Below are 144,179 nucleotides of genomic sequence, written 5' to 3'. Positions count from 1 at the left end.
GATGGACAGGGGAGATAGCTCAGTGGGTAAGAACAGTTTCTATACAGGCATAAGAGTTTGAGTTTAAATCCCAACACCCATACATCAGAAAGACTTGACTGCAACACCAGTCATAGTTAGGGCAGAGACAGGAAGATGGCTGGAATTTTCTGACCAGCAAATATACCTGAAAAAAATAAAATGACAAACCTCAGGCTCAGTGAGAGAGATTGTCTAAGAGGACAAAGCAAAGAATGATAGAGCCAGACTCCCGAATGTACATGGGAGGGTACACACTGGCATCATATGAATATTCCACAAGAAAGCACACACAAAAAAGTAATAAGAAATCATTTTTAAATTGAAAATTAACTAAAAAATATAGTCTTTTCTGGGCCCTTTATCCCCCAATTAATACAATTATTTTAATCAGAACGTATAAGATGAATGCTGAATTCATTGCCCTGTGTTCTGAAAAGAGTTGTTTTGATGCTAAAGCTGAATTAAAGCACCCAGAGAATACTGGGTGCAGGTGTTATATTTCTGTGCAGAACATTTACCTCATGAAACTTCCGAGCAAACCTCAATATGAGAATGATTAAGATTGCTATTGAACTGCACTTATTGGTGTCAACCTGAAGTTCTTAAAATGTGGCTGATTCGGCTCCTTCTTCTTCCATTTGCTGGGTAAAAAAAATGTATTCCCAGGCAAACAACAAGCTTATAAGAAATTATCTGAATCGACAAATACCTTTGCTACAAACTGCTCACAGCAAGCGGTAGAGTGAACTTAGAATCAATTTCTCTGTCCTCAAGCCATAATAGAAGCAGATAACACATGGAAGCGCTGAGTTCCCTGAAGTTAATCTGGAAAAAAATGTCTTACCTGGAGAAAGCTTAATAGTGCTTAATGTGTAGAAACAAACTTCCTGTGGGGTGTTTCAAAGGACACCGTTCTGAATCTCTAAACATCTTTTACTGTGCAAAAGAAAAGCCAGAGCCTTGCTCCAGGTTTGGAGAGAGCCAAGTTTCTCGGCATCTTCCCTGTTTCCTATTTTACACTATTCACCACAAGCTGTTAAAAAATGAAATTAGCTCACCCAGGGCTCAATTATTTTCTCTTCAATGGGCATCAATACTATTGGCAGCCTTACAGAGATGGTCTCTTGACAAATCAAATTGTTGTCTGAGGCATGATGCGTTAGATTATGGGGAAGCCAGGAGACGCTGTGATTCATGGCTGCTCTATTACTGAGGGGAAGGGAGATTTCAGTTCTTAACAAGAATGAATTTCTCATGAGACAATGAATCCTTTTGTTCAACCTCAGGAATTCGTCTTTGGTATCTTAGCACAAAATTATTTCACAGATTTGAACATGAGCGGGCACAGAGGGATATTAAATAATGATGCAGGAATACTGAGGAAAAAAATCCTTTGGATTTTTCAGGTCCCAAGATGGACTAAGCCATTCAAATAAGTGATGTACCTATCTCTTTCCACTCTCATTTTTTTTTTGTAACATTTTACTGGGCTAGTGTGTGTGTTTGTATTCTATGTCTTAGGCTGCAGTCATTAGCCCATAGTAGCAATAATATTTTGTTAACAGGGATATCACAAATAGCATTAAGGAAAAAATATTTGATTAGTATGTATTCACAAATCATAAGTATTCAATTTTTAATATTTCCCCAATATATATATATATATTTACAAAATAAAATATCCATGATTAAAAAATATCCATGATTAAAATATTTTAAGTACCAGGAAAGCATAGTGATTGGGTTTCAAAGATCATTCACATTCTTGACATATTGATACACAAAGCAATTGGATGAATCACTAGGGAATTATACTGAGAGGAAAAAGTCAATCCCAACATACTCTACTGTACGAATTTATCTACATACCATGCTTGATGTGATGAAATGACAGAATTACTGGTGGCCAAGACTCAAGAATACAGAGTGATGAGGAGGAGCTATAACAAGAAAGGTGAATCTGGCCTAGTGAACACACTCCATCATCTCAACTTTCTAAGCATCAATGACCTATTGGGATCAGGTACCGCAGATGGTCTCCAACCTTATGGTAGTTCAAGACAGTGACTTTTCAACCTCACAAGGATAGAAAAGCAAAGTGCATTTCGGTGGGAGTCTTGCCCCATATTTTGGATTTCCTCTTTATCTCTCACTAGATATGAAGTACAATGTTCTGAATATGCTGTGGAGCAGTACTGAACCCAGACTGTCAATCAGCAACACGATCACTGGAGTAACAGTCAATTCTCATCAGAGCAAACACTTTGGTCTTGACGTTTCCTAAGTAAGGCATATTTAATGCTTTTTCTGTTTACAGTATTTCCAACTCATGATAGATTGATCTTAACATGACCCCGTCATAAACTGAGGAGCACCTCTCACCCCAGAATATCGTATCATTGTGCAAACTGGGTGTAAGATATGATTTCTTAGTATATTTCTCATAATCACTTTGAATATAATCATCTCAAGTTGAATTAATTTTTTTTTAAAATTACCGTATGATGTGCTAAAAATTTTAGAAGTATTTTAGTTCATTTATTCCTAGAGCTGCAAGATGCATAGCTTTGTGATTTTTATTTTATACAGCCTTATAACTCTAGATATTGTTTTACAAACTAAATTTTTCATATATAAATTCATTTGAATGGAAAATATAAGAACATTTCCCATTTGCCGTCAATCTTAACGAAATGCTATTTGGCTGCAAATTTATGTGTAGAAACTAAAGCTGAATATGTATATAAAGTTAAATATTTAAAAAACATTCGAATGTAATTTATGCTGCTAAATTATGTTTTCATAACAGTGGTAGGAGGCATTCCACCCCCTCCATTTGTTCCCATCTCAGGGATGCAGTCTCTGACATTACTTCCCTATCTGCAATCTCCCCACATCTTGCCAGTGATTTTGTTATTTGTAGGCTAGTGGCCTGGGGCTATGAGGAACTGGGGATGACAACAAGAAGAGCTTCCTTAAGAAGGTGTAAATGAGGAACACAAGTTGCTGGACCCACACTTAAGCTGTAGCACTCCCCCATTCTCCAAACACTTCATCAAGGCTGGGGAAATTCCTCAGGGCAACCTCTCTCTCTTGCAATAAAAAGATAAGGAAACAAAAAAGGTGTATACAGAAAGTCTTTGCACTCATCACCCTATTCTTCTGCCTTGAGAAACCCATATTGCAGTTTTGGATTCCACCTAAGTCACTACAAGAATTTGTCTTTATGTCTTTGGCATTGGACAACCAATTTGTGTTCTCTTCCCTCGAAAAGACAACTTCTTCCACACGCAGCATTCTTTCGCTGCCTATAGCTTTGTGTGTAGGGTTGAAGCCCTGTGAGCTTTCATTACACACTTGGGCATGTCTAACTTTGTTGTCCTTCTTCAACTCATGCTTAAGCAATCCCGTTTTTAAAATTTTCATGTGTGTGGTTTTTGACATTTCTGGGAGCCACACTTTTACAACTAAGTACTTGTACCTCTTGACTTTAACCATCTTCCACCCAGTACTTTCTTAGAGTCCCTGTTTCTTAGATGCCTTAGGTGATGGAGATGTGTTGTAGGTATAGATGTTGGGACGGAGTTCTGTAACTCTGCATTTTGATTGGCTGTGGTTTTCTATAAAGGTCTCCATCTGTTGCTAAGAGAAATTTCTTAATGTGGCGTGAGGACTACACTTATCTCTGGACGTAAGGGCAAATATTCAGAATGTAGAATTTAGAGTATGGCAATAGATTTTCCTTCAACATATATGACTTTGATAGTCCTAAGTAGTTGGCTGGGTTTCCAGAACCAGATATGATTTATGTCAGTTGAGCAGGTCTTAAGTCCCACTAAAGAGGTTTTGTTACCACCAAGATGTGTGTGCCACTATTGCAACCATAGGCATTTTATGTCAAGCTAGCCCTTTTGCTTCATAGGCATCTTAGATTTAAGCTTTCCTACTTTGGAAGCTCTCATAGAACTTTCTGGTACCATGAAAGCTAGTCCTCAGGGCAGATGTTTTCAAGTTAGTTCCATCTCAGGAGTCTGTGGGCTCTGAAGGCAATTTTTTTTTAAATTGATTTTTATGAGTTCTACATTTTTCTCTGCTTCCCTTCCTGCCTCTCCCCTCCCTTCAACCCTCTCCCAAGGTCCCCTTGCTCCCAATTTACTCAGGAGATTTTGTCTTTTTCTACTTCCCATGTAGATTAGATCCATTTATATCTCTCTTAGAGTCCTCATTATTGTCTAGGTTCTCTGGGATGGCGATTTGTAGGCTAGTTTTCTTTGTTTTATGTGTAAAAACCAATTATGAGTGAGTACACATGATAATTATCTTTCTGGGTCTGGATTGCCTCATTCAAAATAATGTTTTCTAGCTTCATCCATTTGCCTACAAATACCAAGATGTCATTTTTTTCTGCTGTGTAGTATTCCATTGTATAAGTGTATCACATTTTTTTCATCCATTCTTCAGTAGAAGGGCATGTAGGTTGTTTCCAGGTTCTGGCTATGACAAACAATGCTGCTGTGAACATAGTTGACCACATGTCCTTGTGGCACGGTTGAGAATGCTTTGGATATATACCCCAAAGTGATACTGCTCAGTCTTGAGAAAGATTGTTTCCCAATTTTCTGAGGAATTGCTATCCAAAGGGGCTGTACCAGCTTGCATTCCCACCAGCAATGCAGGAGTATTCCCTTTACCCCACATCCTCTCCAGCATAAGTTGTCATCATTGTTTTGATCTTGGCCATTCTTACAGGTGTATAGATAATGTCAGATGAACAACTTGAGTGATGGAAACAAGTCTTTTTTTTCGGTTATAAATGCTCAGCCTTAGCTTAGGCTTGTCCAACTAGATCTTTTAACTTAATTTAACCTGTATCTATCTATTCATCCACATTTTCTTCAGGACTTTTTACCATTCTTTCATTCTGAATGTCCTACTTCCCTGCTTCCTCTGTTACTGGCTTGCACCTGCCGTCTCCCTGGTGTCTCTCTTTCTTTCTCCCTCCAGCCTAAATTCCTCCTCCTTCTTACTCTCACTGCCTAAAAGTTCTGCCTATAGCTCCTCCCTCACTACTGACCATTCAGCTTTTTGTTAGACCAGTCAGGTGCCTTAGGCCAGCAAGGCAAAATAGCAACACATCTTTACATAATTAAATAAATGAAGCACATCTTTACACAGTTAAGCAAATATTCTGCAACATAAACAAAGGCAACCCATCTTTACATAGTTAGACAAATGCAACACATCTTTGTGTAGTTAAACAAATTGGATACAATCTTCTGAGTCCATTTTTGTTGCTTATGTGTGTATTGTTTCAGGGATGACAATTTTATGTTGGATAACAAATTAGGGTGCTCATGCCTCAGAGCAGCTCATTCTTCCTCTCTCAGAAGGTGTGAATTGCCTGTAGTTGTTAGTCTATGGGTGTGAAGATGTGGGATTTTTCTCCCCTTTGGAGTAGCATGTCTACTGATGTTGACTCTGCCTCAACAAAGTGAACAAGATCCAGGCAGTGGTGGCTCAGGCCTTTAAACCCAGTACTTGAGAGGCAGAGGCAGGAAGATCTCTGTGAGTCTGAGGGCAGCCTAACTACAAAGTGAGTTCCAGTACAGCCAAGGTGGCATTAACACCTAAAAGTACACTAAGTTAGAAATGTGCACAGGATAAATAAATGCACTATATAACTTTTAACATACAATATATATTGGTAGAATTTACATAGGATGATTTTGTTGAAGACTTATGTTTTAACTTTAAATTTTCTATTTAACATAGATAAAGATTCCAAGATAGTTTCAATTTGCAATGTTTTGCTACCACAAATATCTGAGTTGAATTTTGATAGAAAACCTACAAAAGAGAGAGGGATCCCTCTGGGGTTCCTAACCTATCACAATAGGAAAATATTTTAAGTTTTCATCCTTTAAAAATATTTTTTGGACTGGAGAGGTGGCTAATAAGTTGGGAATGCTTCCCATAATTCCTGAAGACCTGTTTCCATCACTCAAGTTGTTTATCTAACATTATCTATAACTCCAGATTCAGGGGATATGACTGCCCTCTATTGGCCTCCACAATCATAGGCATACATGTAACATACACATATATACACAGGAACAACAAGTAAGATATATCTTTAAATATTAGTTTGATAGCCATTACATAAATTAGTTTTAATATGGCATTTGCACCTTCTGTGTGAAATACAGGTGACGCTTAGGACTGAACTTTGCTCAGCTCCCTAAGTCTCACACCCAAGTAGGGAGACCACCTTGGAGTAAGAAAGCATGACCACGATTTCTCTGATTCTGCCCCATGGGGATGCTGGTGTGAAATATCTCCATCTACAAAGGCAGTCAGTGTTCTTATACCCTAGCCCCATATCTAATTATTTAGAAAAGATCAGACAAGTTTCTTGCTGAAAACCACTGAATGTCCTTCACTGGTGTCCTAACAACTAAGAAGAGTGGTTTGAAAAATTCGCTGGGAATGTGAAACTCTGATGATGATTTATTAAATATGTAAATTTCTGAGTTTTCACCCTAAATGTTTAGCATCAACAAATCTGGAATGCAAGTATGAGACATAAGAGATGATGGCAATTTTGAAATTACATTGAGGTATACATTTAATGTTCATTTCTTAAAAGAAACACATGTCTAGGTCAAATAATATACTTAAACAACAATTAGTTTTCAGAGTATAACCCCTCAATCCTTATATGGTTATAATTTACAGCTTCCCACTCTGTTTCTATTTAGCTTGTGATCCAGTTAGATTCATCTCATGACATTTCATTTTAAAAGGTCTATTGATGCTATCTTCCAGCAAACAAAGTGACAAAGGACCCAGTGGAGCAAATGACCAAACAGTACATCCAAATCTGAAATCAGCTAGTTGTCCCCACTGTTACAACATCCACATGTTTCATTTATATTTTATATAATCCATGAGTTAATGTGGTACACATATCTCTTCTAAAATTCCTTTGAAAATTACATTCCCAGTGTAGATTGAAAATACATCAGTTGAAGATGAATTGTTGAAAAGAAAATCACAATCTGTGTGTTATCTAAATATAGAAAAGCAGAGTTAGGTTTTTTCAATTGATTTTTTTTCCAGAGCTGTTTACAATGAATAGATTGCAAAAATCTCTGGCTTTATTTTAATTAAAAATAACTTCCATCTGACTCAAACTTTATATATCCAGAAAGGATGCCAGTGAAAAGCACACTCAAGAAATCAAACTCTGAAACAGTGGGGAGACAGAGCTCTTCACATTGTTTTCCTTTGGCCAGGACATGAAGATAGCTGTGGTATAAGAACATGAAGTAACTTCCAGTGACAGGTTAATTTCAGAGAGCACCATGAATCATAGTGCTTCCTACTCCTTTACCCAAGGTCACAAGGTTCAAAGACATCATGTAGCCTCTTTGAGCTGTCAGATCAGACAGCCCATACATCTCTAACAGACTTCTCTAGGCTTAGAACTGCAGTTACCAATAGTCTTTTCTCTCTTTCCTCGACACTCTAAGACAGGTACACTCAAAGCTCTAGTTCATGATTAGACTCAGGACCAAGAGGGGTGCACCCACACACTAAGACAATGGGGATGTTCTATTGGGATCTCACCAAGGCCAGCTGGCCTAGGTCTGAAAAAGCATGGGATAAATCCAGACTAGCTGAACATAGCGGACAATGAGGAATACTGAGAATTCAAGAACAATTGCAGTGGGTTTTTGATCCTACTGCATGTACTGGCTTTGTGGGAGCCTAGGCAGTTTGAATGCTCACCTTACGAGACCTGGATAGAGGTGGGCAGTCCTTGGGCTTCCCACAGGTCAGGGAACCCTGATTGCTCTTCGAGCAGATGAGGGAGGGGGACTTGATCGGGGGAGGGGGAGGGAAATGGGAAGCGGTTGTGGGGACGAGGCAGAAATCCTTAATAAATAAATAAATTTAAAAAATAAATAAATTAAAAAAAGAAATGGCATTGTCTGTTGTAACCAGGAATTGATGGATTTACTCCAGGTTCATCAGTGATTTTCCTGAGGATATGCACATTGGTTTTTTCTAGATTACAAGGGGCCAGTAGCAGCCGTCAGTCAATGCCATCAAAGAGGTGCAGATTGTTCACTTGGCACATAAACCTGAAGCACACATTTCATCCAGCTGCTTAAAGGTGGATTGTGAATAAAGTATTACATACATCCAACTGTTGGGGGAAGCCGTTAGTTGGTTCCTGGCCACTTAGACCCAAAAATAATCACATAGAAACTGTATTAATTAAAACACTGTTTGGGCCATTAGCTCTAGTTTCTTACTGGCTAACTCTTACATATTAATTTAACCAATTTCTGTTAATCTGTGTATCACCACATGGCTGTGGCTTACTGGCTAAAGTTCCTGCATCTGTCTCCAGCAGGGCTACATAGTGTCTCTCTAACTCTGCCCTTCTTTCTCCCAGCATTCACTTTAGTTTTTCCTGACTAGCTCTTTCTGCCTTGCTCTGCTATGGGCTCAAAGCAGTCTTTTATTAACCAATGGTATTCAGAGTATACAGAGCAGAATCCCACATCATCCAACCATCTGGAATTTGGAGGGTGAGACTCAGACACCTATGGACTATGTTATTTCCTAGATCAGCCTAAACCATTGAAACAGCTGATTGAAGCAGCGTCCCACACCTAACAAATTAGCTCCATTAACTATGTCAGTTCAATTGAGTTGACTAAATTTTGATATCAAAATTTATTCTCATTTTTACTTTTAGATGACAGCCTTCATTTGAAGACTCTTAGAGATCTGTTTGGGGATGGCAATGAGAGAGGGTTAGGGCAAAGCAGATTACCATAACCTTCCTTGCTGCAGATTCTAGTCAGCATGTCATAACTGATACCCAATTTTGCACACTCAGAAAGCCTAATCTAAACCCATTGATACCAAGAACCAAAGAACCAGACGATCAACTATGCTGTTAAGTCAGGACTCAATATGGAAAGTTTTAGCTGACTGCATCAGTGTGTTGAGGAAGCTGGCCAGTGTTCCCCACAGACACTTCATCTCTTCAATCTACTGTAAATGATGACGACTGGGAAAAGACAGGCACGTTCAGACGCTTCTAGGCACATTTCAACAATAGCATACAACCCAAAATTTATTAGAATAAAGCATTTATGATTTTGAAAGTGTAAGAATGTCCTCTGTAACCAAAAAACTTTTCCTAAGTATTGTCATAGATTTTTATTCCCTCATTTGGTTTTGCATTGCTCTCATTGGCAAATGATATGCCATACCACCAAAGAACCTTGCAAACTTAAACATTCTGTGTGGTTGGTATTGGGGCTTTGTCTACTTTTGGAGGTGATGGATATTTGGTGTTAAACAGCTTCATGGTCACTAGACAATTCTAGGTGTTTTTCTGGTCTGGGTTTTTTCTTTTTAAATTAACAAATATCTTAAAATATCATGAAATCTTTCATTTTGGTTCCTGCTGGGTTTTGAAAAACAAAGTAAAATTAGAGGAAAAAATCACAGCTATAATAAAACTACGGTAAAATAATGATATCAGAAAATATCAAAGTTAGAAGGGAGGGGCATCATGCTATTTTTGGTAATAATCTTTCTTTTGTGGAGCAGGAAACAGTGCGATTAAAGGCAGGACTGCATAAATGGTAGACAAGTGTTTTGTGATTCATTCCAGCCTTGTCTCTACTTTCAACAGCAATTTCTTTGCTCTTGTTACATTTGTCTTCTATACTCTAAATTCTTAGAAAATTAACCAGAAAAATGTATGTTTATTCAAATGTGAGTTACTGAAATTTAGAAGTTTAGTTATAAAATTTTAAAAATTGCAGCAGAAAAGTAGGAAGATATCAGAGATGCTTTAAAAAAAATACCACACTTAACCATGAATAGCTAAGAGAAGGAGAAAAAAGATTAAGCTATCTAAGACCTAAGTGATTTCAAGTCTAAGGACAGAAAATATTAATGTATGAATGGGGCACTGGAATGTAGTACCTATTTCATGACAGGCTGTAAACTAGGATTCAATCCATATCAAATTATTAATCAATATGGAAACAGATTCAGTGAATGGATAAGCTGAGGATAATAAGCTTAGAAACACTGTGCAGTGGTGAGGTAAGAAATGTGTATTTGGGAGTCTTGTGGATAAACTGAACCGCTCACGGGTATACAGAGGGATGAATGGAGATCCTCTAAGCTTTAAGGAGGAACATCAGAGCTGCAGGCATAGCCCAGTGGGAGAGGGCTCGTCTGGCATGCACAACATTCTGGGTTGCATCCCCAGCACCTCAGGAGGAGCAAAAGGAGGAAGAGCAAAAAGAATAAGTCAAGTAAAGTAACTGGCAGGGAGAAAATGACCTTCAAGATAAGGATGAAAATACATTAATAGGAACCCCGCACAGAGACATGCGTGCACACATGCACAAATTTAACATGTCTTCAAAACATCAGCCTCATTCAGAAAAAAACAGCATTAGGCTGTTAAAAGTAAAAGTCAGGTTGTAAAACCTTAAGGATATTTGGGATATAAATGGAAATCAGGAAAGGTGCTTGGACTTTCAACTATCCATCATTTCTATTTCACATTAATGCAAAGGAAAATGTATGAAAGTAAAACAACTAATTAGACTGGGATATTTCTTAGAGAAAATTCTGCATATTGGATTACTTGAATAAAAATATAAATGCAAATCTATCTTGGTGTGCATAGATAGACAAAGAATAATGTAAAGTCACGCATGTGCTTTGTACTCTTTTCCTCGCTCTCATGCGTGTCAAATTCTCCTAACATCAGAAAGTGTTTTTGGATGATGAGGTGCCCTAGAGTTTGGCTTTCATCATCTGCCCTGGGTAGCATGGCTTTTCCTCTTCTCCTGCTTCTAGCACTTCCATAGGTCATGCACTCCATCTCATTACAGGTAGAATCCCATTTGAAATGTACTTCCATAATACCAAGACCGTTTTTGCTACATAGCGACTTTTCCTTGAAGCGTCTACACTAAAAAAAAAAAAAAAAAAAAAAAACCTATAATGAGGTTCTTTCCAGGGAAAACTTTTCCCATTTAGTGGATTTTGCCTAGCGTCTGAAGTTTCTCAGGGTTTAATGACATTTTCTTCTGAAGCCTTGAAAATTGATCTCCTCGAGTTCTCTTTTAAAATCTTGGCAAAAGTGAGCCATTTCCCAAGGATAAGAAGAGCAAATCCATCTGTGCTATGCAATTCATAAGGAGGGAATGCAATCTCCAAGTTATGAGAGTTACTTCTTTTGAGTGGTTTTTGCTCCTTAACTAAAGGAAAACTTTGCTCTATTTTACCTTCTTTAAATTAAAATTTAAGGTTCAAAATACAGCGTGAAATTCTGATTAAGGGTCAAGAAAAGAGTGCCTTATTTTTATAAACCACAACAATAATTTAGATTGTTGTATCTCCTTGCATCTTTGGGGATTTTTGCTTTCATTCCCTTCAAGGTGGTACACTCACATTTCCTTAGCACTCTGCAAGTTTCTCAAGGTCGGGGGCAAGAACTACTCAAACTAAAATCGTCTGGCATTCTTCGTGAGCAAATTAATGAAGCTTCTGTGTCTGTAATAGGAAACTGTAAGAGATGAGTGTGAACTGACATTTGAGAAGTTTCCTAGGAATGAAAGTAAATTAAAAAGCCCTGTTGTTGTTGTTGTTGTTGTTGTTGTTGTTGTTGTTGTTGGGAGGCTGCCTGTTGGTTCCCAGTTGCCCGGCAGCTCAGACCCGAAATATTCACACAGAAAATGTATTAATTAAATCACTGCTTGGCTTATTAGCTCTAACTTCTTATTGACTAACTCTTACATCTTAATTGAACCCATCTCTATTATCTGTGCACAAGGTCATGGCTTACCAGCAGTTTCAGATTGTCTGTCTCTGGTTGCTCCATGGCTTCTCTCTAATCCCTACTTCTTTCTCTCAGCATTCAGTTTAGTTTTCCCCACCTACCTCTATTCCCCACACAGATCCAAGACAGTTTCTTTATTAACCAATAATATTCACAGTATACAGAGGAGAATCCCACAAAGCCCTCTTCTTCATACGTGACACAACATACATTTTCTAGTACATGATAAGATACCTACTAGAGACTGGCAAACATGGGACTCTGAAAGCAATTAATTGGTCATTGACAGGGGAATGTGCAGCAGTGACAAGCCAGGCCCCACAGTTTCAGGGCAGACAAACCCTTCTTGGGACTTCCCTGAGGCACCATACTTGGCATTCTGTTTCTTCTACTTCCACAATGAAGCTTTAGGGTTACATTTAGGAACTTTTGGGTCCATGTTCAATTTCCTAATACTTTGGAAAATCATTTTCACCAATATTTGTATTTTTCTAACATAGAAAATCTAAACCGTAATGGATTAGACTTTAGGATGTGGAAGCAGAGCTAAACTCTGACACTTTAAATCACTCTACCGTCTTCACATCCAGGACTCAAATATTGAGAGTTAGGATGGGAACTGAGATACCCAGTGACAGTTTGAAGACAGAATTACAAAATACAGAAGCAGACTGGGTAGAGCTCAAGAGATCAGCACTGTTACTACAGAGAAAATCAGCTTTTGAGACTTCATTGCTGCTTTTCAGTGTTCCTAGGGTTGGATATTTGTCATTTCACTGTGAAGCACTTTATCATCTAATTTAATCACTACAATTTTTTTCTTCTAATATGAGTGTAATAATTTATATGTTACACTCCAACAAATACAGCTTAGGAAAAGAAGGCACTTGTCCTTGGTGCCAAGTATGTAAGACATATTCAGGAAAGAACTCCCAGCTGGAACTTCAGAAGATAACTTTGAACTGAAAAGGAGAAGACCAGAAAAATGTCAAAATAGAACATATTTGAGGAAGAAAACAGTTTCATACGAGCCCAAGCCCATTGTCAATTTGGAACTTGTTGATTTCCCACAAAAGCTCAGTGACTTATTTGCTCTAATTTTTTATTGAACCTTCTGTTTGCTGCTGCCTTTGATAGCCTGCATTATTATACATACCTAAAGAAGCCCAGTGTCTAGAAGCATCTGAGAAATAGCTTGGAGGGCTCATTGTGGGAAAGAAGTTTAATTAGCATAACTGCAGAGAGACTTCTCCATTTTACCACACATGGTTGTGTGATGATGTGTCCTTCACCATTGGTCAGCATCTTGGGCGTCATGTTTTTGTTTTTGTTTTTTTTTCATTTTCTGCCATGTTAACCACCAAATCTCTTACTCACTCTCAGCCTTCGTTTTCAAGGATCAGTTTATCACAAATAAATCTAAAATAAACATTTCAAATGAGAACACAGCCGATCTCCTTCACCTGCGCTGTGTTTCATGAGTATATTATAGATCATATATACAGCCGCATCGCAGCATACATAGTGAAAACATAACTCACTCCATGACTTATGTGTGATTAAAATCTAATAAGCATATTTACAGTGGATTCATTTTTTTAAAAGAAGAATTGCATCCCAAAACCTAACTTCATCAACAAAGCAAAATTACTCCAGTCCATCCACAATTTAGTTGTAGTTTCAAAGTATTGCCAATTAAAAAATAAAGAACAACCAAAATGTTATTATGATAATCTCCACTTAAGAATCTCTCTGATCTAGATTTTTAATTACACAAGTGTATTTTTTCTTTCTCATTTCTCTCCCTTATTATTATAAATTGATTAGTTAAATCAGACTATAATTAAAAAAATCATAGACTGAATGGCTCTTTTCAGCAGATTTTTATTTTACTCTGTGAGCCTAGTAAGTCCAAGACCAAGTGTCTACATAATGGATGTCTATGAAAACTCTGTGTGGTTCGGAGACACCAGACACAAGGATGGGAGAAAGGGACAAAATGAAAGAATGGAGGAGGGGAAGATGAGTAAAGAGAGGAGAGGGAGAGGGGGAGGCAAAAAGGGGGAGAGAAAGTGGATGAGAGATTATTATATTTTAGTTCTAATAGCTTCTCCTGTTTTTATGTAGTACTAACCACATCATAGGCACATCCCATACCATTTCATCCAAACTAAATAACCTCGTAAATCCCTGTCTTCAAACGTCATCACACTAGGGTTTCAGGCTTGAATATTTGTGTTTGGTGGAGATACCTATTCAGTCTTTGATCTGTAATTACCTTCTCTTTGTACAACTCTGTCTAAATATCTTCTTTTATTCTTACTAAATTATTGCTAGCTCTGGGTGAATATAGAAGCTTTATTTGCTACCTTAATTTCAATCTTATTAAGGAGAATGAGAAAACAGATAGTCATTTACTCTCCTCTAGAAGACCTAACAGAACATTTTTCACCTGTGACATTTGGTAGTAGTTTCTTCTTGGAATGTTATTCAAAGTATAAGTAAGTCCTGTCAGCATTGTTCAAAGAAAGAGAAAGAAGGACTATTTCCTTGGAGAACTTAGGATAACCCAAATTTTCTATCTGGTATCTAAAATCTATAATTTGATGGATTTTAGTGCTTTTACAATATGATGGATCATCACCATCCACAGGCACATTGAGTGGTTTTATGACATGAAAGTTAGAGTCCAAACTACTATATACTACTACATGTGGATATCCAGTTCTACTACTCATTTGTTTAAAAGTTTCCTTTTTTCTCTTTAAAATTCTTGGTGCTTTCATTAAAATTCATCTGGTCAAATATATATTATCTTATAAATAGAGTTTTCATTCTAATCTAGAGATATATAATAATAGGATACAAATAAAGTGATGAACAATGTAACTAATTGTTATAGCAGCACAAGAGAACGAAGAGAGTGAAACTATATCAGCAGTATTAACTTCTATCCAGAAACAATGGAAGCTTCCTTAGTTACGTAGATTCTTAATCTCTCTCAGTGTTGTTGGGGGATTTTCAATGTGCAAGTCAGATACTGTTTTTATTAACTTTGATACAATTTTAAATAGATATATTCATTAATTCAGTGTCCATGTTGCCCATGTTGGTGTGAAGGAACACACCAATTTTACACACTGATTTTATCTTATACAATAGAAAATTGATTTATCCTCCTGACATTTTTACAAATTAAAAAAGATGATGTGTATGTGTGAGTGTTTGCTAGTATATAAGTGCATTATGTGTGTATCTGATGCCCATAGAGTCCAGAAGAGAACATTGGATACCCTGGAACTGGGGTTACAGAAGATTGTGAGCTGCCATGTGGGTGGTATGAACCAAAGTGGGCCCTCTGCAAGATTGACGAAAAGCAGTCCCTCCCCAGTTTTAACATAGATATTAAGCCAGGACCTGGATTCAAGTAAGCAGACCTGTATCCACAGCTTCACTTCTTCCATGTGGACTGAGGCTGTATTGATCAACCTGCCCAAAGTCAGCACCGCCTTGATATTTGTGCCTGGCAGGATTTGTTCTTCTGTATATTATTCATGTATGTGTGTTTTAAGCATTGCACTTCCTTATACTCTGAAGTGTTATGCGATCAATTTTAACTGCTCCATGCTTTACTTCCATGACTTAGCATCTTTCCCACATGCACAGAACTAAAATCCTATGTTTTCTTTGTGACAGTCAAAGATCAACAAGACATCTAACATAGATTTTTATTTTGCTGATAATCTACCCAGGACCCTCTTCAAAATAATAAAGCAGAAAAGCTTGGATCCAAGCGAGTATCAGCTGGAGTTCTACCCATTTCCATGCACCTTTCCATGCCCCTGGATGTGTACCACAGTCATTATATGAATTCTCACTGTTGAATTGTTTCAACGTATTGTATATTTAATTTTTCACACAAAAATAGTTTTAAAAGTAAATGCCTCCCATAAGTCTAATTTAGGTTGTTCAACTTCTTCTCTGACCATACATAGATTTCTTAGGATTTACATGCTCTGTCAAACAAGACTGTAACACAAGAAAATTGGAAAATTAACCAGGAAGGCTGTAAACATTAATAGTCCTAGGAAATCAGGTGCTCAAGTGGTCAGCAAACACCCAGAAGCTGGTCTTCTCTCTCTGTTTTTTTGGAGGACATGAGCATTAGGGGCAGTTGAGCTAAGAGCACAGGAATAGGGTCTCCTTATATTTCAAGACAGGCTGGCTGAAAAGACTTTGCATATGTTCATGATGGTCACAGAAACCTGAGCAATTCACACCTTGGCGGAGTTATCGGGTGCAGCGCTGTCTTTGAATCTAATTTTCATGCTGACAGAAACATGAGAAGTGAAATCACTGCACAGCAGCAGAGAGAAAAGCCTTTGCACTGGGTTGTTTTCTGCAATCACATCTGAGGGAATTCAGGAAAAAGCATACATGGACGAGCATTAGGTTGTATTAGGTTTAATGCAAACTGTTTCACCAGATAATGGCAGATGTAAGCCCCAAATCGCCCACATTCTGAACCCTTCCATTAGCAAACGTCCCCCGAGACTTGGATCTAACTTGTTTACTGACAGCCTCCTGTATTTTTGATTATAAAAATAGTCAATCTTCTAGGATTTCAGTGTTCAGGATTTCAACATATGTTAGAGAATGTGCTAGAAAACATATGGAGAAGTTTACTTAAACTCACTGTGAAAATTTATCGACAAATTAATAAAAGGAGCTGAGGAGAGGCAGACTCTCAGAGAGTTTCCTTAAAAGACCACATTTAAGGGGAAAACGCCCCTTTGCCGGTCTTTTATTCAGGAGCTAAATATGAGGGTATGATTTTGGCAAAGTAATTTCTCAGATGCATGTCACATTGAAATTTTACCATGTTATCAAATTTGGCTGTTAAAAACAGTTATCATGTGATTCAATTGATTGATGATTGATAAACATCCACGTGTTTAAAGAAAGTCAAATAAAATGTTCACAGCAGTGTACAGTGTAGATGAATGTTCAACAGAAAATACTTCCACCTCACTTGCACATTGGAAGTTTTCCTAACAAAATGCTTTAAAAGTGATTGCATAGCACAGCCAGTTTTGACTGGTCTAGAGGAACCATCAGAACCTTGCCACAGTGATGCAGAGTTAGCCACACAGACAGTGATGTTTTTCTGTTTGTGAACTTACACATTCAAAATGGTTTCAGCCATGGCAGAAAACAAATACAAATTATGAATTTCAGCCCTTTAAAGGAACTAGTTTTCAGGCAAACTCAGCCCCTGACTTTATTGATGATATGCCAGCGATGTGATAATAGATGATTCTCAGATTAAAATGACCATCAGGGAGAAAGCCCTCTGTAATCCTCATGGGCTTTCCAGAAGCCACTGAAGTTGCATAGGGTAGGCAGGACTTTGTATTGAAGACGACAGGGAAAGGCATCTTCAGTGTGGGTGAGGAAGGTACAGCATGGTGCAGCTGTGATTTCTGCTGCACCTGAAAGTGGGATTTTCTAGCTGATGAGACGTAATTTAGTAACTAGACAAAATATCCCATCTCTCACCGCCACTCAGTCACTGTTTTCTCTCTTTGCCTCGGGTCATCTTCCTGTTGATATTGTGATCTGCATGGTTCACATTCCTTTTTGTCGGTGCGGTGTATGTATTTCAAGAACTATATTCTTTTTGTTGTTGTTGTTGTTTTTTTTTTTTTTCCGAGACAGGGTTTCCCTGTGGCTTTGGAGCCTGCTTTAAAGATATCTTTTATAGCTTAATTGTGTGTGTGAATGTGCACACACATGTTAGGGGGTTGTGGGTGTATGGGGGAGTGTACACATGGGTGCAGATACCCAAGGAGGCCTGAAGAGGGCACTGTAGGGACCCACCTAACTTGGGTCCTAGCTAAGAAGGTAACTTTAGCTCCCTACAAGGGTAATAAGCGCTCTTACCTGATGAGTCATCTCCACTCAACTCCCCTGGTATTCCATTTTCTCACAAGAATGATGATTCTCATACTATATAGTCTTTGTGGTGAAACACTTTGTCACACATTGTTTGTGAGATTCATTCGTTTTGTTTCTATAGCCGTTTTCTCTTATTTTAGTTGATGCATCCTATTTCATTATTTAAATTAATCTCTTTATTTATCTAAATGTGAACTGAAATTAGATTATATTCATTCATTTGGGAGTTAGCAAGAAATTTTTTGTAGTGCTCAATCTTTTTTTGTTGGGGTATATGTCAAGGGATAACCCAGGGCACATTCTTTTCGATACCTTTTAGTACACATATAAATAGGTTGTGTTTACATATATTCTTAAAGTTTTTGGGTGGGGTCTTTTTCACCTACATTAAACATTCTACAGAGCTGATGGATTGATTAGAATTTTAATTGTAGTGCAGAATTGGAATATTCCAGTCTCCTGCCTAGTTACCTTGGGCTATCTTAGTTCTCCAATAGCTGTTTACTGCCTAATTCTATGTATAACTTAACATCCTTAGAACTATTGAGGAAATCCTTTTAGAATATACAGACTAGCATCCACCAAACCAAAGATAAGAATGACATCAGATAATGGCTGAGCTTATATCTGACTTCACTGTTTGCCATTTCCTGTCCAAAAGATTTTTCCACCAATACATTTGAAAGGCATCTTGTTTTATGTTATTTTTGTTCAGTTATTATTTTTCAACAGAATGGACCATAACAGGAGAAATGACTGGCTATTTTTGTTTGCCTTTCTTTCTAAATCTATTGCTTCACATTGTTTCAGAGGAACAGCTTAATATGTGATGCCTTTAAAACCTAAATTTTTCAGTGTTCTTTGCTTTTCCTCTTCTGTCTCCCATTTTTCCAGTGGATTTTAAAGTAAATGAATATGTAATGTTATTGCATCTGCTGAAATATGCAATATGATGGTTATTTGTTATATTTTCCTATTTTTATTTCTTCTGTGCATGTCAACTTTATTTAAATGATATTTAGATGGCAACTTTGCATTTGTTTCTATTTTACTTGTTTATTTTGTTTTGTTTTGTAATTGCTTGAGTTTGTTTGTGACTTTGAAATTGAAATTGAGTAGTTAATTGTGTCACAGGGTAAGTCCAGTCTGTAGGTGAATTTACTTTTTCTTTTCTATCTCTGTTTTTTGTTCATTCTGTTATCCATATTTTATGCACTCTGATATTCATATCCATCTAATATAAATGTTATTCTTGGTGTGTAATATAGTTATGTGTGTTGACTTTCTCTTTATCATAATTTCAGAACTATGTCCTCATTAGAGCTAACCAGTGAGAAGTTTCTTCCTTAAGATTTTTAATGGTAAGCTCAATCTCTTTAACACTTATGAGATACTTATTTTGTTTCATATTATCAACTGCTGTGGGATAATGCTCTTGTACTCAGTAAAGATTTGTCACTTGCATTGGCTTAATGAAATACTGATTGGTCAGTAGCCAGGCAGGAAGTGTAGGCAGGTTGAGCAGATTAGCAGAATTTTTGGAAGAGGAAAGGTTCAATCTGTAATAGCCACCCAGATACAGAGGAAGCAAGATGAAAATGCTGCACTGAGAAAAGGTACCAATTCACATGGCTAAACATAGATAAGAATTATGGGTTAATTTAAGTTGTAAGAGTTCATTAGTAATAAGCCTGAGCTAATAGGTCAAACAGTTTATAATTAATCTAAGCCTCTGTATGCTTCTTTGGGATTAAATGGCTGGCAAGATGACGCTGACAGAAACTTCAGCCTACAACCAACTGTTTGTATGTGTTGAGACTTTTGTTTACAACCATTTAAAACATGTGTGCCTAAAGCATTTTCCCCTCCTTTCTGCTATTGACAATATCTCTTATGATATATCTTTAAAAAAATTTTTTGTATTATGCTTCTTTTAAAAAAACAGTTTTTTCTCTCTTCTATTTTCTAAAAATTTTTTCTCCAAATTTTCTTGCTTCATTCACTCAAGAAAGTCTTCAAGGTTCAGTGGAGCTCGTGGGGAAGGCAGAAGGTTTAATGGGAATACAGGGCAGGAAGTTTTCTCATCTAATGGTTTCCATTACATCTCAGCAGCCTACTGATGATGTAAGTTCATATTTTCTTAGATAGGATAGAGGTATTCATGGTGTTTCAAATTCATCCATAAACATAGCACAATAGTAAGGAGCATGATCTGTAATTGTCATAATGGAAAGGATAGGTGGGAAACTCATTTCATAAAGATCATTTACTTTTAACTAAGTTACCAAATGTCTTTCAGTATGTGAGAATCTCAGTGGATAAAAGTTCATCATATGTTTATAACTCCTAATGCAAATAAATACTCTCATCTGAAACATGAGGAAAGTGAACAAAGTTAGTTTTATATGGAGCTATGTTTGACAGGATTTAATGAGGTCACGGGTTAGCTGTCTAAGGAATTACACTAGAAAGGTTCTTGAGAAAATAAATGTTAGAGTGGTCAACACCTAAAGAGAATGGGTAAGAGAACAGGCTGGGCTCTGTAGAATCGAGTTGTTATGGAATTTGCAGTAGATGCTTGAGCTGTTTACAGACAGTTCTTGAGTGGGAATAGCTTTCACAGGTACCCTGTGATAGTTAGGAAGGCTAGATCTCCTTAGCCCTTGAAGAGTTGGGGACACTTCTAAAATTTTACTATAATATCTGGCGCTATATAAGTGATTTTTAATTGATGGCAAAATTAGCAAGTATATGTGACTCATAGTTGCATTCAGTGAAAATTTAGCATAGCCTTTTCATCATCTAATAAGATGATCATGTGGGTTTTTTCTTTCAGTTTGTTTATATGGTAGATGACTTTGATGTATGTTGAACCAACCCTGCATCTCTAGGATGAAGCCTGCTTGATCATGGTAGATGATTTTTTTGATGTGTTCTTGGATTTGATTTGCCAGTATTTTATTGAGTATTTTTGCATCAAGGCTCATGAGGGAGATTGGTCTGTAATTCTTTTTTTTTTTTGCTTCATCTTTGTGTGGATTGAGTATAAAATAATTTCAGCATTATAAGAAGAATTTGTGAATGTGTTTCCATGTCTATTGTGTAACAATTTGAGGAGTATTGGAATTAGCTCTTCTTTGAAATTCTGGTAGAATTCTATGCTGAAACCATCCAACCCTGGGCTTTCATGATTGGGAGGTTTTAATGACTGTTTCTATTTGCTTGGTGGTTATAGTCTATTTAAATTGTTTTTTCTAGTCTTGATTTAATTTTGGTATGTGGTACCTAACAAGAAAGCAAAATACCAAATAATACAATTAGTAATGGGGTTCAAACAGAGAATTCTCAACAGAAAAATCTCAAAAGACAAAAGATCCACTTAAAGAATTGTTAAACATCCTTAGTCATCAGGGAAATGCAAATCAAAATGACTCTGAGATACCACTTTGCACCTGTCAGAATGGCAAAGATCAAAAACATTAATTACAGCCTTTATTGGAGAGGATGTGGAGCAGGGGAACACTCTTCCACTGTGGGTGGGAGTGCAGACTTGTACAGCCACTTTTGAAATCAATAGGGCAGATTCTCAGAAAAATTAGAATCAATCTACTTCAAGACCCAGCTATATCAATCTTAGATATATATTCAAAAGATACTCAGTCACAACACAAGGACACTTACTCAACTTTGTTCAAAACAGTGTTATTCATAATACCTAGAACCTGGAAAAAACCTAGATGCTCCTCAACTGAAAAATGGATTTTTTTAAAAAATAGTATATTTACACAATGTATTATTACTCAGCAGTAAGAACAAAAACAACAACCAATAACTTCAGGTGCAACTAGAAAAAAAAATCATTTTGAAGTAGGTATCTCAGACTCAGAAAGACAAGGAATGTACTCATTCATACACTAAAGGATAACCAGGCTACAATTTACAGCCCCAAAGAAGATTGGTAACAAGGAGGGCCCACAAAGGGACACAAAGATTTCCCTGGGAAACAGAAATGGAAGAGATCTTCTGGGTAAACTGGAGGCATTGGGCATGGGTGGAATGATGGATTGGAATATAAAGGATTGGGTTGGGAAAGTTGAGGACAGCATGGAGGGGTAGAGCAATGAAAGAGATGTCTTGATGAGGGGTGGCATTTCAGGTTATGGAGAAACCTTTTGCCAAAAAAGAAAATCTCTGAAGAATCCACAAGGATGATCTCAGCTAAGACTCCTACTAATAGGGGAGAGGGTGCCTGGATTGGCCTGTCTCCCTGTAATTAAATTGGTGACTACCTTTATTATCATCAAGGAACCTTCATCTAGTAACTGATGGAAGCAGATGCAGAGATCCATAGCCAAACACTGGACCCAGCTCAGGGAATTATATTACAGAAAATGAGGAGTGATTGAATGAGCCAGGGGGCAATGGTCTTAACAGAGACAGTTGACCTGAGCTCATGGGAGCTCATGGGAGCTTATGGGAGCTACAGCTATGTAACCTGCATGGGACCAACCTAGACCCTGTGCTTGTGTGTGACAGTTATGTAGCTTGGCCTGTTTGTGGTCCTCCTGGCGGTGGGATCAGAAACTGTCCCTGACATTTGAGCTTGCTATTGGGAACCTATGCTGGCTAGAGATTCCCAGCCTTGATGGAGGAGGAGAGAAGGGGAGTTTAGTTCTGCCTCAACTTGATGTATCATGCTTTGTTGACTTCCATGGGAGGCCTACTTCTTTCTTAAAGGAGAAGGAGGATGAGTAGATGGAAAGAAGGGTAGACAGAAGTGGGGGTATGGAATGGAAGAAAAGGAGGGAGGAGAAACTATGTGGTTAGTATGCAAAATAAATTTAAAACTTAATAAAAGAAATGGAATACTTTAATAATAAAAAAAGATTTAGAATAGTAGAAGGTGTGTAGATACACTTGGTCATTGTCCAGGTGGTAAAATATCCTCATTGTTTCCATATTCCAAATATTTCTCTTTAAATGCTGTATTTGTTTTATTGCTAAATTTGCTATTTTCCATTATTTTTAAATCATCCATCCCCATCCTTCCTGGTAGAAGGCAGCAGCACTGTTGTTACTTTACAAAATTATGAGATGACGTTTTTGTTTCTGTGGTTCCCTAATATTATTTATTTGGTATTGATTGCATTGTTACTAAGATGCTGCAGCATTCACCAGACTAAAGATGGAAAGTTTTTAGTGATTCCTTCCAGGGCTGTTACTTTACTGCACTGGAATGAATGGTGATGATAAGGGCAAATCTTACCTGAGCTGCACAGGAAAATCTGAAAGGCAATTCAGCTTTTTCTCGAGGGGTGGTTGTCTTCAGCCATAGCAGAAACCAGAATACAGAGGAGCCAGTGTGTGTGGGGGTGGTGGTGGTGGTAGTGGTGGTGGTGGTGGTGGTGGTGGTGGTGGTAGGGGTCCTTTGACTGCATTCCCAGTAGCACAAAGAGAAATACTTCTTTATTCCAGAAGTGTGATCTAGACTATCCAGAGAGACAACTACTTCAAAACCAAAGTAATGTAACAGAGATGTCTCATGTATTCTGTGTCATGGGAAATTATTCAGCCAATTAGCTTTTGGGCACGGTTTGAGGGGCGACATAAGTACTATAAGCTGCAAGAAGAAGCATGCTCACTCTCTTGCTCTGGTTCTTGTTTATTGTGAGAGGAGACACAGGACAGTGGAAAAACAATGCAGGATCAGCAGTAGCTTCAGCTTTTTCTCTGTATTTGTGAGTTCGTCCCTCTGCATTGCATCCCCTCAATAAGTAGGTTTTATTTACTTCTATGTGATTACACAATATTCTTGAACTTAAAACTATTCATAAGAATGATTTAGCTAGCATGAATTTGGCGTAAACAATTGCTATTCCTAAAGCTATTTTTACTGATACAATTCAATCTTCTCGGGCTCAATAATGCTATAGGAAATTTAATTTAAAACAATTTATCCTATATTTTAAAGAACCTTTTTTGGTTAATTTAATAAATTGTTGGTCCGATAAAACAAAAATATTTTTTTCACATATGTAAATCCAACGGAATCCTGTAAAAGAAACAAACTTTACTGCAGAATAACAGACTTAAAAGTTAGAGTAGGTCTGCTTTCTTGTGTGGTCCTGACTCCACTGGCAGCGGTGACTGCAGGGTGCCTTACTCACCTTTCTTTTTAAGACAAGGGTGCCAGAGAGCAGACAAGAATATGGACTGTTGGTTCTAACCTTTCTGTCTTCTATGTATACCATAATACTGAAGTCCACATGCCCTAAAATATTCTCTTTTATTCTTCATTACCTCCCTCTTTTCCCCACTTAATACTCATCAAATATAACTAAAACAGGATTTGATTTCTTCATATACAATAGGTATTAAATTTTTATATAATTTACCATTTGAGAGAAAACATACTTCATTTGTCCTTTGGACTCTGGTTTACCCACTTAGAATAATTTTTTTCAATTCCATACATTTTCCTGAAAACTGAGTAAATTCATTTTTGCTATAGTTGATAATATTCCACTGTTTATGCATCACATCTTTATTATTCATTCATCAGTTGATGAACATCTAAGATTTCTTCATCTCCTAGTTATTGTGAATAGTCTAGTAATGAAGATGGATCTACACAGGACATGGAGGATAAAATCTTTGGGTATGTATCAAGAAAGGCATAGCTGAGTCAAATGCACTTTTATTTTTCAGTAATTGGGAAACCTTCAGAGTGATATCTCACGTCTCACTTGAATATTGCAAGTATTTTATCAGGACACATAATGGTAATTAAAAACACAATCCAACCAATGGCATAATCCCAGAGGTGCAAGCAGCAGTGCAAAAACAGAAAAACAAGGTACTATGCCTCATGGAAAACTGATAATCAGATAAAAATTATGTCTGTTGAATGTTAATTAGATTTTATTTTAAAGAATTCCAAGAAAACCATAAAGTGCTCAGAGGACTAAAACAGGGCCCACACTAGACTGACTGCACTCTGAGGGAAAAGAAATAATAAGCTGAACCAAATGAGGGAGACAAAGCAATGTCTGAGAGTTGAATTCAGTAAAGAGAAAGAAACAACGAAAAAAATCCTGAAATGGCCGGGCGATGGTGGCGCACACCTTTAATCCCAGCACTCGGGAGGCAGAGGCAGGCGGATCTCTGTGAGTTCGAGGCCAGCCTGGTCTAGAAGAGCTAGTTCCAGGACAGGAACCAAAAGCTACGGAGAAACCCTGTCTCGAAAATTAAAAAAAAAATCCTGAAATGTCAAAAATGAAAAAGTAACAATTCAATTGAATGGCTCCATGGATATTCCCACTAATAGGATGGATAAAGTGAAAGACAGACTACAAGATCTGATGGCAGACAGGATTCGGAGTGTACAAAAGGGGACAAAGGAAACTAATTACAGGTACAAATAGAAATTTGTGCTATCAGGGACATAAGAAAACCCTAAATGTGTGAATCATGGATAAAGATGGAGAGCTGCATACCACAATCACAGAAAAAATTTTCAATAACATAGAAACAGAAAATTTCTCAAACCTGGAAAAAGATGTTCCAGGCCAAGCTGAGGAGGCATTTAGAACATTGAAATGATCAGGCCAGGAGATGATCTTACCATATCATTTTGTAGCTAAAACAATAAATAGACATAGCAAAGAAAACATATTGAGAGCTTTAAGGGGGAAAACAAAGCACAAATAAATACAAGATTTTTGGAAAAACGTATTTCTCAAAAGAAAAAAATAAATAAAAGGATTTGGAATAGTGAAATTCAAATTTTGACAACTAACTAACAACTGACAACTAAACTAACTTTTCTTTGAGTTCCTCTGATTCAAATTGTATTCATTCCAGGGATTCAGAGATTAATGAGTGCAATAAAGATAGTAGAAGTAAAAAAAAAAAGGTATAGATGGGAAATGAATGAAAAGCCAAATATCCTTATCTGCTGAAGATCTGTTTATGCATTAAGAAAAAATGAAGACTCTATCAAAAAACTCTTACATCTGATATGCAGTTTCAGTAAAGTGGCAGGATACAAACTTAACACACACAAAAAAATCTGCAGTATTCACTACATACTAATAATAACTGTGTTGAGAAAAACATTGTGGAATTAATTACATTCACAATTGCCTCAGGAATATAAAATATCTTGGAATAGACCTAACCAAAAAATGGGAGATCTTTAGAAACAATAGCTTTAAATCAAAGAAGAAAATGTATAGATCATGGAAACACTTCCTAAGCTTGTGGATTGCAAGAATGTGCAGACAAATAGATGGAACTAGTAAAAAATCATTCTGAGTGAGGTAGCCCAGAACCAGACAAACATGATATATACTCACTCATAAGTGAATATTATGTTTAAGTAAATGATAACTAGGCTACAATCCACAACCCCAGAGAGGCTAGGTAACAAGAAGGGCCCAAAGAGGGAGGCATGGTTTTTCCTGGGAAGGGGAAATATAAGAGATCTCCTGGATAAAATTGGGACAGGAGCTGGGTCACTTGGGGAATGAAAACATAAAACATAGGAATAGGCTGGGCAGACTGGGTGTTGGGGGGATAATAAAAGATGGCTATGGGGGATCCATTTTGGGATTGGGAGAAACCTGGTGCCAGGAAAACTCCCAGGAATCCACAGGATGACCCCAGCTAAGGCTCCTAGCAATAGTGGAGAGGGTGCCAAAACTGCCTTATCCTACAATCAAACTGGTGACTAGTCTAGATATTCTTAATCCCTATTAGATGTATAGCTAACAAAGATTTCTAGAAGAGGGAGAGTTTGTTTTCCTTAAGAGTCCCTAGTAGAAGGACCAAGCTCCAGTGGATTGTCACATGTCCAGGGAGGCACAAATTGGACCAGATGGGGGCAAACACCAGTTGGTGGTTCTTAGTATTTTTAATCAGATATGTTTTTCTTAGACAGCATAAAGGATCATTCTTAGATGGTGAGTAGCTTATATTTGTGGATCTAAGATATAGTTGCTTACAGTGAATCCATGATGGGGGTGTATAATACACTGACAATGAAACTTCTAATTTAGCCTGTGACTTAATTTAGTCAAATGATTTTTCAGTTTCTTAGATTATTGAAATCAGTGTAATCCAAGTACTTCACCATATGTTAGAGCCATAAATGGGGAGACAGAGCAGATGTCTGGGCACACACAGAGTATTTTCTGGAAGAACTCAGACAACAGTTCCTCTCGGTAGCTTTAGAAAGATCTCTTTGCAAACAATTAGGAAGATCTTGCTCAGGGGACAATATTTTCTTATTCATTAAACCTAAATTATCATGTTTCCTTGATCTCCAATTTTTCTGTTTCAAACCAAGCTCATTCTAAACAACCAAATCATTTACAAATCAGTATTCTCACTCTCAACGAAGATTACAAAAGACGTGAGGAATTAGTTCTCTTTGGTATCATGACAAACCACACCATTCACCCTTGGAAAGGCCATCAGTCATTCTTTTCTAATATTTAGTTGGTTCTGTACCCCAATTCCTGGAGCATGTGGGGTCCACCATTTTTATGCTTCTCAAGCTCATTAATCTCACCAGCAGTCAACGTCCTTCTGCTCCTCGGAGACCCTACAGCTTTTGTGCTGTCCAACTGCATTTAGACACCCAATCCCTCTGCATTGTTCCAGCCATTGTACATCTGAAAAATAAATGGATAGTAAAATGATAAGCAATTTGTTCCAGGTGATAACACTCAGCAGGTAAGAGTTATAGCCAGATCCAGAAATACAGTTACCAGAATGCAAACATACGCTTTACACTCATCACACAGCTCTTTCATAGAGATGAGTAATTTTCTATAATAAAATAAATAACTTCAGGATGGGAGGAAAATCTTCCAATGAATTGTTAAAGCTAGACAGCAGAGTATAGTTTATAGCCTTGCATTTCCTTTTTCTTTTCAGCTTAAAGATTTAAAAAATATCATCGCTTTTCTTGAGTATTGTTTTAGTTATTTCCTTTTCAAGATTAAATTTAATTATATAATGTTTCCCTTTAAAAACTCCCTTATGCCCCTACTTTCTTTTTTCCAATTCATAGTTGTTTTTCTCATTAAATGCTGTTATATACAAACACATATAATACAAATATGTTATATATATATATGTATATGTATCTCAATACATAAATACAACCAGCTCAGTCTATATAATGTTATTTTGTCTATATTTTAGGAATAAACATGCATTATTAGATAATCAGTTAATATGCTCTTCCCTGGTTGATGGCTATTTCTTATACTTTGGGCATTTCTTAGGTGTCTGGAGTTCTTGGTTTAGAACTGTGGCCTCATAGTCTTTCTGCTGTCCACTTTGGCATGTCTAATGGTACTATTCTTGTTCAGTTCCTATTTAGACAGTGATATTGGTGAGACTTCATAAGCATAGTTACTGATTTACTAGAAGACACAAGCTCACAGTGAACTCACTGATTCTATGACCCATATTCTTCTGCCCACTCTTCTGCAATGTTTCCTGAGATTTAGGTGCAGGAGTTGTTTTGTAAATGTATCCACTGGGACTGGACTACACACCTGTGTATTTTGATTTGTTGTAGTGTGCTGTAAGGGTCTCCATCGGTTGCTAAGAGAAGTTTCCGTGACAAAGGGTAATAATACACTTATCTATGGATATAAGCACAAATATTTAGAATGTAAATATTTTGCTACTTTGGTTAAGTGACAGATGTAGACTCTCCTCAAAGATCCACGACTTTAGTAGCCTTGCACAGTTGGGTATATTTCCAGTACCAGGTATGGTTTCCTTCTTGTTGAGCCGATCTTAAGTTCAATTAGAAAGCTGTAGTGCAAATTCTAATTGGTTTTAATGATAAAAACCCTGAGTCAGAATTAGGGGCAAATGCTGAAAGATCAGAGAAGCAGAGCAGTCAGCCACTAATTCTTACCTCTACTCTCCTACGGCCAAATACATGATCCTGTGTCTAGGAATCCTTAGACTGAATGCAATGAGCTCCTGTCTCTTCCCACCTTACATTCCTCTCTCCATACAGCCATATCCCTTACTGTCTGTACCTCCCTAGTACTGTAATTAAAGGGATGTGACTCCGGATTAAAGGCGTGAGCGACCACGGCTTGGACCTATTTCTCTTTTAGACTGGATGAATTTTGTGTATCCCAGAATAGCCTTCAACTGGCAGAAGTTTGTCTTCCCGTCTCCCGAGTGCTGGGATTAAAGGTGTGTGCCACCACTGCCCTGACTTCTGTGGCTAACTAGTGTGGCTAGCTCTGCACTTCGAATTTAGGCAAGCTTTATTAGTCACAGCACAAACGAAATATCCATAGAAAGCTGTTGGTTACCACCACCAAGATACGTGGGTCACTATTCTACCCTTAGGGCTATCATGACTTGTTAGTTGTTGATGTCGTTCATAGACATCATAGCTAGGTAGCACTTTTGGTAGTTTCCTTCTTTGATAGCTTGCATGGGGCCTTCTGGTATCATGAAAGATTTTCCTCAGAGAAGAAGCACTGAGTTCAGTTCCAACCCATAGGCTTATACATATTGTGCTTATTTGCACAGTGCCTTCAAACTATAGGGTCTTAACCTCCTGCCAATGGAGGGCAACTAAAAGCAATAGCAGGAAGCTGTAATACTTTGGGAGTCTCCTGTACACCTTGACCAAAACCCAAAAGATGGTTCCTTATGCCTTGTACTGGAGTTGTGTTAGATGGTGTCTGGCTCTTAGAGAAAATATTGTGAGCCACAATGAGAACTTTTTATTTTACGTATGTGTGCATAATTATACACAGGCTTATATGGGTTATCAGCATCTTCAGGTAGATAATTAGTAGTATTATTCATTGCAGTCTTTTTAGATATCTTTTCTGTTAATTTACCCTTGTCCCTTTTTCCATCTGAATTTAAATCCCCTTCCATCCCTAATTAGAAGCATCACTCTTTTTTTCTCATTTCCATTCCTCAAATCACTTGTGCCCCACTATTTCCTTTATTTTTAAACCACTTTTGGGGTTACAGTGAAGCATCTAGTAAGAATAGGATTTTCCAAAACACTTCACAAGAGCCAAGTTTTTCTTTTTGACTGATTATTTGGGATTTTTAGAAGCAACCAAATTATTTACATTACCTCCTCTTTTATCTTACCCTGGTAAATGAGGAGATCTGACATAGCAAAGTGCTAACTCATAAAATGAATGTGTGATGCACTGGTGTGGGAAGTCCTTCAGTATATGTGTTGGTTTTATTTGTTAATGAAAAAAACTGCATCTGGCCAATGGTTTAACAGAGAAAAGCCAGGAGGGAAATCTGAACAGTGATATAGAGAGTAGGTGATGTCAGGAAGAAGCCATGTAGCCTCCACTGGAGACAGAGACTTCTGCCCACTAAAACTTTGCCAGTAGGCCAAAACCTCATGGTGATGGACAAATTAATGGAGATGGGTTAGTTTAGGGTGTAAGAGCTATCAAAAAAGGAAAGAAAACAAAACAAAACCTCTTAAGCTATAGGGCAAATAGTATTGCAAATAATATGGTTTCTGTGTGATTATTTCACATCTGAGAGGCTGGGATCGAAGGAACAAACTCCGACTTCAAATCACCCCTATCTAAGTATTGCAAATAATATGGTTTCTGTGTGATTATTTCATATCTGAGAGGCTGGGATCGAAGGAACAACCTCCGACTTCACATCACCCCTATCTAGGACCCTGATGGTTCCCATCTCCCCACATTTGCAGCTCAGTGAAGCTGCTGCCCCAGAGTGTAGACTTTGTAAGCACAATTCTCAAAAATAAAGCAGTGTGTAGAATATGATGCTGCTACCAAAATTCAGTAGTAAGAAGTGAACCTTGCTCTTCCAAGCCTTTTTGGCTCTGGCATGTTCTCTTTGTCTCTTAGCCATTCTCCTGTGTCTTCCCTTATCCATTGTTCTGGCATCCAAGTGCTACATGTCTAAGCCACGATGTTCTCCTCCAGGAATAATTTTCTTTTTATTGTTCTTCCTACCAAATCAATTGTGATTTCTTTAGACAATATTTATCTAACACTGTCTAGTTAGTTTTACTTGACACTGATTAAGTATTAAATCATGATCTTAGAATCGGTGATGCATTTTGTATTCTTTGGTCAGAACATATTTATTGAGCAAATCACTATTTGATATAATTTCCTCTATTCCTCTATAAACTTCAATCAATGTGTATATAAGACACCACTTACAAATCAGCAACTTTCAAGGATAATGTTTTAGTAACGTTCCAGAAAGTACTGAGAATAGGAACATCTATTCCCATGACGACACAATTTTCTTGTATTAAATGATCTATAAATACACAAATATTCCATTGGAACAACTTTCACAATACCATTAAAAAACCTCAATCCAGGCCGGGCGGTGGTGGCGCACACCTTTAATCCTAGCACTCGGGAGGCAGAGGCAGGCGGATCTCTGGGAGTTCGAGGCCAGCCTGGTCTATAAGAGCTAGTTCCGGGACAGGCACCAAAGCTACAGAAAAACCCTGTCTCAAAAAAAAAAAAAAAAAAAAAAACCTCAATCCCCAAGGAATTGCTATGGTTATAGAAAACCTTATTTCTTGCAGTATCATTAATAGCTAGGAACAAGAAGTTTATAATCCCCGGGTGACTTGACTAAAAGTCTCATATAAAGGTTGCCATAAAAGATTTCAGTTTATTTAACAGAAAATATCTCTGACTCCATCTCTTTTCTGTTTGTTTTCAATTTTTAACAATTAATGTGACACAAGGAAATCTTTATGCTAATATTATAGCTTCTTGGTTGAGCTCTAATGCCATTATCTGAATTAATGAATAATTCATTCCTTGTTGAAAATTTAGCTGTATCATTTTTACTGGATATGAGTGAAACTTTGAAGTGCAATTTAAGTTAAAAGAATTTCAGATTGTGAAGCATTCCCATAACCATCAAAAAAAGTGCTGTGCTAGCAAAATTACCTAGCTCTCAAGGCTTTCCAGAAGGCTCATGTGAGAATCTAAATTCAGTGGTATTCACTGTGTGCTGAATTGTCACACTGTGCTGTATGTTCTTTGGCCTTTAAATATCTAGAATGACATGCTCTTTGCTTCTGTTTGAAGATTGGGAACCAAAGGGTCACCACTGTGACAGCTGATGGCTAGCTGTTCTTCCAGACTTATGTCTGTTACTATGGTAAACGTCAGCTTGGAAAATTTAACATACAGTTCCATTGCATCCTAAAATCTCAGTTGGATAAATGGTTGTGACAAAACACCAACTCAGAACTTGCTTCAGAGTCTTAGGATTTCCAAGAAGGAGGTTAACTGCCCCTTCTCCAGGGATGGTCTAAGTCACGGTGTGGAACCACAGCATGTGGACTGCATGGCCTTGAGAGTAACTACAAATGAACCCAACAAAATTTCTCAGCATACTTAAAACATTAAGAGATTGTTTTGTGATTTGCTCTTTTATAACTCAGTTGTGGTTCTCAATCATGAATTTTGTAGATAGTATCTATTATAATTGATACTAAAGTTCAAAGTGCCATACATTAGAATCACCTGAGCAGAGACCTTCAAATAGAGAATTGTTTCAATGTTTTTTTTATCATTTTTTAAAATTTTTATTGAGCGCTACATTATTCTCTGCTCCCCTCTCTGCCTCTCCCCTTCCCTTAGGCATGGCAGAAGCTGACCAGAGAGCTCCATAAGCACATAAAACTTTCTCATTTTTAAAAAGGGGAATCCTTTGCCAGTTATTATATATTAACATACATATACATATGTAATATTATATATTAACATACACAAACATATATACATTAATAAAAATATGTGTGTTTATGAATAGTGGTGAAGGAAGAAGGAAAGAACAAAGGGAAAGAAATATGAAATAAAGGAAAAAGGGAGAGGAGAGATAAAAGGATGGAAGGCAGGAAAGAAGTAGGGATGTGGGAGGGAGGGAAGAGATGCCAGGCAAAGAACCACACTGAAAATCTAGATACTGAAGCATTGAAGGATTAGAGAGACAGAATGTTAGAGTGGTAACAATCATGGCTGAATTCAAATTTTAATTTACCTACACACTAGCTTTGGGACTTAGAGTATATCATTGAAGTTTGCTATGCTTCCATTTCTCGTCTGTGAAATTGGATTGCTAAGAATAGCATCCCATTCATGGAGCGTTTCAGATCTTAAGGAAGATGGTGTGCAAATGCTTTGAAAGATTCCTAAGTCATGGGAAAGTGTTAGAACTTATTAAGTGTGATCATTTTTCAAGTCACACTAGGGTGGCCAGAAATGTTTTTGCTGAGATAGGGTACAAATGATTCAACGAAATAAAATTCTTATAAGCAGTCCATGTTTTTAGTCATGTTTATTAGATAATTAGGCATGCATGTGCACACACATGCACATATGTGAACACACAAACTTGAAGGCTCTTTACTAAACCATAATCTAACTAGATGCTTTGACATCTGTGTTTCTGCAAAGTCTCAACCCCATAGGAGTTGGAGAGAGTATCTTCACGGTAAAATTCCAACCATAATTAAAGGAAAATAAAATACTAAGACAGTATTATCTTTAAATGCCCCAGTTTCCAAACGTTTAGGTGTAGAGAAAAACAGTCCTGATAGCAACTGCCTCACTTACGACCTTGCATGTTCAGAAACCTGAGATCTGGAAAATGACTGGGACTCTGCCCAGTACCAGTTGACCTTTCTATGTCCTTGGGGGCCAGGTGTGAGAGATTTATATTCCATCCAAGTGCAGTTTGAATTCAAAATATCGTCATAGGCCCTACATACACTGTCTAGGCTATAGCAAGAAGACATCAATATGATATTATGCCCCATGAATACTATGGATTTATTTTATCTTCCTTACGATGATCACAATTGCTTTTATTTACAGTCAAGCCCCATTAAAATTTTGCTATTGATACCTTATAATTGTCGTCAGGAGCTCTGAAGTTATTACCAATTCAGTATTCTTAGTCATAAAGGAAAATGGTAGATAAGGCAGTAGAAGTATTTAAAACCAACAGAGGGGTCAGCCGAGGAATAGCAAGCAATGATCTTTTGAATTTAGCTTTGGGCAATGGCTTTTATCAAACTGGGATTTCCATTTATCTGAAGTGTTAGCTTCAAGACAAAAGTGCAGAATCGTGCAGCACATCTATTGTCAGGTTTCTGGCATGCCAGTCTTTCTCTTAGGAAACAGGAGGGGCAGCCATGCATAGAAGGTCCTTAGCCTCTATGTTTGGACATAACACTGCATTTTCCCAAATAGAGAGATTTTATAATAGCAGGTGTTGCCTTGTTTATATTCCCTCCACATCTCTCTCTCTTTTTTGTTTATCTCAGGACTTTTAAATTCTGCTTCAAGAAAAGTGCTGTCTATGGAATTGAGTCCCCTTATCACTTCCCAGGAAGAATTGTTCACAGTGTTTATTTCCCTTATATGGCAGTTTTAAACACATGGGAAACTGATGAATACTATCACCCTAACTTCAATCTTTCTGCCCAGGTATACAGCCCCACATTCTCAGAATGATGTGAATTTGTACAATAAATCATTTTTTTCACAGATCATCAGAGTTCAGACTTCTAAATCCAAAGAAGTATTGGCCTACATACTTCCTGCTCCTAGGGATGAATGAAAAATGGAATTTCATGTTTGAATGATGTGCTGATCTTGTCTAATCCACTATTATGTTAAGTTTTAGAAGAGAAAATTACATAGGCAGCAAGAATTGATAGGCATGTGTTTACCATGTTTTGTTTGTAGGATTCCATCCATAATCATTTATTACATGATGGCTCAGCAAATACTGGTAACCCCAAAGGATTTCCTTGCTCAAAGGAGCAAGCCAATTAAAATTCTTAATATAAAGTCGTCATTGAATTTTATAAAATTTTGAATTTTATATCTCTAAAAGTGAATATTTCTTTGATTTTCAAAGCTCCCCCATTAAAAAACCTTCAGTGTATTTTAATACACTTACAATATGTCACCATTAAGTTTATTATGAGGAAGAAGTTGGGGGAGGTTAAATTGTGATCAGAATATATTTTATGAAAATTTATTTTCAACAATATAATATACATATTTAAAAAGCAAGCAAAGAGATTATCACCCTCAGCAATAAAGTACTTCTTTTATAAAGTGAGAAAAAGTTCAAGTTATTATAATCTATTATTTTTCATGATTTTAAACCTATGTAGCTGGGCCTGTGTTATCGGCCTGTGATCTCACTATGGTAGGACTAGGAGAATGTAAGTTCAAGGCTCAAGTAGGTAACTTATCAAGCTTTGTGTCATATTAAAAAGGGAAAAGAAGTCTGGGGATATACCATCACAAGGGAGTGCTTACTTACCATGTACAAATCCCTAGGTTCAATTCCACACAAAACGCTAACATTTAATACTTATTCATGTATGTATACAGTTAAAAATATGTTACACACAAACATATATATATATATATTTGATTTTAGCTGTGAGTACTTTCCATTGCAATAAACTATTCTAATGTAAAAAGTGGATATAAGATATACATATTTTCTATAATGTATATGTATGTGTATAATGTATATACATGTATATAATGTATATACATACATATATATACGTATATATATATCGTGCACACACACAAAAACATACACACATAACAATAATACACACACACACACATATATATATGTATATATATATCCTTGTTAAATGTGTGTGTGTGTGTGTGTGCACACATGCACTTAACACAAGTGCACGCAAACACCCACACATGTGCTACTTGAGAGCAAGTGTTCAATGAGGCCAGAAGAAGGCACTAGATCTCCTGGAGCTGGAGTTACAGGAGATTGTGTGCTGCCTAACACAGACGATGAGGACTGAACTTGGGTTTCCTGGAAGAGCAGCAAACATATAACTTCTCTGCCATGTCTCCAGCCCTTTGCCATATTTTAAATTTTTGGCAAAGAGTTTTTCAAGTTAACTAATAAAGCTATATTGGTCTAGACTAGTTATCAACTTATATAATAAATGGAATTAGGTAGTTATTACAAGTCCTACACACACACATATTTATCATGGGATTTGAAAAAAATGAGAAAAATTACTCATAGTTCCTCTTAGGTTCTTTGAAATTACCTTTGGTGATAGAGAATAGAGAAATACATGGAACAAGAGAATCATTGACGAAGAGATTTGAATACAAGTGGAATTGGAAGGCACAGACAGACTTGTTTTCAAGGCCAGTCACCTTGATCTTGTACTGAGACTCAAACTATCAATGGTTATATGTGGTGTAGAAGGTCCTTCTGTTTATGTGTTGCTTTAATTGGTTTGATAGGGCAGAACTTAGGTGCCGCGCACCACGCCCCTGTGTTTGCACTCTGTGCCCTGGCACCCAGTTACTGAGCTTCAGGCAAGGGGGCTAGAGGTTAAAATACATAGACATACACTGACAGAGAGATAGCGACACGGGTCATCCTTGAATTCCCCAAAAATGCCCTCTTTATTGTGTTCAGGGGCAGATTATATAGAGATAGCCACGCCCCAGCCAAACCCACCAGAAACTACTCTCCTGCCATCAGGAACTCCTGAAGGCCCCGTGCTCAAAGCAGTTGTAGGCACTCAGATTAGGGGATCACAAGAAATTCAGGATCTGGGGTCTCACTGCTCCCAACACTTAGGTAGGTGGGGAAAACAGAACTGAATGATGGGAGGAAGTAGGGCAGAGTCAGAGAACCCATGGATCCTCCGCTGGAGATGGATGCCAGTTAGAATCTCCGGTAAGCCACTGCCACGTGGTGATACACAGATTAATGAAATAGGTTTAACTAATATGTAAGAGTTAGCCAATAAGCAGTTAGAGCTAATGTTCAAGCAGTGTTTTAATTAATAAAATTTTTATGTGATTATTTCGGGGCTTAATTAGCTTTGTGGCTGGGACAAATAAGCAGCCCCCTCCTTGCAACATATATGAAAAGCATGAATCCTCTAGGGATTGTTAGAAGAAACATGTCAAAGAAAAGGCTCTATTGAACTGTCTATGGCTTTTGATAATCAGCGGGAATAGTGTAGGGTAGGAATTTCCAGATGCTAGTTGATCCAAGGTTCAGATGGTTGCTCCTCATGGTGCAGTCAGGACCACAGATCTGGTCATCCTGTTGGTCACTTTGTGTTCCTTGAGATTGCTTGGAGCTCACAAGATTAATGCTGCAATACCAGGAGTCTTTTGGGCCTGCTCTCACAGAGACTGCTTGCTTTGGGATCTTTCTGTTGAGGTTGCTGCCTTGGGCCTGCTTTGGTAGAGGTCCTGGTTCAGTCCTACTTTCTCAGAGGTCCTGGACTCATGTGCGGACCACAGAGGACTCTGAATCCAGTCTACTCCCTGAGAGGTTGCTTCCTGTACCTGCTTCTGTGCAGTTTGCTGTCTCAGGCTTGCTCCAGCCTTGGTTGCTAGCTCAGACCTGTTTCTATAAATCGACCAGATATGTTTTTAAAGGATATGCCTACTTCCTACAACCAGATCACTCATTTGCATCAGTGAATAATAATGTCATCAAATTATAACACCTTAAATGGATTCATCCACTGATCTGACCATAACCTTCCAGAGCCACTCACTTCCCACAGCAACACTGAGGATTGTGCTGGAGAATAAGCTTTCAACACCAGAGGCAGAGCAGTGGGCACTGCATATCTGAATCGCAACACATGCACATCCAAGCAATGAAGTAAAATTATTTCTTTTCACAACCCTCAGCTGCCTCTGAGCAATCCAGAGACTTCCTGTTAAGGCATTGTGAGACAGTGAAAAGGAGGTACAGGAATTTAATAAACTAATCTGACCCTTTCAGATTCCTGCTTCGGGGTCATGATCTGTTTCTGTGTTGTAGGTCTCTTTATTCGTGGAGTTCTTCAGTTATAAAGAGCAAGGCTTTGGGAAAAGAATATGATACCAACAAACATCTCATTTATTCTCAGAGGACAGGAGATCATTACTATTTTCTGAGCATTTTTAGGACTTCTTTGAAATAATTCAAGTTAGCAGATATAAACTAGATTGCTGTGCCAAAAGTTTTGGTGAGGCAGTGCCTCTAGAATGCTGATGCCTGGGCTCACAACATGTCCTTCAAGGTCTGTCATGTTACATGCCTTGAGTTCTGTCAACTTCATTTCCTTTCTCCTAAAGCATGTACACTTGTTTATAACACTCAGTCTTGTTTGTGCTTATACAATCCACTGTTTTTTTCTCTGATTTGTTTTTACAACATGCTTATAAATTCCTGGCAGAAGAGAATCATATGCATTTCAATTACATATCATGACTATGACAGGCAAGCAGCAGCGCTCATGAAACACATTTTGAAATTTAACTACTCAGTGTGAAAACAAAACCCAGCCTTTAGTTTATGGGATTCCAAAATAGAAAAAGAGATATAATTTCCTAGATCACATGTTTTTAACTATAGAAGTATATCCAGAATGGTCACTGGTGGGATGATATGTCTTTATCTTCTAAAATAATAAAACATATTGTTTTTAATTTATAATGATCATGTTGCCTATTTAAAGAGTAACTGAATAATCTCCAAGCAGAATTCAAAAATATATCCCATGTGAGGAGTCAGTACTGAATAAGAACTTGTGTTCCTGAGTAAGTTGTTAAAAGAATTGTGCTTAAGAGAAGGACTGCATGAATGTTTAAAAAAAATGATCCTTGGACTAATTCAATGTGGTAAAAACTTGCTTATATAAGCAGGTCAACAATCTCTTTCTCCAAACTATAGTGAACCAAGAGGCAAATATACCACTTTCTTGCAGAATAGGTTGTGTGTGTGTATGTGTGTTTGTGTGTATGTATGTAATATAGTCTCTGTATTGTATTTTAGACAGAGTTTCTCCAACTTAGATTCCTCATTTATGAGCCTTCTATATGCTATTCAACTATTATTACAGGCATGAGTCATGATGTCTGATATGGGTGTGCATATGGTATATATGTATCACTATATGTATATGATATAGTCTGACAATATCTCTGTGCTTGTGGTGCCTGGCATAGAGTAAGCGCTCATTTAGTTATTGATAAACCACAAGCACACTTTCTGAACATAAGAGTATTCCATGTTTTAAAGTATCACAGAATTATCTTTTATAATTTTTTTTACTGACCTGCTTGAACAAGCACAAAACACACACACACACACACACACACACACACACTCAAACACACATGCGCACCATTTATTGGACTAAAGTAATTTTTCTGTTTATACCTTCCGTGTTTTTTCCTTCAGTCAGCACCTGACAGGGTATAAATGCTTGTTTATGGGCTCAGCATGGGTAGAGTAAAGTGCAGTATCCTGTGTACCTGTGCAACTGTATAGATTGTTATTGTTGAGGTTTCTTTATTCTTTGGGGGACCTACCACCAAGCTCCCAAATAAATAAGAGACTTATTCTTACTTATGAATGCCTGACCTTAGCTCGGCTTGTTGCTAGTCAGCTTTTCTAATTTAATTTATCCTGTTTCTCTTTATATTTTTGCCTTTGGGCTCTTTAACTTTCTTTATTATTTACATCTTCCTTTACTTCATACTCTGTGGCCAGCTGTGCGGCTGAATGGTTGGCCCCTGGCATCCTCTTCTTCTTCTCCTTTTCTTGCTCCTAGTGCCTGTCTCTGGGTTTCTCCTCCTATTCATTTTCTCTACATACCTGTCCCACCTATCCTTTCTCTTGCCTAGCTATTGGCTGCTCACCTCTATTAGGCCAATCACATGTTTTAAAGAGGCAAAGTAGCACAACTTTACAGAGTTAAGTGAATACAACACATCATTGCATCAGCAAACAAATATTCCACAGCATAAACAAATATACCACACCATGTACTAATATTCCACCACAGACTGTAGTACACATAGGCTGAGAATAACAGAGGCTGGATCTCAGGGACTTTTCAAGTAAACCTTGTGCTGTCCTGTCATCAAGTCAGGACTGCATTCAGACAGAGACAATGTTTGATTCCCATGCTCATAGAGTCATGCAGTGATATCTGAGAACATTAGACACAACGGTGAGTACAGTAATCCCGGGTTGCCAAGGAACTAAGGGAATTCTAGAAAGGACAGATAAGAATGGATTCAGATTGGGTTCACTTAGGAATTTAGAAAAAACATAACCTTCTCTGATAAAACTTAGTAAATGTCATTCAAAATGGTAAAAAAAAAAGTGAGGGGGGTTATGAGGTAGAACAAATTTAATTAACCAAGTTGAATATATAATGTCCATGAGTTTATATTTTGAAAGTGTTTTAAATCCTGAGGAAGACTGTGTTAACACTGGAATCAAACAGATAAGATTTTCCAATACAGACAAATTTAAAAGGATGTTCTCCTGAGAGAAAACCAATCCTCTCCAATAGGATTTGAGTCAGTTTACCAACCTTGATGCATACAGATGCAGATAGAACTGCAAAGGGCATTCATATGTCAGGAAACAGCAGAAACAGACTTCCCCAGCTAATGCTCCCCTGAGACCCAGCATCACAACCCTGGCAAAACAAAGAGTAATCCCTCAGTCTAAAGACGACTAATGATTTAAAGTTAGTGTTATCTAATCTATATCCTATAGTAGCAATGGGAACCCAGCCCACTGCACAGAACACCGCCAAAAAATAGCACAAGCAAGTATAATGATACCTCATTTAAGACCTTTATTTTGCTAATTTTGTCCCCTACTGACGTAAGAAAAGTCATACTCATCGGTCAGTGTTCCTGCATGTTGCTTACTTGGTTTATGTTCTAACACGTGCAGAGGAATGTGACACCCCAAGATGACTGTTGTTATTTTAATAATTCATTGGTAAATTAATAACTATATTTTAATGTTATTCTAAATTTCAAAACTAAATCTACGACTCCAAATGTTATTAAGTATTTTTTTAAAGGAAGCAAATACAAAAACAAAATTCAAAAAATTTAGGAATATTTGGAAATTTTCTGTTTGGAAAATACTACTTTGGAATTAGTGGGGCAATCTTCAAGCTCGGCACATACCCTTCACTTTGATCAAAACAAGCAAGATTGTGCTGCAATTGTAGTTTAGGATAACGTTACCTATCAATTGTTCAGCTTATTAGGATCCCTTTTGTAAAGGATTCCAGTGCAGAAAATGCATGCATGTTATAATACAGCAGCAGTGTAGCTTGTAATTGAAGTTCGGCTAGTTTTGCTGAGTTTAAGATGGCCTACCTTATAGGCATTTGTATTTCATATCTCATTAGTGTGAGCTTTACACAAATGTATTTGGAGTAAATAAAGTTGATTTAATTTAAATTTTTATGACGGAGAATTGAATGTAGAAAAGTTTGAAAAAATTATAATTGGCCATTTCCCACTGTTGTAGCATTCATTTGTTTGATGATGTCAGTTACAAGGACAGACATTATCGTGAGATGGGTTATTATTGTTTGATCTTATTTCATTCTAATGAATAGGAAATAGCTACGTGTCCTCTTAAAGAAAATAGGACTGTAAAAATTTCCTCTCTCCTGTGAGGAAAGTTGTCACTGGGTTTTAACTTGGTGAAGACATATTAAAAACATTAGCCATGGGGAAAGTCAGAGGCATTTGTTCTCTGAACGTATTCATGTTTTGGAGGAAAGTGCTTATTTTTGGTAAATATATAGGCACCGGTAATTTATTTTCCCATCTAAAATTAAATGGATATTTGTTGGCATCCTAAAAGTAAGTTCACCAGGAGTCAGAATACCTGGAAATAAACTCACAAGGCATGGAACTTGACCAATGAGCTCAGAAGAATTGAATGGACTTGAAAAACGAGTGCAGGAAAATGAACTTTCAGGTCACTCAGATGTGCCTACAACAGAGAGCTTTGGTAGATCATTTACATTGCAATATTCCTGATTTCAGTATGTTCTGTCAGTTGTGTGGGTCTGTGTAATCAACAACTAAACATCTCAGAAGTTTCTGAATGTTCATTTCCAGAAAATGTCATACTTTACTATACTCAAGGCATTCCGTTTTCTGTTCTTCATTATCTTCCCTCTTGCCCTCTTCCTCATCATCATCTGGGAGCTGGGGACCAAACTGAAGTCCTATACCTGCTAGAAAAGCACTTTAACACTGAAGTGTTCTTTTCTTTCATGGACTGTGGCATCTGTCATACGATGCTATGAAAAGGAGCCATATTATAATACATGGTTTTTCTTGTGTCTATTTATGTGATGTCTTGGATTCAACATAATGACTTGTGATTCATCCAAGCTGCTGAGAACATGGCCAGTCTTTTCTGATTACATTGTAATTTGTGTACATTTTTATTTATGAGCATTTGGGTTGCTCCTAGCTTTTGGCTGCCGTACATAAAGCTATTGCAAACATATCTTTCATTTCTCTTGGATAAAATACCTAAGAGAGGAATTTCTAGACCATAGTATAAATCATGTCTTACTTTAAGAACAAAAGCAGCACGTACATTTTTGGCTGCTTTCCTATTTTGTGGTTACTTTATTCACTGTTGTTTTTATGGCTTAAAAATTAATGTGCTAGCAAGATTTATTTTAATACTAAATTCCACATGATTATACATTACTTAGTATGTAATAAGTTTAAAATAGTTTGGTGAATAAAAAGCAGCAGAGTAATTAACTGACCTTGTGACAGAGATTGTTTTAGACTGTACAGAGTCAGTGTGTTCATTCACAAGTTCATAAAAGAACAGGGGGAAGGACCAGAGACACAGCAGGAGAGAAACTGCTTCCAATTATGCAGTTTTTAGGGACTGAGGAACAGTTACCAAAAGGTAGGTGTCTCTAGAACTGAAAGCTATGAAAATCAAGGAAAAGCATGTTCCCCCACACTTCCCTAGAGCATCAAGGGATACATCCCTCACTTCCTTCCTGCTCTGACATCTTCTTAAGATCAACAGAATTTCACTGTGACACATTGTTTCACAATCCACTACAAATGGGATTGGTAACACATCACAAGGAGATGCAGATGATGATGATGGGACCAAATGTGTCCATGTGACATTGCAACTTCAAATTAAGCACTGAAGACTCTATTGCATTATAAGTTCATACAGTCCCAGTGTGTGGAGATGGGTCCACATACTTCTCGTGTGTTTGACAGGTAGCTTCTCGCTCCTTGTTCTCAGTGTACCTTTTACTTCACTTGAAGATATTCTATAGATCTGTTGGTAAGAATGATGCCATTTGGACTTTTTGTAATCCCTTGCTGAATCTTGAATTCTAACTTGACAGATTTTTTTTCTGAACACATTGAAGTCATCATTTCACCCGTTTTCTCCGGTTTTCAATGTTGCCGTGGAGATCTCAACTGTCAATGTAATAGTATTCCTTTTGACTGTTTTTAGGGCTTTCTCGTCTGTTTGATGGTCTTCAGTTTCTCTACCGTGTATATATGGGAGGATTTTTAAAACTGCCACACAGGACTCTGAGGGATTATGTAATCTTCACACAGTATTGGTGATTTTGGCCAATGAAAGAAATACCTCCATCAATTTCTTTGAACATCATCTCTCTCTCTCCTCTTCTCCCTTCCTCCCTGCTTTCACCCATGAGCAACTCCCTAAAACTCAGTTGTGAAAGGGCTTTTTGAGACTCCGGTATTATAGAAAAATCACTTATACTAGGGCTTCATTTCTTGAATATCAAAAATGTTTTTCTCTCAAGCTTTTGCTTCAGTGTCAAAGACCTCATTTGGAAATCATTCAGTGAACATTGACTTCTGCTATGCTGTTTTCACCTTACAATAAGAATTCTTCTTGAGACAAAACATAATTCTGCCAGAGTAGTGTGAATGCCACACATGAAAAAAAGCTCAAGAACGGGAATTATGTGATAGGGTTTACCGATCTCATACTGAATTATTTTATTAACTTACAGTTTTCATTATGCATATGAGAAATAAGTATTCGTTCTACCCCTAGCACTGTTCAGGTGCTAAAGTCAACACTCAACTAGAGATACTGTGGTGTTCGAGGAACGATCAACATGTGGGAAGTTATCAGGCCTGTTAATAAAGCAGTACCCATTGACTTTCCTCTGTTAGAAATGAGGTCTCAGATCATGGATGCACTGGCTCTTCCCTGGCCTTTGTTCAATGGGAAAACTTCATTTACAGTCTTATCTATGCTTTTGCAGTGCAGTGGTGTTTTATCCATTTGTTTTAAATTAGTATGCTGTGGAATTAGTGGCTGTGAGTGCAGGTGTTAACTCTGACCTTTAACATGGGTGTGACTTAACCCTAGTAACAACACAGAGCTTCTCAGCCCCGGATCCCTCATCGCTATGAAACAGAAATGATGGCGTGTTTCCAAGGATGATGGAACTTAAAACATTTGAAGGGTCTGACATGAGGTAAGAGTTCAATTAATGTAACATTGTGGTAATGAGCCCAGTAAATAAGACTAACCCCATAGGCTAAGGTCACTTTCAGTGGCTGGTCCTCACTGTTTCAGAAGTCCCCTGATTCAGAAGAATGCTTAAGCAGCTGGACTAGTTATAGGTGATGGACATGGGCATTTGATCTGAGAGCTGTTTCACAGATTGAGTCTGTCAACCTCTAACAGCTCTTTAGTATTCAGAAGAAAAATGATATATTAATTATGTACATTTCTGTACCCGAGCATAAAGCAAACCGTGTTATGTGCACATGCAATATGAGTATGATTGCCTTTTAATATATTTAGCACTGGTGACACTCAATCCTTCACCTCTTTTTCTTTTAATTAGAACGTTATTTTTGCTTTCTTGTATGCTTTCCACAACTTTGAACTTTGAAGGGATGGACTTACTCTAGAGGTGAATATTTGTTTCAGAATATCATGAATTGATATTGGCCAAAGAAACATTCTGAATGTAGGAGTTGCATTATCCAAATATGAAAAAAATGGAGATCATTGTTATCTGAATTCATGACAAAATCAAGATCTATGCTGTGTGATTGAGGATGAAACTAAAGAACAGATAAGTGACATAAGGACTCAGGCCTGATGCTGCTGTACAATTCTTAATTCATTATTTAGTTATTATTATGCTTTACTTTGGCAGAGAGTCAGTCTTTAACACACCATACTGTCATTGCTTTAAGACTCTGATAACACAACAAATATGACCATTTCATTAGAATTAGAATATTGTCAAATACCAACTAAGAATACCGACTTAGACAAAGGATAAAGTTCAAAAGAGAATTCCACATTCTTTCTTAAACTTGGTATTTATAAGTATTGATCAGCATAATTTAGTTAATCACAATTACAGTTAAGCATTGTCATAATTGTTCACAATAAAGGACAAAGAGAATAACTTGGAGGGAATTAAACAGAGATTGAAGATAAGTATCACTGGGGAAGTCCATAGATGTTGCCTCCAAAGCTCAGAAGGCTTAGTCATTGCTAAATAATTAAAGGTGGATGTTGAAAAAATTGTTCTGGGCAATCAGAAACCACTGAAGGAAATGCTTTTATCTTCAACTCTGATCAGTAAACATTAAGTCTAGTTTTTATTGTAGGGTTTCAATCTATGGTGCTTTTTTCTTGTTTTCCACTTACTGAGTTTTATATATGTTCACATCTACTATTAGAGAGAGTACTCCTTCAGCTTTATTGATCTTAAAACATATTTAAAATGTCCTGGATTTATTTATTTATGTATATGAGTGTTTTGCCTGCATGTATATAAGTGTACCTCTTGAATAGCTGGTGCCCTCAATAAGCACAGTTGTAAGCTGCCGTGTGTGTGCTTGGGACTGAATTCACATCCTTGACAAGAATAAGTGCTCTTTACTGCTGAGCCATCTATCCATCCTTACGGATTTCTAAATTTGGGTCCCATCACCTATACTCTGAGACTCAGAGCAATAACTTGTTTGCATATTGATGTTTCAGTGGTTGTTAATATCTGCCCCAGTAAATTGTTAATATTTAAATAATAGTTAAATAAATGGTTAATATTAATAAATAAATAATTAAATAGTTAAATTAACAGTTAATTTTTAAAATTGTTGTCTCTTACACATACACTATGAACTTTCGTATCTACCAAGATGATATCACTCAACTGAATTCTTGCTGTTTTGTGTGGTTTTCACACCTTGTGTCCCAGGTTAAGCTTCCTGGAAGTTGCTACTGAGATTTGAACAGTGAGGTTTTGGGAGGATGATCTCAGCACCAAATCCATTGATGAAGTAATGGAAATAGTAGTGTCAGAAGGAGAAGGTGGAATACAGATCAGGAATGGGCCAAGGTGTCAGGTATTCCTACAGTCTATAGATGGAGAAGACCTTCACCTTTGCCTCACCTTACATCAGGACAGTCAGGCATTTATTTGGTCTTCCACGTTGTCCTTTAAAGAGGTGGCATGACCTTGGATGACTTGGTTCTTTTACAGAAAGAACAATAACATGAGTTCTGCCATTGAGAGTTATAGCTTGTCAGCTTTTCCAGAACTTGGGTCATAAGAATTGAAGCTGGAGGAAGAGCAGGAGTGATGCAGACATAGCTGGTATGTGGTCCCTGGGGCTCGTTGCCATTGCTCCTTAGTGTCTTCTGTTTTGAAGGCGCCACTTCTTTCATCATTTCCTTCTTTTGCCTCTCTCTAGATATCCTTTACTATCCTATGTCAGATACTTGGATGATGTAATCCATGAACAATTTGCCTTCTAAAATATTTGTGGCCGGAGTCAGAATGTGGTGGAACACATTTAATCCTAGCACTTGGGAAGCTGAAGCAGGAAGATCATGACTTTGAGGCCTTCCTGGGCTGCATTATAAGAACTCTATTTCAAAAAACACACAATAAATTATGTGCAGAATGTTACTGTGTGTCGCTGAAAAATTATCTTCTGCCAAATCGAAGAGTTTCAGTGGCTTATTGAAATGTAGAAGGATTACTAGTAGAACATATAGTTTCTGCTTTCATTTCAGGTTCAACATAAGGAAGAATCTTTTCTTAACAGCCTTATCCCTTTCCCAGTCTGAAATATTGGAAAGAAAATGCACCATGCAGATTCCCATTTGCAGTCCAATCCTCAAGAATTCAAACAAAGGTGGAAAGCATTGGTTGTATAACAGAGAAAGTTTCTTTCCTTGTACAGTCAAATGTTATTTGCTTGCTTTTTAGTCCATTGCAGTTGTTATGGACAAGGGTTCTGTGGTTAATGTCAGAGAGCCATTGCCAGCTGAGAGGAACTGGTATCAATATGTTTAAGAGGTGCTGTTGCGTATGAAATTACTTGTTTTTTTTTTCATACCAACTTTACAATGTAAAGGCTATCATATCTGAACTTTTAGGTAAGGAAACTACACTCTGGTGAGGTAAGGTGGATTTCACAAAGCACACAGAATTCAATTATCAATTCTTACCATTTGAGGGTCTTTTCAAGGTATGAAGTCTGAATTTAGACCCTGACTCTGAATACTCCTGATTGTCTAACTCATTAGCCCTTTGGGTGGAGGCAGGAAAATGGTCTTAACTGCTATCCATGCAATATAACACTTGAGTGGAGGGCAGATTTCAACTTCTGGTGTCATTCCTCAGGAGCTGTCCTCCTTGTTGGTTGACAAAGGGTGTCTCATGGTTATAGAGCTTACATAATTAATTAGATGGCTGGCCAGGGGGCCCCAGACAACCATCTGTGTTTACCTCCTAGCTCTGAGGAAAGCAAGCATGCTGCACTGTGTCTAACTGTTTTCAAATGGGTTAGGGTGAACTCAGGCCAGCATTGTGAGGCATTCAACACTTCATTGTTTGAGAACTCTTTTTAGCCCTCCAACATAAAATTTTTGTTATTTTAAAGATTCTACACAAAACATTGTATTCTTAAGTGATTTAAGATTGCATGATTTCATGAAATTTTTAGTTTTATTCTTCTTTGGGACAGAATGCCCAACACTGTTTCTGCCTTCTTTATAGATGATCACATGCTGCTCATATACACTCACCATCTAGTACAACTCTAAGGACTTCATCTTTACCTCCATTTTAGGTTACTATTAAGATTCTTTTGATTTATGATAGTCACTTCAATTTTTCCATTTTATGTAATAAAATGTAATATTATGTATAAAATTTATGTAATATTTTATGCCTGGGGAATGATAAATATTCAAATACTTTCAAAAAGCCTGACCTAAGACAGGTGGTATCATAATGGAGTGCGGCTGTTGACTGGCAGTTATTAATGTGAAATTCTTCAGGTTTGTGCTCGATGGTTATTGAGCAAAAAGAACAGACCGATATGTAAAATGTCACTTAAGAGCATGTGCATTGCTTATAACTAGTTATTTGAAGTTTGTCTCCCTCAGAAGCATAATTCATGGCTTGATTCCTATTTTAAAAAATTATTTAGAAGATGCTTATGGAAGAAACCTTAAGAGAAATGGAGAAATTATTTTAGGAGACCAGAAACTGATAAAAATTCAATTTCAAGTTCCAGCTCACTTTTGCACAGTCTTCGAATTGTGCATTCTACCCACAAACACACACGAGGAACACGCCAAGTCTAGAGAAGTTACAGAGCAGGTAACTACAGGTGATGATGCGCTGCTCTTGGCGTCACTATTGTGTTTCCTTGGAAGACCCGTGTAAGTCCAGCACAAGACTAGATAGCCCAGTCACCACTACCTCCTACCTACCACACAACCACACTGGCCACTACGTTCTGACAATTTCAGGTCTCACAGCCAATGAAATCTTCTAGATAAGGCTGTATGAACAGTTAACAGAAAAATGACAAGCATTTAGTGGTGGCTGAGGGGTCCTGCTCAATATTCTTGGTTCTTAGAGGGATCTTCTGAGAAAGCTTTCCTTTACTGAGGCTGCCAGCTGTTTAATTGTAGACACAGGAACTAAGAACAGTGACAGACATAGCATCTCCTTCCTTGCTGTATATGCTTCTTCATGAGTTCCCAGACACTGGGGTTCTTACACCTCTAATCTGAAAGACTTTACCGCGTTTCATCAGTTGCTCAGTTACAAAGTAGCTTAGTCTTTTACTTAACATTGTAACCACATGTGTGTACAAACACATGATAGCACATGCGCATCTGCATTCACAAGTCTAGGAGTTGAAGATCATTACATGGTCTTTTGTTTCTTTATGCAATTGATTTCCAAGTTGTCACAGTAGGTTTTTCTAAGTAAGTTACAAAGCAAGTAAGAGGCTCAAGTAATTAAGTTAGTTGAGGTGTTAATTTTTTAGAATCATGGTGTTTACTTAAAGTCATGTAAATCAATAAGATGTATTTATTTTCTTTTCATTGTCACCAAAAGATACCACAGAAGAATGATGCACTCTGACATAATTTCCATTATACATGGGGAAAGAAAACTATGGAAGAAACAATAGCTTTGGTCTAAGTTGAAAGTGAGGGCCTAAGATAAGAAGATGTCCTACATCGCAGTTCTATCTTTCTGCTTCCATCATTGTAAATGTGAAATGTAAGAGGTTATGAAGAAACATGATTCGATGACTTTAGCCAGAAACCCCTCAATTGCAGTTTTTCCAGAGAGCACGATCAGGCTCTTCTATCTCCCAGAACTTCTCATGAATCAAAAGAAGACTTACTCTAGGACCTAGTCAGGAGGAAATCCCTGCAGGGCTGTCTGCCCTGTGCTGCCTAAGTGTCTCATTTGTACCTGAAAACAAGAGGCGTCATTTTTCCCTGTTCAGGATGTCACAAGCCCAATTTTCTTTTGCTAAGGATCACAGCTATTAGTCTCTGAAGGTGCTGGCACGTCAGGCCCCGGTTGCGGTGATTAAAATACCTTCGCACTTTGAGGACTGGTGCCCCTCCATCACATCTCATCTCCAGCTGCTCCCCTGTCTGACTTTCCTTCTGTTGCTCATTATGATTCATCATTACCCATTGTGGGGTCTGCATAAGTCATGTGAATAGGGAAAATTGAGAACCTTAGGGAAGTATATTTCTACAGACATGCACCACTAGTAAAGCCATAGCAACAGAAACCCATGCCCATTTGTGTATCCAAAACAATGACAGGTTAATTTACTCAGTTCTCATTCAAAGCACCCCAAGCCTCTCTCCCTTATACACACACACACACACACACACACACACACACACACACACACAAACACAACACAGACGTGTAAACACATAATATAAAATCTCTTACATATGATTCATTTTCTAATAAATTAAAAGATAATATTTGTAATATAAAACCAATAGTCACAGGAACTGAAAATAAAAGTAGCTGACCAAGACAAATGTTAAACAAAAGAGTCAATAATTAAGGTTTATAAAAGCAGATTAACCCAGATTTCAGATGAGTCCAAATGACTGAGACAATAAATTGCTGAATTCACAAAAGTGAAGAAAATACTTTCCCTTCATTGCTAAAAAAGCAGACAGTGGTTTTAATGGCTGCTGCCCAAGCCCTTTGCAGCCCTGACAGAGAACAGTATTTAGCATGCATGGAAGCCAAAATGGAATTTCTGAGATGCAATCCTTCCTGCTCCTGCTTCCCATGTGGCGTTGAAATGTCAACAGAAAAAGCAGCAACAGCCCTTGGTCTACAAGCCGTTAATCTATTGTTTATATGCACAGCTTCCTAATTAGCAGCCCAGTTAATAGAAACAGAAAGGGCTGGAACAAGGTGGGTACAGTGAAGGTGTGGAAACTGGAAATGATGGACGCACGGGTCTGCAGAAGGTGCTTCCATTCCTGCTGCCTGCGAGGTAGCAACCTGGGGAGCAATTGAAGCTAAACATAAGGCTTTTGTGCCAATAATCCCCACACTTTTGGAATTGTTTCTGCTTCCTAAACAGGGTGCAGCATAACATGGGCACATTTTTTCATTTACTCATCATTGTAGCAACTCAGAAATCAAATATTAAAATATGAAAGTCACATGGTTTCCTAATGCATTTACCTCATGTGGCGGATAGAAATAATCAGGAATAATCAGTGCCGATCTGGTTCTCATTCTGACTCAGCTGTCCCATTCTTCCCCAGCTCTACATCACACACACACACACACACACACACACACACACACACACACACATCGCATGCACGCACGCACACTTTTACCTTGGATAAAGTAATCAACAAACATCACTATTATCATCACAGAAGATTAGTGGTATTATTAAGGGACATAGTCTGCTCTGCACTTTTTCTCATCAAGCAGTGTTTATGTGAGGAAAATTTAGAAGGATAATTCTACAGCCCAGGAATTATAAAGAATGAGATTACTAAAACAGAGCCAGACAGGGAGAAATGACTTATGTGGTTACTATTGAGTACAGCTTCGTGAAGGAACTGTCCTCAAGAAACTTATGCCAATAGTTCTGAGCAACGTCTAATGGTCACCCATCTCTTATTCCAAACCCACAACACACATGAAGAATAGTATCTACCTAACCTAGAAGAACATAAAATCTCTTATTTGAGGTAAAACACTACAAAGTTACACAGTCCTCCTGGTTGTAGTTGAGATCCTTGATTGATTTTGCTTAATTCGTTAATTTATATATTACTAAAGCTAAAAGTTTTTGCTTTGAAGCACTGCATTTTGCTCAGTTCCCACATATAACACAGGTAAACATAATAGAGGAAAACAAAACAATCAAAGAAACATCAGGGACATTGTAGAAATACTGACAGGAATTATCCACTGGGTTTGGGAGGTTAAAGAGGACCATCATGCATATATATATATATATATATATATATATATATATATATATATATACAGGATAACAAGTGATTTGGTAAAGAGTCTTGAAAAAGATCTTTACAGTGACAAATGATTGAAGCCATTAAAATTACAGCAAAGAAATATAGGTGTGTAGAAACAATCTTTATGCCCATAGGCCCATAGATTGATTCCTTCAGTTATACAAATTCCTTTGGAGAATTATCTTGAATTCATCGAAAATGTGTTAGATATATTTGTGGTGCACTCTGCAGGAGTGAGACGAGTCAAAACCACTGTTACCTTCAGGGAACTTGTAGTTTAATGGGGTAGACATAATTTAAAAATACAACAAATGTACATTAAATTGGGGTTATAATAAATGCTATAAGATGGGGAACTTCTGAAAGAGAGGGATTCACACACACACATACACCACACACACACACACACACACACACACACACCGGAGGAATTGTGTAATCTAGTATAAAAATAATTTAGCCCTTGGCAAGGAAGACAGGCTTTCCCTACCACTCTTTCTTCCTTCACTTGTGAGGGTCGAATGGTTGTGATTCAAAAAAGAATGACAAACATTCAGAGAGCTTCCATGTACTGTAGAGCAAATGGGAAAAAAGAATTGTAAATGAACCTAGGGAAAATTGGTGTAACCAGATGTCCAAAAGCAGACAAAACTGAAAGGATATGAAACTTGACCTATATTGGGTAAATAGTTCTGCCAGACCAGACACAGACTTTGCTTAAGACTAAAGGAGATGGGTTTCCAAATTGTTTGTAACCTCAGTATCATAACGTGATTTGCATTGTAAAAGATGGCTCAAGCCAAAGTGTTCAAAGAGACATGGAATTAAAATAAGAAAGATAAAAGGGGTAAGCTGAGTGAACAAGACCCTGTCTAGAGCACCACATGAAGTAGGGAAGGTAGGAGGAACTGGCTGGCAGAGCTTGTGAGGGGATGTGATGGTCTAGCTGAGATGTTTCTGCAGTAAAGATCAACAGACATGTGGTGAAGGATATAAGTAGGCCCTCCATCACTTCACCAGGTTCTCGTGCCATTGGCAGGGCAGAACAAGTCTTAGGTGCTCTGGGACAATGGTCTGTTATTCTGTCACTTGTATTATTTTTAATTTTATTAAAATATTAAATTTTAATAAAATGCTGTTGGCCAGTAGCCAGGCAAGAAGTATAGGTGGGGCAACCAGGCAGGAAGTAGAGGCCAGGCAATGAGAACACTGGGAAGAGGAAAAAGCAGTCTTCAGTCATGACCCTGTCACAGAAGAATCAAGATGTGACTGCCTTGCTGAATAAGGTACCAAGCCACATGGCTAACATAGATAAGAAACATGGGATAATATAAGTTATAAGAATTAGTTAAGAAGAAGAGCCTGAGATACTGGGCCAATCAGTTTATAATTAATGTAGACCTCTGTGTGATTTCTTTGGGACTTAACCACTGCAAGAACCATGCAGGACAGAAACTCAGACAGCACTCAGGAAATGGGGAAGTGGAACATACGTTAAGGAAGAGAATGGCTAGATATAGTGATTAACTGTCACAAATGATTTTCATAATAAAAATTTCAGTGGATTGGTAGTGATGAAATCCAGATGAGAGTTCAAAGGAAAAAAATGAAGAAGGGTTCTGAGTATAGTGTCATCCTAACTATAACCATTTTATTGAGAAAAAATACTAAATTTTGCCTCATATTCATAAGAATTCTACAATACTACCTTAAGTACAAGGAAGGAAAAAGTGACATATAACTGATGTCCTGAAGTTTATTAGCTAGAACACCATTAAAGAACTCTTACTGTATGATGGTCATACAATTAGGGTATTTATATTTAATTTTTAATGTAATTAATTTGCCTAAGTTCATTCAGTTAAACAGTCTAAAACTGAAATAGCAACTTAACCCACCTGGTGTCAGAACCATAGTCTACATGCTTTGCTGGGCAGAAGGTGCTAAGGCAATGATTCTCAGCCTTCCTACAATAAAAAAATGGGGTGCAAAGTAAACAGAGAACTCTCAACAGACAGTTCTTAAATGGCCGAAAGACTTTTAAGGAAATGCTCAACATCCTTAGCCATCAGAGAAATGTAAATTAAAACAACTCTGAGATTCCATCTTACACCTGTAAGAATGGCCAAGATCAAAATCACTGATGACAGCTTATGCTGAGGACTCTTGATCTGTCCCTTGTTCACAACAGCATGTTTGTTGGCATCAACTTTGTTCAGGTCCTTTCTAAGCACACGTGCTGGTGAGAGATCAAGAATATCATTTCTCACATTCCTGGTAGACGCAGTCTCTGAGAACCCCATGTCCTCAGGCTATTACAATCCCTCTTCTTCTACCATAATGATCCCTGAGCTTTAGGTATAAGAATTATGTTGTAGCTGGGAACGGTCCCTACGACTCTGAATTTTTTTTGGTTGTGTATTTTTACTCTGAATTTTGTTTTTTGTAGTGATGTCTATCAATGGCAAAGAGAAATTTCCTTGACAAAGGTGAACTCCACTTGGCTATAATGTAGTAAGGGGTTCATGCTGATTTAGTAAGTAGCAGTTGTGGATCCGTCCCCCAGATACATGTTTTCTCTCTTTTTAAGCAGTCCTTACATCCAATTAGAAACCTGTTGGTTACCTCCAACATATGTGTGCCACTTCTACCCCTTTAGAATTATTGTTATTTGCTTTTGTGGTGGTGGCTTATAGGAGACATAACTGTGTAGAACTACTGTTTGTTTCTGTCCTTCGAAAAGTTGAATGGAGCCTTCTAGTTTGATGAACACTAGTCTTCAGGGAAAAGGCACTCACATCAATTTCAGCACAGGGGCATCTAGGCCCTGAAACTTAATTCCAGCACATCTTCATCAATAGGAACTTACATTCCCCTTTGGGGACAACAAAGGGCAATAGTAACAGCCTATAACGTTTTGGGAGTCTTTTGAACAACCTGACAAATAATTCAAAAGTTGGTCAATGCTTTTTGGGGTGTGCACTCTCAGCCCAATAAGAAATACACACACACACACACACACACACACACACACACACACACATATCTGACTTATATGCATTATAGATATTTTGGCAGTTAGTTAATACTATGATTTCTTATGACTTTTTCAGATACCTTGCTATTTTTCCCTCCTCCCTCCTTTCCATAACAGCTGTGGTGAGTGTAAAGTTGTTATTAGTTCAACCAATTTGTCTTTTGACTAATGTTTATGTTCTGTGAATTTGTGGCTATAACTCAAGTTAAATATGTAAATATATGTATATATAAAAATACACACACATATACATATGCATATATATATATATATATATATATATATATATACATTTTAACCATGGTTTTACTTTAAAGAGAAAGAAGAGAATTCTGTCTCTCACTAATAGCCAGCCAAAAATGCTTACATAGTTAGCAATATAATATGAAATTTAAAAAATTAAATTAACAAATTACCATTAGAAACAAGAAGGTGAGGAATGGAGGACCCTGCAAGTCTCATGGCCCATGATGACCACCGTCTCTGGCTAATGCATCCTCTATGCTCCAGGTACTGGCCAGGATTGGTGGTTATTTATCGGTATTGGTCACAGGAGAGAACCAGATCTCTCAAACTCTCAGACCCAAACTCTAAATTCTTTCTAAGCTTCCAGATGTTGGGGAAAAAAAGACTTGGCTCCTCACATTTTCAGTGTCAGTAAGAAAATTCACCATCGTGCTCTTTTATGTTAATTAAAAATAGGCTATTTTAATGTAGTTATTTTTGGCTTGGTTTATTTTAAAAACCAGTAGGAAAAGAAAAAAATTAAAGATTCAAATTTTCTTTTTCTTTAAGTCTATAATTATGCTTAATTTGTTGGTTTGAATAGCATTTCCTTCCTTTACACATTTTAGATGAACATGTTCGTACTACAGGGAAATATAGATCCTCGGTTCTCTATTTAAAATTCTCCTGAAGCAGTTCAATGCACCAGTCCAGTTCCTATAGCACAGAGAGGAACTCAAGATTCATGACTGGCGATTTTAGCAGAAGGATTTGAAAGAAAAGCCAGGCAGTGGGGTTGGTGCACTGCCCTCCCTCCCCCACAGCCCTATATGAATGCTCTTCATGCTGCTTTGCCCAGAAACTAAAGTGTTTATGTCTCCTTTCTTCCCAACACTGCCCTTTACAAAATAGTGTTGTGAAGAATTTGGAACACTGAAACTTGCCTTAGTATCAAATACCAGCTTCAGACTCCAAGGTATGTGTATGGAAGAGGCAAATATTCAAATTTTCAAAGAGGACTATAAACTTCTTTATTCTTGAAATAGGTGGATCTTTCAAGCTTTCAATCAAAGAGAATAATTATATAAAAATTTTCATCTTTTTATATAATGAACAATAGAAATCATGTTGACAAAACTTTGGTATGGCTGTTAACTTATGCACAGCAGAGAGGAACTCTGTTAATGAATACAAGCCATTAGCAAACAGTGCACCATAAAGATATTCATACACTTTGACCCTGTAATATAACTTCGGGATTTTATTTTGAAGAAATAATTCAACAGAAATAAGTCTAAAATCAACAAAAGTGTTTGTCTTATTACTATATAAACACATGAAATAATGAAAACTTACAAAATATTCAGAAATAAAAGGAGAGCTTATTAATTATGTAACAGTGGCAAGAGGTAATTTAATGAGCCATTAAAATTATACTACAATGGCTTCAGAGCCACATGGAAATGTAATGCATAGTCATTCCATGGCGGTATTTCTCTGGTTATATTATGGCTATGTTGCATAAGTTGGGATGTGACTACATACCTGGATGGCTATGAAAGTTGAAAAAAAAAATAATAGAGGAAACATCAAGATAGTCTCTATAGTTTAGGAAACTGAACCAAATGCTCCCAAAAGGATTCAGATGCTGCAGACCACTTACAAAGGTAAGTGGTACATGCGAGTAAGAGCAGAAGAAGGAAACGGACTGGAAGTGATGAGAATGCCCTGAGAAGAGATAACAGCTGTCACTTGTGCTTAGATGATTTACTACTGGTTAACAGTGTGGCCTCCTCTGCCTTGCTGTTAAGAAAGGTACTGTTCCTCAATGACTTGTGTGAACAGATTCTTCAGGAGAACTCCCAGTAATGTCAGTCTGGCTTACTGAGAAGTGGCTGGTTCAAGGCTGTATACTTCATACATACTACTGTATACTTCATATCCATGTGGCCCTTTGCAGCTTCCTTTGGGATTCAGGCACTTCATTTGTCAGTAGTAGTGTTTATGTTTTCATGGCGTAGTTGCGGGCATTCCATGAGTGCCACTAAGAGCCCTGTCATATAGCAAGTCCTATGAACTTATGTTATTACCAATGGTCTTTCTCTTCCTCCTCCTCCTCTTGCCCCTCCTCCTTCTTACCCCCTCCTCCTCCTCATCACATCACTACTGTTCAGGAAGATGGCTCATGAGGATGTTTAGGTCCAAGTATTACAAGTTGTAGTTAGGGTTGTGGACTAATTTTATCATATATTTTTTTTTCAAAATTTGGGTCATTGTATCTGGTTACATCAATTTAACTTTCTTAACATAAAGAAAATATAAATTAGTAGTTATATGAATATTTAGACATTATTTACAGATGCTTAGTTGGTTCAAAATTAAGGACAAAAAAAACTGTCACATTTGAGCTGCAAAGAAAAAGATACATTGAATACAATGCTAAAAAGAATTACAAACAGTAAAGTAGACTAAATATTCTTTGAACAGAAAAATATAGTCAGAACTAGAGCAGAACAGGAGTAATACAACTGGGATTCATTAAAATTTATTTCAATTCAAATGCTTCTTATTATGGAAAAGTAATTCAGCATTGATTTGATAATTCAGAATATCGGCAAGAAAGTTTCCCTGAAATTTTGAGAGGAAAACCAGGAATATAAAGATAAAATATATAGATAAAATACAAAGATAAAGCAAGAGTTTCTACCTGGAATTTGATATCTTTCAAGCTGAAAACACTAAAAAGGAAGGTTTTAACTTTAACATATTAAGATTATATACAGCAAAAACAGTTATCAAGCAAGAATTATAGGTAGTATATCTAGTCTATTTGTATTTGGTAAAATTAGTGAAAATACTCTATTATCTATCTTGTCTTTGTCAGGCCAAAGTCTTGTACCTAATTTATGTTTTATCATAACTGAAGAAAACTATAACTATTTAGTCTTCAACTTCAGCAAAGTCCCCAGGAGGGTGAAATGTTACCTAATGACAGGGACCTTAAGCTGCCTAGACAGTTACCCAAAGTTCTTCTGCAATGTTGGGGCATGTTTCTTTGGGCTAGTATGTCTGAAAAACTTTCCTGTGAAGCAGAGAATTTTGAAGGACTACCCTCCATTACCTTAACAAAATCTGACAGTCCCCTTCTTTTGCATCCTGCTGGTCCAGTTTTAACAGTCTCTGCCATCAATTGAGGCAAGGGTAGTTTATTGCCCTAATGACTAGGTTATGCCACAAAGATAGCACACTCCATATGGGGCTTCTTTGATGCTCATCATCATCTCTGAAATAAATTGGTGCTGCCAGGAGTAGACCTGTCTTATTCTCATAAAAAATCTTCAGTTATAAAACATATTAAATGCCATATTTGGTAGGTCTTTGAAGTGGTTGAAGACCATCTATCTAACTATATCTGTTTATGACCTCAAAAACATGCCTAACATGCCTATAAGTTTGAGTATTATAGATGACTATTAATCTGTATTTTTAAATGAGCTATATATGCAGAGTTCCCTAAACATACATATAGCATATGTATGAGTAGAGTAGAAACATACATACAGCATAACAGAAATAACTTTAAATTTGTATTAATAAACTAAAATCAATACCAATGTAAAATATGTAAGATTAATAGTTGTTTTTCAGATTAAAATAAATTTAATAATCTATCATTTTATCCTGTCATTCCTATAATCCTCCTTTTTCTTTTTAGATTCCTGAATCTAATCTCCTTTATTTAGCTTTTTCCTGGCCATTATCCATAACAACTTAAAACCAACCCCCATAAACAACGACAAATCTTCCCAATTTATTTTTGTGTACACAGGTAGTTCTTTAGACTACTTCCTGTTGATTAGTGGTGCTAGGAGACCCTGAAAAATTTTGGGTTATGATCAAGTTCTGATTGGAGTATTCTGTGGGCTAGATCATCACAGTCAGCAGTCTTGGAACTGTTTTTATTATTGGATCATCTGGGCCATTTTTATTTGTGTCTCACTCCCTTGTTCTGAAAATAACAAACTTTTTCAGGTAACATACATATCTGCACTAATACAAATATAAACTGTGCATTGTACACAAGTCAGTCAAATATAATTTTTTGTTTTCTGTTTGAGCAGGTAAAATATATGTTACATGACTTGTAGTTATTTTAGATTCATTTTTCATGTCTATAGTCAGGACTTCAGGGGGTCCTCCTCAATCAAACTTGATCAACTTTAACATATACTTTTACTTCCATTTTGAAGTCAAGATATTTTTATAATATATAGGTTGGATTAAGACAGCAACATTTATAATCATATACCTCTTTGCAGCTGTTGCTCCTTCCTCAGCAGTCAGACAATTCAAAGACAACACAATAGCATACAATTTCCGGACTCTCTGTGTATTTTCCATCTTTGTGTGACTTATTATATTTTTATTACTCTTTTTCTTTTTAAGGACTTTTATTACCTTTATTATTTGCTCTCCCAAGCCTATATATATTTTCAAACACATTATAACTTTTTTAGAAGCTCTTTGTTTGAGTCCTTACTGCACATCTGTAACCTGTTTAGTATACATGAGCAAAAATAAACCAAAAAACAAACAAACAAACAAAAAAACCCTGAAGTGTGATTTAAATCATGGTGTGGGCTGGTGCCTGGCTCTACCCCCTTGGTTCCCTGAAGGTCTAGTCTTATGGAGGAGGTATGTTTACTACCAACTTGAAAGCCGTATTTACAGCCCCAACTTTGAGAAGTTTCTAAGTCTACCACCAAGTAGCATGCCACTCACTGCTCATAAATACCATAAAAGCATTTGTCAGTAGGACCTCTTAAAATACCCACCCACCCACTTCTGCTGCTAGCACTGAGCCAGGAAGCCAACTCTTAAAAAACGCCAAGCCTATGCTTACCACTAACCAACAGAGCCTACCCAGGAAAAAGTGGATACCAAGAAGCCATTTGACTCTGTTTTGCTGCATTTAGAATTTTTTCTTAAGTTTTGTCAGTTTTTACATGAAAAATTCTATCACACACTGTAATGCCATATATTAATGGAGTTTCCTATCCCAACCGCCTGTTCCTAAATATTCACTCAAAGTATAGTATTACTTATAAATGCTTAGCCAATCACTCAGGCTTATTACTGGTTAACTCTTACACCTAAATCCACCTATATTTCTATTTACTCTCTGCCATGTGGCGCCACCTTTCTTAGCATGGTACATTCATCTCCTATTCTCTCTGTGTCTGACTGGTGACTCTTGACTCTGCTATTTTCCTTCCCATCATCCTTAGTTTGGTCATCCTGCCTATACTTCCTGCCTGGCTACCAGCCAAACAGCATTTTATTAAAACAATTGGAATGAAAAATCTTTCAGTGTACAAGAGCAGAGGGGTAACTTTAAACAGTTGTCCTTTGACTTCCAAAATAGTACAGTGGCATCTGTACCTACATTCACAGACATGCACACGTGCACACACACACACACACACACACACACATGTATCTTTAGAAACGAAAACGAAGCCTATAGGATTAAAGATGACTTAATTTTGAAACGCTCAGAAGCTGACACAGGTCTTCTGGATTGGAATCAGGACTGAGGAGGCAAGACACAGACATCCACTATTATTCTAATTGTCATGGAGCACATTGATCAGTCTCAACAGCTGAGTGGTCATCTGTGCCCTTGGCGATCATTGTCATTGGCTAAAGAACTGTATCCACGAAGCTTCCAATCACTGGCCACTGCTAAATAAAGATTAAGTCTACCCATTGGTTTTGAAATTGGAATTGAAATTTGAAATTGGAATTGAAATTTGCAAGTATCCTTCAATATCATCTAAAACCTCCCTTCCTTAAATGAATTTTGAGAACAACTAGCTAACCAAACACCTCTAGGGAGAAAAAGGAATGTGCTGGATAACATGTCAGTTATGTTTGGTGATCTCTACAAATTAGGATCACTTGTTTTCCTCCTGCAGCCTCCAGACAGTAACAAGTAAAACCAAAACCTTTAACACTATACTTAGACAATACGATGTTAAGCATCTTCCTATGGACAAAAAAAAAAAAAAATGAAACCCAGACAGATGTGTAAGTATTTCCAAGTTAAAATGGTACCTCTCATCATTTGCACAAATATTGTTAATTTCTATTTATGTATTCTTAGAGAAGTCTGTCTTCTAGATATGTCTGTTCTGATACCTTTCTCTGTGTTTGATATCAATTTTGACCCTTTCCCCTCTGTCTTGAAAAACTGTCATGAGGAACAGACCACTGATGAAGGTATGAGCACCTTCTCCCTGTCCAGAAAAAAATAAATAAATAAAAAAAAACCCAACAACAGTGTAACCCAGCATGAGATCGGCACAGTGACTTGAGGCAGATGCATGTTCTTTCTACTCAAGGGCATGCACACACATGTGCCCTTGCCCAATCCCCAGTGAGTGGATTTTCCTTCTTAATCTGGATCAAGAGACCAAAGGAGCTTCAGCAGCAGCCTCCACTTACAGTTTTAACCCTCATCCAAGCACATTGTATAGAGGAAGTAGTAGGGGTGTGGAACGAACTGCTCAAATGTGTATGTGTGGTGGACTATTAGCTTAACATGTATTACATTCCTTAATTCTGTGCATTATTTAATGATGCAAAGATGTATTGCATTTCTTTATGTTTTATTTGTTTAACTCTGTAAAGCTGTGTTGCTTTGCCTGTCTAATTGATCTAATAAAGAGTTGAACATCCAATAGCTAAGCAAAAAACAAGAGAAATAGGTGGGGCTGGCAGGCAAACAGAATAAATAAGAGGAGAAATCTAGAAAAATGGTGAGGAATGAGAAAAGGAGGAGAGGAGGACTCCAAAGGACAGCCACCCAGACACACAGTCAGCCACAGAGTAAGAAGAAAAGAAAGATATATAGAATAAAGGAAGGAAAGTGCCCATAGGCAAAATGTAGTTAAAGAGAAATGAGATAATTTAAGTTATAAACGCTGGCTAGAAACAAGTCAAGCTAAGGCCCAGCATTCATAAACAAGAATTAAGTCTCTGTGTATTTATTTGAGAGCTGGTGGCGGGTCCCCAGAGGGTAAAAAAATAAATAGACCAGTATAAACTAAATACTAAATGCTCAGCACTGCACTGGGAAAGTGTGAGGGAAGCTTATCACTCCCAGCATCCCTCTCAGGTTGTAGCTTAGTTCTCTGAATTAGACAATCCTCAGCAAACACATGAGGAAGAAAGAAAGCACCACGCTGCAGGTTTGGTAAGAAAGGATGGCTCCACACTGCAGGCCTTCCAGAGCAAAACATCTCAAGGAAAAATGCCTCTGACTGCAGGAACTGGGACCAGTGTTGAAATAAAGAACTATCAAGGAACTCCTAACTACAGAAAACATGTTTTAAAGCATACACTTATGTACTGAATTTTCATGTTATATTTGAGGTGCTACAAAATGATATAGAAAAGGACAACTTCCCACTTCAGACATCAAAACTTGACCTCATAATTGGAAATCAAGGTTCAGGTGTCCTTAGCCCTGCCGCCAACACAGCTGAGGAAAACAAAGGGGAAGGGCAGAGCATGTCAGGAGACAGCTGGCACAGAGCTAGGTTTTCATACCTGCTGTTTCACTTCAGGGAAAATACAACAGCCCCCACTTAGAAACTGATGTAGTCTTAGATCGTACTTGTATAAATACCTGCCTCTTACAAAACAAAACAAAACAAACAAACAAACAAAAAAGACACTAATTTAAAGGACATGATTGTGGAATGAGGGCTGGCAGTGGGACCAGGACTTATCCCAGGTGCATGTACTGGCTTTTTGGAGCCCATTCCCTATAATTGGATACCTTGCTCAGCCTTAATATAGGGGTGGCGTGCTTGGTTCTGTCTCCCCTTGGTATGCCAGACTTTGCTGACTCCCCAAGGGAGACTTTACCCCTGAGAGGAGTGGATTGGGGTTGGATGTGGGGAGCGGAGTGAGCAAAGGAGAAGGAGGAGGAAATGGAGTTGCCATGTTAAATGAAAAATAATTAAATAAAAGAAAAGCAGTCTGGGCATGCAGTAGTTGAAGCAGGCTTTGTGGTAACGCAAGTGAAGACAACCTGTCCACAAGGGAGGAGTCTGGGAAACTAGAAAGCAGCCACAGAAGAGCTGGGAGCCATTTAGTATGAGGAAAGGAGTCTCACAAACCCGACCGTCTCCACAGCCTCAGTTTACACAGTGTGGCAAGGCCACTGATGTCCCTGTGTAGAAGCATTAGGGGATTAAAAATCAACTCTGCTTTAAGGGCTTAGGGACTAAGGAAGACATTTTGGAGAGATTTTTAAAATGACATTTAGATTCTTAAAAAGATGTTATGCCTGAGACAGTTACATGTAAGTCCCCTCTGTATAGGACAGTGCATTTTAAGACAATGCAAAGAAAACATTGCAGCTTATATAGGCCCTATGAACATATGCTGACTATATGATTTCCCAATAATTTTCCCAATGTATATTTTCTAAAACTCTTTTAAGAATCATATATTATTAATAAGTGTCATAGTTGCAAAGCACCATGACAAAGATAACTTATGAAAGAAAGAATTTGATTTGATGGCTGATGTTTTTAGAGGATTAGAGCATGGCACCAGGCAGGCAGATAGTCAGTCATGGTGCTGGAGAAGTAGCTGAGAGCTTACATCCTGATCTGCAAGTAGACGGGAAAGAGGGAAGGAGAGACAGGAAGAGAAAGAGAGACAGACAGAGACAAACAGACAGAGAGGGAGAAATGGTATGGGCTTTGAGAGCTTAAAGTTCACTCCCAGTGACACCCCTCCTACAATGAGAACACAACCCTTAATCCTTCTCAAACGATTTTGGCAACAGTGGACTAAGGATTAGAATATATGAGCCTATAGGGACAATTCCCATTCAAAGCACCACACAAGTTTTTTTTTTAAGTCATTAAAGAAAGATCAGAAAACAAACTAAAGAAATGATATTCAAAATTAAATAAGTAGCAACTAAAATACTACTATTGAAAAAAATGTAAAGACAATATTAATGAAAATAGTATGTCTTAAATAAAACTTCTTGCTGGTTATATGTTTTCTTTAAATGGTACTGTTGGAAGAAAATATCCTACAAAATTAAGAACACAGAGCTTCAACCCTGTGAGTACAGTATAAGCAGAGTTTGGATGGTGTTTGCACACATCCTTGTGTCTTTGTCTGTATGAGCAAAGACAGAATTTCCTTGTAACTGAAGAGAATTGCTAATGTTTGGGATGTCAGCTTTCATCATATATGCAGAGCAAGTACGCAGAATAATTCCGAATAACTCCACTGAATTCCCACCAAATGCACTGGAATGCAGAAGAGAAATTTTTATTCATATTGGAGGAAGGGTTATCTTCTGGGGTGCAATATGGAGAGTAGAATGTAGCATAAGATCATTAGCTATGTATAAAACAACAACAACAATACAAGACACACACACACACTAAAAAGGCATATATAAAAAGGCTCTCTGTGAAAGTTAATCTAAACATTACTGATTGAAAAGGGACTAGGTGGTGATCAATAATATTCATTGACTTATCACCCTGAAAGAGAAGAGAAATAAAGAACTCCAGGATAATAGAAGGAGGTCATGTTCATCCTGTGGTGAGGGCAACTGCTGCAGGAGTTTCTTTGTCCAACTGAGCCTGCATCCAGCAAGCACACCCTTTTGTCTGCAAGGTCCCTGGCCAGCAAGTGTCCTGGATCCTGTACCAGAAGATCCGTCCTTCTGGAGGGGTGAGTGTATGCTCAACCGGCGGCCGACCAGACGCCCTGGAAAGGGAGCTCAGGCACACTTCATTGATTTTATTGAGATATATATTTTTTCTGCTCCCCTCCTTGCCTCTTCCCTCCCCTTCAACTCTCTCCCATGGTCCCCATGCTCCCAATTTACTCAGGAGATCTTGTCTTTGAGATGAGAAAAAGTTTGAGAATGTCTATGAAAGGTCAAGTTTCGGTATTAATGGCTACTTCATAAAAGGTTCAATTTCTTTCTTAGTCTTCATTTCCATCCACTGGGTATAGATAAGACAACAGATTCTTGAGTAGTTTATTTTTCATATGGAAGAATAAAGTCCACCCCTACCTAAAGATCATACATGAAGGTGGAACGAACTCCAATACAAACTTTCATCCTTTCAGGAAAAGAGCTTTGGAACTAGAACTATTTCTTTTCATTCTGAAAATGGTTTGTATCTATTCCCCAATTTCAGCTCAACTCCTCTCTAGATTGGGATCTACCTCTCAGTGTGAACATACCACTGTCTATTAAGACTTAATATAGGGTCTGGGGGGTTGGCTAAGCATTTAATAGCAACTGTTTCGTATTCAATTTCCAGAAACCACATAACTGTTCACTGATGTGGGATTTCTCTCTATATGCCTGAATATATTTTATTCTCATTGGTTAATATAGAAGCTGTTTTGGCCAATGGCTTAGCATTAAATCCAGGTGGGATATCTGATCAGAGATATAGAGAGACTAGGCAGAGTCAGATAGTCAAGAAGACAGATGTCGGAACCTTACCAGTAGGCCACAGCCTCATGGTGATACATTGATTAATATAAATAAGTTAATTTAAGATATAAGAGTTAGTTAATAAGAAGCCTGAGCTAATAGGCCAAGCAGCGTTTTAATGAATATAGTTTCTGTGTGATTATTTGGGTCTGAGCAGCCGGAAACACAAGCACAGTTTCCACTTACAGTTCACAAGCATCTAGTATACTGGTTCCAGGAAAAACAATTGATTTTTGCCATCCGCTATGGGCACCAGGCACATATATGGTACACAGGCATACATGCAGGCAAAACACCTGTACCCGTAAAGTAAAATAATGAATCCTTCTTGAGAATAATTTTTAACTTAATCTAGATTCAGTTATGCAGTTCCATGACCTGACCAAGGGACCACCACCCAGGAAGGCAGGGATATCCCTGGGAAGATTGGCTCACCTTGAGACATGCTGAAGAGGCAGGTGGAATAATACTCCTTCCATGAGATAATGGATTTCCTCCCCAGAATTCTGGCCCGCAATGTAATTTCTTATAGAGCACAACCATACTGCGTCAGACATCTGCCTACTTATCAGAATTGCTCAGAAAGGTACTCCTTCCCATTTACTTTCTCTTTCTCTGTTCTAGGATGTTTTCCCTAACACTCTGTTCCTTACTTTCCCAGAAGCCTTCCTTCCAGCCATCTGACTGACTTCCACTGCAGTTCTGACCTCCATGCCAGCACCCCTCAAACAACATCTGGTTTTCCTTCTCTTGACTCTCCTGCTCTGAGCTAATACTGAGACTTGCAGCTTGCCTGACCTGGGGGGTTTTTCTTTTTTATTTAAAAGGTAATAAAAATTGTCCTTGAGCTAAAAAATAAAAGTAGATAGATAAATAGATAGACAGATAAGGGTTGGTTCTACTACCCTGTTAAGAGAAGGTTAGGTAACCTATTACTTCCTTCAAGTTACAACATTTGAATCCAAACTACGTAGTGTAATATACTACTTACTTTATACTTGATGTACCCCCAAAATAGCCTTCCATGAGCTACACAAATTATTGCCTAAAATTCTAAGGGTATAAACTGAGCTGGATCTCAGTAGAATAGGAAGCTGAAAATAGTTATTCATTCTTCCCTCAAAATTATTCTTGGAAATCAATGATTTTACTTAACAGAAATCAACTTTGTACTCATCCTTGATCATATTATCTACCCCTCACTCAAACATTTATTATAATACGTATGAAATTTTTTTACTAGTTTCTTTTAAATAGTTTTTAACTATAATTACTTCAAAACTTTTTAAAAAAATTTCTGTAGAAATAGTGGTAACTAGTCACCCAGTAGGATTATCAGACTATGAGAAACACCAACTTAAGCAAGCAACAATATTTAATTTTAACCCACTAATCTCTTATAACTGTAAGATGCTCACAATTCCTTTCCCAAGTATCTCTGTAAATCACAATTCTGATAATAATCTTTCCAACTCTTATCTGTACTCTGTCTTCCCTAGCAAGACAATCAGTGTTTTCCTCCACTTTTCAGTGGTGATCTGAAAAAATAAACAAAGGAATTCTGTGATGAGTGTTCTCCCCTATTCCTTCCCTTAAAGGTTAAAAAGCAAGATTGGTGGCGATTGTGGCAGATGGCGGGTGAGGAACCACTGTTTGCCCTTATAGACAATGTGCAGATATTTAACTGTTTGAATGTTCTTTTGTGTATGTATTAATGTCAGCAAATTAAGAAGTATAAAATTTATCTAAAATGCTACTGTGTCTAATGGACATAACAACTAAGAAAATTGGCCATCGTTATTGCTATTCTGAGGTACTTATTAATTTGATGTCTTCAAATCATTTTTGAGTTGAGATTTCCATTTTCACATGAATTCTTTCCTTCTAAGCCCTGTGCTCTAAGGAACCTTGCTTTCCCCAAGTCTCTACCAATTCCAGTAAGAGTAAATGAGTTGCCCAAATATTGAATGTGAGTCCACATGAAATGATCTGATGAAATTTTAGACTAATGTTTATGTCTGCACAGAAGGTCTAATCTGGTTAGGGGTAAAAAGATGCAAAAGACAAGAGTGCCAAAATAGCACAGGAAAATGAACCCACTCTTGCCAAGCTGTCAGTTTGGAGCAGAACTGACAAGCATATTCACTCTACACTGCTTTGATGGATTATGGTTTCACAGATTATTCTCCCCGGGAACATGTGCATTTTAATAAGCAACAAAGCCCAAATCAGAGGGAAAGTAATAAAGTCAGGATTTCAGGCACCTAGACAGGCTTATGACAGTGACTATTGGAATCTGGGGCTTGCTGGAATCCATCAGACTAGAAAAGCACGCCTCCTTGGCACACTCAGCTGCATCCTGAACAAGTAGGTGAAAAAGAAGAGGCTCAAATAAAGATACCCATTTACTTTATAGTGACCCAGCTTCTAGGACTTCCCTCCACAGTGAAATCCAGAATAACCAACATCTCGTTTGCAACTGCAGCTTGCAAATGACTTCCACTACAAGAATGGTGTGAGACGTGAGTTATATATTTAGAGATCAACGGAAAAATTTCAAAACCTAGGATTTCCAGCATCTGCAATCAAGTTTTACTTTCTTTAATCCATGCAGAGCAAGGTATTTGTAGAGTAAAACAGGTGATTTTATTCATAATCATGAGCTGGGTATTTAAGCAATCAGTCTTATGCATAATTATTCACCCTGGATGAAAAGCTGTGCAATAGCTCTCCTGAGGATATATGTACATTTTGTCCAAGTTTAAAACCAATCACAAATTCTTTAAAATTCAATTCTGAACTTAATTTTGCCCATCAATGAGGTATGAAGCATGCTGAGCTTATGAAATCAGTTCTTGGGGGAGGGGTGCTGGAGAGATGGCTCCAAAGTTAAGAGCACCGACTGTTCTTTCAGAAGTCTTGAGTTCAAATCCCAGCAACCTCATTGTGGCCCACAGTCATCTATAATGAGATCTAGTGCCCTCTTCCGGCCTGCAGGCAGGCAGAACAATGCATACATAATAAGTAAATAAATAAATAATAATAAAAGAAATCAGCTCTTGGGCTCTGATAGGAGTAAAAGGGCAGCTCCACAAAAAAGGAGAATGGCTGTACTCTTCACTAATCAAAGTATCCACAAATATATTGTTAGCACAGCCATTTTAATGATGGCACTCCCTTATTCTCAATCCTGATGACATAAAATGTATTCCCATCTACCCTAAGAACTTCTGGTACTCCTCTGAACCTTTCCAAAATGTGACCAAAGCTCTAGAGGCTATCAGTTAACACTATACTGCTATTGAAAGTCCTCTGAGGTAAAACGGAATAATTACACCTTTGTCCAAACTCTGAAATGCCCTCTAGAACTGGTTGACACATGACATTGACATTCTGAAAATCACTGGATATAAAGGAATACTACTCCCCAGAGCATTTCAAACCACACATGTCTAAAGAGACTTTCCCTTCAGTATTTCTTGTGCTCTGTGATTAAGAACAAAGTCTTATCTTGCTCTAAACACTATAAAACTGAGCTTAAATACACTAAACCTCTTTCCTGCCGTATTCCACGGCTATTCTTCTGCATGTACCACCTCCCTAGTGAGACTATCCTCTTCTGCAGTGCACACCATCTCCCCAATAAGGCTTTGCTCTCCCTTGGTGTGTACCCCCTTCGAAGTGAGGGTATCCTCTCCCACAGTGTGCACTACTTCCCTCATGAGGCTATCCTACCCCTCCTTGTGTACTACCTCCCCAATGTGTTAAAATTGCTCCACCTTCAGCTTTCCTGGATATACTTTTCTTTTTTCATCTTCTTCCTAAACAATGAGATTCAAATTCTTTGAAATCATTGTCTCGTTCCCACATCAAATGACCTTACATTGATTCTAAGATACATACCTTTCTTACTAACTGAAGACACATTTGTTCACTTATTATAAAGGTATTTCTTGAAGATAACAAAACAAAAATGGTGGAATAGGCACTGTATCTGAAATTTAGTATGATAGAACAGTAGCTAAATAATTGTAATATTATATATAAAAATATAGGCCATTTTTTCCTTATTGAACTATTAAATACTCTTGCAATCATAGAACTTCTATGTTCTCCAATTCCATGAAATCAAAATAATCTTCATACAGTTGGGTACTTATATCCTTTCATAAAATGCAAAGTATATTTATTCTTTGAATAATGAAGTTCTAAGTCCTTTGGTTAGATATAGAGCTTTTGTGGGCTCAAACCATAGCCAACAATTTAGGTTTTCCTGTTACCTCTGATACAGGCCATCTAACAAGCCATGAGCCTAATGATTTTTTGCCTTTTCTTTCTTTTGATTTTTACTTCTATGTAGACTGCACTGATTTTCATGTTTACAATGTTGGGTTTTCTGCCTTATCAGGTATTTCATATATATTGCAGGTGAACCTTCCTTTGTTTGAACTCTGAGATCATTCTGTCATTTCAGAATTCATGCATATAGTTCCATGTTTTATTTATTTATATACATCTCCCAACTCTGCTAATACAGTGAAGATTCTATTAACAAAATGGTCTCACACTTGATCATCCTTGGTTTTCGATGTCACATTGTATGCAAACCAAACCACGTACTCAATTTGTTGATTGCATGAAAAAATATTTTATTAGCAATAAATCCCTTGATTGATAGGAAGGGTGATGGAGAAGAAACATTTGTTTTCTCCTGATTTCCATTACATAATTAAACATATGCTCCCATGGGACAATAAATGTATTGCAATGTTGCTTCTCCTAGCCTGGCTTGGTCCTGGAAATCTGACGGACAAAACATAGACATGAGATGAGATACTGAAGAAAGGACAGACATCACGAAAAGCTGTGAGTGAGTGGATAAACTGCATTCCCTTGGATGGAAGGCACCTGCTACCACAACCCCAAACTCAGCAACTTCATTATATACAGCAGGAGGGAGAGGAAGCCTTTGTAGGTGCAGAAGTCTCAGTCTATAAACATGAGGGAGGAGGAAGCTAAGGTGAATGTTTTCTGCATATGTATGTCAACATTCCTATTTAAACCAGGGGAAGGCTTTGTCATTTCCCTAAACCTCACCCAGAGAAGGCATTGCCATTTCCATGGGTCTGGGATATTAGCATCCTTGACGTGGCCATCCTCATGTCAACAACACACATTTACCTCCTCCCTACATAAAATATTCAAGAAAAGACTTGGGCAAACATACTGCTCATTGAAACCCAAGCATCATATGCCAAACACAGAAAAGTCAAGGGACTGCCAGCTGTCCCTAGTTACCTTCCTGTCCCAGCAGTTTTAAAAGCATTTGAGGAATGAGAAAACAGTTCATGAAACAGAACTTCCACTCAAGTCTTGAATCTATCTCATGTATAAACTATTACTTCAAGCCTTATCTGACCTGTGGACCAGGCTTACTCAAGGACACCCTGTGCCTTCTCATCCTATTTCTCATAGTCAATGCTGATCCATTCAGAAATGAAGTGCAAATAGATGATAGTTTGAACAAATTAGATGAGGTTTGTAGAATAAACTCATTTTCTATATGATTACCAGTAGCTCGATTTTGCATCTGTGCTTCCCACTCTGGGTTTCCACCTTGCTCATTTAGTTATGTGTTTTGCTCAAAATGAAAATGTGACCTCTAGGTTCCATCTTTAGAACAAACATGTTGTAAACCAGATAAATTGAATATACTCAGAAAATAAAAGGTCAGTTTGTGGTGGCACACGACAGTAGGATATGCTGAAGAGACAGAGACCAAATAATCATGAGTTTAGATCAACCTGAGCTACACCTTTGGTACTGGAGCTAAGTCAGTGGCTAAACATGCATAGTGATACTCTTGCAGACAACATGAGTTTGCATCCAAGGACTCACAACCACCTGCAATTCCAACTCCAGGAAACTCTAGCCTACATGAGTACTGACACACAGGGAATAATCTTACATATACCCACACACATAATTAAAAATAAAATACATTTTTAAATGAGATAAAATAGAAAGACAAGAGGTCTAAGGTATGGCTCACTGGTTGGGATGTTTGTCTAACATCTGTGGTCCCATGACAAGAATACATTCCTAACTGTTGAGGAAGAGCCTCAACTTCAGAGGGTTGCATCAGACAGATGCATCCTTTTCCATACTAACTGCTTCAATAATGTAGTAGAATGGGAGAGTGAGGATCTGGACACTGGGGTCCAATCTGGGGACACTTTGACAAGTCACCGAAGAACTGTAGCTACCTTCAGGCTGGCAGAATTTATCAACCCTGTTTCTTCATCTACTTCCACAGCTGTTAGTGCCTCCTAAATTCGTAATGCTTTATTGACCTGTCAAATGCACAAATAAATCTCAGCCCCTTATTGTAGTGCAGTCAGACTGAAACCAATATATGTAATGACAAAGAAACCCAACTATAAAACTGAATTTTGAAGCTGAGTCATTCTTACCACTGTTATAGAAGAGTTGTACATAGACATTGGTGCTAAGTACATACCCAGTTTGGAAAATAAAAATAGTCACGTTAGAAGCAACTACATCCCCATATGCTACACATACAATGTACAAGTGGCATTGGCAAAAGCTTGCTTATCATAGCTACTTGCTTATACTGCTCCATCAAATCCTTATGCTCTCATGTGCTCATACTCAAATTCTGCTACTCAATTTCCATCTAACAACATATTGACAGAAACATCATTATGTCTACTGGGTGAATGGAACTCTGAGGGACAGACTGATAACTCCCCAGACTGGTCCTGTTACCAAGTTCTTAACTTCCCAGAATCCCACTCAAAACTAGAAGTCTCTATGTTAAAATGGTGTGTTTTATAATAATAATCTCAAAGACTCATAAATTTGAGTTCCTGGTCCCCAATTGGTGGAACTGTGTAGGAATGGTTTGAAGGTATAGCCTTGTTGGAGGAGGTTGTGACTGAAGGGTGCAAGTCAAGGTTTCAAAAGTCCACACCATTCCCAGTCTCTCTTTGTCTCCAGTTCTCAGGAAAGGTGTGAGCTCTTAGCTATTGATCCAAATCCATGTCAGCTTGCCTGCTGTCTTGCTACCTGACATAATGGTCATGAACTCATCTCTGAAATTATAAATTAAGCCTACAATTAAATTCTTTCTTTTATAATTTGCCTTGGTCACTGTTTCTCATCACAGCAGTGGAAAAGTAACTAAGGTACTATTTATAAATCCAGTAGAGTTTTAGTGCAAATGAATTAAAGGAACAAACAAACAAAAAAATCAAGAAGACAAGTGACATTTTTTTAAAAAAAGGAAGGACCTTTGGATCTGAACAGAGTTCTTAAAATCTCTAACTGTACAGAAATTCATTGAGATGTATAGATTTAGGATCTGGTTAATTAAGATTTTTTTTAATGTGCAAGTTCTTTATAACAAAGGTTTAATAGGAAATAACTACTAAATATGGTTTTTAAAATGTCCAACTGTCTTAACAGTCAGAGAAGTATAAATAAGTCTGTGCTGAGATACCATGGTGCCCCAGTCTGAATGGCTAAGTTAAGGAAACAAATAATGAAAGGTGCTGGCAATGATGGGGAAAAAGGAAGTCCAGTTCACTGTTGGTCAGATGGCAAAGGGGTGCTGTCACTCTGGGATCCATGTGTAAAACACTCAGAAGTATAGAACCAGAGAGAGCTACTGTGTTACTGAGCCATACCTTTCCCTGACAGTTTCTCCAGCTTCTGTCTGATTTTCCTTGTTATAAAAGCTCCTTGGGAGTCCAGTACTCATGTATACCACCACCCACTTACACACTTGGTAGGTCAGGCAATAACCAGTAAATCAGTCTAGAAACATAGAGAACTCATATATCTTAGATAGAGGCAACATTAAATTTGTTTCTGGACCCCTGAATGAAAATTCACTGCTGTTCTGGAACAAGATAGGCATGGGGCCCTATATCCAAAGGTTATTTAAACATTTGGATGATCAATGAGTTTAGGTTTCCTTGAGTTCAGTTATCTCTGGATGAAAAATAGTCTCTGATTTTTTTAATTATTGTCTTTAAATGTCATTGTATTGCTCTCAAAATTTAGGAATATTTTTCATAGAATTTATTACTATTATTATATTTTTATCTATTATTATTATCTATTCCTTCTGTTTTAAAGCTAATAATATAAATTAGCTTTGATGTATGTCACCAAAAGCTGTAAACAAAGCTTATTGTTGCTCATTTGTTGTCTTTTCTCCCCTGCCTTTTAGGCCACTCTCATTCTCTTTCCATCTTATCAGTATAGCTGTAATTGCCTAAAGGTGGTTCCTTTGAATTCCTTAGGCTTTAATAGTCTTCTAAGACCTCTGTCAGGAATTCAGGACAGCTGTACTCCACCTCCTGTGATTGTTGTAAGCTGATTCTCCTTCAGTGACATCTCCTTACCCAAAGGGAATCGCCATGGCTAAAGTTGTGTCTCTTTCCCATGGATATTCACTTCCAATGATCTTCACTAGTGTGAGTGAGAAATGGAAATGGTCTGGAAATTCCTGCTGTCTCTAACATCCACATTCATTCATGCATACAGAATCCTCTGAGTCTTTTGATGTAGTCTACACTGCAACTCAATTCCTTCCTATACTTCTTCTTTCTTTACTTTTGCTCTCCTGGGTATGTATCCCCCAAATATTCCCCAATAAACTAAGTGATGCTTATCAAGAAACCACCTGAAATAGTTGGTACTAAGAAAATTCTGTAGAACTGGAGATAGTTGAGACTGTGCATGTGGATCACACACTCCCTGACTCGCCCAGCAGCGTATCAGATGCTTTAGGTAAAGATAATATGCCCGCTGGCATAAGGTGTTTCCCATTGTATTAATGGCTCTATCGGTTATCCAACAGAATGTTGTATCTTTGAAACAAAGGGGCGGGGGGAGGATTCGTTACCATTATAAACCCAGGAACTAAATAATATTGGGACAACATCGGACATTAGAAGAATGACAGTCTTTGAAAAAACTAATAAAAGTCTGAATATAATTAATTTGTAGTAAAAATTATTATACAAAGCAGGGGTAGAACAGAGGAAAATGATGCCTGGTCCCAAACTCAATCAGAAGAGATGATCTACAAGGTAAATTGAGGTTTCAGTCAAGATAGGGGTCTTTTATCTGCAGTATTATCCAAGGTAAAACTTGACACATAATATAAGGACAACTTATTTAAAATGGCTGATAATCTTAAATGCCCACATTCTCCCTAAAGTAGGTTAGACTAAATAAATAGGCCAAAACTGCATACTAGTGAACTGAAATTTCCTGACAGACACTATGTGTCCTTTACCTCAGAAGAGACCCAAGACAAACTCACAATTCTGCCTCTATATCTAGTCAACAATTACAACTAGTGCTAAAGTTACAGCATACCCAGCTGGAGAGATGCTTATGCTGTTCTTAATATAGAAAGAATGAGAATATATCCCAAATAACCATGGATTTAGGGCACCTGCAAAGCCAGTGAACATGGGGAGCTAAGTGCTTCATTACAGGGCAGTTAAACATAAAATAAGAGAAGGGAGAGCTTATAATTCTTCCAGCACTTTCCTTGGATGGAAATTGATGTTCCACTCAAATCGATCTGGAAATGGTAATAATAATAATAATAACAGAATATAGTAAACAAAAGAATTTCAAGAACAGACCAAATGACAAGTTCTGGGAAATACACTATATGACATCAGAAAAGCCATCTAAAAACTATATTTCAGAGGAACTAGTAATGATACATCATCTACCATAGCAATATGAAGCACATCCATGAGTTCCTCTTTTATTTAGATTATGGAAAACTGACCTTCTTCCTAACAATCAGGAAAAGTTGAATAATTCACAAAATCATAATATTTTCTGAACCCATTATAAGATAGACTAGAAGTGAATTGAATTTGAATTTCAAAGGTTGGCAATTCCCCCAAAGAAGACATGGTGCATGTATATTCATTTATCTTCAGCAAAGAATAAAAAGAGAAAGTTAGAGTCATAATAACAAGAAGACAGAAACACAATAGATGATAGATAGATAGATAGATAGATAGATAGATAGATAGATAGGAATAAACCTTCTAAGCCGAGTTTGACCTAGAATGATGGTCTGGTAGTTCTGACGGACACTTATAAAAGACTTGTTCCTCACAAAGTCTTTTCCGTGTATTTTTCAAGATGCTCAAAAAAATTTGGAAATGTGGTCCAAAGACAACATCCCACTATGTAGAAGTGTGCTGGAGGTAAATGAGTGCTGCCCCTGGAACACAGACAGGAAGATATTTTGATCCTGAAATAAAAAAAGCACTGATTTTCTTCATCCAGTCATTGACAAAGAAAAAATGCTTAGTTGTGAGAAGAACAAAGAATATTATTATTAGTAGTAGTAGTATTAGCCTGTCGTTATTTTACTCTGACTGACATTCAGCAAAGTCAGCTGAGCTGAGAATAAAGCTGCTGGAAAACTGAGGTCTGTCTGTTGTAATGGTCAGGAGATGCTCTCAAGATCAAGATGAACACAAATATAAGACACAAGAGAGTTAGAAAGACATTAGAAGGAGGACCCCATCCAGAAGCCACAGGGGCACTGGACTGGCCGAAGACTGAGACTGAAATGGGAAAACAGAGAATATTGCCAATGGAAGCAGGGCACGAGCTGGGCAATTGTGCAGGACCAGTGTGGAAGAGAGAAGGTGTTCAGTGCTGCACATATAGAAACAGAGCTGATAGATGAAACGGAAACAATTTGGTTTCATGGGATTCACTGCCAGAACAAAGGAAATAGTCTTTTACCACTGTCATGCACGAATGGTTATGATGGTTATAAAATTATAACTGCCTGTTTTGTTAACTCAACTCCACCTACAACATAAAACTGTAAATGGACCATTTCCATGCATAAATATATTTTACCTCAGACACTAGTATTCTTTTACATACCATGCAAATCATTTCATATTAATAACTATAGATAGATAGATAGATAGATAGATAGATAGATAGATAGATAGATATTACAAAAGGAAAAGGAATAAAACTAGAAAATAGACTGTCAAAAGAGAAAGGAGGTCTGTGGTTTTACCTTAGTTGGAACAGTACCTGCCTAGAGTGATTGAAGGCTAAGATTTGATGCTTCAGTGCATCATACGCAGGATGTATGGCATAAGATTATAATCCCAGCATGCCAGAACTGGAGGACAGAAGATCAGAAATTGATGGTCATCATTGACCTAGGAAACTCTAGACAAGTTCATAGCAAGTTCTTGGCAGTCTAGAGACCTGCCATAAAAATAAAAAAAGAACAAATGAGAAAGTGGGAAAAATAATGCACATGTGCGCACAAACACACACGCGCGCACACACACACACACACACACACACACACATGGGAGTATGGGAATGGCACCTACGCACAGAAATGTAAATATCACACACACACACACACACACACACAAGCAAAATGAGTTATGCATTCCCCTCCTTGAAGAGGTATCAACATGTATTAATGGTACAATATCTCAGGAGTCAGAAATTATAAAAATGAAAATCCAAAGATTCTTTCTTTATTGAGAAGACCGGATGTGTTTGGTGAAAGGATCCATTGGATTTGAAAATATATCAGTAAAAGTTCCCCAAACTAAAGCACAAATGAATATAAATGAAAAGACTACTCAAAGCAGTGACATGGTATCAAATAGGCTAAGATATGTATGAATAAAGTTACAAAAATACTTATACAAAAGATATTTTAAGAAAAAATGACCAGGACTGGAGAGATGGCTCAGTGGTCAAGAGCACTTGTTCCTCTTCCAGAGGACCTGAGTTTAATTTCCAGAACCATGTGGTGACTCACACCCTCTGTAACTCAGGAGATTTGATGCCTCTTCTGGTTTCTACAGGTGGCACACACATGTGACATGCAGACAAAGTACTCCTGACACTTACAAACATAAATAGATTTCAAAAAGACCAACATATTTTTTCAAAATTTAATAAAGAAGAAGATTCTATGAAACCAATAATTTCAAAAATTCACAAGAAAAAAACACACACCTATATGCATGCACAGGCACACACAAACACACACACACACACACACACACACACCAATACTCTAATAAATGAAGACAAGAAATAGAAAAACAAATCATTAAATCAGTCCAAGAAACATACATAGAGATAGCAAAAGGTGTCGAGTTTTTACAATACATAGGCTCATGTCTTAAAAGTGGTATTCTTGTCAAACAAACAAGCAAACACTATGAACCCAGAATTTCTATGTGTGTATACATTTAATGACAAATAGAGCCCCAACACGCACAAAAGTAAACCCAACATAATAGTTCAAGGGAGTTGAAATTCACAATTATGCCTGGAGGTTTGAATACCCTTTTCAGTAATTAGAGGATAATTAACAGAAAATCAAGAGAAATGTTGAAAACTCAAGTAACACTTTCAACTAGACAATGTTCAAAATATAAACAAACCGCACAAAAATTATAGAATTTGTATTTTATGACTACATAAGTAATTGTCAACAATAATAAACATATTCTGAATCAACTGACAAGTCCTGGTCGTTAAAAAATAAAAACATATTTGCAATATATAATATACATAATTATAACAATTATACTAGAAATTGATTAAAAGAAAGATGTGGGAAATCTCTAAATAGTGGGAAAATAAGATAGAACAAAAAAATACAATTTTAAATAAAGTATGTGTTGAATGTCTTTAGGTGCTGTTAGAAAACTTCTGAAATGCAATGAAAATAAATCCATAACATAAGTTCCAGAAGATTCACCTCCGAAAGCAATTTCAGAAAATGTTAATGCTTAAATTACTATGTAAGAATATTTCACAACAGTAATATACATCTCTATAAGAACCTAGAATATAAGAGAAAATGTGTATAAAAATGAGAAGAAAACATAGCCAGAACAGAAAGTAATGAAATAAGAAAAAGACAGAGATGCAGAAAGGCAAAGACAAGAAAGAGACTCAAATTAACCCAAAGCCCATTCAACCTGATTAGGAAAGAAGAAAGAAGACATGAATTATTAATATCAAGAATGATAGTAAGACATCATTGAAAACTCTGCAAATCAAAAGATAATAATGGAATATAATTGAAAGTTTTATGCTCATAAATTTAACAATTTAGATGAAATGAAAAGAGTTCTCAAAAGACACAGATAACTTCAATTTATTCAAGAAAGTGACATATCCTAAATCACCTTATACCTATTAAGGAAAATTAATGTATGCTATAAAGTTGTTTGCCTGGAACATTTCACTAGTGAATTCTCTAAACATTTAAATAATAAATAATATCAACACTGTACAAGCTCTAGAATGCAGCAGAGAAGCCCTCTGACACTACGTAAAATCAGCATTCTACATTCCTGGAATCAGAAAAACCCGTCAGAAGCAGTAACAGTCCACATTTCTGTAACAAGAGTAACCCCACATAATGAAAGTGAAGAAAATTTTATAATAGAAAAACCATAACCCAAGCATGGTATCATCCGAGTATTGAAAATGTTTTCACATTTGAAAACTCAAAACATGGGACTGAAAGTTCAAAAAGAAGAATAACAGACTATGTAGAAACATGTAGGGGAGTCTGATAAGCATGTACACACATCATAAGGAAAGGTTTTTCTCTGCCTCCTACTTCCTCATTATATTATATGTACATGTCCTGCATAGAGTAAAATGCTTCTAGGAGAGGGCCATGGCTAAATGTGGGTTTCTCCCTCTGAACTTCTATTTATTCTGTGAAGTTGGTCTTCATGATCTAGCATAACACTCAAGTTTTAAATTCTCAGTCCAGTGGCACTGTTCCAAGGTTCTACATTCTGCTGTAGGTGGTGTGCTCCTTTGTATAGTTGCATTAGTTGAAGTTCTCAAGAGAGAAACGGAACTGGTAGAATGAATCTCTCTCTCTTTCTCTCTCTCTCTCTCTCTCTCTCTCTCTATATATATATATATATATATGTATATGTATATGTATATACACATATACATGCATACATACATGTGTATATACATGTATATACGTGTATAATGGGATTTACTAGGATATATATAAATATATATATATATATATACATACATGTATATGTATAATGGTATTCACTAGAATGCCTAACAGGTTATAGCCCAAGAATCTAGTAGTTATCCAGTTCACAAAACTGGATAGTTCTCTTTGGTGTAGATCCCAAATATGTAGGGTCTAATATCACTGAAATCAACTTGCAGTGAGAGTGAACGCAAGCAGGCAAAGAGCAAACACTTTCTTTTTCGATATCTCTCATATAAGCTTCCACCATAAGGTAAGGCCCAGAATTAAAGTGGATATTCACTCCTCAAAAGATCTGGATTTGGGGTGGGTCTTCCTGCTTCAAATAATTCAATCAATAAAAATCTTTCACAGGTGTACCCAGCCCCTCATGTTTTAGTAAATCCCAGATATAGGCAAGTTGACAATCAGAATCTCCATAACAATAATTGAATTATATATATATATATATATATATATATATATATATATATATCTGTATTTCTATTTACTTTTATAGATGAGAAGTAATGCAAGTTAATCCACAACAGGCAAAAACAGAAAACCCTTATTTTCATTGTGTACTCTTAAGTATATTCCATATATATATTTGTTTATTTTTTTAAGTTATCATAAAAACAATGGGTTTCCTGCCAGGTTTATCATAATTACTTGTTTTGAATTAAAGTATTATGAAATACTTCAAAATATTTGACATCATGTAAACTAATCTCCATCGTCGACCAGCGGTGAGTTCTCATGACTTTGGTGTCTCCTGGCTTTTAGCCATGTCAATCATATCTCGCATCATCACTACTAGCTCCCTTATGACAATATTTGCTGAGCATCTTAAGTTTCTTTGAGGTAAAAACTAAAGATTGGTTCCTCCTGAAACAGCTGCCATGTGTCTATTCCACACAACTAGACCACTGTTGCTATAAAAAGTTAAGATTTAAATTTTCATGTTTTAATCCAGAAAATTAGCATAAGCTGTTTTTACCAACCTATTTGAGAGTTAGTTACAATTATACGTTCCCAGAAAAAAATATTTTTTCTACTACAAAAATAATTTTTGAACAAGGAGACTTCCTAGCTTTCTAGGCTCAGAGGCACTGAGCTTTGTTTCTAGATTGGCTCTGGCGGGGCTCTTGGAGAATTTAGCCCAATACGATGGTCAGGCAACCTATTCGATGTCCTGAATCTGGTCCTGGGCCTTCTGTGAAGTGGTGAAAACCTGATATCAAATTCACTCATATTGGGCATTGCTAGGATTTGCATCTGAATCATCCCACAACAGGTTCATATTATGAACACATGTTCTAAAATCGGTGGTGTAATTTATAATGCTTTGGAATCCTTAGCATATTGGACAGAGCTGACAGAAATAGGTAATGGACTGTGAGCCTGTGAAGTTCGTCTAGGCATTTGGCTCACATCCCACTCTCTGAGTTCTGGTCCACCATGCGGCCCCATCATACTCTTTCTGCCATGAACTGAATTCTAGCATGTTGTCCTTCTTACCATGATGGACTAGAACCCTCTGGAACTCTGAATCAGAATTCTTTTATGATTGTTTCTGATACACTTTCATAAAAAAATTAAAAATAACATGGATATAATATGAATTTTTATTTTTTGCTTTACCTGCTAGTTTCATATTTTGTATTTTCTGTATTTCTATAATTGCCATATATTTTTAAAAATAGTTCAAAGTAATTTATATTCTGTTGAGTTGTTTAAAGGGGAAATATGATAAGAATCTATATTTCTTGACTCTAAGAACAAATGCAATGATCACTAAGCATGTTCCCTTCTGTTACTTCTCTGATTATTATGACTACCAGAGAGATAGATTGTATTACCACAATATCACATATATAAGGATATGTCATCTTTGCCTCAGGTCGCCTCAAGTTGAATTATCTGACTTTACCTCCATTATTCAATTTCTCACACCTCACTGTTTATTCATGCGTCTGGAATAAAAACTTTGGTCTCCAAATATTACAACACTTGGTAAAGTAACAACAAAATCTACTCTGGGTTCCCCATAGCTGTCACATTGTTCTTGAATAATCAGAGAAAGCCAGTTTTAGGACAAGGCAGTGCTTGTGTGTGCTCAAACCTTGGTACCAGAAGATATGCTCATAAAAGAAGAGCCGAAAGGCAGTGCCCAGCAACACAGCATCAGGCATGGCAGCCTCACAGAGAAAATTTGTATCAGGACTGAAGGTACACAGATCATCTGCAGACCCTAGAAATACTGGTTTTACTACAAAATGCAGATATCACAGCTACACTGTTTATATAGTTTAATTAACAAATTTTAATCTGTGTAATACCAGGCCACAAGCAATCTCTACTGTTAAAGTCATCCCTGTTAGCAATAATAATAATAGTAAATAATATTAAGCTTCGCACTAAAACCCAAGGGAAAATATTATACTTTAAATGAAAAAAAAAATCTGGTGATAATTAGTAAAATATTCTGTTTATACTGAAGAAACTTTTCTATGTGTTTCTTTCTCCTTGGTACTGGAGATTGAACCCAGGGTCTCCCACACTCAGCATACAGTCCATCTGCAAGTTTTCTGCCCATCCTTCTTGAGATGTTAGAGAGTGCAGTTCCTAGGTAAATTATGTAAAATTTGAGCTAACTATTTTTCCTTTGCTCATTGGGATTTATCTCTGAAAATAGGGTCATCCCTTTGAGAAAACTCACATCCACATTTGCCTACACAGAAACATACTGCTAGCCTAGACATTCTTTTAGCTTAGAAGTTCTTCAAATTACTTGTTGAGCTGTTTTTCTGGATTCTATTGCTAAATTTCACTTGCTAAATAAGCGCGCGCGCGCGCGCGCGCACACACACACACACACACACACACACAATGTCAGCATGTAAACCTACCTTATTTGTGTTTTCAAAATACTGAGATTTTATACAGGATCTGAACACAGGGATTTTACACCCAAGAAGCACTTCAGTGAATGAATGCATTATTAGTATTAGTATTATTGATGTGGAATTTTGTCAAATCCATGCAAGACTTGACATTCCATAACAGTTGTGTAGATTACTATGTAATCTCTGTGTCTCTAGAATGAGGGTAGGAACACAGTAAGAATCTTTATCTATCTCCATCATTGCCATTCTCCCTACCTGCCTAGTGCACAGAGCTGTACACAGGAGACATCATTGCTGTTGCACTTTTTCTAAATCATAAATTTTAATAGGCACAAGCATAGCAAACTGGTACAAGCCAAGCCTCCCACTGCACAGCTCTAGAGGAACTAATGTGTCCTTCATTGCAGCAGGGTGTGAGCTTTAGAATACCATGTGCACTGAGTGTAACTGTGTCTTATTTTCATAGTAGAATTGAGGAGGAAATGGTTCTGGAAAAAGCCTCCAGTCCCTAACCTCAAATGTCTTCCCTTCTCCTTGATGAGGGCTGTGGTTCTGTAGTGGAGTCCAGCACTTCATTATTTCATTGACTTATCATTAAACAAAACTTGCTGCAGGTCTGGTTCACATATTTCAGCCTATTTCCAAGTTTTGTAAATGATGTACTATAATAAAAAGTGTATAGATTTTGAATGGCTGGACTCCAGTCTCAGGTGTATGGATTTTAGGAATGTAACTTCAAATAAGCTACTAAACCCTTCTGAGAGCTAATTTCGTTTGATTTTTTTTAATTACACAAAGGGAGGTTGATATGATAATCTAATAAAATAACACATATTACAATGATTTGGACATAATCAATACTCAACAGTATTAGTTTTCCTTGTCCCTCAGAACCCAGGCACAATATTGATTATGTATTCAAAAGTCAATTAAAATTAATTTATAATAGGTGTGGGCAAGAGCAGATGGTAAAAAACACAGAGGCTCACAATAAGTAAAATTGTCATCACTCCTAGACCTGATGGGATAGAAGGACTCCCGTGCCCACACAGATACAAATGCACAGGAGCCTTCTGGGTAGGCTCCACAACTTCAACAAACAGAACAGCAGCAGAAATAGTTCTCCCTGCTCAGGGAGGTGGGTGTAGGCAGAAATCATATTATGTTTCTCGGTATCTTGTTGGAGTCTTTTGCTGAATGGTTCTAAATGAAACCAGGAGGTCAAGTAAGCCCAAACAATGGCCACCACACTGTCACTACCCTGGGCCCCAGAGTAGAAGTGAAGGGGAAGGATGCATCTTAGTGTATCCTTAAAGGATGCATCTAATGGCAAACGAGGACCCCTCAGCACCTTTCTTTTTTCTAAGTTCATTTCTATGGCTTTCGGATTTTTTTGTTTGTTTGTTTACATTGACCATGTTTCACTCTACCAGCTGTCAATAGAGTGGGAATCTTTGAAATAAAGGAAAACACTTATTCATGTCACCTAAAGTGACATAAATTTCCTAAAGTATGCGCCACTAAACAAACTTCAAAGTAAATACAACATACCGTATAACACCTATGGGAATGCATCATAGAAGATATATATGCCTATAAAGTCTTCTAATTGTTTTGTAGAAAATAAATAATGAGAAAACCACATTTTTCACCCCAGTTATTTTTCTGGGAATATACTAAATACATAATGCTAGTTCAGGAAATCCAGATTGGTAACTTGCTGCCTTTCTCTTGACCAGTACACCCAATACCCAGCACTGTGTACATATGAATTGAATCTCTGTAGCTGGCTCCTGAGTGACTCTTGCTGAGACCTTTACTTTTGTCCTCCATAACCTTCAATTTTGTCTGCTAACTATAGACTGACCAGCATTAAAATCTTCTGCCAAGTTGATCCAAGTCACTTGATTTCAGTGGAGTGTGCTGTGAGCTTCATAGTCATTAGAAGCTTCGTCTTGTCTTGATTGACTCATAAATATAATACTTTCTCTTCTTATGTTTGGGAATACTTTATCATTCTTTACAAGACTCCTGGAGACAACTAGTTCTGAATTTTAAAGAAAAAACCTTCCAGCTCCCCACTTGGAGATATATATATATATATTTCTAAATTTCTACTCGACTGTGTTGCTCTGACCCATTGGAGAAATACATTACTGTTAAACTATGCATATACATGACCAGCCTGTGACTTGAAGGAGCTGTAGTTCAGAAGGACCTGCAAGAATTCCTGGCTCTTGTTACCCATCAAGTGAGAGGCCACCCTAGGGACAGCATGTGAGCATTAGTAGTGTCTGCCGCACCATTCCCTTCAGACAATAACAATCAATACTTCCTCCCAGATGTTACACAAAGTTCTCCAGGGCTCAATTTTACCTCAGAGGAAATCTAGGAAAACACAATTCAAATTCAGAGATGCTTACATAGAATGGAACCACTGTAACCACCATATTTAAAACTCGAAATAAAGTAGTTGAGATGGGCATTTGAGTAGTGTGTGAATATAAAGTCTCTGGTGGTAGTGCTCAGAGAGGGTATGTAAACAGGGAACCACATGGGAACTGATACCAAAAGCCAGGTGTCCCCTTACTCTCATTTTATGACAAGGTGTGGATAATAATCACTTCCTGAATGAAATCCAGTTCTTCACTATCTGCAGTCTGCCCTAGGATCAGCTGCCAATTTTTCAATGTATACCTTAAATGACTTCCACTCAGTGATGCCAAAAGTCTGCCCCACCCTGAACATCCAATAATATTGGCTTGCTTCTTACCTACATTTTGTGAGAATTGAGAGATTTGTAATAAGAAAGTAGATGAACATTAAACCCCCAATTTCTGACAGTTGATGATTAATCTGTTAACATAGATTATCAGGATGGAGGCGAGTGCTTACCTGCATGTGAAGTAAGGAGATATGTTGATTTTCACCTAATTCATAGCCTGTGAAGTTGTATTATGATCAATGAAAATCATCATCAGAACAATGTCAACTATGAAAACTACAGCACATAAAAAATTAAATCTTAATTGCTTAGCTCTTAATGAAATGCAAAAGAAACTATTTAATAATGTTAGAGTAGTAGCTCAAATTGACAAGGCCACACAGCAACACAGTTGTGGTGACCATAAACTACTTTTAGTGTGTTGATGCCATAGGGCAATCATGCGTGAAAGATATGTACCTCAGCTTTACAACTCTCTACCAAGAACAGTAGGCACCTCTTCAAATCCTGCTTGCTACATTTTCATAGGAAAGTCTTCAACAGGGGTGACAATTCAGTTTACAACATTAGATCTAATGTGAAAAATACACCATATGGGACACATACATGTGTGTGTGTGTGTGTTTATGTATATATGTGTGCGTGTTTACTAATACTTCATCTTAGAATTAAATTTGAGGTTAAACATTTATAAACATCACAGTTATAACTTGAAGGTATAGTGTACATCCATATACATGCACACACACACACACACACACACACACACACACACACACACAAGCACAGTGTTTTATGTGTGCACATGGACAAATACATATTTCCTCTGTAGATTAGTGCTTTAAGGCTAACTGTTGAAAAACCATCCTTACATTTTATTGTTTAAATCATGGCAAGTGAAATCAAGAAGAAACACACCTTGTTGAAGGCAATACAAACATTAATAGCAACTGAAGGAAATTCTGGAGAAAACTCACGTGACACATTTTGTGTTGATCATCCATCCCTCAAGCCATTCAATCACATATTAAGAGCTGCTGGTGAAGGACAGCTGGAGACAGTGAGCTCAGTCCCTCTGTCCCACTAAGCACATGGTGGTTCTCAGGGTATGCTGTAGCTCAGCAGGCTGTTCTTAAATCACTGTAAGACTTGGGATGGGGCGTTAACTTCCATTCTCCACAGCACTGATTGCAGCAGCATCTGAAAGCAGCAGCACATTCTTGCTTTCATTTCACTACTTCCGCTTTAAATCCAGGAGATACACCCTACTAAAATACATACTTACTGATATCCTTATTAATTTTTGAATGTTTTATGTAGAGAGTATCAGACAGTTTGGAAAAATACTGAGAAAACAGCCAGCGACCCTAATCCTCTGACCTATTTGATTCAAAGAATAAATTAAGTGTGGGAATCGAACAACTGCAGAGGAGTCCCTGGTAGTGAAACCACAGCCCTTTCCCTGGAATCTTTTCATCCCTAAAGCACCTTGTGCCTTAGAACTACCAGAACCCTCTCTTACTTTGTGTATCTTAAATAAACTTTATTATTTGCTTAGTAGCCCTTCTGCAAGTCCCAGGAAATTACTCTTTCACCTTTCAAAATTTCTTGTGCACTTTTCTTTACTCAGAAAAAAAAAACAACAACAACAAATTTCTTCTGTTAAACTTAAAAATCTTTCTACACATACATATCTATATTTCATTTTTGTTTTATATTTATTCAAACAAAGGTTTCATTTCAGTACCCCTATTTCGGAAACTTGACTTGCTAATTTAGTCAATATCTCTTAAGAGTGCTTAGGATTTCATGGTCATGCTCTAGGACAGCTCTCTCTGTTTTATATTTTTAAAGGAAGATGCTAAAATCCTATTTAAGTATCCTGAAACTGAAGACGTATAGAGAAAATTTTCCATGTAAAAATGTTTTTCATGTAAAATCCCACATATTTGAATGTTTTCACAAAAAGGAACAGAAAGCTCCTCATAGTCAACACTGTTACCTTTAAGCACACTGGTATAATAAACTCAACATTCACACCTTCCTTCCTGTCCACAGCAAGGTTCAGGGTCATCTTGGGAAACCACTGTGGGTTTGGCTGAGCTCGCTCTGATGTCCCTTGTCCTTAGTTGTGTCCTTGTACTTTTGTCTATCCTATCTTTGTGAAGACTCATTTTGTCATGTGTTCAACATGTTTTGTTTTGGCTTTCTAGGACTTCACTTTAGCCATGAATAAGGCTTTCCATTTTCATGGCACGGAGTAGGCCCTTACTGGCATCTACAGCTAGATTAGATTCCTAGGACCTACCCTATAAAACTAGACATGATAGTATAGATGACCTCACACAGCTAAAGGGGAATTGCTAGTCTTTCTTTCTCCTTCCTTCTTTCTCTCTTTCTGTCCTTCCTGATTTCTTATTCACTTTCATATAGATGAATAGCCAACAAATCAACTGATACATACATATATCCATATACCTATATTTTAGCCTATATTCTTTACCCTACATCTGTCATGAAGAAACATGAGATAAAAGCCACCATCCTTAGCATTAAGGAAACAAAAGAGTTAAAAGTTGCTCTAAGAAGCAGCAATATCTCAAGGACATCCAATTTAGAGCTCCTGATCTTTCATTTCCTGACTAACATCAACATTTAAGGTAGAGAAAGCTTCTTACATACTTTCCTACTGGGAACAATAGGAGTAATTGATATTTAATGGCTGCTTTTACCCAAGGAACATGAAAAGAGATTCTAAGCTAAATCAATAATTTGGAACATTGAGATTTTTAGGAGTGATTGAAGAAGTACAAAAACAGAATTAAAACAGCTTAAAATATCTATTCTGGTATCTAAGGATCAGTTTATTAAAACTAGTCTGCTGTAGGAATTCCTTCAGCCAGTAACCTTTAAGTTACCTGCCCGCTTGTGTGTGGCCTCTTATACTATTGATGCCCATGTAAAGCCTGCATCCGGCCCCTTTTCCAGCTGCGGAATTTGGTTGCTGTTCTCCGTTCCAGCAGAGGATTCTGACTTGTGAGTCTACCCCTAAATAAATAACCTTCTATTATTCTCAACTCTGAGCTAGTGTGGGATTTCTTTTAAGCGTCCTTCATCACTAGTCTTCCTAATATCCCACAGAGACATATGTATTGACATTTTATTACAGAGAACATTGTTGATAGTGGATTAAACATTTGAGCTGTTTGTGTCTGGTAATGTGTCATATGAAAATTTATACCCCTTGTTAGGTCTCAGATATCACTGTATAAAACAGTAGCTTCAGATGCTTGCCTAGTCTAAACCATTGATGACTTGCTCACCAGCTTCCCACTATGGTATGGAGATTCTACCCAGTAGCCCAGTGGTGCAAGCTCAGAAACTGGAGAAGTTGCCAAACAGAGTTGATTTTCACAGACCAAGGAGAGACAAGCCTTCCAACTATATTCCTTAAAAATACAGCCTTTTATATATTAAGTTCAATAACTATGTTAACCAACTTTAAGTTTCTCTCTCTACCACTTTCTCCTCTCTCAGTATCTCTCGCAGTTATCTCTCTCTCTCTTTCTCACTTTCTCTCTCTCTCTCCCTGTGTAAGATAGATAGATAGATAGATAGATAGATTGATAGATAGATAGATAACACAGTGTTATATACTGGTATTTGCTTTTCCTACCATATGGGTCTAAATAAACAATATTAAACACCTAAATGAACAGTGAATGTGACTTACTGTGTAACATCTTCATGGCTTTCCAGAAATTAGTAGTCTCATTATGCTTTTAAGCATTTATCATAGTGATATTATTATATTGTCTTTGCTATTTTTATGTACCTGCCTTCCGATGCTTGATTTTAAGTATGATAAAGATAACATCTTAAAGGGTCTTGATCCTGTTATCTGACACCTGTGTCTATGTTTAGTAAATAAACATATCAATTTAATAATGAATGGGATAATATATATATATATATATATATATATATATATATATATATATATTAGGCAGGGTTTTTCTGTGTAGTCCTGGCTGTCCTAGAACTCATTCTGTAGACCAGACTGGCCTCAAACTCACAGAGATCCACCTGTCTCTGCCTTCCAAGTGCTGGGATTAAAGGAATGGGCCATTACCACCCAGTTTGTGAATGGACATTCTTTTTAATTAATCAGTGCTTTGCGAGAAGAGACCAGAGTCTAAAATGGACAAAGCCCTTTTAGATGTAAAAAAAAAAAAAATCTATTTTTGTTCTTCTGCCTGAAAGAATAGAAATTCTTGCCTATATTTTTCTGCAAGCACTGGCATGCTGAGGATGTAAAGTAGGCATGATAGAGAAGGCCCGGCATTTCACTCAGACCACGAGTGAGGCACACTGACTTCAGCCACAGATGCTTATTCTTTCTCATTTACTTTTCACAGTTGGCAAATTGTCTCTATATAATTAATTTCAATTAACTTCCTTGAGCCAATCAACAGACCATAAACCAACTTGCAGCTATGAACAAAGATTTGTGATAAGAATTTGTTCCCCATTAATTGATAGTTCATTAGATGTCTGGGCCAAGAGAGTTATAGTAGTGATTTTTTTAGTTTCTCATTTATGGCTACATTAATGTATTTAAAATAAAACCTTCAATCAGTGTGCTCAGAATATTAAATGTTTTAAATCAACTCTACCAGAATTCTTAAAATGGCTCTAACAATATAATAAATGCATCCAGGAAGATTCTGAAATTTAAATAACGATTGAATAAACCCAGGCCTCCAGAGGCAAAGACTTTGTTCCTTTGTGTCCCTTGATCAAAATGAGAAAGACTAGATCCATAGTTGTGTGTTTATCTAGTTGCATTCCACTAAAACAATAATCTCAAAAAATATGAATATTTTGATATTGATCTATTTCTGGTAGATGCCGACTGGAAGAAAATGAAATCACAATAAAATAGAAAAAAAATGAGTTCTTTCCAAGCTGAGGAAGGAGTTTAACACAGTGTGAAGAGCTGATAAAATAAGAGAGGAAAATGGAAGTGTACTAATGATGCAATTCTACTGATTGGATAAAATCAAATGTTTTGTGAAGGCAGTATGTGAGGCTTGAACATACTTAGATACTTAGGAAAGACAGACCTTATGGGGCTCATATAAAGACAAAGAAGCACAGATAACAAGACGCTGAGATTTCAGTGGTAGACAGGATACAAGAGAGACAAGAAACCTACAAAAGGTAGCTGTGGAGGACCCTGGTTTCCCTGGAACTAAGAGATGGCGTTCCCATTCCTTAGAAGACTGGGTGATTACACCTCTGTAGGTGAGAGATTTAAACACTAGAGTAAGTGTTAGGCTTCCATGTTACTACAGGGAAGAAAGGGAGAAAACAATACAGTCATATGAAGGCTTTTGATTTTCACTTTGTGGTGCTTTGAATGAAAATGGCCCCCATAGACTCATAGGAAGTGGCATTGTTAGGGGATGTAGCCTTGTTGGGATTAGTGTGTTCTTGTTTGAGGAAGTGTGTCACTGGGGGTGCAGGTGCTTGTTGAGGTTCAAATACTCAAACCAGGCCCAGTTTCACTCTCTTATTGCTGCATCCTGATCAAGAAGTAGAACTCTCAGCTACCTCTCCAGCGCTATGTCTGCCCACATGCCACCATGCTTCTCCCCATGACGATAACAGACTACACCTCTGAATGTAAGCCACCCCAATTAAATATTTTCCTTTATAAGAGTTGCCATGATCATGGTGTCTCTTCATAGAAACGGCAATAGAAATTCTGCTAAAACACACCTGCACAGCTTGCCTCAGGCAGGAAACATAAGTGCAGCATTAATAGAGGAGAAATCGAGACCCCTATGGGTCTCTCGGCAGTTATTTGTAGAAATGGTGAAAATGGGTTATGGGAAACTGTTCTGAGGTATTTTAAAAGTTATTAAATGTCTGACGTTTTTGTTCTAACACTAGGATATTTATGCAAAAGATGGTAAGGAAGTACAGGTTAAACCATGCTGGAAGCTCCAGGAATGGTGTCTTCTATGTGGCGGAACAGACATGCAAGCTGAAAGGAGTTCTACTACCATATAACCATACCTTAGCACTCACAATCCCTATCCCATGACCTCACCATTTAGTACTTATAATCTTCCTAATTGATGAGGCTGGGAGGTAAATGGTGACAATTTTACACTACCAAACGATAGCTCAGCCAGGCAAAGACACACCTCATTTTACCTTTACACATCAATGGCTAAAATTTTTCTCGGGACTCCATCTCATAGGTCAGAGTGACATAGTCAGCAATCTCTGTGACAAGAAGTTAAAGATCAAATACTCCTGAATACAATAACTGTTGTCCTGTTATATTGCAAACTTAAAATGCTGCAAATGTTAAGTGGACATAGAAATATTTTAGTCTTTCATTTTGTAAGCAGGAAAATGAGACAGAGAAAGAAGAGCATATCCTGCACAGCTAAGCATTTGGAAGAGGTATAAGCCAGAACATTATGATTGCTGCTTCTTTGCTTTCCTTTCTTTCTCTTTCAATCAGCTGGATGACACTGCTTCATATAATGTAGAAGGAGTCTAGTTTCTCGGGTTAAGTCATAATGATCAGAATTCTCTCATGCATTATATCCCAACCACTGTTTCCCCTCCCTCCTCTCCTCCCAGATCTCCACCCCCCACACCTTCCCTCTATTCCAGATCCACACCTCCTCTTTTTCCTTCAGAAAAGGGCAGGATTCTCAGGGATATTGAACAAACATGTCATATCAAGTTATAATAAGACTAGGCACATACCCCCATACTAAGACTGACTGAGGAAACCCAGTAGGAAGAAAGCAGGCAAAAGATTCAGAGACAAACCCTTATCCTACTATTTATTAGTCGTCCCATAAGGACATCAAGTTACACAGTTGTAATATATATTCAGAGGACCTAGGTCAGATCCATACAGGTTCCTGACTTTCAGTTCAATTTCTGTGAGCCCCTGTGAACCTTTATGAGCCCTAGTAATTTGACCCTGTAGGCCATTTTCTTAGTGTCCTTGACTCCTCTGGATCGTCTAATCCTTCCTTGACCTCTTCCACAGTATTCCTTGAGCTCAACCTAATGTTTCACCATAGATTTCTGCATCTGTTCCTGTCAGTTGCTAGATGAAACTTCTTTTATGATGATGAGAGGGAACCCACACTTAATACTTTCTGAAGGGCCGGGAACCGTAATTTGTATACCTCGGAGAACTAGGACAGAATCAGACATGACTGGCAAAAAAAAAAAAAAAAAAAAAAAAAAAAAGTCAATGAAATAAGTTCTAATGATACTGTACTATATTCGTGGACTAGAGGCCTACCCTATACGGTTTTTAACTTCCAGGCTTAGCTCATATTTAGTTATGTTTTCAGTGTGCCAGCCCAATCTGTGAATCCACTTGACCTCATTGTACCTAGTCCATATGCATATTTGTACTCCCTGAGTCATTGGAAATCTCACCTGCCTACACCATCCCATCCCAAACTCTCAGGCCTAACCAGGTGGCACAGCCTGTATGCTGACCCAAATCTGATGAGTGTTGAAGACCACAGCTTACCTACACCGTTGTCACACTGCAAAGCATAGCTTAGGTGGCACAGCTTGCATACCAGTCCAAGGACATCCAGTCATTTGTCCCGTTTGCATGTTTTCATCTTTGCCACTGACTTGGAATCACCCTCATTCCTCCAATGTTATACTGACTACCTGAAGGACTGATCTACCAACCTCTCATGTCTGATATGTGTAATCAATCAAATTTTAAGAACAAAGACAAATTCAAATTTCTACTCAACATAGGTAGCCTAGAATCACTCCAGACACACAACCAATGGCAGAGGTCTGCATACCCACAAACAGGATGAAAAGCCAAGAAAATAATTTCATGCCTCCTCTCAAATTCACCAGTCTGAAAAATTGTTTTCCAATAAGAATTATCCAGATAAACTATAGGGTACAAAACTCAAAATAACAACCATAAAGTCATCGAAGACTTCAAGGAATTCAAATAAGATATACACAAGCAGTTCAATGAACTTAAAGAGAATAACAGCAATTGCCTGGTTGACTTATGGGTAAGTCCGTGGTGCATTTTCTTGATTGATGATTGATGACTGATGTGGAAGCACCCAGCTCACTGTGGTTGTAAAGTTTTTAGGGCCTGATAAGCTTCTTTGCCAAGGCAATAATTCAAATCAGACCAAATCAAACCAAACTAGAAAAAGCCCAGGTTTAATGGATGCCAGGGCTCTCTGGTGGCCCTCTGGGAAAACAGGGCGAAGGGAAAGGAAAAACCCTGTGTTTGTTCTCTGGGTGTGAGGGGTGGTTTAAATAGCCTGTGGGAGTGGTCTTGACCCTCTCTTGAAAGGAGTCACGTTTTGGTGGAGTTTCTCAAAGGTGGAATCTGGACTGAGGTAAGTCCCAGGGGAGAAGGCTTAAAATGGAATTTCCACCCAAACATCCCAATATGGAAGCCAGAGGTTGGTGTGAAGCACCCCACCCAATCATTCCAGATTCTTTGGATACAGGAGTGACAGTGGCTGGGGTGACACTTCAAACCAAACAGTGATCAGTACCACCCCTGAGAGAGCAGCCCTGAGTACTATAAAAAAGACGGTCGAATGAGCTGTATTAAACAAGCAAGTAAACAGCACCCCTCCATATCCTCTGCATCAGTTTCTGCCTTGGATTCCTGCCTGGATGATGGACTACAAACCATAAGATGAAATAATAAGTAAGTTTTACATTTCCACAGCCACATGCATGGTGTTATTCAGCATTGCAGAATTTGGTTTCAGGTTTCTTTCAGTTTACATGCCACATTTGAAAATCATCCCAGACAGTAGATATTCTGAAAGTCTACTCCTTCTAACCTTTAGGGGTATCTCAATGATAAACGTAACAAAATTTAATTATCTAGTATTAAACTAAAGGTGTGCCATAAAACATGAGCTGTGTACATAAATTAATTACCTGAGATGTACTATCTCCAAATTCCCTCACTTGTACTCCTCATGCAACCTGTGCCTTTTGTACAGCCCTGAGAGAGTCTTCTTCTAGGGGACATGGTGACTTTGAGGATTTATGCTCACCATCTTTATATACTAGGGGCATGCTTACACAGAATTTCTCGAGAATATGATGAAAGAGTATAGAGATATTCTCCCCTATCTTCTGTCGTGGGATAATGTTTTGTAGACTGTAAAGATTTGACATTCATATTAGTTTAATAAAACACTGATTGGCCAGTAGCCAGGGCTTCCAGATAGGGGCAACCAGACTAAGGGAATTCTGGGAAGAGGAAAGGCAGGGACGCAGTTGTCATCCAGAAGCAGAGGAAGCAAGATGAGAATGTCATATTAAGAAAAAGTACCAAGGGGCTGGAGAGATGGCTAAGTGGTTAAGAGCACTGACTGCTCTTCCAGAGGACCCAGGTTCAACTCCCAGCACCCACATGGCAGCTCACAACTGTCTGTAACTCCAGTTGCAGGGGACCTGACACCCATGGGAAAAACACCAATGTATATAAAATGAAAATAAATAAATTTAAAAAAAGAAAAAGTACCAAGCCACATGGCTAGACATAGATAAGAATGATGGGTTAATTTAAGTAGTAAGAGCTAGTTAATGATAAGCCTGAACAATAGGCCAAAGAGTCTATAATTAATATAAGCCTCTGTGTGTTTATTTGGGACTGAATAGTTGCAGGACTGGCTTGGACAGAAACTTCCATCTATAACCTTCTCTACTTTCTTTCAAAATCTATATGAATAAGCTCCAATTCTCCATATTCCTCTCCTTTCTCAGAAGTACTCAGAGCACAGTTGGCTGGAAGATTTGGTGATAATTCATAGATGATCGTCAAAGGTGACAAATATGGCAAAGTGAGACCATGGTAGACACTAAAAACTTGGTGGTTCTGCTAGGCATTCATTGTGAATGTGTATGGGAAGAATGAATAACCAGAAAGGCAGTAAAAGCACCAATCTATGATTCCAGAGCTGCATCATCTTCGCATTATTCACCTCTGCATTTTTTCAGCTAGCACAATACCTGCAATTGAAATTTCAAACATTTATATCAAGTGGTTGAAAATGAGAGAACCTATGAGTTAAAGTACAACTTGTGATAATATATAACCTGTGATATTTCTATTTTTATTTATTCTTCTACATTTGCCTATCATTTACAATATCACCTATAAAATGGTAAATATAAAAGATTCTTCATAAATCTTCTAAGTTTTTATCCAAAAGAAAAGATAAATGACTTACCCCAAATATATATTTCAAAGGGAGAGAAGTGAAAAAATGCAAGTTTTATTCATCTAATTATCTCTCTTTCTGGTGTAGTAATTCTTCACATAGGGCCATTGAGGGTCCCTTTATAAATAAGGAGTTTTCCTATGTTTTTCTTCTTCTGTGACCTTACCCCACCTTCTGTATAGCAAAGCACAACTATCACCACTTTCAAATGCAGCAATTCCCTTCATGGGTTTTAGGACACTCGGGTATGATATTGTATATAAAGTTTTATTGATGTAATATTGGTGCTGTCTATCAACTGTAAATTCCACAATAGCAATATATATTTTTTAATCTCTGGTCTCTTTCATTCTAAAGCTCATATGGGTGTTTGTCAAGCATTAGGTTCTCAGTAAATAATTTTTGCGAAATTAAAACAATAAACATGGGCAAGGAGTCGAGCTCAGTTGTGGAGCTCTTTCTTAGCACATGGGTTAAATTCCCATCACCTTCCCTCAAAAAGGAAAAAAGAAAAATGTATATACAAATAATTAATCCTTTGCCAAGAAACTATCTATACAAGAGTGAAATAGATTCTCTAAAGTATAAAAAAATAGAAACTCCCATTATAATAAGTCAATAAGCCGTCCTTTATTCTAGGATAAAGGATGGGAGTGGCACAGAATTAATATGTGTAAGTTATAAAGAGGCCTCAGGATCAGTCCACAAGAAACATCATGCATAAAATTTAGAGTGAAGCCTGCTCCAGCAAGGAAGAACAGCATAATAAGCAGCCTAGGCCAAGAGCCCTGACACTGCTCCTGGTAGACACTGGAAAGCTTGGGTACTGGCTGGTGATTTCCATGTGTCTTGCTCTGATGTAGCAGTGGAAACCCTATGGTGAGTGAGCACTTAAGAGGGCATGAGTAAAAGGAATCATTTTTCTTCTTGTCTGAGTCTTGGCTTTGCCCCACTGTTGCTATGTACAATTGAACCATAGTATTGTAGGTTCCTCCCCTATGAATGGAGATGATAATGCATGTCCCAGTTGTTTCACGGGGTTATCAGAAGGACCGAAGGAGCACAATAGGCTGGCATCCTAAAATATCAAAATTTAGCCTGGAGAATATTATTGTCAATAATCTTCAACTTTAAACATTAAGAAGAGAAAATGGAAAACGCATAGGTGTAAATTTAGGACTCAACTTTCCCTATAATGTAGGCTTACCTGTACACTAAGTTTATCAAAAGGCTGTTAGCTTTTTCTTCCTGTCTTCACTACCCACTAGCTCTTGGCATAGTGGTATATATGTAACACATACATTAGACAAGTCCTACAGGATATTTGATACCTAACCTAAAAACATTGGGTGGCATAGTGCAAATCAAAGGAGCATTTTAAATCACCAAACCTCCCCAATCAAGTCCTCTCAGGTTAAATCTGCAGCGGAGACTGCTATTCAGTGCAAACCTAAGGCCCACAATCTTCAGCACCTCTTCCTAAACTGTGGATGAGCATATAAAAACACAGGTTTTCCTTAGTGAATCTGAAAAACATAGAATTACAGCAATATGGAGGAAATGATGGGTTTCGTCACTGTGTGCTTCAGCTTTGCAAAGGTCTGCAGCAAAGACGGAGAGAGAAAACAGGCCAGCGCCCTGGGAATGACTTTCTGGAGTCTGCTGGGTCTAACCTATGCAACTTCCGGATGGTGATGGAATTCTGTGAAAAGGCTCATAAATGGGATTGTACATTTTTATTTCTTCTGATGTCTGAGTAAACACATGAGCAGGCAGGAAAATTTTCTCGGATGCTCATTTTCTCATCATAAGACGAGATCCATGGTATTAACTAAGAAAATCCATATGCAGTGACTAACTGGTCACTTTCAAGTCTTCTCCTCCCATATAAATGGAGACAGTGAAGCATGCCTCTTTCTCCTCAATGTTATTTCTTCTCTGTTCTTATCTTTGTTCTTCCACTGTCTACTATCATCCCCAAACATATACATTGAAGTAACAGTGATATCATACAGACTCAGCAGGTTGTGTTATATATTTGTGTGTGTGTGTGTGTGTGTGTGTGTGTGTGTGATAATATTTTTTATATGAGTCTATGAGTTTGGAAGAGATTGAGTCAGGATATGTGGGAGAAGTTGTAGGGAGGAAAGGGAAGGGATGAGCAATGTAATTACTGTATATAATTAATTAGTATATTACAGAATAATATTATATTGTAATCTTAATTTTTTATAAATTATAATAAAACTACCTATTAAAAATAAGTCCTTAATTGAAATAAGGTGCTGTCCTAGTTAGATTCTTCATTACCATAATTAACACCATGGCAAAAACCGACTCAAGAAAGAGAGGTTTATGACACAGTATATCTTCGAGTACCCCACCAAAAGAAGTACGGGAAAGAGCTCAAGGAAGAAACCTGGAGGCATCATCTGAAGCAGAGACCATGTTGGAGCACTATTGGCTGGATTTCTTACAGGCTCTTGTTCAGTTACCCTTCTTATACCTCTCAGGACCACTTGTCCTGCCTGGGATTGCATCACTCAATGTTAGCTGGACCCTCCCCCATCAATCAACATTGAAGAAACTGCCACACAGATAAACTTATAGGACAACCAATGAAGGCTTTCCCCAATTGAGTTTCCTTCCTCCTGGGTGACTCTAATTAGTGTCCAATTGACAAACTAACAAACATAAGCATATTTCTTATATAAATGTCACCTCACCTGAACAAAGGTTATACAAGGATTTCTCCAATGAAAGACCAGGGTTAGAATGCATATAGTGTCACTTAACTGGATGAGAAAAGAAGTAGAATGAGTACTATCATCCATGAAGCTCCATGGAGTGTGTGTGTGTGTGTGTGTGTGTGTGTGTGTGTGTGTTGAGTATGCTTCTCCTTAAGTTATAAGACACAATTCATCCTGGTATACAGAACTACAGTGTATTCTGTAGAAAGAAATAAAGAAGCCTGAGTCACAGATATAAATGCATTTGTTACTGAGGGAGGCCACAGCCGAGTGGTTCTTGTGGAACTTCATCTTAGTATCTCATGTTATGCACACACACAGCTTGAACAGATATAGGGATAATTCGGATGATAAGAGTTGATTGTAACGGGCACATTGAGAATAATATAGAAAACCAGCATCTGAGGTTTTCCTAAACCACATGCAAATTCATCCTTTTTTTCTCCTAAGTATTCCCCCAGCCCTCTCTTAAGGCTGCTGCTGAGAAATAGGAAGATACATGAATAGACATAATTATAGAGTATTCTATTTCATCCTCAAGCAGAGAAAAATGGCTTCCTATAAACAAACTTGGTAGTGTATAAAATCCAAAAGCATCCAAATATCTAAGGACATTTACTTTACTTCTGACCATAAGACATACTCGCATACACCAAAATAAGTCAGAAATTAGTTCATCAGTATTTTCATATTTTTAACCCCCTTTCTCTTTTTTCTCATCTTCCGTCTTCTACTATTTCACAATAAACAAATAAGCAATACTGTGGGGAACTCTGCAAACACCAGGGCCAACAGAACAATGATTTGCATGAAACAAAAAGGAAATATGGTTCCACAGAGCTCAGTAGCCAGTGTTATTTTAAACCTTGAGAGTCTGACACTCATATTTATGTGCAATTTAGGAAAAAAAATGTTTCCAGGTATAACACAATGCCCTGTGCACAATGAGGCACAATTAAATCAAAACCCTCTTTAAAGTACATGTAACTTTTTCCATGAATATTCATTTCATAGATAGGCTAAATAGGTTATCTTAAGGGCCTAGTGGAGCATCTGGTGTGGTCTCAATCATTTGATAGCTTAGAGATCACCATGTCTAGTAGCCATTTCCAGTTCTGTATGTGACAAGTGGGGTAGTCCCTGACTGTACAGATAATGCAGTGGTCATCTAGACTGTTACCCTTCTCTGGTCCTATTTGTGGGATCTTGGGGGAGACAGGTATGGTGTGGTCCTACAGACAGCATAGAGATCACCTATGCTATTAACTACCTCAATCCCCAACCTTTTGAATGGAAAAAAAGGTTACACATCCCTTCATTTGAATAATTCTGCATATTTAACATTCTTGGTTTCATTAGCACTTACCTGTAAGTGCAAGAACTTTTGTGCTCCTAACACAATAGGAATGTGAGAACAGACAGACCTAGACATACTTTTAAAGTAAACACTGCCATAGCTGTCTGGCCATGGAACCAAAAGAAAGTTCCAGAATAAAACAAAGATGATAGAGAAGATCTTCATACATGAGCTTCTAGATTTGCCTTCACTGTGTACTTGCGCAATTCGCAAAGTGTGTGAAGTGAATCAAAAGATAGATCCATGCTGGCCACAGGACCAAATGAAGAGGACACTGAAACCATACAGCACAGAAGGCACCTGTCTGTTCAGAGCTTGTGACCTGAACTGTAAAAAACTTGTTATAGAGAAAATTGTTGGGAATCAAAGTCCCATAACACCACATTCAAATATCAAAATGTAATAAATGTTTGACTAAGAATTTCTCCAATTTGGTAGAACATAACGGCCAAATAGCTGAATAAATCTTCACAGCTAAAATCAAGAATACTCATGCCTTCAGACTGTAATCAAACCTCTCAGGGTTCAGATGGAGGCATAGGAAAGCAGAGCCAGATCTGTTGAGAGCTGACATTAACCTTAAAAGAAAAACGGTGATGTGACCGATGATTTCAATTCTGAAATCATGCAACCATCTTTAAATTGCAGAGATTTACAGCTTGAATCCATGTGTGTACTGAAACCCAGAGCCATTACGGTGAAGGATAATTTCACTGAACATTACTTTCAAAAGAAAATAAATGTATGAATAAAGACAATGAAATTATCAAGGTTGGGTAGAGTTCTTTGCTTTATTCTTCAAAAGTTGCCTATTCTAGCTCATTTTTTTTTAACTTCAAAATCTTCTGAAAGAAGATCCGAAGTTGTGATCCATCCATCTTTTGGTTGCCATGTGGCGACACCATATAAGTTCTAAAACACAAGCGAATATACATGGACCAGGCGTCTGAAAATGAATTTATAGTGATTTAATCAAAGTCGATTTTCATGAGAGTCATTTTCCTCATTTTCAGCATCACATAGCTCCATGAATTAGATAGATAGATTATAGATAAATGGGAATGAATGAATGTTTATTTCCAATTACCAGTTTCTCAAGAGTACATTCAATATTAAATTGATTCTTTTGCTATTTGTTATAATATTATTTTCTGATTCGTCCCTTTAATTATCATTTCTTTCTGATTTTCCAGACACAAAATTATTCAGTCTCTTTTTTCCATATGAGCATACAGAAGTTTTGCACAGACACCATCTCCCACATCTCTCAAGATCGACTAAACATTGAAGATAGTCAGAGTTTGCCTTATTTTACACTATAAAAAGAATTATCAAAAAAGACACATACGTATTATTATGGTAATTCTCTCTTCCCATTTTTTAAAACATTCTATATTGGAAACTGCCTTGACTAATTTGTATTTTTCTATACATGGAGCATAAGTTAAAATACGAATTTCCCATGATATATATTGCTTCTCTTAATAATAATTTCTCCCATTTTCTATTTTTGTTGATTTTTAAAAATTTTTGACAGTTCCACACGGTGAACTGTGATCATGTGCATCCCATTGCCACCTCTTATTCACCCTGTGACTCTTTTCCTCTAGCCAAATATCTATGTCCCTCCTGCTTTCCTGGTGTGTGTGCATGTGCGTGTTTTATGTAGATGGTCTCATATTCTGTGTGTTCATTCTTGGAAGGTAACATCATATGCAGAAGGTGGTATTTTATAGTTTCTTACCTCACCCTCTAGTTTTTGCAGTAAGTAGGCCTTTATTTTGCAATGTTCCCTGTATCTTTAAGTAGTTAATAGGGAGGCCTCATTTAAGTGTGGGCATTCAAGGTCACTTACTCTCAACATTTTGGACATTTATGAGTATTTGTTTAAACCATTGCCTTCTACAACAAGAGGCTTTTCTGACCAAGGCTGAGAGGAGCAATAGTATAGACATTATATGTCTCTGTATAGACATTAGAGGTCTACATATAGACATTAGAAGGCAGTCTACTGCCATGACTGTTTAACAAAATAACAAGAATAGATTTCTTCCTAAGGCCTGTTGCCACCTCAGTCATAAGTCTGGTCATTGTTGTCATTTGAAATAGGGTATCACTATGTAGCCCTGGCTAGCCTGGAATTTACTATATGGAGAGGAGGCTGACCTAGAAACCACAGAAGTCTCTGCCTCTACAGTGCCAAGATTAAGGGTTTACGCCACCACATTCATTCAGCTAGCCTTAGTCTTTTGGCCATTGCCGGGCACTGTGCCCCCGTGTCTGCTCTCTGTGCGCTGGCACCCAGTTACCGAGCTTCGGGCAAGGGGCTGGAGGTTAAAATACACACACACACACACACACCACACACACACACACGAGAGAGAGAGAGAGAGACAGAGGCAGAGAGACAGAGACAGAGAGACAGAGAGAGAGACAGAGAGAGAGACAGAGAGAGAGACAGAGAGAGAGACAGAGAGAAGGGTCATTCTTGAATTCCCCAAGAATGCCCCTTTATTGTGTTCAGGGGCAGATTATATAGAGATAGCCACGCCCCAGCCAAACCCACCAGAAACCACTCTCCTGCCATCAGGAACTGCTGAAGGTTTCGTGCTCAGAGCAGCTGTAGGCACTCAGATCAGGGGATTACAAGAAATTCAGGATCTGGGGTCTCACTGCTCCCAACAGGCCATTTTCTTTTTCTCATTTGACGAAGTCACATCCCAATTCTTCAGATCTACTCAGTTTTACCTAGTAGATCTGTAGGCCTATGGAGCCTTAGGCGTTCTGAGTCTCTTAACAAACTCTCATTCTTTTTTTCTTTTTTTCTTTTTTTTTTTTTTGCCTCTACCTCTAGTTAGATCCACCAGCTAGATTAAGTGTTTCCAAGTGTTCCCTTTTTGTGAGGCCCTCTGTCTCCCATTAATTTTTCATTTGGTATTCTAACACAAAATATCTTAACTATACATTCATTACATACGTCCTAACACTTTAGCAACAGTAGCAACTCAAGTGGTAACCAATGTCACACTGAAAGCCTTAGTGACGAAGATATTCCATGACATTGTTGTGATCCTCCATGGCACCTTGGCACAGGCTGAGATCTGTAGTCCAGCTCCTTCCTTCCTCTAAAACTCCTTTATTAGGATGGCATAAATAAATACCCTTGCAGTTTCTGTAACAGTATATTTCAGGTTCGATTAATTTCTCAAGACCCTGATACTTTAAAAAGGCTTCTGTGGCTCTGACGCTTGCTTGCTGTTTTCTCAGCTGTATATTCGGGGAAATCTGCTAGACAGAGTGCCTTACAGAGCTTCATCTGTGTTATTTCCATATACCTAGAAGGCAAACAGTCAGGAGACAATGAATAAAAGGACCCTGGAAGGACCTAGATCAAGTTAATCAATGACAAACATAATTAGGTCTGTCATTTTTTTAATGACTGAAATATATGATTGATTTTCAAAAGAATGAAATCCAATTATCTGAGTCTACAATCGAAAAAAGCTGGAAATGATTATATTTTACCAAATAGAAGTAAAAATTGGAAGAAGTTTTACTGCCTTATTATAACATTGTCATCCATCTTTAATGCTAATGAAATATTACTTCTACTTTTAATGATATTGTTGATAATGTCATAGCTTGAGCTCAATAGGTAAGCAAGTTTATCATTCCTTGAAAACCACCCTTTAATATATTATTTAATCTATGAGACAATAATACTGAGGCTGGGATAATGTATCAATCCATAATGAGAGTTGCTTTAATTTAGCCGGTTTTTATAAAGTAAAGGATAGTTCAATATTCATCTTCTAAGAAGTCTATTTTGATAATGGTATGATCGCTTTTTCGCTATAACAAAGTCTGTTCCTCAGGCAAACACACCTTGCTCTAATCCCAGTATGGAAATTCCCTTTTCTCAGTGCTAATAGAGTTCTGCGCTTTGAGTCCTTTGAAAGGTTCATAAACACAGAATCTGCCCTGTTCTTATATCACCGGATGGGGAGTGAGGCTTCCTGGTACAGTGCCTGTCGATGATCGAGAAAATTCTATGTTGAATCTCTAGCACCGCACATGAGCAAGTTTACATAGCTATAATTACAGGAAGAAGGTATGTCCCTCAAAACTGTCCAGGTTGGTTGGAAAGGCAGGATAAAAGAACAGATGATGAGAACTTTCATCTTCCAGTGTTTATCTGCTCCTGTTTGCTTATTTTTAATTTAGGTTTTCATCCCTTTGCATGGTAAAAGCTATGCTGTAAACTAAACCAGTCTGTCATAATCTGCATATTAGCAGCTCAGAAATTGATATGAAGCTTTTTGTTTTTAAGGAAATGTTCTTAGTGAACATTGTTTATGGTTAGTGTTGCTGAATAGTCATTGTACACATTAAAGAGTTTTATAATGACCTTTCTATCTAAGGTCTTCATAATCTTTGACCGCATTCACCCAAACCCTCCCTCCTCTTCCCTCATTTGTCCTTTTTCCTCTCCCAGTCAGTTATCCTTCTTTCATGACACACACACACTCACACTCACGCACACATACACGCATACATGTACATAAGAATTTATGTAAATATAAATAAATCCAGAATCAACAAATAAGAGAAAGCAATATCTGTCTTTAATTATCTGTCTTATTTCCTTTAATATGATATGATGATCTCTGGTTACATCTTTTTCCTGCAGATGATAGAATTTGTTTCTTTAGGGCTAAGTGAAATTCCATTCAGTGTATATGCCACGTCTTCATTATCTTTTCATCTGTTGATGGATGCATAGACTGACTGCATGCCTTCACTTTTGTGAATAATGTAGCAAACATTGACAAGCAAGCCTCTACGCAATATGTTTGAAACTATACCCAGAGGTGGTAGAGTTGACTCATATGGTTCCAGTTTCACATGTTAAGGAACTACTAGACTAATTTCTACGACAGCCAGAATAATTTACATTCTAACAAGCAGTGGCATTGTGTAAGTTTACCGTTTTCCTGGCACCTTCCCCAACATTTATTATTATTTGTTTTCTTGATGAAAATCATTCTGATTAGGTTAGATGGAGTCTCAATTAACTTTGATTTGTATTTTTCTGATGTCTAAAGATACTGAATATTTTAACATTGATTGGCAATAGACACCTAGCCTTTGAGAACTGTCTGTTTAGTTCACTGGAGCCTAATTATTGATTTGATTGTTTGGGATTTTGATATATAGTTCTTTACATATTCTAGATATCAATCCTCTTTGCTTTGATATCACCATAGCTGTATGGCTATTTAAAAATAAAGTTAAAACACAGTGAAATGGTATCCAAAACTGAGGAATAACCATAGATATATTTAACACAAGCACACATATATGTATGTATACTAAGACATAGATATATTTAACATAAACACATATACATGTATGTATACTAAGACATAGATATATTTAACACAAGCACATATATATGTATGTATACTAAGACATAGATATATTTAACACAAGCACATATATATGTATGTATACTAAGACATAGATGCATGTCTCCATCCATCCTCAGTCCCCAATTCTACATCATTGAGTATAGGCCTCAAACATGTACTACACATGGAAAAATTGATTTGAAAGAGAGAAAAATGGTGGTGACCAGTCTTTCTGTGAGATAGAATCACAGGAGTAAGATGCACACATAGTAGTATGGGTGTTATCTTATAGTCTAGAAGATCAGGATCAGAAGAGTTTTGAACCAGAAATCACTTGTCTTTCTCTTGGGGCTTGGCACTATGTGACGTGCCAACCACCTCTCTTCAGCTAAACATGTACTCTACCAGCATATGTGAGTGTCTTTAGTGGCAATTTTATGTCTATGAATCAATCCTGTTATTGCCTCTAAAAAGGAAGTCTGTATGTCCCTGTACTTTATGACAATGGGGAGCTTTTTTGTTTACTGATAAACAGATAATTAGTTCACTGTTGAAAGAATTATCACAGGCAGATATGGAGTGGTAAATAGTCATCAAGAAGCAGAGCAAAGGCATTAAGAGATCAATATGTAAGAAATAGAAAGCTTTCCATTCTGTATGTTTCTAGAAGCTCTATAGCAGTGGTTCTCAAACTTCCTAATATTTCAACCCTTTAATACAGTTCCTTATGTTGTGGTAATCTAACCACAAAATTATTTTTATTATTTCATAACTGTAATGAACAATATTGATATCTGAAATGCAGGATATCTGATATGTTAATCCTGTGAAAATGTTGTTTGACCCCCAAAGGGGTGGCAACCCACAGGTTGAGATCCTCTGCTCTAGATAAACTGAAAAGGGAAAGTCTGAGCTCAATGAAAAAATTAAATGACTCCCTCCAAATGCACATATATAGTCTAAAGATGTCTAAGTGTGCCCCACCCAAAGACAGTCTTCTCATTAGCAGCCGTAGAGATCCAGTTGTGGAAAATCAAATCCAATCCCCAAATTGGCTAACTTACAGCAAAAATTCATGTTCCATCCTTGGAGAGTGCTCAAGATTAAATAAGGGTGCTGATCTGTAAGGAGTGGGAGACTGTAACTTGGAATCAACATGCATGATAGGACCCTAATAAGGCTGAGGAATGTGAATCCTAAGATTCTGGTGGGTTTGTCTCACCCGAATAAGTGGTCTCTCCATTGTTATCAAATACATATCCACTTCATGCAGTATTGGCCTCTCCACACTTGTGTGAGGAAATTAAAACTACAATGTCTGCCAAACAGTGACCTTTCCTGATGGAGATGGCAGACAAAGAAACGCTGAATCCCTAAGTACCCACCAGTGCCTCTAGATCTATCAGCAAACTCAAGGATCAGCAGGCTCTTCCTGGTGAGAAAGAAAACATAGTCCTGGAGGAGCTGAACTGCACCACTAAAGAGCTTAACGTCTTTGCTAATTAATAAAGCCAAAGTCTGAGGAATATGAATGGAAATAAATTTTAGGGATGAGGGATAATGATGGAAGAAATATATAATATGAAGTTGACGGTGGAGGAAAGGAAAGGGGTAAATGATGTAATTATATTATTATATTAAAAATAAAACAAATAACTTTTAAAAACTTTACTAGGCTGTGTTTATCAGTATAGGCACTCTACGTTGAGACTCTAAGTTTAATATGGCTGCTCACATAGTTAACAAAAAAAAGGTGTCAGTGTTTGTTTGATTGATTGGCTGAAGCATCTGTTAGAAGATGGCCTCCTGAAAAGGAGCTGGAGATGCCTGATAGCCCTGGGCTTAGTGCTTATAAAGGGATTTTAAAGCTGAAGGAAATTTCAACACTAGAGCTGTGGAAAACCTTGTTGACATCAATGAGAGGACCCAGAGGACATGCCCTTCAGGGATGCCATATGGCAAAGAAGCTGAGAGAGACACCAGTACATCTGAAGGGCTGTGCTGCATGCAGACCTCCTTGTGTCTGACCTCAGGTTGGAAGATGCTGCTGCACCACTGGATTAATTAAATGTGAGGGGTTGAATTGGACCCTGGAGTAGCAGTGACCAGGTGGCAGTACTGAATCATCAAAGACAGGGGGAGTATAGTTACATAATGGGCAGCACAGGAAAAGTGATTTCTCTAATGCCCTGACTTAAAATGGGCAGCACAGGCAAAATGATATTATTTTATGATGGCATGACTCACGTGAACCATTGGTATCGGCTAATAAATCATAGGCAAAATGATATTTATGATGGCATGACTCACGTGAACCATTGGTATCGGCTAATTAATCATGGTAATTCTAGAAATGAAATAGACGAGAAGTCTACTATACTTTGGTTTGATCTGTATAAGCAGAAACTATTTTAGAACAAATGGAGAAAGGGCTGCATTGTCTCACAGCAAAAGGGAATCGTGACCATCTGCCAATTTCCAGACTTTTAACCCAGTTTTCAGATCCAGAATCCTCAGAAAAAAAGAGAAGGCCAGTTTCCACTGAGAAAGTACCCTGCTAAAATACCTAAGAATTTACTGTTGGCCTTTACCCTACCTTTCCCCCAGAGAGACCTATGGACTTTTTACTAGCATAAGTGAACATTGGAGAAAAAAGGAAAAAAAAACCATACTTTATGGAGCCTATTAGATAATGGCTCTGAATTGATACTGACTCCAAGAGATCCCCCAGAGGACTGTGGTCTCCTGGTAAAGTAGGGCCTTATAGAGTTCAGGGAATCCTGGGTCACATGGTTTTCAGATCTCATCCTGTGCTTATTTTCCCAGTCCCAGAATACATACAATTAGAATAGGTATACTTAGAGATGGGTAGAATTCCCAGATTAGTTCCCTGACCTGTGGAGTGAGCAAAGTCAGGTAGAAGTTACTAGAGTTGCCTCTAACAGATAAAAGAAGAACCCCAAACAATATCCCACCCTTAGGGCAATTACAGAAATTAGAACCACCATCAATGACTTGAAATACACAGGAGTAGTGGTGTTCATGATGTCTCCCTTTTGCACAGAAGAGGTAGTTCTCACATCTGCCCCAATTCTCCTATCTGGCTATGCAGAAGACACATGGATCATGGAGAATGAAAACAGGTTGTTGCAAACTTAATCAAATAGCAACTCTAATTGTGGTGTCCTTAATTGAGCAGATTAACATATCTCTTGATTCATGGTATGCAACTATTGATCTAACAAAAGCTTCATTTTTTGATAACTATACATAAGGACCACAGAAGCAACTTCCTTTCAGCTGGCAAGGCCAGCAGTGTATAGTTTTACCCAAGAGTATATCAACCCTCCAGCCCTGTGTCATAACTTAGATTAAAGGAATTTTGATCATCTGTCTCTTCCACAAAATATTACCCTGCTCCAGTAGATTGATGATATGCTGACGGCACCGAGTGAGCAGGAGGCAGAAATCACTTCAGACTTATTGGTAACACATACCTCCATCCTAGAATGGGAAATAAATCCAATGAAAATTTAAGAAAAAGTATTTTGGTGAAATTTCCTGGAGTCCCAGGGTTTGGGGGCATACGGAGATGTTCTTTATAAGCTGAAGGTTATTGCACCTGGCTCCTCCCACTACCAAGACAGAAGCACAACTATTTGATTTTTGGAGGGAAATACAGGTCTCAGTTGGGTGATTTACTTTAGTACATTAATCAAGTAACTCAGAAAGCTGCTATCTCTGAGTAGGAACTGGGACAGAAGGCTCTTTCACACATTCAGGTTTCTGTACAGGTTGCTCTGACACTTGGGTCATGTGATTCAGCAGACCTGATTATGCTTCAGGTATCAGTGACAGATAGAGGTGCTGTCTGGAGTCCTCGGTAGCCTTGGATAGGTGAATCACAGAGGAGACCATTGGAATTTTGGAGCTAAGCTCTACCATCATCTACCTCCATCTGCAGACAACTTGTCTCTCTTTGAACAACAGCTCTTGACCTGTTGTTGAACCTTAGTGGAAACTGAACACTTGAAAATGGGCCACCAATTTACCATGTGACCTTAGCTGCACATCATGAGCTGGGTATTATCTGACTCACCAGAACATGAATTTAGATGTGCTCAGGAGCAACCCATTTGTCAAATGCAAGTGTGAAGTACATGATCAGGCCCAAGAAAGTAACATGAAGAAGCTGCCCAAATCCCTATGGCCTTTCTTCATGTTGCAATGCCTTCTGTTCCCAAGCATGCATGTATAGTCTCATGTGATATGCCAGATTATCTTCTGGATGAAGAAGAGAAGTCTGGGATCTGATTTGCTGATACTCCTGCATGGTGTGCTGAAATCACATAGAAGTGGACTGCTGCATTGTTACAATCTCTTTCTTTTTTAATTTTTATTTATTTATTTTCATAAATTTCATTTCGCATCCCTACCACATTTCTCCCTCCCGACCCTCTTCCTATCCCTATCAAAAGTTCATCAACAATTAACTCATGCTCACAGCCCTGCTTTCAAACTTTTCCATGTCACGTTGCCTATAACTTATGGAAACTTTCTTTACAGGCACACTTTGAACAGTCATTTATACTGCATGTGTTGTTTGTATTTTGATGAGGCTGAGGACATAGACAGAAGAAATTGAGCCAGGTTAGATCTCTCACCCATCAGAATAGTTGACACCCCTTCCTCATAACATCTAGTGTTGGATGGACAGTCTATTATTTGTTACCTGAGAATGCTTATCACTGTGGACAGCATAATGTTGTGTGTTTTCTCATGTCACATTGCCTGAGTGGGTAAGATAAAAAAAAAGTGTCCCCCAGGCACATGAATCTGATGTGGAGGTATCTGCATTTAGCTTATGTATCCATGACTCACTGGATAATCTAGTTATTTCAAAGAAATGGCCAACTAATTTTATCTCTGGTCTATAATGTGGGTACCATTTACCATTGCTAGAGAAGTTTCATTATAAGAAAAGCGTCAGCCATGCTGACGTAATAAAGTTCTAGACACAATAAGAGTTTAGTTTAATGGAATTGTGACTTTGGCCAGATGTCGCCTTCTTTCCAGGGTAAGAGTGAGACCCGCCCTTCTATCACATGTTCTCCATTCAGCCTCCCACCTTGCAGTGCAGCACATAGGATAACAGCCTAACAGCCAGGTTTATCATGTTTATATATCTGGACCAGAGAAAGCATTCATCTTATTGTTTTCCAAGTTATTAGAGACCTATTAAACTCTGGAGCAGGATTTATTACCATGTTCAGTGGCCTATCCTCCTTTTCTACAGAGATTGATACGACTAATTTGTAAACTATCATCTGTAAGCCCATAATTTTCACTAGATTTTAGGCTGAAATAGTATCATTAGAGTTCAACTTCATTACTCAAATGGCTGAAATAGAATAAATTAAGATATTGTAGGATTGTGGGTAATTAGTCAAGAGTTCATCAAAATTATGAAGTTGTTGCTCAGCAAAATTTTCTGTTGTTTTATGGTAATATAGGCTTAGGATTTCCTGGTGCTCCTATTATAAAATAAAAAAGACAAATGAGAAATGTGGAGTTTTATATGAAATAAAATTATTTTTCTCTACAAACTCTTTTTATACTAATTCTAATTCTTAGATCATTAGTTTATAACCTTTATTAACATAGTGCTGGTAATTAAGTCACTGAGCACCTAAAGGAGGAAAACAAAGAAGAAAAATATAGGTCAGGGTATGTTTCTAGCCTTCTGTGTCTTAAAGGATTGCTCCACGAAGTGTGCTGTGATTCCCTGTGAGTAGCCCTCATCCCAAGCCTAATCAGCATCACTAACACCGTAAACCTGTCTGTCCCTATGAGGAACAGCTTTATATCTGCTTTGAAGACTGAGCACATTTCATTGATGCCAAGATTCCCCTAAGATATTTCAAAGGTATCATCTCCTACCTTCTTGTTGCTTTTACAGGATTTTTATGCTACCATAAACATGAACTTGGGACAAAAGAACTTGTTTAGATAAAGTTCAGCCCTCTGGAGCTAAATCTGGAGTGTTATAGCAAAACACAATAAATAATGTCATTTCATCCTTGAGCTGCAGGAAGGGGGTGTGGTGGAAGGCGTGCTTGAGTGGCAGCTCAATCTCTTCTCATCAGTGTATCAGTTTCCTGTGGGTTATCCCAGGGGCAAAGCAGAAACGTGGCTTTGGAGAAGAAATCGTTCTCAAATCTAAGTCGAAGTTTTGAAGTACATAGAATTTACTCAATCACCAATATATTTTTTAACTTTCAATTATGTTAAATAGAAAGAGAATCCAAGATAGAAATAGAAACAATAGAACAAATAATAACAAGCTGTCTTAAAGAAAACACATATTGGAAAAGTGAGCAAATAAAAAGAAAATAGGAATTTAAGGATCATTACCTTGAGGCAGGAGGTGTTATGAATTCAAGGATCATTACCTTAAGGAGGGAAAAGAATGAAGCAAAGATATGATTGGTTACACTGGGACAATGACAAACTGTTCAACAGAAAATAAACCCCTCCCACCTGCCAGATTTTAATAACATTCATTACAGATATATGGAGAGTCTCAGATTAGGTAAGGGTTTATGTTGAAATTAATTTTCCTCTATCCTTGAGCTATGAGCAGATCAATCTTAGCCAACTGAAGTTACAATATAGGTTCAAACTATCAACAAGAATTTCTTGTGGCTTTATAGACTCCAAGAACAAAATGTCACTCAAGGTTTAAAAAAATAAACAGCAAATATTAGAAACCTAAAAATGTTGTTTGTATTCAATGAGTTGATGTGCGAGCTAATATGATAATTGTTCATAGAATGTAAAGTCCAGCTTAAAATATAGGTTACATTTGTATCTATCTGCATAGGCAAAGGTGGACATGTGCTGTTCTTTTCCCCATAATACAGAAGAGAATAATGATCTAAAAGTTACTTGATGAAGAAGGAAATGATCATCTACAGATAAATGGAACAATGAGTCCTCTTCTTTATCAGCAACAAATGCCACAGGACATTATAGGCTACAGTGAGGCATATGATTAATCCCAGTGCTATTTGGAAATGGCATAGTGTAGAACAGAGAAATATAGCATCAGAGATTGTAAAGTTTCAAAATTGGTTTCTTCTTTCTCAAGATTCCATTGGATTTTTTAAGGGGTTGGGGGATTCTGTTTTGTTCCCATCTTCTATTGGATTTGTGTTTTTATCTACTTCTGTGAATAATGCTAATAATCAAAATACCTCAGTATTGGTATGAAGAACAGTACAGCATAAAAGAGAACTATGAAAGAAACTCATGCTAATATGTAAAATTAACATCAACAAAAGATGCTAAGACATATAATAAAAAAGGAAAATCTCTCCAATAAGTAATGTAGGGAAAACTGTATCAGCATATGCAAAAGGATAAACTTAAATTATTATTTCATACCACATAAAAAGTTTGCTCAAAATATTTTAGTAGGAATGATAGATTGGGGTCAAAGATCGTAAACTATAGTAGCCATGAAAGAAAACAAAAGGCATAGAATTAGGATCAACTCAATGTAAAGTCAGAATCACTTGCTGGGACCCATGACATGTTTCTACAAAATGTGTAGATCAGAGAATAAGACCTATAACTGTTTTCACGTTCACATCTCCAGAATACTACTGGATCATGGGAGCTATAACCAGCACTTTGTGAGATTAAAGTCCAATAACCCACAGTCCTGTCATGAGGCTAATCAAACTAAAACCCCATCTTACTCAACCCAGGTATAACAGTAAGACTCAACCAATGAACTAACTTCAAATGCCTGTCTCATTTAAAAAACCCAAATAACAAGGGAAAAACAAAAAACAAGTCAATACAATTTCTACCCAAGTTACCAATCCAAGAATAATTATCTGTAATGAGAAACATTTAGGTGAAATTCAAGATAAATAATTCAAAGAAAAACTATTAACATGCTTACATGATTAAAGACAGTAATAAGCACCTGAATGAATTTACAGAAGACAGGAGTAAACTCCTGAATGAATTTCAAGAGAGCATGATAAAAAACTGAATAACATGAAGTTAATTCAGAATGAATAAATAAGATTAATAAAGAAAGAGAATTATTAAAGGAAACTGGAAGCAAATGAAAAATTTAGCATGTCAACAAAAATTTCAGTTAAAGGCAATATCAAAAGAATGAATTTCAGGGAGGTTGAAAATAAGGTAGAGGAATTGAATTATTTAATAAAAATGATCATTCTTCATTTGTTTTTAATGAGTGAATGGAATGTGCAAGGTTTTGAAGTAGACAAAATAGATAAAATAGATGAAACTCTTTGAACTTTGAGCATAGAAAAGGGCTAAAAATCCCATATCAGAGATATGGGTATATCTTCAATAAGATTATAGAGGAAAATTATCAGAGAAGCTTGTCCATGTATGAGGTACAGACAACATCAAAGTGGCATAATTAGAAAAGAAATTCTGCAAGACATGGGATAGTGAAAACACATAATATACAAAATAGTAACAAAACACACTAAATTGTACAAGAGGAAAGGGTAGAATTACATACAAATGCAGGCTCATCAGACTTTGAGTTGGTTTTTCAATGGAAAGCTTAAAATTGAGAAGGAGTTAAAAGATATTTTCAGCTCTGAAAGACCATCACTTCCAATGCACATTACTATAATCCTCAACAAATATCTGTTGTAATTGAAGGAAAAAGAAGGGCTTTTTTTGGATTAAAACAAACAGGCACAAAGCACATATTCACAAAAGAAAAACAGGCTAAAGGAATTTATGACTGATATGCCAGCTCTACAGAAAATGTTAGAAGGAATACTACAGACTGAAGGATTCTATAAACACATTCCAAGAGCCTACAGGAAAAATCTATGGAGTATTAACAGAGCTGATTCAAAAACAAATAAAATAAAGAAAACGCCTTTCATTAAAATATTAAAGTATCTGGAAATAATACATATTGCATATTGTTCAATAACATCTCTTAATACTCATGATCTCAAGCTCCCAGTCAAAATAAACAGGACTGTTCTTCTTGTTGTTTCTGAGATACACATCTTACCGTCAAATATAAATACTAATAGAGTAATAGGCAAAAGTATTCCAAGCAAATGGAACTAGGAAGCAAGCGTATGTTACTACCCGTAATCCTACCCTAAGACAAAATAGTCTTCAAACTAAAACTTATTGAAAATGACAAAGAAAGCCTCTTCATACTGATTAAAGGCATAATCCCTCAAGAGGACATTACAATTCTAAACAATTATGTAGCAAATACAGGTGCCCCTAATTTTTAAAAACAAGAAGTACAAGATATAATCACAAATTAGTAACAACACAATACTAGTGAGTGATTTCAATATTCTAAGCTTCACCAATAGAGAGATCATCTAAAGTAATATTAGAGGAAAACACAAGTTAAATGATTGACACCATAGAACAAATCGACATACATCTACAGAAGTTTATATTCAAACATGACATAATACACATTAGAAGCCCATATGACTCATTTTAAAGTAGGTCACATACTGGTAGACAAGGCAGCAAACACAAGAAAAAATTAAGTAACATCTTGAATTCTATCAGATCAGAGTGAAATGAAACTAGAAATAGCAGTAGCACATGAAATGAAAAGACAAAAAAAAAAGAAATTAAACAACACACTATGGAATGATGAGTGGGTCCCTGAAGAAATCAAAAAGGAAATAAAAAAGTCTCTATAATTGACTGAAAAAGAAACAGTCATAATGAATCCTTCTGAATATTATGAAGGCAGCCCTATGAGGGAAGTTTATAATGGAATAGAATTGAAGCTATCTTACATAAATAAGTTAATAATGGGCCTCAAGCCCTTAGACAAACAAAATCCAACCCAAAACATAACAGACAAAAAGAAATCACAAAAATAAGTCATCAAATGAAACAACAAAAAGAACCAATGAAATTACATTTTGGCCACTTGAAAAGATAAATGAAATTTTAAAATACTTATTCAAGTTAGTCAAAAGAATCAAATGAAATTAGTAAGAGTAGAGGCAAAAAAAGGAAATATTACAACAGATACAAATGAAATCCATAAAATGTGAAAGGTATACCTTAAAAGCCTGTATCCTATCATAATGGATAATCTGAAGGAAATTAATGAATTTCTTTATGCATACCACATACCAAAGGCAAATCAAAATTAAACAATTTACACTGACCTATAACACTAAGACTGCAGCAATAATTTAAAACATTCTTGCAGGAGAATTGCCGGTATTCTGTCAATCATATTTTAAATAAACGCTGATTGGCTGATAGCTAGGCAGGAAGTATAGGCAGAAAAACCAGACAGTAAGTAGAGGTGGGGAAAAGAAAACAGGAGTATTCTGGGAAGAAGGAAGCTCTTTCCGCAGTTCTGTCCAGATCAATGAAGAAGCAAGATGTGATCTGCCCTTCTGAGAAATGTAACAAACCATGTAGCTAACACAGATAATAATAATGGGTTAATATAAGCTACAAGAGCTAATAAGAAGCCTGAGCTAATAGGCCAATCGGTTTATAACCTAACGTAGACTCTCTGTGTGATTTTCTTTGGGGACTAAATGGCTGGGGGACCTGGTGAGAGGTCAGAAACCCCAACAGACCTGGCCCTCATGTTACACATTCTGACTTTAAAAAAACCACCTAAGGTCTCAATGGATTCACTGTAGAATTGTACCAGTTCTTTTAAAGAACAAAGGAAACAAATAATTTTCAAATTATTCCATCAAAACGAAAAGGAAGAGGATTGGAGTGGAGGGGTAACTCAGCAATTAGGAGTACTTGATAATCTTTAGAGGACATGGACTCAGTTTCTAGCACTCACCGGGGAGCTCACATCTGGTTGTGCCTGTACTTACAGAGATTCTAATGTTTTCTTCTGGACTCTGTAAGTACTGAGTGTACACAGAGTCACAGATACACATGCAGGCAAAACACATATGCATTTAAAATAATTTTTAGAAAATAGATAAGAAGGGAAAGCTTCAGTTTCTTTCTACCATGTCAGCATTATAATGATGCCATACACAAAGATACAAGGAGAAGTGAAAAGCAAACAGACCAATTTCAATGATAAACATAGATGCCAAAATTCACGGGAAAAATTTAGCAAACAAAATTCAAGAACACATCATCCAGCAAGATTAATTTGGCTTCATTCTAGAGATGTAGGGATAGTTTATCACAATAAATCATTAAAAGGTATTCAACACTAAAAGCCTTTGAGGCCAATTATCCCACATCTCAATAAACTCACAAAGGCCTTTGAAAAAATCAGCTTCTTTTTATGATAGAATATCTAGAGACACTAGGGATAAAGGAGATACAGATCAATATAGTAAAGTGTATTTTTGGCAAACCCATGACCAACATTGTCTAAATGGGAAAAAATGTGAAGTTTTTCCTTTAAAATCAGAAAGATATAACATCTATTTCCTCTACTATTATTCAGTATGATACCTTGAGTTAGCTATTGCAAAAAGAAAAGTGACGCTAATTAATGGATATAAATAGGAAAAGAAAAAGTCAAAACTTTATTTGCATACAATATGATCATGCATAAGTGACTCTCCAGTCTCTACTATGAAAAAATTTATCCATGAGATGTGGTTTGGAAAGGAGTCAGCAAAGCATCTATGGTATTAAATCACGGAAAATGTGGGAAACTGAAAGTGGTTAACATGAGGACGGAGTTGAAGGATCAGGAAAGGTAGATGTTGGGGGAGGACTACCAGAATCTAAGAATTTGTGAGAAAATTTATGTTAACCTAACTGTATATGCTTACTAAAATTTTTATTTAAATCAAAATTTCAGTGTCAGGTGTGGGGTACCTCCCTAGGAGTTGTTGGCCAGAGAGCCTTCAGAGGATCTCCAAATAACACAAGGTATGTGTTATTACTGTGCTCACTCACCAGAACTGGATAGTAAGATCTTCTGGCTGAAGATACCATAGACATTGGATAGAGGGCATGTAGGAGTGGAGTTGCAGATTCTCTTCCTATTGGTTATCAGTATTAGTGCTCTGAAAACTATTAGGGAAAAAAAAAGTTATCAATGGGCTCTTCCAGATAAGGTCCTGTGTGCTGTAATTCTGCTGTGCCGGGCCAAATGAATCCATTAATACAAGAGTGTCACGACTGTTATAAGAATAATCAACCACTTTCTGCTCAGTCTGAGGGCCTGCCACCCATAAAAATGAACAAATAATATATCAGTGCTTTTTACTTGATTGAGAAGGTTATGGGCACTAGGGAATAATGTACTATTATTGTTTTTTTCCAAATGAATATGTCCAAATTGCATTCTTACTATTGATCTATATGTATAGTCATAGTTTGGTGCTGCTCTCAGTCTGGGTCAGTAAAGCTTCTTTTTATAGATTTTTTTCTCTTTCAATGAGGCATATATATTATACTCTCCAAGGCCTAGGGATGTCACAAAAGAGTTGGTGGCAAGACTGAAAAGCTGAAGGTTAATGAGAAGTTTAATGGAACACTATCTTCTGGGTATGGCATGGCAATTAATACTACACCGATGTGGTTACCTGCATAACATATGCATACAGACACATACACACACACACACACACAGAGAGAGAGAGAGAGAGAGAGAGAGAGAGAGAGAGAGAGAGAGAAAGAGAGAGAGAGAGAGAGAGAGAGAGAGAGAGAGAGAGAGAAATGCCACCCAAACATAAAACAAAATAAAATACATCCTCTGAACAATGCATGGAACTTTCTACAAACTGATCTCATACTATTAGTACACAGAACAAGCTTCAAGAGAAATAGAAATATTAAAATAATTTCCTGTATTCTATCAGACTACTATGCAATAAAGCTGTATCTCAAGTGTATTTCCCTTTATTTACACATACATGGAAAGGATTGTGGGGTCCTATGGGAACTGGGTATATGTAGAATTAGTTATTGACCTTCAAAATTTTGGTTCTGGGGAGGCAGAGCTCATACACTTTTTGTGTTTCTCTCCCTTCTTTTTTAAGGTAGGATCACAGGGAGAAAATTCAAACTTATTGAAGCAAAACAAAATAAAGTATATCTCTGGGCAATACTCTTATTTCAAGAAACATGAAAACTTCAGAGTCATAAAGTATTAAATTCCTTTTGTTTATGTATGTATTATGTTTAATTGACATGCAACTGTGCATAACTATAGTTTTCTGTTTGGTAATTTAAGACATATACAATAAATCTACATACATAGTTATATATGTCCATGAGCATATCAAAGGAAGGAAATGAGCACATATCATTTTTCATATATCATATTTATCATATATCATAAACATATATCATTTCCATTTGGATTCTTTGAATTCCTCTCTTCCTTCTAGTTCTTCCAAATTATGTAGCATTCTCTTAGAAACTTTAGACATTTGACTTTCCTATGAACATTGGAAGTGACTTCCCCCATAAGTGGGCTTTGGCAATTGTTACCTAACCCCCCCACACCCTCCCCTCTTCTCTATCCTTCCTAAAAATCACTTTCACAGATGAACCAGAACACACAGGACTTCTCTTTTTATGCCTACTTTATTTCATTTAAGCTTCCATTCTCATCCATTTGGCTGCAAATAAAAAGATTATTTCCTGTATTCTTGAAATTCTTACATGTGAATATGTGCCTACTTTAGTGTAATAAGTCCAGCAGATGTCTAGACAGAAGATTCTCTAGGCCTAGAACAGAACTGAAGACCCAACGCCTTCATTAGGGTGTAAATATGGATATGGGAAGAATTAACTCATAAAGGACTACGAATGGTATGGCAATACACAGAGGAGTAGCATGCATAACCTCCTGCCAAAGTTTCTTCTTTGTTCCGTATACTCTGAGATAGATACCTTTTTTCTACTCTCTCAAAGTAAAACTGGCTTTTATCCCATGTGTAGCACCCAATTGGCCCCTCCAGAAGATCCCTTAAGTGACAGCTAATTCTTAGTTCTAAGCTAGGAAACACTAACAACACTCTACTAGAAATCTGCAGCCAATACAACTTTGAAAGTTTTTTTAAAAAAAAATTTGCACTGTTAAAGGATTTAGTAAAACTGTCTCCATGGTGATATTAGAACATATTATGGAGTTTTAAATGATATTTTGTGATGCCTTTCATTTTTATAACCCTTAACATTTACATAATATGAGTGTAGAAATCTAGGAACCCAAACCAGTACATTGTTAACTGAAACTTGTGGGTTCTAGAAGGAGCAGGAAATACAAATGACATTATGACAGATCATATATATAGCTAAAGTATTTTTCTCTATTTCATTTTAAAGCTTAATATCTAGATTGGTGTAATTTTTATTTTAAGTTAACATGCCTGTATAATGTTGTCTTGGGTAAGTGTGCATACAGATTTTGCCACTCTCAAATAAAACACCTATAGTCTTCTTTTGTCCCACAGTGGAGTCACAGTTATTAAAAACAGAAAAAAAACAGTCAAAAAGAAGTAAAAGGTCAAGAAGGAGGCAACTTGTTTAGACTGAGCATGGTCACCTGGAAATTAAAATAGCATCTTAAACTGAAGAAAATACCAGTACAGAAACTAATCTTCCTAGCAAAAAGTCTTTGACTCAGTTGCTCAAGGTAAGCTGTCCTTGGACTTGCCTTCCAGGAACAGAAAAGTCAGGGCCATTGGACTCTTTCCTACTCCACATTTCTTTGAAAATTAGCTGTATCAGACACTGCAGTGGCATTAATTCACAGCCCTTTTGCTTCACATGAGCTCATTCATAAGCATATTTCCCAAGAGTCTCTATGACACTAGATTGTAGAATGACATAGTTGGCAAACTTCATTTGAATTGATAATTATCAATTGATAATTTACTCACATGTGATTTAAGATGGTTGACCTGATTTGAGTCATCTCTGAGTCAATCTTCACACCTACACACAATATGCCTCTTCACACATTTGTTGTTGCTTTGTTTTTTTGAGACAGCATTTCTCTGTAGCTATGGAGCCATTCCTGGAAATTGCACTATAGACCAGACTGGCTTGGAACACCCAAAGATCTGCTTGCCTCTGCCTCCCGAGTGCTGGGATAAAAGGCATGTTTCACCATTCCCTGGCTTTCACACATCTTTTTAAAGAATGATAATCATATCCACAGAACACAAATACTACAAAGAATTTTTTTTGTAAATAAGAGGAGAAAATGCCTTTGTATGTTTCTATGTGAACATGAATATACTTCCATCTCTCCAAATATAACTCATTTTGAAGAGAAAATATATAAGGCTCTGGGGATTTGGAGATTGGAGTATTCCCCAAACAGTCTGACCAGAGACTGAGAATTTGTACTGACTTATGTGATGGTCTTGGCCTACCCTCCTTTTCTCTTGTGGTCCAGATTTCTCTTTGATGTCTCCTGGGCATTGGCCAGCACTGACAGGAATATCAGTAGGACCCTTAAGCAAATCATTTACTGTTTTGTTTCACACCATTCATTTCCCAGTGCTGTGGATTACTCAACCTCACACATTTAATGAGCTACTGCCTAGCCCCTGTTATTTCAGGCATATGAGAGTGTCTTCAAAGTCCCCATGGCATCCTACACTGCTTGACAGCATGGCTCCTTGCGAGACCCTCTCCAATTCATCTCCACTGGTAGCTAAAGGAAACACAGACTAATGAACACAGATGGCGGAGACAAGTAGAAACACTCTGTGTTTGAATCACAGATCCACAGATTGTTGGGTTTGTTTTCTGGGATTTATTTCCTCTTCTGTGTTTCAGCCCTTATGATCAGTAAATCATTTGACTTTGAACATTACTGAACACTAATTGGGAAATATGAGTGAAACACTTGTCAAAAGGACAAAATTTAAGTGCCCGTTCCCCCCAAAAAATACCTCTAATTCATTGACCAATACAAGCAATGTTTTGGTCATGATGGCATATTGCTGAATGTTTTCTAGTCACTCTTTTCTTAACTGTTATTTTTTACATTTTTAATTTCATATTCTTTTCCTCCTCTAAGTCCTTCCATATCATCTCCCCTTCCCTACCCATCCTACACTAAGTTCTTCCTAAAAAAACAAACAGACCCAATACAACAATAAACCCCCATCAAAACAACAAAATAAAACCTGCCACAAAAGAAAAACAGACACCAAACCATAAGAAAATAAAATTACACACACACACGCGTGCGCGCGCACACACACACACACACATACACACACACACACTGTGGAGTCCCTTATAGGTTGGCCAGCTACTCCTGAACGCAAGGTTTGTGTGGAATGATCGGTATACCCAATGTCACTCTATAGAGGAAGCTGATTTCTTGTCTCCCAGAAGGTAGAAGTGAAGTTCAGTTGTTAATTTTTACCTTAGGAGTTAGGTTTTCGTTCATCCATTTTCCTTAATATAAAAAAAAACACATTTTATAAAATAAAACAAAAACTATCACCTCAGATTTGCATAAGGCAAACCAGCAAAAGTAAAAGAGTCCAAGAGAAGGGATAATAATTAGAGACCCACTTATTAACACAGTCATGAGTCCCATAAAAATACCAAACAGGAAGTCATAATGTATATACAGAGGAATTGGTGCAGACCTGTGCAGGCCCTGTGCTTGCTGCTCCAGCCTCTGTGAATTCACATTAGTTTTGCTCATGCTGATTTTGAGAGTCTTGTTTTCTTAGTCATTATATTAAACACTCTACTAAGTTACAGACAATGACAGCCAGAGGTACTGTCATCCCAGGACAGGTACTCAGAATACTGAATCCTGCATTGACAAGGGTATATCAGCAGGCATCATAGGACTCTAGAACTTGGAGCTATTTGGAAGATAACACCCACCTCACCTCCCTACACAAGACAGACTGCCTTTCCCCCTCTTTCCTTCAAGGAAAATTAAATGAAGACAGCTAACGAGCAGTTTTATTTTCTTTCAGCAAAGGTCAGCAATCCCACAGCAGCAAATTAATCCCAATTAGTAATGATATTTTGTCTTGATAAATGATGACACATTTGATTTACTGTGTTTCTGGGATGCAGGCAGCAAATGTTAATGATTTGGTTTGCTGGGAATTTATACTCTTGCTCATTTCCCATTTGCTGATCAGATGTGGCTCCTGAAGACTTGGCTGCCTCAACTAATGAACTGAGCGCCTCTCAGGAATAATGGTGTGTTCTCCGGGCTTCATTTTTTTTTTCCTTGCCATCTGTAGAAATTCCGGTTCCTCTCAGAGAATATTTCTGGCAGCCAGGAAAGAGTGATTATGATCATATCAATGTCGTTTGTAATTTGTATTTCACTTGTTTAGTGGCATCCCAAATAAATGGAGCTTTCTCTACAGAAGACAATTAATTATAGAAAGCTTAGCATTATGTGTGCCTGTGTGTGTGCTTGTGTGTGTGTGTGCCTCTCTCTCTCTCTCTCTCTCTCTCTCTATCTGTCTCTCTCTCTCTCTCTCTCTCTCTCTCTCTCTCTCCCTCTGTGTGTGTGTGTGTGTGTGTGTGTGTGTGTGTGTGTGTGTGTACTGAGCAGACATGAACACACAGGAGAGATTTTATGAATGGAAACATACCCTAGCCTTGCCTCATTTCTTTAAAATATTCTGATGTGCTTCCCATAATGATTTCTCTGCCCAGCTGGTGTACTTTAAATTAGAACAATGAGGTTATTTTCATGTTTTTATGAAGTCTTCCTAAGTGGGCATGCCATCTTTTCTTGTGCAATAAATATAGGCATCAGTCAAGTGGTCTCTTTCTTCCACCCTGGGTTCCCACCTGCTGATCATATATCTGTGGAGGGTTGCTAGAGGCACATCTGGCTTTTCATAAAGGTTGTCACAGCAGTCCTCGGAGGCTGAGCTGGCTATGGGTGAGTCTGGGACCAGGACTTGGCTTCCAAGCACTATCAAAGATTCAAGCCAACAGGAAGCCCGAGGGGAAATCAACTCTCCCACTTTGGAATGACTGGTGTGCCTGCTACACATTGATACAATCTTTTCTGCAGAAAACAGTGGAGCATTCTTCATTTCCAGAAGGCAGGTCTCATTGCCTACATGACATTGAGAATAAAATATAGAGATCATTATCCATGCTCATCTAAGAACCCGGAACATTAGAGGCCTCATTTTGAGTCTCCTTCAGGGAGCAGGATGTTTTCTTCTCAATCTTAATCATTGTTCTTACCATCTACTAATATAAAATCAATAAACTTCACTCTTCTTGCCTAAGGGGGCATTTATTCTTACAGCAAATTACTGGATCCACATGATGTAGCCTCCATTCTCTTCTCCCTTCCTGAGGCATCTGCTCTGCCTGTCTCTTTGATCCAGTTACTTTTCCACTCTGAGATGAACTTGGTAGAGTCTGTTGTTTGTGGGAAGCAAATGCTGTTTACTCCATCAGAGGCTGCTGGCTTGGGCAGGTATAGAGAGAGACATAAGGGAGCTGTTCTTTGCCAGACAGATGTCTACTTTGCTTCTCAGAGATGTTATCTTCCCCTCATATTCTTCCCATTGTACCCAATAAAGCTATACCACTTTATATTAACCCAGGCATCCAAATTTGAGAAAAACAATCTGAGTTAGCCATGGGAGGCCAGAGTTCTTAAGTTCTTCCAGTGCCAGTGTTTCATGTATCCCATGAAGGATGTAATATAAAATTGACCATGTACTAAGGTTGCAAGTTTCCTGGGTAAGGCATTCTATCATTATGATACTTTTTATATCCATGTTCAACAGGAAGTGTGGACTCTTTGATATCCAGCTTATTCTGCCTTTGAAGTCCAACCATAATCTCACATATCTTGCTAGATTTTCCTTGGAAAACTCAATTTTTACAGTATCTCTTACTTAACACCTCCCTGTATTCCCATCAGTTCTCTATATTAAAGGATCCATGAGATGGTGAGCATTATTTCCCTAATTCAAATTGATTCTTCACCCCCTTTTGGACAGTGTGGCTAGAAGAGGCAAGCTGAGCAGACGACTCTTCTCTTGGCTTGCTGTGTCATCTTCTCCATGACCAGAAAAGACCTCTGGATTCATATTTCACAGAGTCTGCCTAATGATACTGTAAGGTTTCTCTGACTGCAAACATCTGTGAAATTTTGGCTTAATCTGTGTCATATAGAAAGATTTTTATATGATTGCTTTGAACCTCAGACTGAACGACGGACAGAGGTTTTGTTTTCCAGAGGGGTATCAGAGCCCCTTGAGCCACTGACATCACCAGAAGGTAGGATCTGGAAAAGAAAGTTTGCATCTTTACTGGAAACAAATAATAGAGCAAATACAGTCAGCCAAATGACAACTCCACCATTCCCCTTTCTCTAACTGTGATCCTGAGAGTCTACGAGGATTCAGAATCATTAAGAACTGCATGAATCGACATTTGACTGGAATCATGGTGGCATTCCTGAGTTCACATTGCACATTGTAGACTTTGCAGAGGTCAGGACTATATTCAATTTTACCTTCAGTGCTTTGGACTCTATTTCCCATAATGTACACTCTTTTTTTTCTGGTTTTTAGAGACAGGGTTTCTCTGTGGTTTTGGAACCTGTCCTGGAAATAGCTCTTGTAGACCAGGCTGGTCTCCAACGCACAGAGATCTGCCTGCCTCTGCCTCCCGAGTGCTGGGATTAAAGGCATGCGCCACCACCGCCCGGTTAATGTACACTCTTATATCTTACATAAATTAGAATTCTGATACAACTTATCTAATTCTCAAATAACTTTTAAAAATTGTAGAGGGGCCCCCTTTCTACTTTCAGGTATAAAGGACTTATCAGTCTGTGCCTTATGTACCTGATGCCTCAGATAGATGGCATTGATCACGTGTCCACTAGGGTAGCAGATTCATGCTCCTTATTCAAGACCAAGTCAAACATTGCTTATAAAATGAGGGTTTCTCAGGATAAGTCACAGACATAGAAGCTATACTTTTACACAGTATGTAGCAACTTAGAAGGTAGAGCCTGATCACCTAAGATGTATTTACACACAGATGAGTACATATGTAAAAGTTTCACAAAATTAAAAATATGAATATATTCATGAATGTGTTTACCTATTGTTCAAAACCAAGTAAATATCTGCTAATATACTTTAGTGTGTAAGTCATATACTGCTCTGCTTCCTCCTCAATTCAGCCTCCTACGAGAATGAGAAGTAGATTATGTCAAAGAAGCTGGCGCCAGACAATGTGCATATTCCCTTATGTAGATAATAATACTAACGGCTAGCATTCAGTAAGGATACAGAGTTGCTTAAGGAAATGGATGTGTATATTTCATTTAATTCTTATAAAATTTTTAAGAGGTCAGAAGATCATTATATCCACCTTTCTTGTAGAGATAAGAATGTGTTGACTTTACAAGGGTTGGTATCGGAGCAAAGCTGAGAGCGCACAGGGCTTGGTTCTATGGCCTGTGTGCAACAAGTGAGCCATACTTTACTCTTGTGCCTCTTGTGGTTAATGTCAGTTGCCAGGCTGGCAGGATCTGGGAACACCTAGAATGTGAATGACTGTCTGAATTAGAATGACACATGAGAATTCTTGAGAAGTATTTTTCTTAGTTCCACTGAGGAGGACAGCATCGTTTCTCAGCTGAGGGCCAAACCAAGCTATAAGAAGAGCAGCAGTTACACACAAAGAAAGGATGTATCTCTCTCTACGTCTTGACTCATGATGCCATATGACCTGATAACTTGCTTCTCCATTGAGACCCCCCACAATGAGGGTCTGTAACCCAAAACTCTGAGCATAAAATATTTCTTTGGCAGTAGCAACAGGAAAAGAAACTAAGACAGTGGCAAACAAAATTCTCAAATGCATCTTCAGTGAGAACAAACTAGGTTCCAGAGCAGGGGCTAAGTGGAGACAACCTGACTGGCATGTTCACTGTCAACTTGAGTAATGATTCTACAGCAATGGTATTTTCCCAGAGAAAATGTTGTGATATTTCATTGAGCATGTGTATCCATAACTGACACTTGAGGAACCTTAACTATAAAGTTTTAAAAGACAGGAGACCTTCTCAGGCCATGGAAATGTATGAAGGGTCTCATGTGTGTTTAAATGTATTCCTGTAATAATGACCCTGATATGCTTATATCCCCCAATTCCTCATCATAGATTTTGTAACTCATCAAAGAAATTCTTTTTTCTACACTTGTTGAAAAGAGACAAGTAGATTTATAAAGGTTCTTGGAAACTATCCTCAGTTATGGGTTTGTGTGTATGTGAGATGAAAATGTGAGTTAGGGCAAATTGGGTTTTGTTTGTTTTGATGAAAAAGAATAATGTTTTGTAGGCGCATCACTTTTTTCTTTTCCTTTCCTATTTTCTATACACACTTTTAGAATTTCATTTCATCCAACTGTGCATAAAATAATATAGACACATCAGTGTACTGTATCATTAGGTCAGTACAGTGGACATATACACATCACAAACAATGCTGCAGGTCTGCACAGTCAGAGACTCACTCTACATGATGGCACCTGTGTTTGGTCCATTACCTGTGGCTTTTATGGACGCCAGAGGGAGGCTGTTTTTGCCCCTGAGGCTTCTGGATAACAATAGCTGACTTACACTCCTAGTTAGCCATATAAAGCAAGAATAAAAGACAGACTCATTTAAAGTGGAATTTTAAGGTTGTTGCGTGATTTCTAGTAATGAAGAAGGCAAAATAAATACTAACTTAAAATACTCCACTACTTTTTAAAATATTGAAGAATTTTTTATGTATCTTTCATGCAGATGAGGGAAAGAAACAGGGAAGGCAAACTGCCAAGAAAACGGGGACAGCTGTGTAAAAACTGAAGCTCAGGAACACGTGCACAAGAAATGTAGCTAGATAAGCAGAGGTGGCCTGACAATTCTGCTTCCAAATATAGCTGTCATCATTCTGACAGGGAAACGATATGACAGAGAAAGTGATGAAATCAAAGCAAGGCAATTTATGTCACCAAGAAACCTGAGCTATAATGATTTCTGAAACAGATGTGATGAAGAAAAAAAAAGTAGATAACTTCTTGAACTACACTGTTATATTTAAGAAAAATGAAAATTATGAAATAAGCCAATGGTGGTTTGCAAAATACTAAGAGCAAAGAGGCTGGCAAAGATATTCTATTCTATTACAGTGTTGGACTTTGGGAAAAGAAAGGATAGTTGAGTAATGGTGCAGGGTGCTCAAAGCCATCATGACCTATTGGTAGAAGAATATTCTGGGATTTGTGATCATGACATCAGGTAACCATTGCTATAGGAGGATCAAGAATATTGAGAAGCTGTTATTCCAAGTTAATATTTATTATAATGATCAGTTAGCAGATAGTGAGAGAAGATCAGTAGTAGCTGTTAGTCTCCAGGCAAGAAGAGAGATCCTATTTTAGGTACCAGAGCATTGGTGAAGGTGAGGCTGAAGATGGAGCATACAAATACAAATGAATTCCCTACAAATAATTGGCCACACTAAACAGTAATTTGAAATTAAGATGCCACAAGTCCAAACTGCATTGATTAACACTGTCAATATGATAGGATCTAAAATTCACCTAAGGGACGAACCTCTGAGCATGCCTATGGATAACGGTAATAGAAGGTGGGAAGGCTACCTTAACTATGGTAGCACTATTGCATGGCTAGGGTGCAGGACTGTATGAACAGGAGAAAGCAAGCTCAATGCTAACATCCCATTCTCTCTCTGCTTCCCAAGTTGGGGTACAGTGTGGCCAATTGCTTCAAGCTCTTGTTACCTGACTTCCCTGTCATGGTGTAATACACTATCAAATTATTGAACCTCAGTAATCACCCATCTTTCCTTCTTTCGTTAGTTCATTCCTTCCTTCCTTCCTTTCTTCCTGACTTCTTTCTTTCCTTCATTCTGGAAGTTGCTTTTGTCAAGTATTTTGCCACAGTATGAAATAAATAATTAATACACTGGCCTAGTTCAAATTCTTACTGATTTGGCTCATGCTAAAATGTAGCTCAACAGAAGAAAAGATGTACCCAATTTTAGCCATACAAATGACTTACTTCAGTTTCAACCATGAAGCAAAACTATCAGAATCACTAAACAAACATGAGAACAAAGAAAAACAATAGCAAGAGAACTAATCAAGAGAACCAAACCAAAAAGCTAACTAGATATAGAAACTAATAGAAATAGAAAAATTTAAATAATTGTGCTATATGTTAAAAACATGCAAATACACACATACATACACACATACACACAGAGAGAGAAAGAGAGAGAGAGAGAGAGAGAAAGAGAGAGAGAGAGAGAGAGAGAGAGAGAGAGAGAGAGATAGGGGAGGTCCTCCCACTCCTCGAGCCTATCGCCGCTGAGATACCAGCCCATTGGGGTGTGGTCTCTCTCCCTTTAAAAAAGCGGCCACTTCCCTCTCCTCTCTCTCTTCACTTCCTGCTCCGCCGGCGACTAGACTCCCTTCCTGGTTGCGCAGAGGGCTGATGGTGATCTGTAAGTTCTTTCCCCTTTAAATAAATACCACCCTATTAATCATAATTCCAAACTGGTGTGGCATTGTTTATGACTTATGCCTTCAGTTGGCACCCAACGTTTGGTTTTAGAACCTCTCCTTTCCCCGCTCGGCTGCCGGCCGCGAGTTCGGTTGGAGGGAGCCCTTCCTTCCTCAGCTGCTGCTGGCGGCCTTGGCCTCCCCACGTGGATTTAAACTCCACAGGCCCGCGTAGTCTCTGCCGCGTGGTTTGCTCTTTTCTGAGTCGTTTTTAAATCTCCCTTGCAAGCACAGCTCTTAAGTGGCATGAACCAGAGCACGCTGTTGCTGAAAGCTGCAACCTCTCAGGGTGACTCTGTCACGTGGAGGCATAAGCGGCTTCCAGGTTGTTCTTCTCTACCCCTGGATTCTGGGTTTCTGGTTCCGTCTCTGGAATTGATTTAATTACATTTACTTTGTTGAGCAACTTACATTTTCCAGTTTTTAACAAATACTAGGCGGACTCTGAAACAGGACTCTGTTTTCGTCGCGACTTGGCAACAGCGCCACCTGCTGGATAATAGGTAATATGGCAGTTTTCGTTTCCAACGCAAATTTTACTGTTCTGGTTGCCAATACAATGGGTTATATCATGCAAGGTTTATATGACTATGGGGATAAATTAATTTACTGGTTACTAGGCTTCAGTATTCTTTTGAATATTCTATCATTTAGGAAGATCATGGCACTCCTAAGAACCATACAATCTTTACTAGAAACTCATGCAGGTCAGGAGATTCAGGATTCAAAAGAGACAATAATAAAGACAATAATAAAAAGACTTGAAATGATTGAAGAAATGATTGGAGCTGGTGAACAGAGTAATAAGGCACAAGGACAGGATACAATGCCAACACCAGCTATTAGAACTGGCTTACCCAAGGTTTTAGCAGCATACCCTATACTTAATTCTGACAAAGCGTCAACTTCTAAAGGCTCAAAGGGAGTCAGAGAAGCTAGATGGACGCCAATAGCAATGAATGATCTAAAAGAAATTAAGCAAGCTATTGTTAATTTTGGCTTGCACTCTGCATATGTAAAGGAAATGATAAGGACTTGGGCTTCTAATGTTAGAGCTACACCCCATGATTTCCATCAGTTAGTGTCTGCAGTTTTAGATAATGGACCTTCCTTGATGTTTGGAATTTATTTCAGAGAAGAATCCAAACATATGGAACAGCAAGGAAGAGCAAAAGGTGTCGAGGTTTCCAAAGATCAAATTCTTGGTGCAGGAGAATATGCTGATCCATAGGTCCAAGCTCTTTATGATGATGAAGTACTGTGTCTATGTCACCAAGCAGCTTTAAATGCTTGGAATAGGATACAAGATCCAGCAAAAAGGGTTGAATCATATACTAGAATTAGGCAGGGACCAAGAGAACCCTTTATTGACTTTTTGCAAAGATTAATTAAGGCTCTGGACATAGGGGTAACAGACCCAGAAGCTAGATGAATACTTCTTGAATCTCTAGCTTTTGAGAATGCAAACATAGAATGCAAAAGATAATTGGGCCTTTAAAGTCTAGATCAGCACCTATGGATGAATGGATTCAGCATACGATGAATGTTGAGACGTTTAGTTATAACGATGAACCTTGGGTAGGAGAAGCGATTTCCACAGCAATGAGGAGACATCAAACTGCCAGGTGTTTTAATTGTGGTAAATTAGGACATCTGAAAAGGGATTGCAGGCACAGAATTTCTAGGAATATTATCTCCTCTGGGAATGACAAAAATAGGAGACCTAGGCCTTCAGGTATATGTAGGAGATGCGGAAAAGGCCGACATTGGTCCAATGAATGCAGGTCAACAACAGACAAACAAGGCAACCTGTTACCATCGGGAAACTCCTTGAGGGGCCTCTCGCAGGTCCCCAAGCCAACAGTGGCCCAGTCATTCCCAGTCACAGTGGAGAACGTGCCTCAACAAGAAAATTAAAAGCTCCAATTTCTGCTGTAAAAAGTAATACTGGTCTAAATGATGAAATATGTGTGGAGGATGAGTCATAAAACCCAGTAGGACAGAGGAAACGTATATTTTGGCAGACTTCTATTAATGATCAAAGACCAAAGCTAAGAGTCTGTATAAATGGCACTTTTATTGAAGGCTTATTAGACACAGGTGCGGATGTAAGTATCATTACCCCAGAATCTTGGCATCCAAATTGGCCTCTTCAAGAGGTAGATGTTCAGTTCCTGGGAACTGGAACCCTATCTCGTGTAAAACAAAGCACAAGATGGGTTGAATGCATAGGGCCCGAAGGGCAAATAGGAAGACTAAGGCCATATATAGCAAATATTGCCATAAATTTATGGGGCCGTGACCTGCTACAGCAATGGAATACCCAGGTTAACATTCCTGTAGTTCCAGGAACTCATAATTCTGGGAAGGATATGATGAGGTTTTATGGAAAAAGGTCACCAGCCATTCAGGCTGTACAAGAACATACAGCAAATACCAAACCATTAGAGGTACCAACAGCCCTACCTTTAAAATGGCTAACTGAGAAGCCAATATGGATCAAACAGTGGCCTCTAGCTGAAGATAAACTACAGGCATTGGAACAGCTGGTGCAAGAGCAACTAGATGCTCACCATATTGAAAAATCAACCAGCCCTTGGAATTCTCCTGTGTTTGTTGTAAAAAAGAAATCTGGTAAATGGAGAATGGTGACAGATCTAAGAGCTGTCAACAAAGTAATTCAACCTATGGGCCCACTACAATCTGGAATTCCTTTGCCTTCTCTGTTACCAAAAGGATGGCCTCTTATAGTTATTGATTTGAAAGATTGTTTTTTCACTATACCGTTACAAGAAAAGGATAGAGAAAAATTTGCCTTCACAGTGCCTACTTATAATAATTCTCAGCCTAATAGGAGATATCAGTGGACTGTCCTCCCACAGGGTATGCTCAATAGTCCTACACTGTGCCAATATTTTGTAAGTAAGCCATTGGAAATAATTCGTATACAATTCCCCAAGTCCATCATTTATCATTACATGTATGACATCTTGTTATCTGATTCAAATAAAGATACTTTAGAAAGGATGTTTGAAGAAGTAAAGAAAGTCTTGCCTAGGTGGGCATTACAAATTGCCCCTGAAAAGATTCAAAGAGGAAATTCTATTAATTACCTAGGCTACAGAATAGGGTTAGAGAAAATTAAAACGCAAAAGGCACAAATTAGGAGAGACCGGTTAAAGACTCTTAATGACTTCCAAAGATTGTTAGGAGACATTTCCAGTCTACGACCAGCTGTTGGGATAACACCTGATCTAATAGTTCATTTAAACAAAACCTTAGATGGTGATAAAGATTTGAATAGTTCAAGAAAACTGACAGCTGAAGCAGAAAATGAACTGACAATGATTGAGGAAAAATTACAGGAGGGACATGTGGATAGGGTGAACCCAAATCTCAGCTGCATCCTTGTCATATTGCCTTCCAGAATTTCTCCCACAGGGATTCTAATGCAGAGGGAAGATATTATTTTAGAGTGGATATTTATACCTAATAAACCAAGTAAAAAATTAAAAACTTATGTGGAAAAAGTCTCTGAATTAATTATAAAAGGTAAGCTGAGACTTCGTCAACTAGCAGGTATAGACCCAGCAGAAATTATAGTGCCTTTTACTACTGAAGAAATAAAAAAGTTATGGGAAGACAATGAACCATGGCAAAGAGCTCGTGCTAATTTTTTGGGAGAAATTAATAGCAACTATCCCAAAAGTGGTAGACTTAACCTCATAAAAAGAACTTCTTGGATTCTTCCTAGAATTGTACGTGATGCTCCAATAACTGGAGCCCGTACGTTCTATACTGATGCAAATAAATCAGGGAAAGCAGGTTACAAGTCAGATGAATTGAGTAAGGTGGAACAAAGCCCTTATAATTCTGTCCAGAAGGCAGAATTATATGCCATTCTTATGGTGCTAAGGGATTTTAAAGAACCTCTTAATATAGTTACAGATTCACAATATGCAGAAAGAGTTATCTTGCATATCGAAACTGCTGAACTTATACCAGATGACACAGAGTTGACTTCATTGTTTATCCAGGTACAAGACATAATCAGGAACAGGCTTTGTCCGATGTACATAACACACATCCGGTCCCATACAGGTCTGCCTGGTCCTCTAGCCCAAGGCAACGCTGAGATTGATCAATTATTGATTGGAAGTGTGTTGCAGGCCTCAGAATTTCATAAGAAGCATCATGTCAATAGTAAAGGTCTAAAGAAAGAATTTTCCATTACTTGGCAACAAGCTAAGGACATTATAAAGAGATGTCCTACTTGTTCTTTCTATAATCAAACAACGTTGCCTGCAAGGAGTAACCCAAAGGGTACTAAGAGAAATGAAATCTGGCAGATGGATGTGTTCCACTTTATGGAATTTGGTAAATTAAAATATGTACACCACACCATAGACACATATTCAGGTTTTCAATGGGCTACTGCCCTGAGCTCAGAAAAGGCTGATTCAGTAATCACACATTTATTGGAAGTTATGGCAATCATGGGTATACCTGCGCAAATAAAGACAGATAATGGTCCAGCATATGTATCTAAGAAAATGAAACGCTTTTTTGATTATTATAATATAAAACACATTACAGGTATACCAAATAATCCTACAGGTCAGGCAGTTATAGAAAGATCAAATCGTACTATAAAGGATATGCTGAACAAACAGAAAGGGACCGAAAATACCCCCAGAAATAGATTACATAATGCTTTATTAACCTTGAATTTTCTTAACGCTAATGAGAAAGGAACCACAGCAGCAGAGAGACATTGGATAATGGAAAAGTCTGCTGAACTAAATCAACCGATTTATTTCAAAGATGTGCTGACCTCTCAATAGAAGCCAGGAGATGTGCTACGTTGGGGAAGGGGTTTTGCTCTTGTTTCCACAGGAGAAGAAAAATTGTGGATACCATCAAAATTAATAAAGTTTCGATTTGAAGAGGAGAAACCTCTTGGAAAGGAGAAATGACAACTCATCCACAACGATGATATTCATACAGGTGGTAAGAAAAACATATAGAATGGGGGCAGGGTTCTGTTCTTATCTCCACAGGAAAACACTCATCTTTGAAAAATTCAAGGGACCCTGGATATTTGGATACTGACAGATGGAAAAATACCTGCCCAATAGGAAATATCAAGGAAACTGAATGGGTTTTGTAAGTAAAATTAAACCATATTTCTAAATTTATAAAGCTGGTTTTGAAGTTGGACTCTGGCTCAGTCCCTCTCCAATTCCAAGCCTGTTAGTAAGAGAAAACCCCAGAGTTTCTGGAGTTTCTGTCTCATATCAAGAGCCATGATGTGGGACAGAAAGAAATATGAGTTTAGAAAACATCTTTGTTTTTCTTCATATCTATCATACTTTTCATTGAATATATCTATCCTGTCTTTCATTGAATATATATATATATACATATATATATATGTCTATATGATTAATGTTTCAGTTTTTCATAATGAACAATGAGTTTTTCCTGAAGTGACATTTGAAATTTCCAGGAAGAAGATGGGGCCCCATAACAACAACTCCACCTGGTTGATATGACGTCATGATACTGATAGTGCTACTATAAGACCTGCTTTGGATACCAGCTGCACAAGACAGTTCCAACTTGGTTAGCTGAAATGGTGCACATCCTATACAACATTTTGGCCAGACCTGCACAAAATAGTCAGAGACTATTGGCAATTTTAAAAGACATTGATCTTGAAATTTAACCATCATTTTACTTTCACAGGATCCCCCAGAAAGAACGTCGCCCCCATGACAGCTGGAAGTAATTCTAGAGGACGAGGTCCCCTCTCCCAGTAAAGTTTGCCCTTAGGTTTAGGGACATCATTTAGGGGTTGTTATAATTAGTATACGATTGAGGTTTGGGGGAGGAATTTTATAAGCTCAGGGATCATTTTTGAAAAAAAAAAAAAGAGGGATGATGGGATAATAGATTTGTAATTGTGAGTTACTGTTTCTAGACAAATATATTGGTATAGATTCTTGTATATTGAAACAAAGTTAAATTATATTGACTATTGTATGCATGCATGTTTCTACCTCTGTTTAAAACATTTTTTATGTATTGACATATATTGTATTGATATATATATATATATATATTATATATTTACCATATTGCAGTGTACATTTCTACCTCTGATTAAGATACTTATATAATGTTTGTGTATTGATATATATTTACCTACTGCAATGTATATTTGTACATTGTTTATATTTGGAGGTCATTGTCCTCATTTGTTTCACAGTCGTTTATTGTCTTAGTCTTTAAGTTAGATAGATATTGAGAATTATATAGACTAATAGTCATCTAAGTTTGTCATTTATAATTAGACTAATCAGGTTCTTTAGGTATATAGAGAATATACTCAGTATAGAAAGATAATCTTCAACTTCTTCAAAGAGCTGTAGAAAATGGCCTTTAATCTAACTCAGAGTTTTGTGGTAGTGAGACACAACTGCTCCTGGCAACACCACTCTATTCCCGAGAGAATGTTGAGCACCAAAGACACTCCACCTGGAGCCTTCTTTTTGGCAGAACTGGCCTTGGGGCAAAGAAATGCCCATACCTCAACCACTGACAAAGATACAGAGCATGCATCAATGGATAAAACAGGGCTGCCATATCCTGCCAAGACAGGGTAAGATAGTTTTGAAAAGTTGCTTGCCTTTGAAAATGGTATGTCAGTTATGTTAGGCCTTAGCCAGTGTTGGTTGCTTCAACGCTGCTAATGTGACTTTGGGTGATTGCCTAGGTAGCTAGTTGTCTCTGTGATTTGTTGCATGTTTTGGAAGTTGTTTTACTGAACTTCCTAATTACCCAGGTAACATTATTTCCCTTCTCAGATCTTCGGTGGGGTTGAAGACTATATAAATGTAGTTACTTTCTCTCATGACTTGGCCAAGTTATTTATTATACAAGACCTAAGCTAGTTAGAATAGGATATTTGTACTTATTGTATATAATTTCATAGTAGGTTTAGAACTCTCTTATTTAAACAAAAGGGGGAGGTGTTACGGGAGGTCCTCCCACTCCTCCAGCCTATCGTCGCTGAGATACCAGCCCATTGGGGCGTGGTCTCTGTCCCTTTAAAAAAGTGGCCACTTCCCTCTCCTCTCTCTCTTCACTTCCTGCTCCGCTGGTGACTAGACTCCCTTCCTGGTTGCGCAGAGGGCTGATGGTGATCTGTAAATTCTTTCCCCTTTAAATAAATACCACCCTATTAATCATAATTCCAAACTGGTGTGGCATTGTTTATGACTTACGCCTTCAGGAGAGAGAGAGAGATTAATTGGAGTTACCTAAAATGCAGGGATAATGCTCTCCCCAGCAGCTGTAGAAATTTAGCAAAATCTTACTGTCAGGCAAGGCATACCTCTTTTCAAGTTCTTGATTAAAGGTAGGAATTTGTCAAAGAGACTCTCACAACAATGTACCCTATTTTTGTTGCTCTTCATTTCTGGAGAAATTGAGAATTAAACATTGCTAATGAAGACACTGGTCACAGGATTTGGACAACTAGGCTGGATCTGAGCCAGAAACCTCCTCCTTAAGGATTAGCTCTTACACCTTCAGAAGGTTCTATGAAATATGCCAATAAGTAAAAAGTATCAACAGTCCTACCCAGATGCAATTCCTGTGAGCTACAGGAATGACAGGCCTGAGGAGATATGTCCAGTGGTGAAATAGTGGGCCCATAGCTTGATAACCAATAGCTTCCTGAGTAGATGTAAGGTATACTTTATAGAAGGCAACTCACACTTAGTACTGTGAACCTAGCTAAGGATCTATAACTGTAATAATCATAGACATTATTACCATTTTGCTGAATTAACATAGTTTTCAAAAATCTATTAAATACATATGCTAATATTCATAGGTATAACTCTCACACCTCATCAAAAGAAGTTTCTTTTTGCAGTAAACAGAGGTTATTAATGGGAAACTACAACTGACCAGAATGTGGAAAATAAGTGACTTTGGAGTGCCCAACTCTAAATTGGAAATCTATAACATAATCTTTACATCCAAGGCTCAGGGAACATCAGCAAAAAGGGGGGAAAGATTTTAAAGTCAAGAAAACCTGGGAGAATGTTGGAAAATAGTTCTTCTGGACCTGGACAGGGATGTTGCACTCATGAATTTTTAACAATGTGGTTCCCCACACAAGGACACACAAGTGGAATGCCAATATAAATGAAGAAAGGTTTAAATTGAATACTCATCCGCATTGAAGAGCTAAGCATAGTGAATAACTGCTGAAGGTGTGAGAGCCAGTTTTCTTTAGGGGCAAACCAACGATAGGCTGTCTAAACCAAGGTGGGCATCTTTAAGTCCACACACATATAAGTTGTGCCAGATGGACAAAATAGTATATATGAATATATGTATATATGTAGTATATATTCAAATACACATGTGTATGCACATTCGTACAAAGAAAGAGAGACAGAGAGAGAGAGAGAGAGAGAGAGAGAGAGAGAGAGAGGAGAGAGAGAGAGAGAGAGAGGATTTCAAGAAAGGAAGAAAATGATGAATTAGAAATGATATAAGTATTCATTTTGAAGTTCTCAAACGTTCAAATCATATTCTCAGTGCTGTGGAGAAGGAGAGCATTGGAGACCTTAGAAAAGAAAAGAAGTATCCGTTTGGTGCAAAGTGTTGAAAAGCGGCTCTACCAAAACACATGAAAGCTTTCACTGGAAGTCAAGGAGCTGAATGACAACAGCAAATGCAGAAAATGCAAACTCTAGCATTCACGAAGAACATCTAAAGCAAGATAGCTATGTTTTAGAAAGGAAGAAATGAATACATGCCACAATATGCAGCATGATATTGCCACAAAAATGGACATATGTAAATGTGGAATAGAATAGAATGTCCACAGATCCACAGATAAACTCATGCATTTGTACATACCTGACTTTTTACAAAAATGCTGAAAACTACCCAGTTAGAAAATCTAGTCTCTTCACAAAATGGTGATGAAAAAATTTGGAAATCATCATATGGGAGAATAAATATAACTACCTAACTATCACCCTGTATTGACATCAATTCCAACCAGACCAGAGACCTCAGTATAAGAACTGAATCTTTTAAAGTAGTAGGTACAATATAAAATAAAGACATATGCAGAGAGTTTCTTTTCAAATAACATTTTCTTAAGTCTGAGTTTCATATACTTTGTTTGGTCTTATTAAGACTCCTTTTCCACATCCTCAAATATCCATCCTCACCACCTCTCTCTTGCTCCAGACTTGATCCACATTAGAGTTTTCTTGTTTTTCCACATTGGGTCTAGTTAGTGTTGCTAAGCAACTTTTTGGAGTGGGCTTTCCCATGAGTGTGGCTTACCCTACCAGGGATCACGTCATCAAAGAAAGCTGCTAAGAAAATAAAGCCAAAAGTTGAAAAATGCGACAAATTAAAAAATTCTTGTCCAGCAATGGCAACATAATTACATAAGGACACAGTCTACAAAAGGGAATTGACATCCAATATATATTAAGAACATAAAAAAATACAAGAAATCAAACAATCCAATCAAAATATATGGGCTAATGAAATGAATAAACAAGGTTTAAAGATAAAATATAAATATCAATTAAACATTTGGAAAAACCTTACTTGTCATTAGAGAAAAGAAAATAAAAACTTAGCTGATATTCCATATTCCCTTAGTCATAAATAAATGAATAAATAAATAAAAATAAAAATTAAGTAAAAATGGTGTATATGCAATAGAATTTAAAGCCATGAATTTGATCAAAGTTCTGCTGTTTGCACAAAAGTAGATATAACTTTAGATTATCATATTGAGGTTTTATCAAATAAGTTTCACAAAGATAAAGCTCAATCATGTAGTTTCTCTCATTTATGTACCTAGATTTTTTTTATAGTTAAGGCCATTCACAAACATAAAACAACTAAACACAAACAGAGGCAACTAGAGGAGTATTGGGAGAAACAGAGGTTAGAAACATGATGTGTTAAATAAATGGATTGTTAAAAAAAATTAAATGAAAGAGAAAAATAAGGATATGTATAAAATTGGAGCCAAGAAGGTGTAGGGATGGATAAATGAAGTCAGTGAAATTTTGGAGATCTTTGCATCATAGCTAACTACATCAAGAAGTAACCACCACAAAAGACTCTTGCACACACTGAACTCACACAATGAACTCACACCTTTTATCAGTGATGCATTCTCATCCTGCTTCCTCTGCATCTGTCTTGTGACTGCACACTGAGCCTTTCCTCTTCCCCGAATTCCCCTGTTTTGATCACCCTGCCTATACTTCTGCCTGACTACTAGACAATCGGTGTTTTATTAAACTAGTACAAGCGACAAATCTTTACAGAGTACAAGACCACAGTATCTAAGACTGATCTAGCTACTGCCTAGTGTGCCATGCTGTGGACTGACAGTAGCCGAGCCAACCCTGTATCACCATTATAGAAAAACTTGTGATGAGATACATCCAAGCTATCTAGTGACAAGTTGACTAGACTGAAGAGCTTCTGCTCCAGATGGAACAAGGAAATTGAACATATGTGGGGCCATATTTGTCTGCTCTCAAGACCCAATCAGCACAGCTTCCAAAGGCTTGCAGAATATTGTGTCCATACACATCAAAGAAGCTAGGCCTCAAAGAGTTATACATCATAAAACAGGAAGTATTAAGGTGATAAATTGTTCATGAGATATACAGTGACATTCTCGTATAGTGTAACTGAATACAGTTAGCCTACTAGGAGGTCATATAAGAAGCCTCTTAAGGATGCTACTCATGCATCAGCTGAGATGATATCCTGAAAGTATATGATACTATCTTCAGGACATAACAATCACCATAAATTGAGTGCTCTGTGTTTGGTAGGCTAAAGGAAAGAAAGTTTGGGTATCAACGTTGTACTCCTAGAATTGATACAAGATGGCATTCTCTACCATTAAGGATAATTGTTCCTGGTCTTTAGGAGTTAATAAGAATGAGATTAAATCTAGGTGATACACTAGAACTTCTTGTTTTCAGGCTTAGATTTAATGGTATAATAATAGTCACACCAACTATAGCCTGGGAAGGGTGTGCTATCCTAAGTCCCATATCCATCAGTGAAAGGATCTGAGTGGACACATCCAGCAAGCTATGTGAACTATGAGAGATGCTGGCACAATATAAGTAGAATCTAAAAAGAATGGTGGAAGAAATACATTGAAATATATTTTGAGATTCAGGAGTGTGTGTGTGTGTGTGTGTGTGTGTGTGTGTGTGTGTGTGTGTGTTTGATGGCATTTTTGCTAGCCCACGAAAGAAGAATAAGTGAGAAACTTGAGGTATAGTTCCCAAATGGAACACACTACCTCAGGAAACCAGCTCCCTTTCTCAGTTTCTGTGAATGAAAGTCTCTTCAGTCCATGGAGATTGCTCCCAGCATTAAGGAGTTGTCTTTGAAGAGGTTGTATTCTTCCTGGGAGTAGTTAGAGCAACTGATTGATTGGGGAGCGGTACAAAAAACTAAACATCTTTTCCTTCAATGTAAGATGGTGTGCAGCATAAATCCAGATTTACTTCTCCAACCTGTAGCCCGTGTTGTGGTAAGAATATATTATCACATTGCTGTTTCTTTGTTGCAAAGTCAATACATAAAAGCATAAATGCATTATAAAACAGCAGGTCTTATTATAGTTACATGATTAATATTTAACCTCGGTAAAAACTTGGTTTTGATGTTTCAGGGATGAAGTTCATAGGAAGTTATAAAGGTGCGAAAGATAACTGACAGACTGTCACAAACAGGCTTTGGCAACTCTTCTCTTATCAATCGGTCCCACCTGGCACCAACAATCTGAAACATGTTGGTAACCAATGCATCAGAGTAAACAACATGACAAACTTCATCGTGGATTTATTTTTGTGTCATTTTTCTTTATATTTCTAGACATAATTTTGAAAATAAAAAATATATAACATTGTGGAAACTGCTTTGTTTTTAAAACATAATGTCAAAATCTGTCTACCTGCATTTCAAAATCAGACCTAGTAATTGATAAAGAATGAATGAATGGAAGATGATTGGTAATTCCAAATAAACATAAGATGCCATTCAGTCAATCTGCATCAGATGGCATACACTTGAAATGAAATAAAATTTGAAGTAATTTCCTTGGTTCTGACCTTCTATATAACATTGGGTATGGATAAAACTCTGGAAAGAAATTAGAAACACACAAAGAAGTAGAGTTTTGTCTCAAAAGCAGAATCCATATTTCTATGGCATTTGTTACAGATCTGTCGATATTAAAAGAGTTTCTTAGTGATATTTCTTAAAGTGAAGTATGGGTTTTATTTTTAGCACCTGATGTAGGAGGTGACTTTTCATAAGTTTAATATAAGAAAACTCTGATTGGAAAATTAAAGGCCACTTGGTGCATGTCCCGTCAAAGGACATAAAAAATACAATAATATTCCATAAGGATTCCCTCAGACCTTGTGGGGTTCATGGCAGATAGAAGGTTTAGGACTCACTCCTTTAGTATTTAAAATGGAAAGGCACAAAGACTTATTTGTTCAATGGAGACAGAACCTGGAGCGAGGCTTCTTGGGTTTATGTCTTTGGCATGAGGCTTGTTTGCCCCAATGCATGAAGCTAAAATCCATGACTGCTTCGTTAGTTTTATGACACTGGACAAGAGCAGGGATTCAGAGAGTCCCCAAGTCAGCTTTCCAGTGCCCAAAGATCTGAAAGTGACACCTAGGGAGCAGACTGAAGTAAAGATAAGAACGGAAGGCAACAGCTGTGAGCAATTCACAGGCAGATTTAGCATCAACGTTTGTACATGTAAGGTTTATTGCTGGAAAATAATGTGGGAGCCATGCTTTAAAATTGTCTATAATAAAGTGACTGGGCTTTTGAGGAGGGAAGAAAGATAAGGTAATGATGGTTTGAAGCAAGCAATTCCAAAGTTAAGTCAACAATTGACTGTTGTCAAAGCCATTTATAGCTGTTTTAAGCTTTGTTATTGCAATTTCCTTGGAATTCCATCGTTTTTGTCTATTTTTGTCAGAACACATGAAATGTTAGCCTTGGTTTGCATTTTCCTTTGTGTCTCATTGGCTTGCTAGGGTTATACTGCTTAAACATGTCTAGAAGCAAACCTGGAAAAGTGAGTGAAATGATCTTTAAAACATAGATATTATAAAGGGGATTGGAATTCTAGAATCAATTGGGACCACATTAAACTGGATGCTATCAACAATGAAGTAGTTCGTATTTTTAAAGAATTATTAAAGCAGGAAATAAAAGACTGCCAGTCTTAAAATTAGATGGTTTTTTTTAGGCTGAATTTTCCCCCCTTTAAAATTTATATGTTAAACTTTAGCCCTGTATTTGAAAATGCAAAGCAGAGACAAACAGACAATGAATGTGCAGAAATGATAGGCCCTGAAATACTCTGTCCTAAAATGGACATGTCTATAAAAATCCTTCTTCTCAAGGCTCAGAGAACCCTGCAGAAGAGGAAAGGGAAAGATTGTAAGAGACAGAAAGTGGAATAGAGTATTCCAAGAAAACAAGGTCCTCTAAACACAGCAGGACCCGAGCACATAAGAACTTATACCGTGACAACATCTACAGAGCCAACATGTGCCCGCACTAGATGGTGTCCTAGCGCTGAAAGGAAGAGTTGGGCATGTGTCCCACAACCATAATCCAGAAACTATCTCCAACTAGTAACAGTTCATAAAAGAAAAAAATAGTTTTCTCAACAGAATCTCATTGGGGATACAAACCACTCATGCCCACCAATAGAGGGCCAACGCACGTTAAACACAGTGGCATCTTTGGAGGTTCTTTGTCTCATAATTTGTTAGTTTTTCTTAACATTAAATATCCATTGCATATATACGATATACTACGACTGCTAGTTTTCTATTTAAATGGGAACACCGTGTCTGCAAACGTGTGTCTTTGTGTCTATATAACTTTTTTGTGCTTTTTCTTTTGCTCTTTTTCTTCTGTTTATTTGTTTTGTCCTATCCTATTAATCGGTCTTTTAATCTTATTTTGTTTTATTACTATTCCCTAGACGCTTGTTCGTTTTCTAAGAAGAAACAGAAAGGTTATAGATTTGGATGGGAGGGGAGGTGGTGAGGATCTCACAGGAGTTGTGGGAGGGAAACAGTTATCAGAACATATTGCATGAAAATAAGTCCATTTTCAATAAAAATGCAATTGTATTTTGAAGGGAAATCTTTAGGGAGGTAATAAAGGTCACTGGAAGTCATTAGTGTAGGCACCCATCCAATAAGACTAGAAGTTAGAAAAAAGATGCAGATGTACACACAGAGATGACTGCATCCACATGGGGATGAGGGCAGAAATCATCAAACCATGATGAAACCTAATTTCTCCAAAGGAACATTTATTCCCATATTGACCTTGGGTGGCTAGCCTCCACCTGTTAGGAATTTATTTTCATGTGTTATTCCTCTGTTCCTTGCATATGGCAAGTCTAACAAACTGATAGAGTTGGTGTCTGTTTAAAATCCAACAGTCCCTGAGCTTGCCTTGACCACATGGAAACTAACTGTGGCCAAAAACACTCAGTAAAGAGCATTCCATCTTCCTTGTTTTCCTCGTTTTTCATATGAGATGGTAAATAACATTCTCTTCCAATTAGTCTCAGAGCCAGAACTTTCAAAGTAAATTTATGAAAAATATTGTAATGAGTTCTCCTAACTTTAAATAGCTTAAATTCTAACTTGGTGCTAAGCCAGCCTTTGTTCCTTTCATGCATAGCAGAGCAGAATGCAGGATTAGGGCCTCTATGTGTATCAGTAAAGCACAGAGTAGGAACTCACTATTCCAGCATTTGAGCTGAGCTGCCATTGCTCACAACAATGGGTTTTGATTTTGTTAGGATTCTAGTTTCCTTTTAATGTCCATTTCCATAGACATGTAATCAGAGTGCGTCATATACACAGAGGTGTGTATGAGTCATACATGAAGAGATCGATTAATTTCCTCTACTGAACACATCCGGATAGGACTGTTCACACATATCATGAAATTCCCAAATAATAATCCCAATGAAAATATCCATTCCTTAACCCATATCCACATGTAATATCTCTCTAGCCCCAAAGATATAGTTTTGTAAATCATGGGGCTTTTTGTTTGTCTGTGTGGATGTACGTGAATGTATAAGAACATGCATGCAGGTCAAAGTTATGAAATACCACTGGAGATGAAGGTATAAGCAATTTTAAATCTCCAAACAGGGGTGCTGGGAGCTGGCCAGGTCTTCTGTAAAGCAATGTGTGCTCTTAACCACTGAGCTATCTCTGAGTCCTTTTAGCTAATTTATAATAGTTGTCTACCTTTTATTGTCTTGAAGATATTTTGGCATACTGTGTTGGAGAATTCCTCACTAGTCACATTAAATTTTCTTATATTTACTTTTATTATCACTCTTTTAGTGGTGTCTTTTGAGAAAGAAAAGCTATTTTAACTGATTTTAATTTACATTAATATACTATTTTCATTTTCATTAGAT

This window comes from Microtus oregoni, unplaced genomic scaffold, assembly GCF_018167655.1.
Source record: "Microtus oregoni isolate MIOR12 unplaced genomic scaffold, Mior012 000031F_ref0000149, whole genome shotgun sequence".
Lineage (NCBI taxonomy): Eukaryota > Metazoa > Chordata > Mammalia > Rodentia > Cricetidae > Microtus > Microtus oregoni.
Note: the sequence above shows the minus strand (reverse complement) of the source record.